The sequence below is a fragment of the Aquarana catesbeiana genome, linkage group LG06 (genome assembly GCF_042186555.1).
Source record: "Aquarana catesbeiana isolate 2022-GZ linkage group LG06, ASM4218655v1, whole genome shotgun sequence".
In the NCBI taxonomy this organism is placed as follows: domain Eukaryota; kingdom Metazoa; phylum Chordata; class Amphibia; order Anura; family Ranidae; genus Aquarana; species Aquarana catesbeiana.
Window position 1 is genome coordinate 118592367 of NC_133329.1, and position 109703 is coordinate 118702069.

General features: G+C 42.2%; 2 protein-coding genes across 3 annotated transcripts; one reads left to right on the forward strand and one right to left on the reverse strand.

Annotated features, from left to right (window-relative positions):
• Positions 1–1004: 1004 nt before the first annotated feature.
• Positions 1005–34127, reverse strand: KDM8 (lysine demethylase 8). The gene is made up of 9 exons (XM_073636720.1): positions 34050–34127; positions 26125–26671; positions 16064–16149; positions 15717–15877; positions 15234–15366; positions 11783–11827; positions 3829–3978; positions 1441–1533; positions 1005–1327 (listed from the first exon to the last, which is right to left on the reverse strand). Exons 2-9 carry the CDS (start codon positions 26561–26563, stop codon positions 1163–1165), a joined length of 1272 nt encoding a protein of 423 aa, XP_073492821.1. The 5' UTR covers positions 26564–26671; positions 34050–34127; the 3' UTR covers positions 1005–1162.
• Positions 34128–34372: 245 nt separating this feature from the next.
• On the forward strand, positions 34373–90779 carry SNX8 (sorting nexin 8). Of its 2 annotated transcripts, none has more exons than XM_073636721.1 (11): positions 34373–34481; positions 64460–64630; positions 68290–68407; positions 73345–73466; positions 76657–76737; positions 76959–77119; positions 78640–78772; positions 82875–82943; positions 85293–85442; positions 86558–86707; positions 89163–90779. In XM_073636721.1, the coding sequence occupies exons 2-11, from the start codon at positions 64490–64492 to the stop codon at positions 89274–89276; spliced, it is 1239 nt and encodes a 412-aa protein (XP_073492822.1). In that variant the 5' UTR covers positions 34373–34481; positions 64460–64489; the 3' UTR covers positions 89277–90779. The 2 variants fall into 2 exon arrangements, with proteins under 2 accessions (XP_073492822.1, XP_073492823.1); XM_073636722.1 differs by having other exon boundaries at positions 34474–34583.
• The last annotated feature ends 18924 nt before the right edge of the window (positions 90780–109703 follow it).

A 109703-nucleotide genomic window follows, 5' to 3' on the forward strand; every position in this document is an offset into this window, starting at 1 on the left:
AGGTTGAAGGGGTGGGGGGTCAGACTGTCAGTGCTCAGACCATACGCCGCACACTGCATCAAACTGGTCTGCATGGCTGTCATCCCAGAAGGAAGCCTCTTTTAAAGATGATGCACAAGAAAGTCCGCAAACAGTTTGCTGAAGACAAGCAGACTTAGGACATGGATTACTGGAACCATGTCCTGTGGTCTGATGAGACCAAGATAAACTTATTTGGTTCAGATGGTGTCAAGCGTGTGTGGCGGCAACCAGGTGAGAAGTACAAAGACAAGTGTGTCTTGCCTACAGTCAAGCATGGTGGTGGGAGTGTCATGGTCTGGGGCTGCATGAGTGCTGTTGGCACTGGGGAGCTACAGTTCATTGAGGGAACCATGAATGCCAACATGTACTGTGACATACTGAAGCCGAGCATATGATCCCCACCCTTTGGAGACTGGGCCGCAGGGCAGTATTCCAACATGATAACCACACCTCAAAGATGACCACTGCTGAAGCTGAGTGTAAAGGTGATGGACCGGCCAAACATGTCTCCAGACCTAAACCCTATTGAGCATCGGTGTGGCATCCTCAAAATGTGGAAGGTGGAGGAGCGCAAGGTCTCCAACATCCACCAGCTCCGTGATGTCATCATGGAGGAGTGGAAGAGGACTCCAGTGGCAACCTGTGAAGCTCAGGTCAACCCCATGCCCCAGAGGGTTAAGGCAGTGCTTAACAATAATGGAGGCCACACAAAATATTGACACTTTGGGCCCAATTTGAACATTTTCACTTAGGGGTGTACTCACTTTTGTTGCCAGTGGTTTAGACATTAATGGCTGCGTGTTGAGTTATTTTGGGGGGACAGCAAATTTACACTGTTATACAAGCTGTGCACTCACTACTTTACATTGTAGCAAAGTGTCATTTCTACAGTGTATTTACAAAAATGTGAGGGGTGTACTCACTTTTGTGAGATACTGTATGTTATATATATATATACACACACACACACACACACACACACACACACATTTTTTTCAGCCTAGATTCCATTTAAAAGGGTGTTCCGTTTTATACTAATTTTCGCAATCAAGACTCATCAATGATGTAAAATTGAAGAGAACAGAAAATTCTCAAAAAGTGACAATCCCATTCGAAGAAAGTCTCTGTCAGTTCTCCAACATCAAGACCACCAAAAACTGACAGAAAAGCTGATATCTAGAGCTCGGACATAATGCCACCATTTCATTGGGATGAATAAGATCTGTCCAGGACTCAGGGTGCACTCTTGATAGATAGCTTGTTTAAACATAGGAAACTTCTCCAGGTCTGGATTTTCTATATCAACCTTTTAAAAGGAAAAAAGCAACTGTCAGGCACTCTTAAAATTTGAATATCACATCAGACATATAAAGAAGAGAGAGGACTTGCTTCCCATTATAGAAAAGAGAGGGGACTCACCTGGCTGGTGTTGTGAAGGAGGGTACTATCAAATGGGTATAGATGTTCCGTCTCACTCACAGAGTACAAGCGGATAAACTTCCTTCCTACAATCTAAAGACACAAGATTCAGGTCTAAAACATAAACATTTAAAAACCCCATAAGTTTGCGTTTTTGAAGCATAAGTAAATCTTTATTCAAAATGTTGGGCTGAAAAGTGTATTGCTCCAAATAGCTAAATACACACAGGTAATAAAAAATACCGCATGTCATGCTGTACCATCTGGAATTATTACAGGATACATTGTTTATGTATGTTCATATTTCAGAACTCCATTTAATGTGTATGTAGGCCAAAAGAAAAACAAAAAACCCAACAACTTATGCAGTACACCTAATTTTTCCTGACTGAAATGAAAGGATTGGTGTCAGCCCTGCCAAGTTCTCTTTTGCTAAACTACAAAATCTCCTCCTTTCCCCACCACATAGGAAGGAATTATGTTTGTCCAATATAAGTGGATAAGAACTGTGAGTGCTGGCAAAGTGAACAGTAGAGCTCTAAATTTCTGGTAAGATCAACAGTTCTTTTTATTGCACTGATCAAACAGATATAACAGAACACTTAAAAAAAATATTTGAAACAGTCTAAAGGGAAGCGAAATAAGCGGAAGGGAAGCGTCTTTCATTGTGATGCTTTACATACACTTGAACTTGCCAAGAATCATGAAGAATGTTGACACACATGGGGCTGAAGCCCTTTCTGCTTCCAACCCTGGGGCTGTACCTAGTCCTAAGTTGTATGTGAAGAGCCATAAACACCATAACAGGGAAAAGCTCTCCAATATCTACAAATGCTGGTTTACACAAGAATGAAAGTACTCTTATCTAGAATAGATCCTATAGTGTATAAAACTGTGAAACACAATATATGTGAACAATATGGTTTATTGTACCCCTACATTGGCGGATTATCCCATAAAGTAAAAGAATGTGTTTTGGGGAAAATAAAATGTACCATTCTCGCAAAGGTCGATCGTTCAATCCTTCAACACGTTTTAAAATATTAAACAAACACTGAAGGAATAATAGTGTTTGGAATACCGGTGATGCTTTTTATTAGAGAACTAGGTGTTATACTTAAAAGCAGGACCAAACGCCTCGATACTTACCTCCTTGCAATGGTCAGAAGTCACTAGTCAGCATCTTCTACCCCGCTTCTTCTGGGTGCCGGGCTGCAGTCGTTCCTTTTTGGCTGGCACAGGATGAGGCCACTCCTGCACATGCACAGGATTGCAGTCATCCGGGAACACAGACACCGTGCTGAAACGTAAACATTTTATTGCAGAAGAGACGTTGCATGTATTTTCTGCAATAAGGAGCCTGTCTGCTCTCAGTTTTCAAAAATGGGACTTTAGTTAACCTGAAAGCAGAACTAAACGTACCTCTTTTCTTACAGTCCAGGTCCCTCGCCAGCATCTTCTCCCTGGGTGTCAGTCTTTGAGCATCTCCATTGGCTGGTGCAGGATGTGCGTGCGCAGAAGTCAGTCCTGGCACACAGTAAAAATGCCGGTGATGTAAGCTGAGCTGAGTAAGCACAGCTCTGTTTACATTCCGCTGAAGACTGCGAATAGGCAGGTAGATTTACTGCAGTAGAGATATTGCATGTCTCTGTGATAAGAGCCTGTCTGCTCGCAGTCTGGTATAAAATGCGCACAATTCCGCTTTAAGAGGCTGTGCAAGCGGAAAACATATTTGATGTATGCTTTCTAGTGGTGCAACGAAATTAAAATTCTAGCGCCGAAACCAAAAATTCAGGATGCACTTGGCCGCAAACCAAAAATCGACAGTTTAAAAAAAATAAAACTTAAGTAATGAGGTGGACGTTTTTTCATTGGAGTCAACAGGGAGCATTTTTGCATTGAAGACAATGGGACATGATTTGGCATTGTAGTCAACAGAACGCAGCATGCCATTATCAGCACACAAAGCGCCATTAACCCTATTTTCAGCCGCCGATATATTGGTGCATCCCTAATGTTTTTAACTGTCTGTCCCCAACTGGACTATATAAAGCTTTGGCAGATTCATGCTGTTATTTTAAGCTCTGGTGCACATATACTTTTTGTAAGATGTAGAAATAAGAGTTTAATAAGTTAAAATGTTAGACAGACAACCAGAGACATACAAATAGCCATATGTATGCATAGTCATGTGTATGTACTGTATAAATTCTGGAAGGTATACCTGGTTAGATATACAGTAGAACATTTATAGTAGGGAATATTATCAAACAGATTGAAATGAGCAGCTGGTATGCTGCAAAGATAAAAATTAGCCTTAAGCTGGCCAAACTCAAATTTCAGCCAATTCAGCAGGTTCCAGCAATTGATGGATATGTTGGCACTGACCTGAGCTAGGAAATTCTGCTGAGGGTCTTGATGAAGAGGTGACACTGTTCCAGCTGGTCCAAACCAAGCATTAATAGTGATGTCATCTTCATCTCCATCACCGAGGCAACAATATTCAGGAACACCAATATCCTCCTTCAGTTCATGTATCTTCCAACAACGGAAACACAAGAGATCAGTGTAAATGTTTGCTGTGACAACACAAATACCAACACCTTGCACACTACACTGTATTTTCCTAATTTCTATTCCAGAATCCAAACCACATATATCTATATGTGTGCATTTTTCAAAAGTGTGCTACATTGATAGTGGCACATATTGGCGGTCAGGGCTCTTGGAGAATTCTGGACGTTTACTGACAGCTTTATTCTTCCGATGGACATTTAAAGAGGCCCTGTCACAACCTTTGGTCTGACAGCAACCCCTCAGCACAGCTTTAAGATATGTAACCTGTTAGCAATGGGCCTGTGTACAGAAGCACACTTATACAGGGACAGGATCACTAGCAAAGCTGGGTGTACACTATTACAAATTCATATTGCAGTGCATGTGAACAAAAGATCCTTGTTTTTTTGCAATATTTGCTAGAAAAGGTGTATAGCAGTGTGCAAAGGTTTATTCAGAAAATAAAAATTTAACGTGTGGTCACACCCTTTTAGTAGCTGAGGGTTAGATCTACAATGCCTTGAAAAAGTATTCATACCCCTAGACATTTTCCACATTTTGTCATGTTACAACCAAAAATGTAAATGTATTTTATTGGGATTTTATGTGATAGACCAACACAAAGTGGCACATAATTGTGAAGTGGAAGGAAAATGATAAATGGTTTTCATTTTTTTTTTTTTTACAAATAAATATGTGAAAAGTGTGGCGTGCATTTTTATTCAGCCCCCCTGAGTCAATACTTTGTAGAACCACCTTTCACTGCAATTACAGCTGCAAGTCTTTTTGGGTACGTCTCTACCAGTTTTGCACATCTAGAGAGTGACATGTTTGCCCATTTTTCTTTGCAAAATAGCTCAAGCTCTGTCAGATTGGATGGAGAGCGTCTGTGAAAAGCAATTTTCAAGTCTTGCCACGGATTCTCAATTGGATTTAGGTCTGGACTTTGACTGGTACCTGGTTTTGACAGGTACCCGCTTCCCACTTCCTGCTCAGTTAGCCACAGGGATCTACAACGATGTCTGGCCCCTTCCCCTTTCCCCCACAGCCTTCTGGAACACACACAGGTCCCAGAAGACTTCAGGACCATTCAGGAAGTGCAGCTTAACTCGCACAGTAGAAAACCAGCTGTGAAGCAGGTTTCCCTTACCAAAGATGCCCGGAGCTTGCACCCAAAGACCATATAGCTACAGTATTTGTATCTGCTGACAGTTAATTTTTTGTGGGGAGACTGGAGTGACTCTTTAAGCATGTATTGCAATGTATGTGAACTAAAAATCCCTGTTTTTGTACAAAGTTTGTCCATTCAGAAATTTATCCTTTTAACCACTTGCTGCCTGCCCACCATGAAATGACGGCGGTGCGGTGTGACTCTCGTTCTGGGTGGACGTCACATGACGGCCCTCCAGAACGACCGCTCTCGCACGCCCGTGGAGGTGCGCATTGCGGCGATCAGTGATGTGGTGTGTCGGTCTGACACACCGCTACACCGACCTCGGTAAAGAGCCTCTGACGGAGGCTCTTTACCAGTGATCAGCCGTGTCCAATAAGCCGTGTCCAAAGAGCCGTTGAGCGGCTTTTCCTCACTTGCATCTGACAGACACGAGTAAAGGAGAGCCAATCTTCTGCTCTCCTGACACGGGGGGTCTGTGCTGATTGTGTATCAGCGCAGCGCCCCCTCAGATGCCCACCCAGGACCGCCAGGAAATGCCACTACACTGGACCACCAGGTATGCCACCCTAGACCACCAGGGAAATGCCAATCAGTTCCCAGGCAGCTGCCAATCAGTGCCCATCCCCAATGCCTGCCAGCGCCATCAGTGCTGCCCATCAATGCCATCTATCAGTGCCACGTATCAGTGCACAGCAGTGCCGCCTATCAGTATCACCCATAAGTACCCATCAGTGCTGCCTACCAGTGCAAATTGGTGCCGCCTTATCAGTGCCCATCAGTGAAGGAGAAAACTTACTTATTTACAAAATTTTATAACAGAAACAAAAGAAAAACTTTTTTTTTTTTTTGCAAAATTTTAGGTCTTTTTTTATTTGTTTAGCAAAAAATAAAAAAAAACGCAGAGGTGATCAAATACCACCAAAAGAAAGCTCTATTTGTGGGAACAAAATGATAAAAATTCTGTTTGGGTACAGTGTAGCATGACCGCGCAGTTGTCATTTAAACACTGAAAGCTGAAAATTGGCTTGGGCAGGAAGGGGGTGTAACTGCCCGGTATTGAAGTAGTTAGGAATGTTTGTTCAATTTTCTAATTGTTAGTGGAGTCAAATTGATGTGACGGTGATGAGAAAATTTTAAGGAGCAAGATAGAAAGATGTTTGTTCAAGATAAATTTGCTAACAGTGTATAAAGATCCGAATTAAAAAAAAACATAATTTTGAAATATTTATGAGTGACATTTGTCAAGCCATTTTAATGTACTGAGAATTTTCATACAAATTTCTTTAGGAATTTTTCGTTGCAAATTATATTAGTGTATACCCAGCTTTAGTAATATACACTTGCAAAAAAGCTTGTTAAGACTCATAAAGCCATATGGTTATAGAGTCACAATCCTCTGGTGAGTGAGGATCACTTACAGGGATGGTACAGAGCACGTATGAAGCTTTTATGAAAAAGAGCAAGGGAGCTTCAATATTCACTGTTAAGGCAGAGCACTAAGCATGATTTGTTAAAGACTGCACGAGCCATGAAATAGAAGCTAAGCGGAAGGTGTAGACCTGCTGAGAACACTATATTAAGCACAATTTATGTTGTTTTTTTGTGTAGATATTGTATTTATTACATTTCTTTCATATTGTTTTGATCTCACATAATTTACTTTGGTGTAATTCACATGTATTTGGAATAAGGATAGTACTATAAGGGCTTCCTGGCATCTGTCATGCCAACTTATGACAACCATAGACTTCTCTAAAGCAAAGAATGGTATTTTTTTACATGTACGTGGAGAAGTATTTGCCCAGCCAGGAAAGTTTCCAGGGGCAGCTGTTCGTAACTTGTGGGCCACACAGTTTGGATGTGGTAGGAGCATAGTGAGGTGTGTACAAGAGCTCATTCACACATAGTAGCCTGTCACTGCTTGGGCACATAGAAAACAAGTGTTTTCCATGTGTCCTGTTCATACTGCATTGCAGCCTGGAGATGTGGTGAATTGCGATAAAATGCAGACAGTCTATTAGAACCTAGATCTCTCCTCTGCCCTCCAAAGCACCCAATCAAACCAAGATCAGTTGTCTTTACTAGCCAGTAACAGCTAGAAAACCAACCAACCGAAACCAGAAGTGACAAAATCCACATCACTTCGGCTTTCTCACATCACAGAAGAGATCGGAGAACGGAAGTTCCTCCCACTCTTAATGCTTCTGATGCGACAGGTCGCATTGGTCCCAAGCTCCCCAGTACCCAAGGCACATGCATTGGGGCATACAAGAACAAGAGCATACAAGAACGCATGGTAATGCATTACCATGCAATGTGGTGTGCTGTGTTAGAAAAAAAACATTTTCATGCACTTTGTGACTTTCGTGTGTGAGGCAGCCAATTGAAGCCTTACTGCAGCACAAAGATATGAGCCTAGAGGTATTGAGGACGCACAATGTATGTGTGAAATGTCGTCACCCCTCGTTGTTTCAGTCCTAGTGGCAGTCTTTCAATAAACCTGTTGGATGGATGTTGGTGTGCAGCTAATTTTTCTCACTTGGTGTAGATATGAACCTAGCCTTGGGAAATCAGCCTCTGTGCGTCATTGACCTGGAACAAGTATAGAATTAAAGAGTTCTGACACTTATTTACAACATGCTGATTTTGGGTCAGTGACTTAAAATGTACTGATGCCAGGCAAGAAGCATTTTATGAAGGAGACAAGCAATTGCCCCAATCGTCTCCCATGGCAGGATCGCCTTAAAATGGCCTCATGTCTTCTGCACAAGCTGAATTTAGAGTGGTATTAAAGCTTTGTGTTGTTTTTTTTTTGTTTTTAATATAACAAACATGTTATACTTACCCTGCTCTGTGCAGTGGTTTTCACAGAGAAACTCCGACCTCTTCTTTTTGGGTCCCCCGTCGGCGATCCTGGCTCCTCCCCCTCGAGCAGTGCCCCCAGAGATAGCCACTTGCTCTGCGGGCACCCCTGCATGCTTGATCCTGAGCTGCTGCTCTATGCGTCCATAAGACAGGCCACAACCCCACTCTCACTGGTTGTGATCGACAGCAGCGGGAACCAATGGGCTCCCACTGCTGTCTCAGCCAATGAGGAGGGAGATTCCCGGGACAGCCGAGGCTATTGTGAATATTGCTGGATCAGTGGGAGCTCAGGTAAGGATTGGGGGGGCTGGGAGGGCCACTGCACACAGAAGGTTTGTAACCTTCATGCATAACTCGCATGAAGGTTACAAACCTTCAGCCATTAGAACCACTTTAAACCCTGTGCCTCCTGATGCTAAACGACATCTCTGTCAATCAGCTTTTAAATGGCAAAGCCTCTACTGCCAATTGAAGTTTTAGCATCTGAGTGCTGAACTGAAAAGGTGGGTTTTAGCACTGGGAGAGATGGAGCCTTATCCTGACTTGGGCAGAAGTTACAGCCCAGACCTAGGAAACAAGGATATACACAAGGATTGATTTAACCTCTTCAGCCCCGGAAGATTTTACCCCCTTCCTGACCAGAGCACTTTTTACAATTTGGCACTGCGTCGCTTTAACTGACAATTGTGCGGTCATGCAATGCTGTACCCAAACAAAATTTGCGTCCTTTTTTTCCCACAAATAGAACTTTCTTTTGATGGTATTTGATCACCTCTGCGGTTTTTATTTTTTTTGCTATAAACAAAAAAAGAGCGGCAATTTAAAAAAACAAAACAATATTTTTTACTTTTTGCTATAATAAATACAGTATCTCACAAAAGTGAGTATACCCCTCACATTTTTGTAAATATTTTATTATATCTTTTCATGTGACAACACTGAAGAAATGACACTTTGCTACAATGTAAAGTAGTGAGTGTACAGCTTGTATAATGGTGTAAATTTGCAGTCCCCTCAAAATAACTCAACACACAGCCATTAATGTCTAAACCGCTGGTAAAAAAGTGACCCCTAAGTGAAAATGTCAATAATATAATGTCAAAGTGTCAATATTTTGTGCTGCCACCATTATTTTCCAGCACTGCCTTAACCCTCTTGGATGTTAGTTTGAGGATGCCCCACAGATGCTCGATAGGGTTTAGGTCTGGAGACATGCTTGGCCAGTCCATCACCTTTACCCTCAGCTTCTTTAGCAAGGCAGTGGTCGTCTTGGAGGTGTGTTTGGGGTTGTTATCATGTTAGAATACTGCCCTGCAGCCCAGTCTCTGAAGTAGGGGATCATGCTCTGCTTCAGTATGTCACAGTACATGTTGGCATTCATGGTTCCCTCAATGAACTGTAGCTCCCCAGTGCCAACAGCACTCATGCAGCCCCAGACCATGACACTCCCACCACCATGCTTGACTGTATGCAAGACACACTTGTCTTTGTACTCCTCACCTGGTTGCCACCACACACACTTGACACCATCTGAACCAAATAAGTTTATCTTGGTTTCATCAGACCCCAGGACATGGTACCAGTAATCCATGTCCTTAGACTGCTTGTCTTCAGCAAACTGTTTCTGGCCTTTCTCGTGCATCATCTTTAGAAATGGCTTCCTCCATGCAGACCAATTTGATGCAGTTTGCAGTGTATGGTCTGAGCACTGACAGGCTGACTCCCTCATCCCTTCAACCTCTGCAGTAATGCTGGCAGCACTCGTACGTCTATTTCCCAAATACAACCTCTGGATATGATGCTGAGCATGTGCATTCAACTTCTTTGGTCGACCATGGCGAGGCCTGTTCTGAGCGGAACCTGTCCTGTTAAACTGCTGTATGGTCTCGGCCACCTTGCTGCAGCTCAGTGTCAGTGTCTTTGCAATCTTCTTATAGCCTAGGCCATCTTTATGTAGAGCAACAATCCTTTTTTTCAGATTCTCAGAAAGTTCTTTGCCATGAGGTGCCATGTTGAAATTCCAGTGACCAGTATGAGAAAGTGAGAGCGATAACACCACATTTAACACACCTGCTCCCCATTCACACCTGAGACCTTGTAACACTAACGAGTCACATGACACCGGGGAAGGAAAATGGCTAATTGGGCCCAATTTGGACATTTTCACTTAGGGGTGTATTCACTTTTGTTGCCAGCGGTGTAGACATTAATGGCTATGTGTTGAGTTATTTTGAAAGGACAGCAAATTTACACTACAAGCTGCACACTCACTACTTTACATTGTAGCAAAGTGTAATTTCTTCAGTGTTGTCACATGAAAAGATATAATAAAATATTTACAAAAATATGAGGGGTGTACTCAGTGTAGGCCAATATGTATTCTTCTACATATTTTTGGTATAAAAAAAAAAAAATTAAATCACAATTATCGTATATTGATTGGTTTGTGCAAAAGTTATAGTGTCTACAAACTGTGGGAAAAGTTTATGGCATTTTTATTATTTTTTTTTACAAGTAATGGCGGTTATCTGCGATTTTTAGCGGTATTGCGACATTGCGATGGACGGATCGGACACTTTTGACACATTTTTTGGACCAGTGACATTTATACAGCAATCAGTGTTAAAAATATGCAACGATTACTGTGTAAATGTTACTGGCAGGGAAGGGGTTAACAATAGAGGGCAATCAAAGGGTTAAATGTGTGTTTCCTCAGCGTGTTCTAACTGTATGGGGTAAGGACTGACTAGGGGAGGAGACATATCGTTGTTCCTACTTAGTAAGAACACACGATCATTCTCCTCTCCACTGACAGCACAGGGATTTGTGTGTTTACACACACAAATCCCCATGCTGGCTCTCGTGCACGCTATCGCGAGTGGCCGGAAGTGATCGTGTCTCCTGTTGTGCAGCCGGTGCGCGCGCCTCCAGCGGCTCTCCTGGGCAAAGCCGTACCCGTACAGGATTTTGCCCAGTAGAGCCATTCTGCAGCAGTAAAATTACGTGAGCCGGTTAAAGACTAACACAGATACTTACTGCCACCATAAGTTGTCTTCAGTTTACAACTTCTGGTACCTTAAAAATGTTTAGCCAAGTTAAAAACTATAAGTCCACTTTTCGGAGGTGTAACATATTCCCAGTGCTGCAGTCGTTGCCCGCTGGGAGAAGTTCCCGGTACTAGCTGTCACTGTTTGAAAATAGCGCGGCCGTGCCGGGGGTCCGCAAACTTGGCCGTGTCATTCAGACACACAGCTATGTGTGTCTGAATGAGCAAGCCCCAACATCCTTAGCAGCTGTCGGCTTTTAGTTCTCAACGAATTACCACGGCGCTGTGGAGCGCGGTGATAGTTCATTGAGTCTTCCAGTCAGGGAGTATTGGCTTATCCGTACAGGATGTACTGGAAAACAGATACACCGACAGTGTGCAGGAGGCCTGCATGACACCAGAGATCTGCTGATCGCTGGTACAATGCTTTACGGGCTCCTAGTACAAAAAAAATAAAATTCACATTTTTTTTTTATGCACAGTTTGTAAAAAACTGTGCATTTATTATTTTTTTTAATAAAAAAGTTAACTTATCCTTTAAGTTCACTTCAAAATTCCTGACCATTTACATCATTTTGTCTCTGCTCATTGTGTAATGCTTGTTAAAATATTTACCCCATTACATATTACTAAACACAATACAATTCAGGTTGGATTAAATGTTCCAAATCAACAGACTGAACGCTGAAATCTCTTGTTACCTGATCAAACAGCTGATGTTGGGCTAGATATCCTATGCGAGCTGGCTATAAAAATCAAACAGAAAATAGTAAAAAAAAAAAAAAGAGTTACAGTATAAATCAAGATGAAAACAAACCACATTGCTGAGTTTATTCCTGGACCTGTTAATATGATTGAAGAGTATCTTTAGGCTACTAGTCAGGTACTGGTCTTCTAATTTGATCCAACAAACTTTGAAATTATGCTCAAATCATAAAGCCCATCCACTGCAACTTAATCTAAGCTTAAAGTGATACTAAAGGTTATTAATTTTTTTATAAAAATGTCAAGATGTTAAAACGTACCTGCTCTGTGCAATGGCATTGCACAGAGGTCACTTACTGTACCTCCTCTACTGCCAGTCCCCCACTGGTGCTGTCTGCTCCTCCTTCCTCCAGGTGCCTCCTTAGCAACCCGGGTGCTATGGAGGCACCTGCGCGCATGCACTCTTGAGTTGGGTTATGTGCATTAGTAGACACACACAGCATCAGTAGGCTATGCCCCCTGCTCCCTCCTCACCGGAGTTCGACTGACAGCAGACAGAGCCCATGGCTCCCACTGCCCTTAGTGTCTCCTGTGAGATCAGGAAGTGAGAGAAGCAATGGTGCAGCCAAGACAGCATTGAAGAAAATGCGATAAGGTAAAAAAAAAACCCTTGACTTTAGAACTACTTTAAGGTTCACACTTGTTACTATGTGGGAACCCTGCGAATCCACTGCATGCTCCCGCATCACACCTGAATCGCACGGCAGTTCACACTGCCATATGCGAACTGCTGGGAGTGTCAGTGCAATGTTAATGACACCCCCATTTCAGCTTGCATATATATCGCACTGTGAACTGACAGTTCAGACATGAATCGGATCGCATGGGTGTGAACATCCATGCGATCCGATTCTGATGCGAACCAAAAAAATGTTCTGTATGGCAGAAATTGCATCACATGTGATTTCCACTGCAAATCACATTTTATCTCGCACCACGCACTCGTGTGAACCGGCACTAATGCAACATATTGCACCAAAAGTCAGGGACAGTCTTAAATGTGTTTCTTGGCAAGGCTGCCATATCTAGCTATAGGATTTTATGTCACTTCCTTTCTATCGCAGGCTAACCCACCACTGTTTTTCAGGCAACACACCTGACAGAGTTAAAGTGGAACTCCAGCCAGGGCAGTTTTTCCAGTATATATTATACAAAGTGGGTACAGGGAAGGTGTATTTTTTTTTTTTTACTGTCTCTGGCCCTACTGGAGAGATTTTTGCCACACTTAATACTCTAGAGACACAACAGGATCTGAGAGAAAATATCCCTATGGTGAGGGTAAAATCTATGTTACCCAAACAAGTGTTCTATCGGGTAGATTAGCCTGTGGTTGAAAAAACCTTGCCTACACATTCACATTCAGTTGGGGGCCTGATGCACAATCTCTGTGCCTGAATGGAGAAGAGAAGCCAATGGCAGGTAAGCTGAAACACAAATGCAGTAAAAGCTGAAGTCCTATCTGATTATATTTCTCCTACTATGCTCCTTCCTGTTCCCTCATCAATATGCTAATACAGTAAAACCTTGATTTGAGAGTAACTTGGTTTGAGAGCGCTTTGCAAGACAAGCTAATTTTTTTATAAATATTGACTTGATATACAAGTAGTGTCATGTCACAACTGAGTATAAAAGAGAAGAGAGGCGCCTTCTAAGTGTAGCAATATGGTTACATTTAACGAAGGTACAACATTTAGCAGCATATTGCTACACTTAGAGGCGCCTCTCTTCTCTTTTATACTCTGTAGCTCCTGCTGGATTTTGCATCTAATCCCCTTGTGGAGGCTTCCATTTGTGGATGGATATATTATAGTTACACAACCTGGTCACATTGCTATACTTTTTTTATATGGACTATAAACTGAAGAACTTATGAATAAATGGTTGTGGAACGATTCATCTGACTTTCCATTATTTCTTATGGGCAAATTTGCTTTGATATACTAGTGCTTTGGATTACAAGCATGTTTCTGGAAGATATTATGCTTGCAATCCAAGGTTTTACTGTACATTTTTTAAATAAAAAAAAAATTTCATTGCATACCTTCTTTTAGTTCTAAAGATGTCATCACTACCTCTCTATGCTTCTCTCTCTATGCAATGCAGGGAGATCATGTGAGGGGCCAGCAAGGTGCTGTACAAATTTTCTGGAGTAGTGGGTGTCTGCATGCAGGCTACCCTAGGCAACTGAAATATCCATGTGTGATGCTGACCTTCCATTATAGAAAGAACTGAAAACCACTGAGCACAATTGCCCACCAGGGACAGAAATGCTGAGGTGGAAAAGCTTAATGATAAAGGACCTCCTCAAGTCAAGCAATGAGGTGGGTTTTATCTAACCTGCTGCAGCTTCTAATGCACACTGTGAGAACGGTGTGCCAAATAATCAGAGTAAGTAATTTCAGAATAGTAGAGAAGCCTGTACAACTGTGCAAGACCAAAAGGTAAGGCTGGAGTTCAGCTTTAAGGCAAAGAATGTTTGCTACAAGGAAGGTTCAGTTAAAATACACCTATACTGCCACAAAGGTTTCAAAACGAACAGCGCTGCTATATCTAATCCTATAGAGCAGGGATATGCAATTAGCGGACCTCCAGCTGTTGCAAAACTACAAGTCCCATCATGCCTCTGCCTTTGGGAATCATGCCTCTGCCTCTGGGTATCATGCTTGTGGCTGTCAGAGTTTCACTATGCCTCATGGGACTTGTAGTTCTGCAACAGCTGGAGGTCCGCTAATTGCATATCCCTGCTACAGAGAGATAGTACAGGTACGGAGTGTAAGCACTCAACAGGAAGGAATGTAGAGTGCAGAGCTCATGCTTGGGCCCGTCCAGCAAGATTTTGACAAGCAGTTGTCAACAAGCTATACAGCCAATACCTTTCAGTATATGGGACAGGTGGAGCTGGAGGTGGTCAATACTACCGCAAAGGTCCAGTTACATTTAAAGGATGAAAAAACGAACTAACATTCAAGTCGAGTATAAAAGGGCTTTTCAGCTAGGAATACCCAATTAAAATTCCTAAAAAACGATTTATGCTTGCTAGAAATAATTAAAACACATATTCAAATAACTCCCTGACAGATGGAAGTTGATAGGCGGAATCACCCCCTGGATTTTTTCTGGTGGAGTTCCTTGCTCTCCATCCCCACCTCAATTCCCAACTGAGTCTCCCTTTATACAAAAATCATTAAAAACACATATTTGAATGGAAAAAGGTACTCTGCTGATGAAATGTCGCCAACCAAGTCCCCAAGAGATAGAAGATGACAAATCTACCAGCAAGTGCCTATGTATAACAGAAATATAGGTTTGGGGCACTCTAAGCCTTTGATTATCTCCATGCAGACATTAAACTGTAGAAACCAATGGTGCTTGAGTAGTATTACATACCTGATCCAGTATGTATCTATTAATAAACTCATTCACAGTCATTAGCTTTTGAGACCATTCTGCATCAGTGTATCTGGATCCCAGCTCCACAGGTACAGTACGGCATCCAGCAACTTCTTGTATGTACTTCACGCTGTTTTAAAACAAATGCATTGTTGGAAATCTGCAATTAGGACTGGTTCATCACACACTGCTTTACAAAAATGTTTCTCATATGATACTAGATCAAACAATATTAGTTTAATCAGTACAATATTCATCCAAAAAAGAAATTGGAAGACCAAGACCACGCATGCTCAGAGACGACAGAATACATTGCAACACATTACATCTCGTTCAAAAGTTGTATTCTGTTGTACAAGAATTTCGTAGCCGCTTCATTTTCAATGAGACTAGCATGCAAAAAATGAACATAAAAACCCAAAAAACGGACGAACATTCGTAGGTTATTCTCATCGTGTGTACGAGGCTTTAGGAACTTACCTCCACTTTTTCATGCATGGCCAGTGATCAATGACCCCTTCTAAGATTACAGGCTTCTGTGTAATAAGGAAGTTCTTCCTGAAATACTCAAGGGAGGGGCAGTTGAGAGTTGGAACAATGTTACCAACATCCAGAATGGGGTTGAGTGGGCGCGGAACTTTCTGTATGTAAAGAATAATAATTTATATGTTACCAAAACTTCAGTGTAATTTTTTCATAACCTCTACACATATACGGTTTGTTTTTTTTTGTAATTAGAAATGAAAAGATATGAACCACAACAGTGAAACAAGAAGTTCTGAATGGAATCATAGGATGAAATAGAGGATGTGTTGAATATACTGTACCTCTGGGATTTTGCCATTTTCTGGTTCGACTTCCAATTCTTTCCCTTCATTATCTATTGGTCTCTTCTGGCTCCTAGGCAGGTGACCTAGATGACAGCCAAAACAAAAGAAAATTAATTTTATTGTGGACATTTGGAGCATGTTACAAAATACTGGATGGCATACAGCAAGCCTAACAAGTAGGGAAAAAAAGATCCCCAAGCCGCTATAGGATTCCCTTTAAATCTGCTGCAACCCTCAACAGCAAAACCTTTTTTATGTGTGGCAGTGAGACGGAGAAAGCTTCCCTCATCTAAGGCTGGGTACACACAGCCGAATGTCGGAAGACATTTTCCGCTTCAAAAAAAAAAAAAAAAGGCAGACATTTGGCCCATGTGTATATTGAATAATGAAAAGTGAATAACACTGCGCTAACCCATTAAACAATAGTGGAGCTGCCACATACAAATATGACCAATATTCAAAACGTGTAGTAAATAAAATGTAGCGCTAATAATAAACAAAAAATGAGGTGATGAAATGATCAGTGGAGATAGCCCACTGAAACAAACAAATCCGAAACATCGATGTTTCGGCCTTGTATACCTGCATTCCCCATGATCTCGGATTTGCTGCAGTAGAATACTATTTGTCTCAGGATGTTGCCCTACCTCCAATACAGCGCAACGTCATTATGGACCTTCTCAGATTCGCAATGACCCATAATTATTTTTGGTTTCGTGACAATTTTTATTTACAAACAAGAGGTGTGGCCATGGGGGCCAAGTTTGCCCCCAGCCTGGCCAACCTCTTTATGGCCAAATGGGAGGAGGATGTCGTCTGTGTGTCCCGAAGGTCAGAAGTGGCCCTTTGGGCCCGCTACATAGACGACATCCTCCTCCTATGGAGGGGTGACCTTCCCTCCCTACAGGAGTTCATGGCCCATTTGAACTCTAACGATCGGGATATCAAGTTATCTTATGAAGCCAGTCTTACCTCTATACATTTTTTAGATCTAGAAATTAATGTGCACAACCGACGTTTTGAGTTCAGGACATATTTTAAATCCACGGATCGAAATGGGTATATCCCAGTGGATAGTTGCCACCATCCACAGTGGCTGAAATCCGTGACTCGCAGCCAATTCCTCCGACTGCGGCGCAATTGCACCAGTGAGGCTGACTACCTTATTCAATCTCAAATCCATAAAACTAGGTTCATAGAAAAAGGCTATACTTCCATCGAATTGGATGCGGAAATAAAAAGGATTGCGTCTATAGATAGACGGTCCTTATTAGCTAACAACTCGAGGAAGACTAACAATGAGAAATTTAGGTGGTCTTTTTTCACCACCTATTCAGTCCAAGCCAGACAAATCCGGAGCATTATTAAAAAAAATTGGGGGTCCTTAGAAATGACGGACTACTGGGTCCTGTCCTTCCGGAACAAGCAGGGATTGTATTCAGGGGAGCCAGATCCATTCAAGGACAAATTGCCCCCAATATTATTGATCCACCTAAAAACACGTAATTTTTCCAGAATTGCAAGGGCTTTTTCCCTTGCAGGAAGTGTAGGGTATGCTTCCACAATACAAACGGTAGACGAAAAACTGAGAACTTTCACTCCACGGTTACCCAACATACATACCCTATGAAGCATTTCACTACCTGCGCTACGCAATATGTAGTATATCTCATAACATGCCCGTGCGAAAAACAATACGTGGGCCGCACTAAAAGAACCTTTTCAGTTCGAGTTGGCGAGCATCTTACCAACATCCAAGGAGGCAAGACCAACAACACAGTCCCACAACATTATCTGACGCACCACAATCGAGACCCTACTGGTACCCAATTTCTTGTGATCGATAAATTTGTCGCTAATTGGAGGGGTGAATCTCGAGTTCGGGGTGTCTCCAAACTCGAGACTTACTGGATATTTGAATTGCGGACCTATTCGCCCTACGGGATGAATGTCGAGTGGGACATTAATTCCTTCATCAATCAGGCATAGTCCCCCTATACATAATGTATTATCTTTCCACTATACCCATTTCACCTTTTTTGCTTCACTGCATCTCACCATTGAACTATACCCTATACATAGTGTATTATCTTTCCACTATACCCATTTCACCTTTTTTGCTTCACAACATCTCACCATTGAACTATACACTATTTTACAATATTTTTCCTGGATTAGTGGTTACTCTACAATGTCAGAGAACTCCTTCCACCTATTTATTCTATTTTCTTTCACTGCACACTTTTGAAATGTATTTTTATATATTCATGTAACATTAACATCTTACATGTATTTTTGTAGGTTTTTTCAGTGCACTATCATTGCCCTACACACTATTCTATACACTTCAGGTTTTTCGTTATAGTTCGCCATGCGCCCGTTTGGGATCCTACACGAGTGACACCATGGGATACTGCAGCAACTTTTTGCGACAGCTTCCGGGTGTCCCCTGATTAGGACTCACAACATGCGTATAGAGCGCTGCCACACTACGTGCCCGGCAGACAGTTTTAGCCGGGCCTTTCTATGGGACCTTTCGATTGGCTCTATGTGATCACGTGACTCGGTCAGGCGACAGGTCACGTGTTCCTTTGTTTTGATCCCTGCAGACCGCGTCAGTTCGCTGTACGCGATCGTGCAGGGCGGACGCTGTAGGTCACATGGCCACGTCGAAAGGACGCGGTCATGTGACTTTTTTGTTTACATTCCTACACGGCCGAGGAGCATGCCTTCCATGTGTTTGACTCCTAACAGCTCTGATTGGGCATAGATGTCTCCAGCTTCGCCTAGATTCCATTTTCGTGGGCCTTTTATATTAGTTATCATTACTTCCATCTGTCCACTTTGTTATCTATTGGTTACTAGACATAGGCCTAATTTTCATTGGCTGGGAGGTTTCTTTCTACACCCTTTTGGCAAACAGATGATTCCTCTCTGCCCTATCACCAGCCGACCTATCATGTGATCAACTTATTCATGTTTGATTGGCTGCATTATTTGTTTAACATATATATATATATATATATATATATATATATATATATATATATATATATATAGTAACAGTGTAGGGGGTGAGTTTGATGCCCCAGTTGAAGTCCAATTGGACGAAACGCGACGGGCGAGCTATACTCTTCCCTACACTTTGTTTTTACTTACGTGATCACAATATTTTAACTGTTTATTGGTCTTTGGTATTTTTCAATAAATATACCATTTGATCTGCACCATTGGCGCATTTTATACATTTTTTCGAGCCTCTCCACACTTCCGGGATCCCTATGAGGTTTGGATATTCCATACTTCCCCTCGACTTCTCTGGACTGGCAGTCTCGATTGGCGGAACAGAGGGATTCCCCTTGAGATCCGGGGTTCCTTGGACGATTACCTCCATCTTGGATCTCTAAGCCTGTCTGATTCGGTGTCACCGGCATCCGAATCCACCGTTTCTGGTAAGCGTATTGCATCTGTTTCCTGTTCAAGATCTTTATGCTGATGAATTACAGACCTGAAGATTCCCCATTCATGTTGGACTCACTATATTTATTTTTTATTATGGGATTATAACTTTACTGTGGTTCAATTAATACCCACTCAACCATTGGACTATATTAATTTATTTTCTTTACACAGTTTGTTTCAGTGGGCTATCTCCACTGATCATTTCATCACCCCATGTGTATATTGGCTTCTGTTGGATGAGCATGCTGATCGGAGTGTTCTGGTGGGGGGCCATCAGAACACAACAGCTCAGTGGAGGAGATGGTTGTACTAATGTCAGGTGGTTAGTACAGCGGCTACGACCGGAGCTGTCAGTTTTTTTTTGTGCAACCCGCTGGGCTGTACAAAAAAAAAAAAAAATGGACTGCGTTCCCGGTGTTAGGTTGGCTGTCTGCTTTCTGACAGGATAGCTCAAGCAGGTTTGAACATGCCTGAGCTCATCTCTGCTAATAAGATTCAAGAAAGAGAAGGTTTGACTCTTTTGGGTTGATGCACATTTAAAGGGAATCTGTGATTTTAAGACCAAGATGTTATATATATTCCTTACTATTTATTTAAAATTTTGTTATATATATATATATATATATATATATATATATATATATATATATATATATATATATATATGTAGAGCTGCAGGATTCTGGATAAAATAAGAATCACAATTTTTTTGCTTAGCATCTCTTAAAAAATATTAAAAAAAAAATCCTTCCTCAGTTTAGACCAATATGTATTCTACATATTTTTAGTAAAAAAAAAAAAAAATTAGCAATAAGCGTATAAATGGTTTGCGCAAGATTTAGGGGATAGATTTATGGCATTTTTATTATAATTTTTTTTTTTTAATTAGTAATTTGGGCGATCTGCGATTTTTATCGTGACTGAAACATTGCGGCGGACAGATCGGACACTTTTGACACTATTTTGGGACATGGACATTTATACAGCGATCAGTGCTATAAAAATGCACTTATTACTGTGTAAATGTCACTGGCTGGGAAGGGGTTAAACACTAGGGGGCGATTAAGGGGTTAAGCTTGTTCCCTCAGTGTGTTCTAACTGTGGGGGGGATGGACTCAATAGAACATGACAGAGATCACTGGTTCCGATCACTGGGAGCAGTAGATCCCTGTCATGTCACTAGGCAGAACAGGGAAATGCCTTGTTTACATGGGCATCTCCCCGTTCTCCCTCTCCGTGCCACGATCGCGGGCCACAGGTGGACATTGAGTCCGCAGGAATGCTCCTGCACGCGCCCGCTAGCCACCGATGAGGGAGTGACGTACGGGTACGTTGTTTTGCACATCTGTGCCATTCTGCCGACGTATATCAGCGTGAGCCAGTCGGCAAGTGGTTAAGCTGACCTCATTTACAGAGGGAAGTTCATTCTGCAGTCTTTACAGACAGGCTCCCTCACTTGCTAGCGCTGACTGTAATTGTTGGCTTTTTTCCCCCCTTTATTCTGGAGTCATTTTTTTTTTTTAGAAAGACAGGACAAGAAAAGAGATGTACATATAGTGAGGGAGAAGTCCGTACAAACAGACTCCCTCACTGTCCAACGCTGACTGTCATTGTCAGCCTAAGTGCCAGCTCTTTTTCTTCTATACTTAAAAGCGCCAGGAAGGAGCTGTCATTCGGTCCCGCCACTAAAGTAAACAAAGGGGTGGGGTCACCGGGTGATGTCACTGGGTGACCCCGCCCCTTTGTTTAATTTAGTGGCTGGACCGAATGACAGCTCCTTCCCGGCGCTATTAAGTATAGAAGAAAAAGAGCTGGCAATTAAGCAGGCAAAATATGACAGCTCCAGAATAAAGAAAAAAGCCGACAATTACATTTAAAAGCTGACAATGACAGTCAGCGTCAGCAAGTGAGGGAGTCTGTCTGTACAGACTGCCCCCTCACTATATGTACATCTCTTCATCTCTCCTGTCTTTCTCCGCCACTACCCCCCCCCCCCCCCCCCCCCCACAGTGACTGATTGCCCTTACAACCAATGCATAAACAGATGGGTCACCATGGGCACCCAACCGGTCTGCAGCTGCGCAGCCCTATACACAACAAATTGCAGTGTACTGTGTGTTCTGACACCTGAACCAGCATTAACTTTTTCAGAAATTTGAGCTACATTAGCTCTTGTATTATATTTGACTACATGGACCAGCCTTTGTTCCCCATATACATCAATGAGCCTTGGCTGCCCATGGCCCTGTCACTGGTTTTCCTTCACCAGTAGGTCCTGACCACTGCAGACTGGGAGCATCCCACAAGATTTGGGTTATTTTCACCAAAGAAATGTAGCAGTATATATTTTGGCCTAAATTTAAGAAAAACGATTATTCATTTGCAAATTTTTTTTTTTAACAGAAACGAAGTAAAAATGTTGGGTTCTTTAAAGCGGTTGTATACCCGCACATAAGAAGAAAAAAAAAACCCTACAAGGCAAAGGCATAATAAGCTAGTTTGCAGCGCATACTAGCTCATTATGAAATACTTACCTCAGAACGAAGCCCCTGTATCGGAGCCTGGTCCACGCCGAGGGAGCTGACATCTTGCCCTCGGCGTGTCTGCCGGGTTCGCGGCTCCGGCTCTGTGAGTTGCTGGAGCATCACTCCCACGCATGCGTGCGGGAGTTTTCTTCCAGGCATTCAGCCAGGCATTTAGAGCGCATGCGCCGCTGACGTCAGCAGCTGCATGCAAAGGAAATATCTCCTAAACTGTACAGGAGATATTAATTTTACCTACAGGTAAGCCTTATTATAGGCTTATCTGTAGGTAAAAATTTCAAATTTGGGTATACAACCACTTTAAAGTTTATTTAGCAAAAAAGGCCAATAAAGTGGTTGTATACCGCTGGATGATTTTTTTTTCCCTGCAAGGTAAAGTCATAATGTGCTAGTATGCAAGCCAGGTTCACGGCACAGGGCTCGGAAGGAAGGGCACGAATGGCCGTTCCTTCTGAGCCCATGCGCCAGTAATATCACTAGCTGCATGTAATGTAAGTATCTCCTAAACGGCGCACGTTTAGGAGATATTTACACTACCTATAGGTAAGCCTTATTATAGGCTTACCTAAAGGTAAAAGTCAGTAAAAGAAAATTTACCTCCTCTTTAAATACCACCAAAAGAAAGTTCTATTTGTGTGAAAAAAATGACAAAGATTTCACACGGATACAGTGTTGCATGACTGCGCAATTGTCATTCAACGTGCGACAGCACTGAAAGCTAGTTTGGGCAGGAAAGGGGTGAAAGTGCATGGTATTGAAGTAGTTAAAGAAGTCAAATAAAACAGAATTTACACTGAAAATTTAGTGCAAATGTTTCTAAAAATCAACCAATCAAGTCTTGATTAACTGAATTCTGTAGCAAAACTATAATAAATAATACTAACGCACTAAACCTATGTAGGATTTCAGAATGTGGTTCGCTGAACACACTATGAGGATATCATAATATATCAGGAACATAGCAGTAATAAAAAGGTATCGCTGGAGAGCAGGGCTTACATACGAGGTAGTACAAGAATACTGACCTCAGGTGTGCATTTCCTTTGTAATATAAAGAAAATTAAAAAAATGATCCAAGATGCAAGTATACATTTTCTAGTAGTAATAAGCTTTTTGTGCAGTTCTGCTTTAAATAATGTTGTTCCACATTTCAAGAAAGGATCCATTGACGATGGCTGGAACACGCATTTTCTACATCCAGAGGTTTTAAACACTTCAATACCAGATACTTTCACCCCCTTCCTGCCCAGGCCAATTTTCAGCTTTCAGCACTATCACACTTTACCTGTTTGCCGACTAGAGATGTGAAGGCCCGGAAAAAAAGAACAGAAACATTCGGGAAAAGAACGTTTTTTTCCTGAAGGCTTTTTTGTTTTTTTCCAAAAAATTGGAAAAATTGAAAAAAGAAAAAAAAAGTTGTGGAATATTTTATTTTAATATGATGAATACAATATTTTAAGACAGGGAGTTCAAATATTTTCCAAATCATTTCTAAAAAAAATGTATGATATCAGATTATTCTAATTTCTGTGCAGTGAGGACAAGCAAGTCCTAAGTAACAAACTGAACCCTCCAATGCAAAAACAGTATGCATTTCTTCCTTTAGGAGGTGCTGTGCTGCATTGTAACAAGAACCGCTCCAGTCAAACCTTAAGTTTTTAGAAATTCCTAATTGTGATGACGGACAAAAAAGAGTAGCTGCAGAAGCAGAGACGGATACTGACAATTTCAGCTCAGAAAATGATTCTGATTAAATGTTCATTGAAACTTAGTCCCACTCTCTTCTTAACACTTCCCCCATCTTCAATTCTTTTTATGAGAATGGGGTTTTTATCTTTATTTAATACTGTGGATAGGAAATATGAAAAATTGTTACTTTTGGTTTTGAAAATTGTTTTGTGGAGGCTTTTTGGCTGTTCCGCATAAATTAGTAAGCAGTTCAGGAGATTGTTGCTCCCTTTGTTACAAATAAATATTATAAAAAAGTAAATTCTGTTTGTGATAATTGTTTGGCCACACTATATTTTTAATATGCTAGTTGTGATAATTTTATGCCAAGTCAAATTGTTAATAGTCATATTTTATGTACCTAAATTAACAGAATGACTTTCAATCTTAAAAAGACAAAAAAGTGCTAATGTAGCATTTTTTTCAATTATTCCGAAAATTTCCGTCCCCCCCCCCCCCCCCAAAAAAAAACAAAACAAAACAAAAAAAAAAAAAAACGGGTTTTTTTCCGAGCTTCAAAATTTCCAGAAATTTTACATCTCTATTGCCGACCAGCATGCACGAATCGCCGTCATGTTATACTTGGCCACTAGGGGCTCCCGCGATCGCTCGGGGCACATGGAGAACCGCCATCTGTGTGTGTAAACACACAGATCCCAGTTCTCTGAGGCGAGAACAGACAGATCGTCTGTTCATACAGAGAATGTACAGCGATCTGTCATCTCCCCTACACAGCATCCTCCCCCTTCATTTAGAACACACACTAGGAACACATTAACCCTTTGATCGTCCCCTAGTGGTTAATCCCTTCACTGCCAGTGACATTTTTACAGTAATCAATGCATTTTCATAGCACTAACCGCTGTAAAAATGCCAATGGTCCCAAAAATGTGTCAAAATTGTTCGACATGTCTGCCATAATGTCACAATCCCAATAAAAATCGCAGATCGCCACCATTACTAGTGTAAAAAAAAAAAAATTAATAATAAAAATGCCATAAAACTATCCCCTATTTTGTAGACGCCATAACTTTTGAGCAAACCAATCAATATACGCTTATTGCGATTTTTTTTTACCAAAAATATGTAGAATATATATCGGCCTAAACTGAGGAAAAAAATAGTTTTTTCTATATATTTTTGGGGGATATTTATTATAGTAAAAAATAATGCTTTTTTTAAAAAATTGTCGCTCTTTTTTTGTTTATAGCGCAAAAAATAAAAACCGCAGAGGTGATCAAATACCACCAAAAGAAAGCTCTGTTTGTGGGAAAAAAGGACATCAATTTTGTTTGGGTGCGACGTCACAAGACCGCGCAATTGTCAGTTAAATCGACGCAGTGGCGAATCACAAAAAGTGCTCTGGTCAGGAAGGGGTGAAAATCTTCCGAAAAAAAGACCCAAGGGCTTTTTTTTTTTATCTTTGATGACTCCTGCAGCAAACACTGGTCCAGGGTCCCCCACCCTTGGCCCTGCCCCTTACACACACAGTTGTCTCACTTGTCCTGCAGTATTCTCTATAACTTAAAGTGTTTTTTACCCCAGGATTTTATTTTCTCGATATGTACCCGCTGTACAATGTACTTGTCTGAAAAAATATCCTGCTCTCGTTGTATTGCTTCCTTTGTGCAAATTCCCTGGTGTTCCTGCCAGTCCCTCTGCTTTCCTATTAAAAACTGACCACACTAAGCAGGAGAATACTGTGGTCGCTTCTCTAGCTATGCAGGGAAATCAGCCTGCTTTCCTTGTCCTGACATCCCCACCCCTCCCCTGCACAGCCATTCACTGGGAAGAGCAGTGTACTGTTGCTTCTCCTCTCCCAGCTCTTATGCAGCTGAGAACTGAGGGAATGTTATCACTTATAAATAAAAGGGAAAAAAGGTATTTATATATTTTTTTTAATAGCTATACCAAAATGTTTTGCCGTTCGTTTCTATTTTAGGGCTCACACCTATGCGATGCCAGACATTGCATGTGATTCACACCGCATCGCTGTGCACATCACATGTGATTTCTGCGCGATGCAAATTCAGCCATACAAGAAATCGCATTGCATTCTCACCAAAATGGTTCAGGACCCTTTTTTTGTGCGCACTGCAATCAGATCACATGGGTGTTCAGACCCATGTGATCCAAATTCATCCGATTTCACAGTTCACACTGCGTTCTGCAAACCGTTTGGGGGGTGTAGCTTTAAACCGAATGGGTTGTTTTACAAGGTGATCGTTTACGATCAGATACCTCTCTTGTAATGGATTGTAGCAGGTGAATGGAGATGAGAAAACTGTGCTTTTCCAAAATCAATACTGGCATCAGATGGGATACCTGTTCTTTCCTGTGATTCTTCAGAGCGGTGCGCTATTCTCAGCTCAGTGATAATTCTGTTGATCACATTGTTGATGATCTCAGCTCCCAGAAGCAGCGCCATGTCACATACCAGCAGGGCCTCCTCCTCTAGCCTCTCCGTTAGCTCTGCACAGCCACATATGCCCAATACCTTAAACAGGCAGCCATAGGAATAGGCAGTCCTCCAGTCCCGGGAAACATCCCTCCAGTTACATCCATTCAGTTTCTCCCAGCTGAAATCCATAATAAGTTCCCCCAGCTGCCTGCACTGTGCCAGGTCACCATTATAAACACAGGCAGCGGCCTTCTTCACACAGTGGGCTATGGGTGCATCCACCTCTGGGCCCACATCTGCAGGGAATTCCTCTAGGCATTTGGGAAGCACTGCCTTTACCTGAGGCCACAGTAAGCTCTGCATCACCAGTCTGCTGGGTTCTCTCCTCACTACTTCTCTGCATCCAATAGGAACAGACAGATAGTGCTATACTTGTCTACATGGAAACTGGGGCCTTCCATTGCAGAATGCCTATAAAGGAAAAATAAAGAAAATATAAAAAGCCGTTCAAATGATCAAATCAGCAGCTATTATATTTGCTTTGCAAAAGAAGCCCATCAGCAGCCTGATCTATGACAGCCTTAAGAATATCTGCTTAGCTCTAATTCATAAAGATTTACGGAAAGCCTTGCCCCCTGTTAAAAAACACCTGTGCTGGAAAAAAAAAATATGGAGTAAAGCTGCACGATTCTGGCCAAAATGAGAATCACGACCTTTTTGCTTAGGATAAAAAGATCACGATTCTCTCAGGATTCTCGCGACGTAAAATCTTTCACATTATACAAAAAAATTAGGCTAACTTTACTGGTTAGTTTTTTTTTTTTTTTTAATTCACCAAAGTTTCATTTTTTCCCAAAAAATTAAATTGTATTTGAACGACTGCTGCGCAAATACAGTGTGACATTAAATATTACAACATCCACCATTTTATTCTCATTTAGTCTCTACTAAAAAAATATATATTTAATGTCTGGGGGTACTAAGTAATTTTCTAGCAAAAAAAAATTATTTTAACTTGAAACCAACAAATGTCAGAAAATAATTTAGTGTTTAAAGTGGTTGTAAACCCTTTACAACCACTTTAACCTACAGGTAAGCCTAGATTAAGGCTTAGCTGTAGGTGCAAGAAATATCTCCCAGACCTGCACGGTCTAGGAAATATTTGCATATCGCCGTAGGGCGATTTCTTCTGCGCATGCGCCAGAGTTAGAAAGGGCACGCCGTGCCGTTTCTAGCTCAGTCATGCCGTTAAAGGCGGCTCCCGTGCGCATGCACGGGAGTGACGTCACGCAACTCCGGCCAGTCACAGAGCCGGATTTCGCGGCCCCGGAAGGAAGAGGAGTGAAGAATGGACGCTTGCTACTAGTGAGGAAGACGAAGACGGGGACATAGCGGGCTTCTCCTGCAGGTAAGCGTCACATAATGGGCTACTATGCGATGCATAGTAGCCCATTATGCTTTACCTTTGCAGGGAAACAAAGAGGAAGTAACACCCATCAGGGTTTACATCCTCTTTAAGTGGTTAAACTTCCCTTATTTACACACCAAATTGCATGCCTTTGCTCTAAAGGATAAGTTCCACTGCTAAAGAATGTTGTGATTCTTGGCAGACTGCCCAGTTTTTTTTCTTTCTTTTGATGGCTGTCAGCTTTAGAAGAGCAGAGAGAATTCTCTGCATAGAAAGAATCGGGAAATACTTTGTCAAGATCGCAATGGGGAAAAAAATTGCAATAACGATTCTTAACAATTAATCGTGCAGCTCTAATATGGAGGTTGCCAATTTAGACTAAAACTGCTAGTTGCCTGGCTGCCTCCAATTTCAATACTTCACTTCATGTTAAAGTAATGTCACCAGTCATTGTCAATATCTTCAAGTCTGCATCTTTTAATAAAATAACACCAGGTGATCTTGAACATCCTTGTTTGGGCACTTCCTGTTAGAGGGTGACAACACTCTACCGGTTTCCGCACTGGGGGCATAATGTGCTAGTATGCATTGCATACTAGCACATTAAAAAAGACTTACCTTAAAACGAAGCCCTCCAGTGGCGCACTGTCACCTCTGACAGGGCTTCCGTCTTCACCCGGTCTTCCTTCCAGGTTTGCAGGCTTTGGTCCTTTGAATGGCCGAGCCATGATGATAATCAATCACGCACGTGTGCATGGGAGCCACAATCGTGGCACATCGCTCTGAAGGGACAGCATTACTCAGTACCTCAGAGTGCAGTGCACATGCCCTGGTAACGTCAATAGTTGCAGAAATAGTGAATATCTCTAAATATGTCTGCAATAAAATGGTGGAGATATTCCTAGAACTTACAGATAAACTTTATTATAAGCTTACCTGTAGCTACAAGTCACCAAGCAGTGATTACTTTCGCTTTAAAAATAAATTGTTCAATAGGTTAATATTATGCCCCTTGCAGAACCACATTCATTTTCCATAAATGCCCCACCCCTAATTACCGGGCACTTTCACCCCCTTCCTGCCCATGCCAATTTTCAGCGCTGTCACACTTTGAATGACAATTGCGTGGTCATGCAACACTGTACCCACTTCTTTTTTTATAATTTTTTTTGAGACAGATAGGGCTTTCTTTTGGTGGTAATCACCACTGGGTTTTTTATTTTTTGCTAAGCAAACAAACAAACAAAAAAAAAATATTTCTAGTTTCTGTTACAAAATGTTGTAAATAAGTAATTTTTAAAGTAATTTTTCTCCTTCACAGATGTGCGTTGAACACTGATGGGCACTGATAGGCTAACTGATGAGGAGGCACAAATATGCAGCAATGAAGGACAGTACTGATAGGCATTACTGGTGGGCATGTCTAGTAGGGCTACATTGAAAATAATTGCACTGATTATCTGTGCAGATCTCCCCTGTGCGCAAAGCTGCTTATCGGCTCTCCTCTCCTCACGCGCTGTCAGTGTGAGGAGAGGAATGCCGATAACGACACTTCCTATTTACACTGTGAATGGACACAGCTGATCACATGGTAAACAGCCTACGTCAAAGGTTCTTTACAGTGATTGGAAATGCAGTGTGTCCAAGGGACACACCACCGATCGCCGCGCACGAGTGGCTTGTTCTAAAGGATGTCAAATGACGTCCACTCAAAACAATGAAACCCCTGCCCAGCCTATAGCAGAAAGTGGTACATCACTAGCCATCCATTGCAATTTTTAAATGTTTCATAAATATGTTAAAATCAGCATTTTTTTCTTTGCTAAATAGATACTTAAGGTCCAGTCACACGTGGCACATTACTTCAGGCCTCAAGCGGGTCCATGTTTTCCTGGCACAGGGATACACAGGTGTTGCATGCATCCCTGTTCCGGCGTCCTATTAATTTCTTTTGGGACACACAGCCGCTGTGATCGAATATGACATGAGGGTGAGCCTACATGTCAGCCGCGAGTCCAATGGAAATGAATGGGATGCCGCAACAAGGATTCACACAACACCTGTGCATTACAGTAAGGGGAAAACATGGATATGCATGGAGCCCACAGTAAAGTGCTCTATGTAAATGGACCCATAGAACCTTTAAACATTATTTTTTTAAAAAAACAAAGGCCCTGGAGAATAAAATGGTGACTGTTGCAATTTTTTTTTTTTATGTCATTATTTGTGCATCCTTTTATCAAATGCAATATTTTCAAGAAAAATTACACTTCAATGAATATAAGTGCAAAGACAATACCCAATTCTTTGGTAAAATATAAAAGATGATGTTGCATCGAGTAAATATATACCAAACATGTCAAGGTTTAAAATTGCATACGCCTGTGAAATGGTGACAAACAACAACACCACCTAAAACTCTCATAGGTAACACTCTAAAAGCCTTTATAGGTTATCAGTTTAGAGTTAAAGCGATATTAAAGCCTTGTTTTTTTTTAATAACGAACGTGTTACACTTACCTGCTCTGTGCAGTGGTTTTGCACAGAGCAGCCCAAATCTTCCTCTTCACAGGTACCACGCCAGCACTCCTGGCTCCTCACTCCTGCCAGGCACCCAAGCAGGCGCACTCCTGCATAGCTGCAATGCTCTGCATGCTTTAAGCGGTAGTAAATCCGGAAAAAAAAAATTCCGGGCCCCCTGCAAGGTAATGTCATAATGTGCTAGTATGCATCGCACATTATGAAAGACTTACCTTAACCATCATTTGACTATAAGCTGGGCGGGATCTTCATCGCTCCAGGTGGATGTCATATGACACAGCCGTTGACCGATCACTGTAACGGCTCGATGTTGGTACCATGTGAGCGATGTGACCAATCACAATCAGCAGATCACATGACAATTGAAAACAATGGATGGCTTCCTTTCATGCCATTCATTGTATACAATTATGTTACTAGCTGTGATTAGTTAAAATGATTACATGGTACAGACAGAGCCAATCAAAACTCATCTGTACCGTGTGATTAGCTGTGGCCAATCACTGCACACTCAATAAATCAATTTAATACAGTAAAAATGGTTGCTTATAACCAGTGAAATTCACTGGTATAAGCAAACATAATGTGTAAAAAACCCCATTTCACTTCCCTACGCTTACTTTGGCAACACTGTATTGCTCTGGTTACAGTAGGCACGATTTACTAAGCAATATTTTACAGCAGGCGTATGCGGTAATATAACGCACAGCGTTTTGAAAAAAAAAAAAAAAAAAAGATGCAATTCTCCTTAAAATCTTGCATGCGTTTAATTTCCAAATGATGCTTTAAATATAAGTTATCGCAAGCATCCTGCAAATAGAGATGGGCCGAACACCACCCCCCTGTTTGGTTCACAACATCTGTAGCATGTTCAGAGCAGCAAAATTGACATTTCTAAAGAAAAGAAAAAACGAGTCGAGTCAAATCACATTTAAAACGACTCGCGGTTTCAATTGCCGGCGGAACCCAGCTATTGAAAAAAAGTAAAGAAAATTTAAAAAAAAAAAAAAAGCAAAAAAATCCATATCATACCCTTATCCAAGCATGCAGCCCGGAAGGTCAGGAAAGGGGGAGGGGGGAAACAAGCGGGCCCCCCTCCTCAACCATACCTGACCACATGCCCTCAACATGGCGGGGTGGGTGCTTCGGGGCAGGGCCACCCCAAAGCACCTTGTTCCCATGTTGATGGGGACGAGGGCCTTATCCCCACAACCCTGGCCAGTGGTTGTGGGGGTCTGTGGACAGGGAGTTTATTGGAATCTGGAAACCCCCCTTTAACAAGGGGACCCCCAGATTCTGCCCCCCTATGTGAATGAGTATGGAGTACATAGTACCCATTTACCAAAAATGTGTAAAAGATGAATAAAGATAGGAGGCAGGTTTTGACAATTCCTTTATTAAAAAAACAAAAAATAAACGTCCCCCGATGTAGATCCATCGTCAATCGTGACACCCGCTGCAACACCGACCCCAAAAAAAAAAAAAAAAAAAAAAAAAAAAAAAAAGGGTCAGCTTCTGACGAACGCTTCCCACAGTCTGCCTGCTCCGCCGTGTGACAGTTCTTATATAGGGAAGGGACGGGGCCACCAGGTGACGTCACCGACTGGCGCATTCTGGGTTGGTGACGGCGCCGGGTGGCCCCACCCCTTCCCTATATAAAAGAACTGTCACACGATAGAGCAGGCAGACTTTTGCAGCGGGCGTCGTGATTGACGATGGATCTACATCAGGGGATATTTATTTTTCAATAAAGGAACTGTCAAAAAATGCCTCCTGACTTTATTCACTTTTACGGTGAATGGGTAGGGGTATGTACCCTATACTCATTCACATGTTGGGGGGGGGGAGGGGCAGATCTGATCTGGGGGCCCCCTTGTTAAGGGGGGCTTCCAGACTCTGATAAGCCCCCTGCCCACAGCCCCTACAATCACCGGCACCCACCCCCCCATGCTAAGGGCATGTGGCCTGGTATGGTTCAGGAGGGGGGGGCTTTAGCCACAAGTTTTCAGGTGTAGAGTAACGCTACAGGACGAGGGATACCGCCCAGCTGGTGAGAGTATCATTAATCCACTTTACAACTGCATGTATATGGATGCTTTCTATCAGTCTGTAGCACTCCCCCTGTTGATACCTGTATGAAGATTCATTTAACTGCCATTGCCTCGTTGTACCCTATCTGGAAACCTTTGAACATTTAAGTCAAGCTGTTTGTCACATCTGCTGTAATTTTGTCTGATTGTTAATAATGAGGGTCTGTTTTTCTATATTAGATAGACCCCGCTGAACGGACATACTTAATTAATCTCGATCAGCACACTCAAATCACTCATCCATCCACTCAGTATACCACGTTTATGGCCAATGATTGAAGAAACTTTACTACTAGGAGTCTGTCTCACTAAAATCATTTGTTTTTGATCACGAACTTCTAAGTTCAGTCTCCATTCTCAATTAGCCATACTATTCTAGTATTTTGCAAGTGGTGCCTGTGTGATGTGTAGCCGCGGCTCCCTATGGTTTTAATATTTTGACAACGTTGTCTTTATTTTAATTGGTTTGTGTCAGCCACTTATCTGAGCCTTCCCCTTCCCCCTTTGTAGGTTAATTAGTGTGGTGTATATTTTTGTATTCACTACAGTGTTCGATCCTAGCCCTCTTAAGAGAACTTTATTCTCTAATGCCTCATTTCCACTGAGCGGATCGGTTCGGGTGGGTAGTTTGAATGGCCTAGAATGGTCCGGTCTATTCTGGTGAGCGTTTCCACTGCAAGTGGGACCACAAGGGGCCATACAGGGTTTAGAAAAAATGCCTCAGCATAGCACAGAAGAGGGTTTTCTGTCAGCCAATCAGTGGAATGTATCGTAGCTCCGCCCTAACCGAACCGTTCCATTTTCTATGGCCCCACATCTGAAGCAGGACCCTGAATGGAACGGTTCGGTTAGGTTGTATGGGCCGCTTTCATAATGGAAACACCCAAAATAGCGCACCGAACCGCTCAGTGGAAACGAGGCATTCGTTTTTCTTGTAAGCTCATAGTGCAACCAGAACTGCATCCTACGTGATTCGTTTGGATGAAGGTTTATACATACTCGCTATTATCTCTCATATTTCTAACTACCCACGAAGGTTGATCCAGGCAACCATCTGTTAATTTCCACAATTCCTTCCAATGACAGGGCACAATTCCTCCCAATATTAAAGGAATTGTTTTCTCCCACTGATGCAGGGACATTGTGTACTACTAATGGCCACAGTCCAGCCCCCCAAAAATCTAAACTACAGTAAACTGGCCATTTGTTTAGAAAGTTTGGAGACCCCCGCTATAGGTGTAGGCCATTTTCGTACCCCACGAGGGCTGACTGAAAAACTACCAGGACGTTGCCGTGAGGCCCAGTTGTTTCTGTTCACCATCGTAGGAGTGAACGATTCCTCTGATCCAAACCCACTCACATGAGTTCTCTCTCCCAGGATACAGCATCTCTGAGCTCACCATTTCAGAGCTCGCAGCTGTGATGGCGAAAGTGAACAATACTAGCTGGGCCTCACTTAGCAATGTCCTGAGAGTTTTCCACACAGGCTTTATGAGGTACGTAAATGGCCTACACCTATAGCAAGGGTATAATTCATCTTTAGTCAGAGCTGCACTTTCCATCTACAGTCACCCCTTACCTGCATAGGCAGATTTTTGGTACAGGTGAAGTAACCCTTTAAATAATAATGTAGAATGGATACTGTCACAGAACTACCTCCTCTAACTAAACACTCATCTTCATTGCAGTAAGGTCCTTCTTAGTCATTTCCCCCCTCTTCCTCCATACTCCACCCTACACCTCCATACTCCATACTCCACCTCCATACTCCACCCTACACCTCCATACTCCACCCTACACCTCCATATACCTCCACACAGCACATCTCTTCTTTCCACAGCGCGCGAGTCTCAACATGTGACCACACCCCCCACTCCTATTGGCTGCTGAGCTCATCACGTGTCTTACCGGAGCTATGTGTGGTATAACATGCGGCTTTGTTTCACAATATCATGAAACAAGTGTCACACTCATTAAACTCCCGATACCACCATTCATTAAACTTTATTGTAGAAAATATTTCCTGACCCCTGTACAGCTATCTTTCCCAAACACAGCCCCGCTGTCACACGTGACCGAGCTACAGGAAATTTACTTCCGCCAGTAGACTGGGACCCTGGGACCTATGGAAGGGAAGGAAGTCACGTGGGTCGCAGGGGGCGTGGAGAGAGAGAGTCAGTCACATGACGGGGGCCTTCAGCGCGATACTGGAGATGTTGGAGTGAGCGGAGAGAGATTACAGGTGAGTCTCCGTCTAGGGGGGAGGATCACGTGAGCACCTTTCGGGGTAGCAGCGCTGGGCGTGACGTCACCCGCCTGGTAACCGGTGAATGGCTGGATGAAGGTGTGCACTGTGCTGTGTAGGAGATGTACATTATATGTTTATTATTATTATTATATAGAGTAGAAGAAGTGGAAGCTGCAAGATTACAGCACAGTGTCAGAGGTATTTGTTGCCTGTCATAGAGTTTTTCCAAGTTGCAGTTACAAAATACAGATCATGCCATATGGATGAAGTAGAATTAGAGGAAAAACTTTTATTTTCCATTTTGGATAGAGTAAGGGAGCGTTATAACCCCTGTCAGGTTTATGTCTGCCATCTGTCCCCATTGGAAGGTGTTCCCTCTATTCCTGTTGTGGTGACAACCCAAAAAAAAAAGAGATTTTCTTTAACTTTTGGTGAGAATGGTAAACAGGAGAAATAGAGAGGGGGAATCTCCTTAACGGGGACACACAGACCGCAATAAAATCCGACAGGGGTCTAACCCCTCTCCCCTCCATCTAAACTAAATAAGAAGTTTTGCCTTATAGTTATACTTCAGAAAGGGACCCCAACCAGTGATGAGCTCAGGCCTGCTTGGACTAGGATCTGAACCCACGTGTAGGAAGTGGTCACCTGTATGGACCAATCATCTACAACCTGGGACATTTGTAGCATATATGTGCCCTTTGTATAGATTTGGCTGCAGGTTATACCCCCAGCTGCAGATGATTGGCTGATACAGGTGACCGCTTCCTACATGTGGGTTCAGATCCTAGTCCGAGCACGCCGGAGCTCATCACTAACCCCCAGTGCAGAAAATTCCAAGTATTCGGGGCTCATCCACACCAGGGGTCTTACAATCGCACTTTTTATGGAAAAAATACACTTTTTTTGAATTAAAAAAAATAAGACAACAGTAAAGTTAGCCCACTTTTTTTTTTTTTTTTTTTTTTTTTTTTATTGTGGAAGATAATGTTACGCCAAGTAAATTCATACCCAACATGTTACGCTTCAAAATTGCGCCCGTTCGTGGAATGACGACAAACTATTACCCTTAAAAATCTCCATAGGCGCAAGTTAAAAAAATTCTACCAGTTGCATGTTTTGAGATACAGAGGAGGTCTAGGGCTAGAAGCTTTGCTCTCGCTCTACCGATCGCGGCGATACCTCACATGTGTAGTTTAAACACTATTTTCATATGCGGGCACTACTCACTTCTGCATGTGACCTCGGCGGGACGGGGCGCGTTTAAAATTTTTTTTTTTTTCTTATTTATTTTACCTTTTTTATTTTTACACTGTTCTTTAAAAAAAAAAAAAAAAAAAAAAGTCACTTTTATTCCTATTACAAGGAATGTAAACATCCCTTGTTATAGGAATAAAAGCATGACAGGACCTCTTAAATATGAGATCTGGGGTCAAAAAGACCTCAGATCTCATATTTACAGTAAAATGCAATAAAAAAAAAAATAATGAAATGTCATTTGAAAAAAATGTCCTTTTAAGATCTATGGGGGGGAAGTGACGTTTTCATGTCGCTTCTGCCCTGCAATGATATGGAGACGGGTGGGGGCCATCTTCCCCTCACTTGTCTCCCATACCTAACAACAGGGAGAAGAACCCGATCGCCTCCGCCGCTACCAATGGCTCCGGTAAGCGGCGGAGGGCACCGGAGCGTGGCAGGGGGGGGCCTTTCCTGCCGCCGTTAAAAGTGATCTTGCGGCGAATCCGCCGCAGAGACCACTTTTATCTGAAAGCACACAGCTTGCTGAACAAGAGGATACCAGGGTTATGGCAGCTAGCTGCTGCCATAACATTGATACTCCTTCAATGTAGTGACGTAAAATGACGGCAGGCGGTCCGTAAGTGGTTAAAGAGGAGCTCCAGATGCGATTCGCCTTAAAATCCTCAATCTGCACGAAAGTGCAGGAAACCAACTTCAAGATTCTTACTCGGTGGTACCATACCCCATCTCTCCTCCACAATTACTTTCCGACCACCTCTGCTCTGTGTTGGAGATGCCCAGAGGAGCAGGGGACGTTGCTACACGTTTTCTTTTGGAGGGAGGTCCGTGTGATTATCCAAAAATTCACGGATCGCAGGATCCAGCTTTTTTTTTTTTTTTATTGCACGCCTCCACTATTCCCACCAAAGTTTACAAGAAATCAATAATCCATCACCTCCTGAATTCAGCCGAGTCTTGCATTCCACTCACCTGGAAACAGACACAGCCTCAGACGTTTGGGCTGTGGTTGAGGAACTAAACCGGATGGAGGACTTGGTTCTGACCTCTCAGCAGAAACGAGAGACCTACACGCACACCTAGACACTATAGACAAGTTCATTTATTCTGGGGAAGGGTCTCATTGAAGTGACTCCTAATGATTGAAGGTCCCCCCTTGCCTCTTGGCAACCTAACTCTGAATTTAATCCCCCCCCCCCTTTTTTCCCCCTCCCTTCTCAGCTCCTTTACCCTTCTCGCCCGGCTCCTGCTCATTTAGCCTTCTTTGCTGCCATTTTGCGCATGTGCAGTTTTTAAGCTTGACATGGTGGGTATATATTTACTTAGGTCAAGCCTATTGTTTATATTTTACAGAAGAATGAGTAGTATACTGCATTTGTGTGCTCTAAATGAACTTTTTTTTTTTTTTTTTTTTTTTACTGAAAGTTTGCACTTCATAAACCATTGCACAAATATTTTGAGACTTAAAACATTGGAACGACCACCATTTTACTTTCCAGAGTCCCTGCTTTCAGAAATTATATAAGGTCTGGGGTTTTTTACTAATCTAGACAATTTACATAGATCCCCGTTCTGTCTCTCTCAGGAGTGATTGCGGGTCGCCGGTGAACATCGCGGCCGCTGGCCACGCGAATCGGCTCCAACATCACATAGCGGGCGAGTGCCCCCTATACCCCTTAAAGCGTCCGCCATGCAGCTACGGCGATTCGCACAGGGGAGCCAACCTGCTGCCTTATAACGGTGGCGGCTGGTCAGCAAGTAGTTACAGCGGAAGTTAACTCTGTTCCTCAAATGCTGCTTCTTAATAATGCCAGTGTACTAAATCATTCCAACTCATTCTGCATGTTGATGACCCCCTTTGGATGTTTCTTAATTATTTTCTAGTTGTTTTAAAATTCTTCCTAACCAGGAGAAGCCAGCGCCATGCTAAGTAATGCCTTTCGAGTCCACAGTGCCCTATATATACTTCCGCCCTTTCTGTGTTTCCTTGCTGTAATCTCTCGCATGCACAGTCCGCTGTGTGATACAACTGATCTCCGCTCCTGTGTGCCGTGTTATGTGACATTGCAAGTCCCACAAATCTCGCAGGATCTTGGCGCAGTGCGGCACAGAAGGGATGACAGAGCCACTGCATAGTAATGAATGGATTTGCGGCACAATGAGCGGGCTGTGAATCGGGGGAATTACGCACATGCGCCGCTGATGTCACAAAAATAAATTGGGCAGATTACAAGCAAACCGAGCAGGTTAGGCGACATCTGCACACAGCGACATGTACAGTGTTTACTAATGATTTAAATAAGGAACATTTATGGGGGGGAGTTTACTTCCACTCTTACATTAGCGTGTTTCCAAAGTCACACGGTTTCCAGTGCGACTTTTGGTGTTCTACTTTGATCTGACTTTACATTCTCTGGACCAAAGTCACATCAAAAGTCAGACCAAAGTAGTGCAGGAACATTTTCTGAAGTCAAATCAACTTCTATAGTGTCAGTGGGAACGGCTCTCATAGAAATACATTGAATTTCACATGTCCTGCGACTTGGGGTCTCACAAGTCAGATCCCAATGGCCCATACACACGATACGAAAAATACCGCTTTTGAAGCGATCGTACGATAATATCGTTAGTACAGAGCTTTCGAGAGCCGATCACGACAGTTTATCCGATCGGACAAACACGGGATTTTTTTTTCTCGCATGATACCAGATCGTACGATTTTCATTTAATCAGTATAGTTGTCGTTCGAAAATACAATGCAAATACACAACACATGACGTGACTTACAATTTTTTTTTTATTCTGTCTGACGAGAGTTTTCATAACTTTGGTAACCTCTCCATTTTTGAAAAAAAAGATGTCGTCCAATTTTCAGATTGTGTGAAAGGAGGCTAAGCTTTGACAAAAAAAAAACTCAAAGCTGATTGGTTTCTATGCAGAGCTGCACCAGAATGTGCACTTTCCAGTTTTAGTAAATCAACCCTAAACTGTCTGCATCCAGGCGCACCCATTCATTGCTATACACAAGTAAACGATCGGCTGTGTGGTTACCAGTATACAGTGCATGCTCAGATGTGTATGCAAACACCTGTTACTCGCCGGCCCAGAGATAGGCTCCTTGTTAATGGTGTGCAGCCCTCCATGCCGATGTGAATGGGCCTCCACTTCTCTAGTACAGTTAGAATGACAGTTGACATCCTTTCGGTTGCCCGGGGCAACATCACCGAGTTTCCTTTCTTTACGTTGTACATATAAAGGTGTAGAAAGTTTCAGCCATCTTCTGGTTTTTCCCTCACACTGGGTATAATGTCGTTTTTGAATAAGAAGCTATTAGACGTTCTATTCCCTTGCTGGTTGTTGGAAGGTATTTTTAGAGTTCTCTGCATTAGAGATTTATAAGCACAGATGCTCATTTCCTCCCCTCCTGTATGAAAAGAGGCCTTGTTAAAGGAAAGCTTTAAAGTCCATATAAATATGTAGTAGTTTGCGTCGGGGCCTCCACCCTAGGTGGGAACGCTGACTAACCTGGAGCCTTAGCTAAGTAAGTGACAGGTGTGCATATAGAGGAATTGTCCTGTGAGAAGTTGTCATCTGGATTTAACATTTTGTAGTTCCAGCTGATTTTATTAAGCATTTCATCTAACAGTTAATAGGTACAAAAGTGAGGTAGGAATATGCAATAGTTACAGTGCCTTGAAAAAGTATTCATACCCCCTGAAAGTTTCCACATTTTGTCATGTTACAACAAAAACATAAATTTATTTTATTGGGATTTTAATTAACATCCTGCACTCTCACGCCTCAGGTCAGCCCCAATTCCTGCACCTTCACACCTCAGATCACTGTCCCCCCTGCACATCTGTCCCACCACTATAACCCCCTGTACGTCTGTCCCACCACTGTAACCCCCTGTACGTCTGTCCCACCACTGTAACCCCCTGCACGTCTGTCCCACCACTGTAACCCCCTGCACGTCTGTCCCACCACTGTAACCCCCTGCACGTCTGTCCCACCACTGTAACCCCCTGCACGTCTGTCCCACCACTGTAACCCCCTGCACGTCTGTCCCACCACTGTAACCCCCTGCACGTCTGTCCCACCACTGTAACCCCCTGCACGTCTGTCCCACCACTGTAACCCCCTGCACGTCTGTCCCACCACTGTAACCCCCTGCTCGTCTGTCCCACCACTGTAACCCCCTGCTCGTCTGTCCCACCACTGTAACCCCCTGCTCGTCTGTCCCACCACTGTAACCCCCTGCTCGTCTGTCCCACCACTGTAACCCCCTGCTCGTCTGTCCCACCACTGTAACCCCCTGCTCGTCTGTCCCACCACTGTAACCCCCTGCTCGTCTGTCCCACCACTGTAACCCCCTGCTCGTCTGTCCCACCACTGTAACCCCCTGCTCGTCTGTCCCACCACTGTAACCCCCTGCTCGTCTGTCCCACCACTGTAACCCCCTGCTCGTCTGTCCCACCACTGTAACCCCCTGCTCGTCTGTCCCACCACTGTAACCCCCTGCTCGTCTGTCCCACCACTGTAACCCCCTGCTCGTCTGTCCCACCACTGTATCTCCCTGCACAGCTGCTCCACCGCCGTACCCCCATGCTTTTCTGTCTCACCACTGAACCATCTTCTCATCTGTCCTAACACTGAACTTATCTGCTCATCTGCCCCACCGTTGTACCTCCTGCTCATCTATCCCACCAATGTACCACCTTTCTCCTCTGCCCTGCCACTGTACCCCACTGTAACCCCCTGCTCATCTGTCCCACCAACGCACCTCCTTTCACATCTGTCCCACTGCTGTACCCCCATGCTCTTTTGTCTCACCAAAAAATAAAGTGAAAGGAATACTGCGCTGTGAACCTGCAACCTAGCAGCCAGCACGGCTTGTAGACAAAAAGCAAAAACTATGAATAAATAAGTGCAGCACTAAGGTTGCAAAAAGCAAATTTGCATAAACAAATGATATAAATGTGACTTAAACATAAATATATCAAATAAACAGAGATTCATACATGTTGAAATGTGAATCAAACAAAGAAAAAGTGAAATTTCTGAAAAAAATGCTAGGGGGTCGTCGAAACGCGTCAGATGTACCTCCTGTTTGCATCGCTCTTTGTTATATACATGCTTTTTTCTACTCTTCCAAATGTGAGTGTTTTATTCTATTTTTAATAAATTGCCTTTTTTTTTTTTTTTTTATACGGTATCACGCTATGTTAGCCCATCTTTTCATTGCATGATATATCCCTCCTGAAATTTACCATCCACCCTCCTCACGATGATTGGAGCCTTCAAGTCACTATTCAGTGACAGTCCAAGGTCGATTGATTGATACAGATCTAGGACCAGTTGTTTCCAACAGATGTGTTCAAACTAATAAGCTCTGCAGATTTGGGTGGTGTAAGCCCCGCCAAGTCAATAAGATCTGGTAAGCCTCCCCCTGTTTTCGGTGGTGGTACTTCTGTTTTTTCCTTCACAGTTCATACCGGTGATTGGAATCCCCCATATGTCTAAAGGAACTACACATCTAATTGGATTTCTTTGGACTTTATAATTCACCATTTTCCTTTTTTGGACTTTGTTTATTGTGCAGTTATTATACTAGCACATTTTTCAGAAATTTCTCATTTTTTCTGAGTTTGGACTCACATTTATTATGTGTTAATCCTTGTTTATTTGATGTGTTTCTGTTCAATATTAACACCCTAATTTCTATCTCTCACCTTATTTATGGTATAGTCACCATACTAGCACATTTTTCACCATACCAGCATTTTTTTCAGAAATTTCACTTTTTCTTTGTTTGATTCACATTTATTTATGTTTAAGTCCCTTCTCATCTGCCCCAACACTGAAACCCCCCCCCCCCCCGCTCATCTGTCCCACCACTGTAACCCCCTGCTCATCTGCCCCATTATTGTACCCCCTGCTTTTCTGTCCCACGACTGAACCCCGTTCTGATCCCTCCCACTACTGTACCTCCTGCACATCTGGCCCACAATTGTATCCCCTTGCTCTTCTCTCCCACCACTGTAACCCTGCTGCTCATCTGCCCCATCAATGTACCCCTTTTCTCATCTGCCCCACCATTGTACCTCCCTGCACATCTGCTCCACCGCCGTATCCCCATGCTCTTCTGTCTCCCTACTGAAGGACATTCTCATCTGTCCTAACTCTGAACCCATCTGCTCATCTGTCCCACCAATGTACCTCCTGCACATCTGTCCCACTTCTGTACCCCCTGCTCTTCTGCCCCACCTCTGTTCCCCCTGCACATCTGTCCCACCAATACACCTTCTTTCACATCTGCTCCACTGCTCTACCCCTCCCCCATGCTGCTCATCTGTCCCACCACTGAACCCCCCCCCCCTGCTCATCTGTCCCATCACTGTAACTCCCTTCTCATTTGGCCTAACACTGAACCCCCCTACTCATCTGCCCCATCACTGTACCCCCCTGCTTTACTGTCCCACTGCTGAAGCCCCTTCTCATCTCTTCTACCACTGTACCTCTCTGCACATCTGCCCCACCGCTGTACCCTCCTGCTCTTCTGTCCCACCTCTGAACCCCTTCTGCTCATTTTCCCCACCGCTGTACCCTCCTGCTCATCTGCTCCACCGCTGTACCCTCTTCTTATATATGATATGCATGATATGCAGAGTGGTGAAAGGAAGCAGAGATGAGACACATCTACCTGTCCTGGCACACTCATCCTGCTGATCCACCTCTCACATCCAGCCCACGTGCTTGTATGTGATGTCACATACAAGCAACTGGAATGGATGCACAATGATGAGCTCAGGTCAGGGGTATTTTCTCATAGCAGTGGGCCTGTGTGCAGGATCATAAGTTAGGCCCCCGCAGCTGAGAAAAAGTGCACCGCAGCAAAAGTTGGGTGTGATTTTTTTTTTTTTTTTTTTTTCCATGCGCTGAATACTATAAAACAATATTAGTGCAGCGCAAATGATTGAAAACAGTCCTTATAGACAAAATTGAAAGATTTCTCGTGGTGAAAGGGAAGCTAATCCTTCTCCATGAAACACTGATAATCTCCACCCCAGTTGCATAAATGCGCTTACCAGAAAAGGTGGACCTCGTAATTACAGGAGATCATACAAGAATGGGTTCCATAGGAGCTAGATGGATGCTGTGCAGCCTCTCCGAATATCCTCTGTGATCACCAAAAATCAGCTCTCCAAAGCAGAAGTGAAATAATTGGACCTCTGGTATGGTAAGGTATGCAGCAATCCCAAAGATGAAAGGAAAACTTCTAATTGTATTCTGTTTTATAAACAGTTTATTTAAATAAACTAAAGCACGTGCCAAACAGCGCAAGTGAGTAGATAAGATTACAAGCTAAAACAGCCTGTTCGCATCCGAACAGCTGTGAGATGGCAGGTGACGTCAGAAGCTAAGCTCCGCCCCAGTACATGGCGTTACGTGCAATGGGACTTCGTCAGCGAGGGTGGAACTTGGTTGTCACCCTGGAGCCCAATATACACGTCGACTGTCAGCAGGGTGTGTGCGGTAACCGGAAGCGGAAACCACTTAAGGAATCAGCGTGATTCTTAGAGACACCGACTGGAGACATGGCTATTGGCAAAACCTAAAACAAATTACAATATATTTGCAAATAAAAAATATATATAAAAGACTGTAGAAAAATCTGCATAGCTTAGCAGTGATCTCCATTAGCTACCGGGATCTAATGTATAAAAACTATGGAGCATATGCATACAATTAACAGGTATAAATGTGTGTGTGTGTGTGTGTGTGTGTGTGTATATATATATATATATATATATATATATATATATATATATATATATATATATATATATATATATATTGTAATAGTGAGAGTCCCTGTCGCTATAAAAATGGGGTTAAAGTGGACATAGGGTATGCACATTTGCTTGAGGCAAGGCTTCAGAGCATAAATGTGGACTGGAGAAAACTGCTTTTGCAGCTTTCTCCAGGTTTTGAGATCCACCAGCAGATTGACTGGTCAGGTGTGTGTTGGGCTATTTGTAGACACCTGACCATAGTTCTGGGCTCCACCCTCCCGAGGAGTCCAGGCAAGCAAGGGAGAAGTGTGCATGTCTGCACAGGTCTGTCAGAGTAGACAGAGGGCCCAAGCCTGTGGGCTGGAAAAGGAAGCTGGAAAAGAGTGCTGAGGTACTGGGTGTACAGGAACTCCGTTATAGAGCCGAGAGGGCTGAAGCATAAGTCTGAGCAGCAGTGCTGCTAAAGAGAGCCAGGTGGCTTGGTATTTCTGATTGAACTTACATTGTTGCTGTGGAAAGCTGAAACCCCTGTGTGGGCAACACTTCTGTTATCGGACATTTTCTTTCTTTAATAAAAGTGGGCCGACAAGCCCTTAAAACTGCGTATCTGGCGTGGACTCGGCTCACTGGTAAGCTCTACCTTTTAAGCTAAACCAACCCCCGATGTTACAAGTGGTGGAGAATGCGGGCAGAATACGGTGGAATCCGGGTCCTTGCTCCACAGTGAGTTCAAGTCAGGAACTATTGGCTGTGTGTGGAAGTGCAGCCAGGCAAAAGGCATTGCGTGTTGCAGGTGGTGTACCTGTGAATGAAAAGTCAAATTTTTTTTTTCTCTGCTATGAACTGTGTTTGTGTGCATGAGACAGCACAATCTGTGTGTGCACTGTGCAGGTGAGGAAAGCTTGCATGAAGTGAAAAGCAACTTGCTCTAAAGTGACAGTACTTCATTTTTTGCTGGAGGCCGCAAAAGTGCAGTGGAGTGACTGCGAATATGGAAAGTCCACCAGTGTTTGAATCGGCTGTGGACTGGTGCAAACGGCACCTGGCAGCGCTGGACAAAGCTACAGAGGAAAGAAAGCCAACCCTCAGTGTAAGGGGAGAGCGGCTGGATGTCCATAACTGGAAGAGGGGTGTTGTTGCCCCTGGTAACGCTGCTGCAGTTAAAACAGTAGCTATTGTGAAAAATGTCAACGTGTCAGGATCCAGCAGAGAGGAGCCCATGCTATTTACAAAGAGAGAGGCTGATCAAAGGCTGAGACCAAGAGTGGTTGCCCGTAGCAACAGAGAGGAAGCCAGTCGGGCTGTCTGTGTACCATGGGGTATGTCTAACCAGGATCGTGGCAAGTGGCTTCAGGAGAAGCCGATACATCATGTTGGAGAGAGCCAGCAAAGTTCTGCTGGGAGAGCGCGATCTCCCATGGCGACGAGAGTGAAAGTGGTGCCGGACAGGAGAAGCTGCAGAGGAGATTTGGCTCAGCGTCCCCGCAAAGAGGCTTGTGCGTTCCAGCCAGCTGGGAATCGCCAGGAGAGAAGCGCTCTGGGAAAAAGTCGTCCAGTACCATGCCTGGAATGTGGCCAGCTGGGGCGTGGCATGTTTTCTTGTCCTAGGTTCTGGAATTCAGCTGGAGATAATATTGCTGAGAAAAGGTCTTTATCTGCGGGCCCAGATTCCTGTAAAAATATGTTTGCAGTCACCCCTAGCAACAAGAAGGAGTTTCCTGTTGTGTCGGCAGGTGGTGCTAAACAGTGGGAGATGCCTGCTGTAGTTTCATCCCGTGGCCACCAGGGGGAGTTGGCCAGTAAAAGTGCAGCAGAGGATTGGTTCATAAGACAACGTACTCAAATGAAGATGGTGACCCCAACTACTGCGGTGGGTAAGACTGTCTTTAATGAAATGGTGGCTGGAACTGTTGATTTCCGGTATAAAAGGACTGGTTACAAGACTGTCCCTTATGATGTGAGAGTGACCCCAGTTAGTGGGGCCACTGAATGTGTTCTTGAGGGTGACTTGTCCCTGTTCAGTACCCTGTGCAGTGGGGAGGCAGGGGTTAAAGTCAAACCTGCACCTGTGTGTGCATCTCAAGAGGAAAATAGTGATGTGTCTAATGTCTGCCAGTCTCAAGTTGGCGGTGGGCTAGGACAGCCTGCAAGAGGTACAAATGCTGTCAATGTTGATGATTATGGAAAATGTATTGATGTTGGGAAACCCCCAGGTTCTTGCAGAGCAAAAGCTGTAGTCAAAAATGGGCCATTGCCCATAGCAACTGGTAGTAAGACATCACAGTTGTCCCTAGACATCTCCAGGGAACTTCATTTATTGGAGCCGGAGGTTGCCCTGGACAACTGCGATGTCACTCTGGTGGGACAGTGTGGAACTGTACCGTGTAATGGTAATGTGTTAGTGCAAACTGCTAGTACTAAAAATGTGCAGGTAAATGGTGGGTTAACACAACCTGTGAAAAATGCAAAGGTGTGTGAGGTTTATGAAGCACCAGCCGAGCAAGGTGGTGAACATGGTATATTGCAACCTTCTGTGTTAAAACATGTATTACCACAGTCTGACATGATTCACAATGATTTGTGTAATGAGCCTGAGCCCATCTGTTATGTGTCCCCTTGGGCGGATGGATCGGTTCTGAGGAGTACAGGTGAATGGAGCGCACAAACAATGGATTGGGATAGTTGGAGTAAAAATCTTATCTCCCTGATAGATGAGGTTTTTATGCACAAAACTGAGGTTGTCATGGAGTGTCAAAGTGACGTTGTCACTGGTAATGTTCTGGAGCCGTTCACTGATGCTGAACCTGAGAAGTTGGGTATGAGTCCAGCACCTGGCAGCGCTCTGGGTGAGCACCAGGCTGTGGTTACCTCCAGCTGGGAGGATGTTGGTTTGACAATTGCAACTTCTCAAGTCTCAGCCAATGAGTCTCTCTGCATTCCCAATGTAATGAAAGTCCCCAGAACGGACTTGGGTCTGGGATTAAGGGTCTGGTCTGTAACCAAAGCATTAAAGGAGCTGCTTAAACTTTGGGATGTACAGCCAATCTATATTGGGGTGTCTCCTCCACAGTCAGATGGCCTGGTACTGTGGAGTACCACTAGGTGGAGCACTAAATGGCAGGCTGTACAGAACAAAGAAGAACAAGACAGGAATGGTTTATTCTTGAAAGTATTACTCTTGTTAAAAGTTGCTTCTGGGTATGCTGCTGGGTTAATTCCTGAAAAAATGGTATATGGGAGATGCTTTGGAGAAACTAAAAATGAGTCAATGTCTGAGGTTTCACCTCCTAACAGCCCGATGGGAAGCATTTCTGCGGTTATGGTCCAGGGTGGTGCTGGTCAGTTGTCGGTGAAGGGCGCGTATACTGCACCGGTGGAAAAACCACGTGAGATGGAAGGGCCGAGCATGGACCAGAAAACAGCAGAAATCCTGACCAGGGCTCAGACAGAGGTGGTTAAAGAGACTGGGGTCACCAGTCCAATAATAGGTTTATGTGACAAACCTGATATGGTCCCTGAGACAGGGAAATGGGTAAAAAGTGCAATAAGGTTGGTACGCGGATCAGACGAGAGCTCGCCTGTTCCGGTTTTGGATAGAAATCCAGGTGGTATTAAAGGTCAAGTGGTAGGACAGCTGTCTGCAGAGTGGGTGAACCCAGGGGAGGTGACATCCTGTGAGGTTCCTGTGGGTGATGGCGGCCCTCCGGTATGTGTGCCCTCTGCAGACTCTGCCCTAGCAAATGCTGAAAAAAAAGGCATTGGTGACATGTGCAACATTGAGAGGTGTAATGTTGGTTTGAAAATGTCTGTCAATGATGAATCAAGTAATGTGTTAATGGTACATTATAATGTGGTGTCCAAAGGTACAGGTAAACCTGGTAAACAATTAGTGACTGCTGAGTCAGGTACCAGAAATAAGAGGAGGAGTCCCGTTAAAAACACCATAAAAATAGGCCCCCTACAGTCTCAGAACAGTAATGCTGAGAGAGGTTTTGGGAAACCAGGAAACTTGAAGCGGGGAGGCAAAAGAGTTGGTAAACCCAAGAGACCTATTGTGATGGGGAAAACGGGTACCAGTGAGGGAAAAGGTGGTTACTCATCAGGCGTAGTGTCTGGAGGAGGTTCTCTACAGAATCAGGTAACTGAGTTGGAAGGAAGTAGCAGGAAAGGCAGGGGGCCAACAGAAAAGAAATGTGAGCTCAGGAACCCCAAGGACAGAGGGAATAGGCTGAGTATAGGGAAATGTAGGACCCTGTTAAGATCCAGGGTGGGACGTACCTGGAAGCGCACCCGAAAAAAAGGTTGGGCCTACGTGGCTGACAGCCAGCGCAGAGGTGTCCCAACCATGACGGGTGCTGGTGTTCCTCCCTCCGGATCGAAACAAAGGGGGGGGATATGTAATGGTGAGAGTCCCTGTTGCTATAAAAATGGGGTTAAAGTGGACATAGGGTATGCACATTTGCTTGAGGCAAGGCTTCAGAGCATAAATGTGGACTGGAGAAAACTGCTTTTGCAGCTTTCTCCAGGTTTTGAGATCCACCAGCAGATTGACTGGTCAGGTGTGTGTTGGGCTATTTGTAGACACCTGACCATAGTTCTGGGCTCCACCCTCCCGAGGAGTCCAGGCAAGCAAGGGAGAAGTGTGCATGTCTGCACAGGTCTGTCAGAGTAGACAGAGGGCCCAAGCCTGTGGGCTGGAAAAGGAAGCTGGAAAAGAGTGCTGAGGTACTGGGTGTACAGGAACTCCGTTATAGAGCCGAGAGGGCTGAAGCATAAGTCTGAGCAGCAGTGCTGCTAAAGAGAGCCAGGTGGCTTGGTATTTCTGATTGAACTTACATTGTTGCTGTGGAAAGCTGAAACCCCTGTGTGGGCAACACTTCTGTTATCGGACATTTTCTTTCTTTAATAAAAGTGGGCCGACAAGCCCTTAAAACTGCGTATCTGGCGTGGACTCGGCTCACTGGTAAGCTCTACCTTTTAAGCTAAACCAACCCCCGATGTTACAATATATATATATGTATATGTGTGTGTGTATATATATATATATATATTCACACCCGCGGCCATCTCGTACATTAAATACACAAATCATAAAAAAACAAGTAAAATGCATAAATATAAACTAACAGAAACAGCATGTGAACATAGAAACAGACATAATAAAAACCTCATTACGATATTTATTTGTTGGAAATAAAACAATTGAGGTCAAACTCAACGTTTAACCCTCTAGGGACTGCCACCAGGGTTTCATGAATCCATAGGGACTCTCGGTGACTGAGCTGCCTAATAAAGTTGCCCCCCCTCCAGTGTTTCGTGACTTTTTCTATGCCCCAAAACTGCAATTTTTTAGGGTCCCTATTGTGGCAAATTCTAAAGTGATTTGATACATAATGTGTCTTGAGGCCCCTTGTAATGTTATTCACATGCTCTGCTATGCGGACTGCCATGGGTCTGGAGGTTCTCCCCACGTATTGAAGTCCGCACTCGCACTGTAGCATGTACACTACTCCTACAGTATCACAAGTAATCAAATTTTTAATCTGATAAGTTCTATCAGTGGCAGTGTCTAGAAATTCTTTCTTTTTCTTGACATTGAATTTACATTGTCTGCATGCTGGGCATTTTCCGCATGCGTAGAACCCTGACATGAAGTTGAAAATTCTATTATCTTTAATCACAGGGGGATCCATCACACTAGGGGCTATAATATCCCTCAGGGTCGGTGGTCTCATAAATGAATCTAGGGCGGGCAGGAAGAGTTGGGCCTAGGATGTTATCCTTTTTTAAGATATCCCAGTGTCTCAAAATGATTTTTTTCCACCTTCTTGTGTTGGATATTATAGTCTAGGATTATCCTGTACTGAAAGTCATCCTGCTTGGCGTTCTTATTCTTATTAGAATCTACTACCACAGTGGATCGCTCCATATTGTCCACCCTTTCCACCTCCTCTGTTATAAGTGCCTTACTATATCCCTTTTGTAGAAACCTTTCTGCCATGACATTGGCTTGTGAAAAATAATCATTATCAAGGGAGCAGTTGCGCCGAAGACGAATAAACTGCCCTCTGGGGATATTAAGCAACCGTGAATTATGATGACAGCTATCTAGGGGAATGTAACCATTCCTGTCTGTTGGTTTAAAATAATTCTTTGTTCGATAAGCACCTTTTTGTGTTTGAAAATTTCCAAATCAAGAAAGGCTATGCTTGAGGCATCAGCATTCCATGAAAGACGGATGTTCTTAGTATTACCATTAAGCCAGGACATGAATAATTGGAGGCTGATCAAATCACCCTCTCAGATCATGAACAGGTCATCTATATATCTTTGGTCTGCTACCAAAGACACACTCATCCTCCCAGAGTGCCATAAAAATGTTTGTGATGCTCGGCGCGAACCGAGCGCCCATGGCAACTCCGAGCTTCTGACGTCACCCGCTGCCATCTCACAGCTGTTCGGATGCGAACAGGCTGTTTTAGCTCGTAATCTTATCTACTCACTTGCGCTGTTTGGCACGTGCTTTATTTTATTTAAATAAACTGTTTATAAAACAGAATACACTTAGAAGTTTTCCTTTTATCTTTGGGATTGCTGCATGTCTTACTGTACCAGAGGTCCAATTATTTCGCTTCTGCTTTGGAGAGCTGATTTTTGGTGATCACAGAGGATATTCGGAGAGGCTGCATAGCATCCATCCAGCTCCTATGGAACCCATGCTTGTATGACCTCCTGTAATTACGAGGTCCACCTTTTCTGGTAAGCGCATTTATGTACCTGGGGTGGAGATTATCGGTGTTTCATGGAGAAGGATTAGCTTCCCTTTCACCACGAGAAATCTTTCAATTTTGTCTATAAGGACTGTTTTCAATCATTTGCGCTGCACTAATATTTTATAGTTTGTTACATGGGTTTGGTGAATCCCTATAGTGTTCAGCTTGCACCTATTTGTATTCTTTAGTTTACGCTGATTGTTCCTAGTTTATAATATGTGCTGAATACTGGCTGTGGCTTAAAGGTACACAGAGTGCAGTGGTTCAGTAGTAAGTGACGCAAAGGTTCAGGATTAATTTCAACAAAGTTCCCAGAAGCTCAACAGTAATTCCACAAACTGACACCTAATTGTGGTTTTCTCAATCAGTGAAATCCCTTCTTTCTGAGATTGGTAGTGGCAACCAAGCAAATCATCTTACTCCCAGATGGTGGGCGGGGCAAGCAGGACTGTGATTGGCTTTAGCAGTGGCCAATGACAGTCCTCCTCCTGCAAACAGGGACCACCCCCCCCCCCCACTCCCCCAGCAGAACTGCACCCAATCTCTTCCCCCATCACAAAAGCTGACGATCGCAGCTAGAACCAAACAATGTTTCCCATCTTTTACAATGTGTGGGGGCACAGTGCCTCCCCCTCAGTGCAGGTGCGGTGTGGGGATTTCTGAAATTGGAATGCATTAGTGTCTCACTGACACTTCCCTGCACTGCTGATGGGGAGGGAGTCGAGTGCCGCTTGCGGCACCAGTGGCGGGGGTTTCTTACCCCGTGATAGGCCAACACAAAGTGGCATATAATTGTGAAGTGGAAGGAAAATGATAAATGGTTTTCAACATTTTTTACAAATAAATATGTAAAAAGTGTGGCGTGCATTTGTATTCAGCCCCCCTGAATCAATACTTTGTAGAACCACCTTTCACTGCAATTACAGCTGCAAGTCTTTTTGGGGATGTCTCTACCAGCTTTGCACATCTAGAGAGTGAAGTTTTTGCCCAGTCTTCTTTGCAAATTAGCTCAAGCTCTGTCAGATTGGATGGAGAGCGTCTGTGAACAGCAATTTTCAATTCTTACCACAGATTCTCAATTTAGGTCTGGACTTTGACTGGGTCATTCTAACACATGAATATGCATTGATCTAAACCATTCCATTGTAGCTCTGGCTGTATGTTTAGGGTCGTTGTCCTGCTCTCAAGTCTTTTGCAGACTAACAGGTTTCCTGTATTTGGCTCCATCCATCTTCCCATCAACTCTGACCAGCTTCTCTGTTCCTGCTGAAGAAAAGCATCCCCACAACATGATGCTGCCACCACCATGTTTCACAGTGGGGATGGTGTGTTCAGGGTGATGTGCGTTGTGCATGTGTTATTTTTCCGCCACACATGGAGTTTTGCTTTTAGGCCAAAAAGTTCAATTTTGGTCTCATGACCAGAGCACCTTTTTCCACAAGTTTGCTGTGTCTCCCACGTGGCTTCTCGCAAATTGCAAACGGGACTTCTTATGGCTTTCTTTCAACAATTACTTTCTTCTTGCCACTCTTCCATAAAGTCTAGATTTTGTGGAGTGCACAACTAATAGTTGTCCTGTGGACAGATTCTCCCATCTAAGCTGTGGATCTCTGCAGCTCCTCCAGAGTTACCATGGGTCTCTTGGCTGCTTCTCTGATTAATGCTCTCCTTGCCCAGCCTGTCAGTTTAGGTGGACGGCCATGTTTTGGTAGGTTTGCAGTTGTGCCATACTCTTTCCATTTTCAGATGATGGATCGAACTGTACTCTGTGGGATGTTTAAAGCCTAACCCTGCTTTAAACTTCTCCACTTTATCCCTGACCTGTCTAGTGTATTCCTTGGCCTTTATGATGCTGTTTGTTCACTAAGGTTCTCTAACAAACCTCTGAGGGCTTCGCAGAACAGCTGTATTTATACTGAGGTTAAATTACACACAGGTGGACTCTATTTACAAATTATGTGACTTCTGAAGGCAATTGGTTCCACTAGATTTTAGTTAGGGGCATCAGAGTAAAGGGGGGCTGAATACAAATGCACACCACACTTTTCAGATATTTATTTCTAAATAATTTTGAAAACCATTTCTCATTTTCGTTCCACTTCACAATTATGTGCCACTTTGTGTTGGTCTATCACATGAAATCTCAATAAAATACATTTACGTTTTTGGTTGTAACATGACAAAATGTGGAAAATTTCAAGGGGTATGAATACTTTTTCAAGGCACTCTATATTCTTCAAACTTTGTCAAATCACATTAGTGAGGCAAGCAATGCAACAGATTGTAACATGATAAAGTTTAAGCAGAACTAAACCCATCAAGTTAACGGCTTCAAAAACCGTTAACTGTCACATTTGTTTATGCTGTCAAACCATCAAAAGGCTGGTGTCATAACTGATCACATGTGCAGATCAAACAGAGGTTAAAGTATAACTAAAGGCAAAACTTTTTTTTTATGTTTAGTTTTGTATAAAGTGCAGAGGGATTAGAATACCTGTGCAGGTTTTATTGCTGTCTGTGCCCCCTCTCTATTTGTCCTGTTTACCATTTTGGGTTGTCCCTGCAAAAGTAATAGAGGGGAAATCTTCTAATGGTCACACTAGTTCTGGTGACCTGGGGGTGCCCAAGGGATTCCCTTAATTTGCAGGGATTTCCTCTCACTTCCTGTTTGGTTTTGGGACAGAAAGTGAAGGGAAATCTCTGAAATGGGGCATGACTGGTGAAAAAAATGACAGGAGTTCTCGCCCTGTCTTACTTTTATCCAGAATTTTTTTTTTTTTAAAGTTTTGCCTATAGATTTACTTTTAAGACGGATGCTTCCCTGCCTGAAAAGGATGCGGGGATTTAGTTCCACTTATTCATAGAGCAATCCCAATAGAGGTGAACACGCTGTTCTTGAATCATCCCAATCCAGAGTTTTCAAACGGGGGCGTTTATAAAAACAGTTTGAAATTGTTTCTGATAAATGGTTAGAAGTTGTATTGTACTCATTTAGAAGGTGAACATTAAATATCTGAGTATGAAAAGGGGAATAGGGGACAAATTAAATGCTAAGACCTCATGCACACTGGTTGTCTTTAATTCTGCTGTTAGGGGTGTCTGGCTTTTTGTTTTTTGCCTCTAAACGCCCTTCCATGTTAGCCTATGTGTCCATGCACACATGGGTGTTTTAAAGCATTTAGAAGCAGAAAAAAAAACCCAATACAGTCCAGGAGCTTAAACGCATGTTAGTGCTTCAGCATTAACTCATAATAGTGGCCAGAATAAATTATTATTCTGACCAAAGAAGTTATTTCACGCCCAAGTGCTTGATGTTCCTAAACGCGTTTACAGGCATCAACCTATATATTTTTTTTTTTTTGTTTGGCCAAAACAATGCTGCCAGGAGGAAAGGCGTCTAGGAGAGATGACCAAATGTCCAGTGTGCATGAGGCCTTAATGAGGCAGGGGAAGGTGGAAAAGTAAGAGATAGGGAAGCAGAGAAGGAGGTGGATAAGATCACTCCATCATGGCTAAGGTGGCCTGAAAGTTGTCCTCCAAAATCCAATCTGTAAATGCTGATGATAATCTAAACATAGACCAAGAAGCCCAGGTAATTCTAAACTGCTATTCCATATCATTTTCCCTGAGACAATGGACATTCTAGATCCCTGATAGTCTAATTCAATCTCTCACTCTGCCAGGGAAGGTTTGGTTTTAGATTTCCAAGAATGGGGTATGGTTGCAGCAAGGAAGCGTCTGAAGACATCTTTCTTGGCTGATTTAACCAGGCCTGGGATCAGTGAGAGAAGTGCTGTCTTTGATGATTTAGGGATACGAGTCTCCATAATTCTTCAGTAAAGATTTTTGTCCAGAATGCCTGGATTGGGGGGCAGTCCCACCAAAATGTGGAGAATAGTCCCTGGAGACTCATGACACTCCAACATTTTTCAGGAATGATAAGGTTTAACTGGTGCAGTATAGCAGGACATCTGTACTATCCTGTTAGGAGTTTAAATCCTTTTGTTGCTACTGACAATCTTAGGAGTCAATAAAAATTTTTTTTTTTTTTTTTTGGTAGCGTGTAGGAAGGGAAGGTATGGCTGTGCCAGAGAAAGAAGTACGAGGGGGAGGCCAATACTTTTCTACCCTCACCTTGATCTAGATGTGCTTGGGATCTGAAGTTTTGCAGTTTATATAGGTGGATATCTTGGTAATATGCATGCCAATTTTTGTTTTTGTAGGTCACGTTAAATTCTAGTTGGAGCAAAGAGAAATGGAGTAGGTGTCATGCCAAACAAAGTTGACATGAGTTTTTGGAGCCGTGATTCCAAAAAACGGCAACGAGTGGAATGTGCACAAAGCGTTTTGGATCTGTACCACAAAGATGAGGAGGACCTTTTAAACAGATTAGTGACCATGGATGAAAGCTGGGTATATCTATATGACCCTGAGACTAAAGAAATTAGTAAAACATGGAAACATGCTTCATCACCCACCCCCAAAAAGGCTAAGGTGCAACATTTATTGATTAATCACGGCTCGGTATTCAACTTTGTCCGGCATGACACCTACTCCATTTCTCCTGGCTCTAACTAGAATTCACCACGACCCACAAAAACATCGGCATGCATATTACTAAGATATCTACCTATAAACCTGCAAAATTTCAGATCCCTAGCATATCCTAGATCATGGGGAGGGTAAGAACTTATTGGCTTCTCCTCGTATGGAGTATAACTGGGATGGATGGGCATTCTGAAGGATGGATTTAACATTTCTATTATGACAGAGGGCTGTCTGTTTTAAAGTAGGAACATCTGTTGGTGTTTTTTTGCGCTCTGTGACCCCACTGAGAATTCTCACTTTCCATGCCTGTGACACCAGGACAGGAAATAAGAGGAACAGGAAGATACAATATAGACCGCCCAGAAGGGATAACCTTTCCCTTCTTCCTTTGTTGTATCTTTGCTCTCCTCACAAGCTACTCTGGTTGAAATACAAGGCTTGCTTTTTAGCTTTTTAAGGCCTCTTTCACCTACATGGCAGACCTCACTGCCCTCTGAAAAGCGATTTCCCCTGCGGTTTACAAGTGTTTAGGAGGTGATACTGCTGCCTCCTGCATGTCTGCTTTTCAATACCCAGGGAATCTTTTTTCTATCCTAATTGGCATTTTACATTGAACTACCACGCTACAACTGCCATAGCTTTGCTTGGCATTAGGGTCCTGTTGAGTTTGCCCATTGCCACATCTCATTTGTGACAATGTGAACTCTCCCCTCTGGCTGCCATATAAATTTGGAGGTTAGCAGTCAGGAGAAGAAATAAAACGAGGATCAGTCGCCTGTTTTTATCAGCCCTCCGCTGCCAGTGTAAACTTAGCCTAATGTGTATCTAGATCAGTAGCTACAGCTGCTGATCAGTGTATTCTAACTTTTTCATTAATAATTATGAATTTATTGTCGGCCACTGTCGAATTTATTGTCGGCACTAAAAAGGTGCCATTATTGGCACCTTTTTAGTGCAAGAAATGCTCAAGAAAAATACATCCCTTTAAATTCTATGTATGTCTTAACGCTGGTTTGTTGCGATTCTGTTGTGGTGTTAAAAATCCTGCTTGCTGCATTTTTTGTCAGTTAAAAGGCACCAAAAGCACATCTCCCCATTGAAATGCATTGAAAACACAGCAAGAATGCATCAATAACGCACCTGTGTTACATTTTTGAGTCGCATGACCTATGAACACCATAAACACAGTAAAATCGTGGCGATATTGCGACAAAATCTTGTGCGTTTTTGGCACCATTATTGGCAATTTTTTCTCTTATTGGCAAAATGCTAATAATACCATTTTTGGCTGATATGTTTTGGTACATCTCTAGTTTGGATTTATTTTTTTATTTTTTTTCCTTTCTTTTATAGCATTGGGTAGGTGCATTGACATGAGTTTTGACACACGTTGATGCAGTTTCCATGCACTTTTGAATTTAAAATTAGGAGTGGATAAGGTTAAAGTGCGGTTAAAAAAAAGGTTAAAGTGGGGCAAAGTGCCCGAACACATCAAAGTGCATTAAAACGCGCCAGAAGGTTAAAAAAAAAGTGCACACTGACACGCATTTGGATTGCAAAATTGTGGTGTAAACCGGCCTTTAAAAATGGCCGTTCCCTCCCTCGCTCCTACCTACCTACCTACCTACCCTGTATAAAAAAAGATGTATGTACTTAACTACTTTGAATCTGGTCCGGTCACATGATCCTACAGCTCTGGCTCCCCTTAGTTGCTGCAGGGGAGAGGGAGGAGCACGGACAACCGCTGGGCCATTGAAGCCTATGGGTGACTTCATGGCTTTTGGAATTGACAGCTGTAGCTGGACGCTCTCTCAGAATCACGTGACCAGCGCAAATTAAAAATAGCTACTTCTACAGATCGTTTTGACACAGGATTGGGGAGAAGGGCATTTGTTAGGGTTTTCTTCCACTCCTCTTACTCTCAAGTCATGTGACTGGCCACAGTTTAATACCTGTTGACAATGCAGGTTATGTATGTTTTGGTGCACTGCCATTGGCTTCTGTTGGCCTCCAGACGCACAAAAAAAATGTGGACGCCGAATTGCTGAGATGGGAACAAACACTATCCTTATTATGCTGAGCCATGTTAGATGTGTTTTAGCACCTTAAGACCCTTTTCACACCGGGGCCGCAGCTGTGTTAGCACTAAAGCGCCGCTTGTTTTAGCGGTACTTTAGTGTTTAAGCGGCGCTTTTCGGCCGCTAACGGGGTGCTTTTAACTACAACGAAGGGGTTAAAAGCGCCCATGTTACGGCACTTCCGAAGTGCTTTTCAGGCACTTTGGATTCCTTTCAATGGGCTGGGCATTTTGGAAGTGCTAAATACAATGCACCTACACCGCCCCAAAGATGCTGCTTGCAGGACTTTTCCTAGCGTCCTGCAAGCGCATCGCCCCAGTGTGAAAAGTCACACTGAAATGAATGGGCATCAGTTTTCAGGTGCTTTAGAAGGCGCTGTTTCTAGCGCTAAAATGCCTGAAAACCGCCTCAGTGTGAAAGGGGTATAAGGCCCCTTTGATTTTGATGCAATTTTTTTTTTTGCCGTGATTTCAGGGAATCCTGTGTAAACTTGAGGTCTATGGACCTCAACTCGCACCAAAGTAGTACAGGGACTACTTTGAAGTTGGGGCGACTTGAAGTCGCACAGATATGAATGGTACTCATTGGAAATCATGGGGTATGACTTGTCATGCGGCTTTGCAGTCCCAAGTCGGACAAGTGTGAAAGGGGCCTACAAGACAGAGAAAACAAATCACCGCTCAGGAAGACCTGCTTTCAGGTGTGTATCAGTGAGTCCTTCAGAGGAGAGGAGTCCCAGGTGCTGGCTGAATGCAAATTGAAGCAGGGTTTGAAACAGGAAAATCTGGATGCCGCACACCGGATAAAGTTGAAAAAATCTTCTTTATTGTAAAACTTGGATCATCAAAAAATACAGGACAATCAGGCAGATGGTACAGACACAGTTGACGCGTTTCGCACTCTAATTCGTGCGCTTACTCGAGTAAGCGCACGAATTAGAGTGCGAAACGCGTCAGCTGTGTCTGTACCATCTGCCTGATTGTCCTGTATTTTTTGATGATCCAAGTTTTACAATAAAGAAGATTTTTTCAACTTTATCCGGTGTGCGGCATCCAGATTTTCCTGTTTCAAACCCTGTGAAAGGGGCCTAAACGTGTAGATTGGCCCTGGATAAAAGTATACTCAAGTTTCTCCTTTTAAAGAAAAAAAAAAACAAAATCCAGATTCACATTTGCATTAAAGCAGCACGTTGCCTATTTCAGGGATGGAATTTCTATGGAAAGTACAGGAATTGTACCTTCAGCAGTTGGTTCCCTACATACAGAGTTTGTGGTTGTGACCAGAGCAGTTTGTGAAATCAAAAACAGGAAACAAATGTTTCGGTGTTATCTGACACCGAGTAATACAACTGTTTATTCAGGGACAGTTTAATCACAAATATAACAGCTAAAAATCCCTGATTCAGCATTCCAACTAATTTGCTGACAGTATGCATGAATATAAGTAATCTAGTTCTATGTCTGTGAAATACTATGCTACATTATATTATCAAAAGTATTGGGACGCCTGCCTTTACACTCGCATAAACTTTAATGGCCTCCCAGTCTAATAGTCCGTAGGGTTCAATATTGAGTTGGCTCAACCTTTTCAGCTATAAAAGCTTCAACTCTTCTGGGAAAGCTGTCCACAAGGTTTAGGAGTGTGTCTATGGGAATGTTTGACCATTCTTCCAGAAGCGTATTTGTGAGGTCAGGCACTGATATTGGACGGAAAGGCCTGGCTCGCAGTCTCCACTCTAATTCATCCCAAAGGTATTTTTAAATTTACAAATGAAGACAAATTAGCTGCAGTGTTTAAAGCGGCCACACACACTTCAATTTTATTATCTCATCAATGTGTAATTTGATCAAAATTATTGAATCTGCAAACAATTGAAAAAGCATAACTTTCCCTCTGAAAGATTTAGACTCAGTTTAGATGGAATGCAATCAAAAAGTCGATCGCCAGGGTGAAAAATGATCTATCATTTTGCATTCATCAGCAGCACTGAAATACTTTTTTTATAAATACAATTGTATTTCGATTAATCAGATTATGAGATTACATGGTAGAAACAGAGTTACAATCGATTATTTACGATTAACAATTGATTGAAATCCACTCCCCCATTTGTAGGCAATCAATCGTTTGACATATACAAATATAGGCAGCGCTGTAAAAACGAATCCTATAATAAAATACCAGAACAAGATAATAATCATACAGTAAAATCAGAATAGTGCATATAAGTCCATAATATATTGCAACTAAGCATCCATGAGATTGTACAAGGTAGGTTTAAATTCTGCTTGCGAGATGATATTTATATATTTATATTTTAAGATATCCTTATATCCAATCACCCAGGGCCGATTGCATCAGAGGGTGTAGGTCACACAATGATAAACTCGTCTTAAGGAAGGAAAGAAACAAATTCCATAGCGTAATCCTGTTAAAACAGTTTTCTTTATATCCTCACAAAACACCCCCTTCAGGACTTGCACTTACATCAATCATAAAATAGCATAGCATCATAACTGGTTATGTCAGTGTGCCAGAGCGGGGATAACACAGTGTCTCCTAACGCAACTCGTTGCCTTTCCGGCCGTAGTGATCGCTTTGTCTCCAAACGGCGCACTGTAGTCACTGTTGGTGGTCAAGCTGCACCCTAACGCGTTTTGTCATCAACAACGTCATCCGAGGGCGTGGCTTCATGACGTGACGGCCCATCTTATATACCGCTGCTAAACCACAGTTAATTAACCCGTGGCATCACGCGGCATTGCAAGCTCAGTCTGGACGTAACTATCCAGACAGAGAATGTCGACACAGACAGAGTGCAATCAGGAAACCAGCGCCACCACACACATCGACAACCGTATGTGTGGGCATAGGCAAACTCAATCGTTTGAGTTGTCGACTCTAATATCGAGAGATCAATCGAAAAATAAATCCTTCATTTATAGCGACCGCAACGGCTCCAGCTGTATTTCCTCTTCTGTACAGCAAGGGATTTTTAAATAGAAGATGCAGAACTGTTAACTTTCCACTGCTGAATGTCTGACAACTGTAGTGTGAATATAAAAAGTAAAAATTATTTCTGTACTACTATGTACTCTACAACACTCTATCATCATTTTGCATGTGACCGATTTTCCAATAGAGGGCAAGTCACCCTAAACAGTTTTGGTGGAAACTGAAGAAATGTACCATCTGTCAGTTTCCTGGGAGCCCTATTGATGATATTTCTGGGATTGAATTCCTGAATCTGCACCCCTGCTGTTGGTCAATGACATCCAAGCAACTAGCATTTTCAGGAGTGATGTGAGCAACATTAGTCTCCATATACAGGCAGTCCCCGAGTTACGAACATCCGACTTGCGAACGACTCCTACTTACGAACGGGAGGCAGCGTGACGTCTCTGCCGTTCTGCGCATGCGCGGCCACGTTTCGACGGCGGGCACATCGGAAAACGTTGTCTGCACATGCGCGGCTACTTGACAGAACATCGGAAAACATCGAAAACAACGTCTCTGCCGTTCTGCGCATGCACTTCCGACTTACGAACATATTCGACTTAGGAACAAACCGGCAGTCCCTAACCCGTTCGTAACTCGGGGACTGTCTGTATCTCTCAGTAAAGGTTTTATTTTAAGTAGTTGATAGTGGTGATTCTATGTAAAGGGTGGGAAAACCCACAGTGGTATAAAATATAATGCACAATAATGTTGCCCAATGTGAACACAATGGGTAAATTGGAAACGGGTGTGTGGTCTTTATTTTGAGTAGGGTGACACTTATTGCAATCCTTCTTTTAAAATTACTTTGCCAGTTTAAATAGAAAGCTGCACCAGCTTTCATTATTTACTGCAGTGCTCAAATGCCAGGCTGCTCTGAATAGGCAAAACTCCAGCACTTCTTGGTAGCGATGGAGCCTGTCCTCTCGTACACATTGCCAAACTCATCTGCATGAATAGCCAACAGGAAGGTAGGGGGCAGGAGTGAGCAGGTAAGTTCTGACACTTCCAAGGGGTAGTGCACAGTATTTGGGCATAGAAAAGGGCAATAAAGCGTGCTGCTAAGTATGTGCAATCCCATGTAGGTGACTTCACCTTATGTGCTATGAGCTATCTTTTTTTTATATAGCTGACAGAGTCTTAGTTGATTACAGTAATACCTTGGTTTACAAGCATGCTTTTAATCTAAAGCATCGTATATAAAAGCGAGTTTCCCCATAAGAAATAATGGAAACTCAGATGATTCGTTCCACAGCCACTACTGGTGTATACAGTACTGTATGTGGCCAGAGGTGCGGGGGCGCTTGTTACTTCCTGGAGAACTGAGATACTCAGAACTGTTGACACTTTCGGGTACTCTGACGCCTGTTACGCCCGCCCCACCCACCCAGCTAGGAGTGTCTCAGAGCGTCTCCGAGTTCTCCAGGAAGCGCTGTTGGCCAACAGGGCCCCCGGACCTCTGGCCACATACAATAATACATACACCAGCGGCTTGAGTCCTGCTTGTTTTGCAAGACAGCGCTCGCAAATCAAGTCAGGATTTAAAAAAAATATATAGCTTGTCTTGCAAAACGCTCACATACCGCGTTACTCGCAAACCGAGGTATCACTGTATATGTATTTTCTTCCCTTTTTTTTTTTTTTTTTTTTTTTTTTTTTTTTTTATTTATTTTATAGCACCAACAGTTTAGGCAGAGCTTTACACACTGTACATTCACATCAGCCCATGCTCTCAACAGGCTAACAATCCAAGGTCCTTATCTCGCATGCATACAGTATCTCACAAAAGTGAGTACACCCCTCACATTTTTGTGAATATTTTATTATATCTTTTCATGTGACAACACTGAAGAAATTACACTTTGCTACAATGTAAGGTAGTGAGTGTACAGCTTGTATAACAGTGTAAATTTGCTGCCCCCTCAAAATAACTCGACACACAGCCATTAATGTCTAAAACGCTGGCAACAAAAGTGAGTACACCCCTAAGTGAAAATGTCCAAATTGGGCCCAATTAGCCATTTTTCCTCCCCGGTGTCATGTGACTCGTTAGTGTTACAAGGTCTCAGGTGTGAATGGGGAGCAGGTGTGTTAAATTTGGTGTTATCGCTCTCAGGCTCTCATACTGGTCACTGGAAGTTCAACATGGCAAAGAACTCTGTGGATCTGAAAAAAAGAATTGTTGCTCTACATAAAGATGGCCTAGGCTAAAAGAAGATTGCCAAAACCCTGAAACTGAGCTGCAACACAGTGGCCAAGACCATGCAGCAGTTTAACAGGACAGGTTCCACTCAGAACAGGCCTTGCCATGGTCGACCAAAGAAGTTGAGTGCATGTGCTCAGCGTCATATCCGGAGGTTTTCTTTGGGAAATAGATGTATGAGTACTGCCAGCATTGCTGCAGAGGTTGAAGGGGTGGGGGGTCAACCTGTCAGTGCTCAGACCATACACCGCACACGCCGAGCACAAATCTGTCTGCGTGGCTGTCATCCCAGAAGGAAGCATCTTCTAAAGATGATGCACAAGAAAGCCTGTTTGCTTGGGACAAGCTACTAAGGACATGGATTACTGGAAGATGGTCTAAGCTATAAGAAGATTGCCAAGACCCTGAAACTAAGCTGCAGCACGTGGCCAAGACTATACAGCGGTTTAACGGGACAGGTTCTACTCCGAACAGGCATTGCTGCAGAGGTTGAAGGGGTGGGGGGGTCAGCCTGTCAGTGCTCAGACAATACGCCGCACGCTGCATCAAATTGGCCTGCATGGCTGTTGTTCAAGAAGGAAGCCTCTTCTAAAGATGATGCACAAGAAATCCTACAAACAGTCTGTCTTCAGCAAACTAAGGACGTGGATTACTGGCACCATGTCCTGTGGTCTGATGAGTCCAAGATAAACCTATTTGGTTCAGATGGTGTCAAGCGTGTGTGGCGGCAACCAGGTGAGGAGTACAAAGACAAGTGTGTCTTGCCTACAGTCAAGTATGGTGGGGTGGGAGTGTCATGGCCTGGGGCTGCATGAGTGCTGCCGGCACTGGGGAGCTACAGTTCATTGAGGGAACCATGAATGCCAACATGTACTGTGACATACTGAAGCAGAAAAGGAAAAAAAGAAAAAGGATTGCGCACTGACCTTGTGCATTACTGATGGTAAATTTTATTAACAGCTATAACAACAATATTTATACTCACAAACGCGCGTGTAAAAGAGGCTTATCAGTTGGTGAGACTGCATCTCTGGACACCTGCAACCCAAACCCGTTATCGGAGTGATCAGATGACATCCCAAACGGCTGACGCGTTTCAAGGGTGTACCCTTTCCTCAGAGTCTAAGCAGTCAATGGCTCGTCCCATTGTTCTGAGGAGGGCAGCAAGACTGCAGGCATGGTTTAAATTCAAAGGGTTGGTCACACCACTTATTCATAGACTAAACACCCAAGCGCAGGAGATTTTTATTGTTTTACATACTGAAGCAGAGCATGATCCCCCCTCCCTTCGGAGACTGGGCTGCAGGGCAGTATTCCAGCATAACGACCCCTAAACACACCTCCAAGACCACCACTGCCTTGCTAAATAAGCTGAGGATAAAGGTGATGGACTGGCCAAGCATGTCTCCAGACCTAAACTCTATTGAGCATCTGTGGAGCATCCTCAAATGGAAGGTGGAGGAGCGCAAGGTCTCTAACATCCACCAGCTCCGTGATGTCGTCATGGAGGAGTGGAAGAGGACTCCAGTGGCAACTTGTAAAGCTCTGTGAACTCCATGCCCAAGAGGGTTAAGGCAGTGCTGGAAAATAATGGTGGCCACACAATATTTACACTTTGGGCCCAATTTGGACATTTTCACTTAGGGGTGTACTCACTTTTGTTTCCAGTGGTTTAGACATTAATGGCTGTGTGTTTGAGTTATTTTGAGGGGACAGCAAGTTTACACTGTTATACAAGCCTGTACACTCACTACTTTACATTGTAACAAAGTGTAATTTCTTCAGTGTTGTCACATGAAAAGATATAACATTATATTTACAAAAATGTGAGGGTTGTAGTCATTTTTGTGAAATACTGTATGTACACATACTAGGGCCTGTCTGGTTCCAGTTAACCTACCAGCATGTCTTTGGAGTGTGGGAGGAAATCTACGGATGCAAACTGCATGTTGATAGTGTCCTTACCAGGAAATCCTACCTGCTAACCACTAAGCAACTCTGTTAATGTGTTGTAATGTGTATAGAATAGGGCCACTTTAGGTTCACTTGCTGTAGCTTACTTTATACCCTTCATATGTAACCTAGTTAACGGGTGCAAGGGCAGACTTTCACCTTTTGTGTGACAAATACCTTTTGTATAGGAGGCACTAGGTTATTGCTGTTAAAACACAAATTCTGCAGCTGGCTCTAAGTTTACTGTAAGTGAATCTTTATTTGGCTGCAGTAAGGCGCTACAGTATGTAATGAGATATTGCTTGAAGCTATATGTGATCGTTCATTTGTGCGGACAACTAAACCAAAAAGATAAATCTTCTTACAGGTTGGGCTCTAACACCTCGAATGCTGCACGATGGAGGGGACCCAGGGGAGTCCTCTGATGCTGATATATACATTGCAGGAATTGCTGGGTCATGATACAGTGCAGGTGGAGCTCATCCCAGAAAAGAAAGGACTGTTTCTCAAACATGTGGAGTACGAGGTGTCCAGTCAGGTGAGATCATAGGGGATTTTAATACAAATAGTGTTAAAAAGATTTACATTTGAAATGAAATTAGTATCTGCTTAGAACTGTTTGGCAACAAGATGGTTCCCTACATCCTGCAGCACTTGGTAAGCAGCAGTAATATCAAGCTACTGTTTTCCTGAAAATCTGACCATTGAAATGCAGTGTAGAGTTGGGCCGAACACCCCCCTGTTCGCTTCACAGAAGAACTCCCGAACAGGGGAAAAGTTCTGCCCTGAACCGCAAACTCCATTGAAGTATATGGGAGCCTAACATGAGAAATCAAAAGTCCCCATTTTGAAGGCTTATATGCAAGTAATTTGCCAAAAAGGGTATGGGGGTCCGGGTACTGCCCTGGGGGACATGTATCAATGCAAAAAAATGTTTTTAAAAAGCTATAGTTTTTTTAAAGGAGCAGTGATTTTGATGATGCTTAAAGTGAAACAATAAAAATGAAAAATTCCTTTAACTATAGTTCCTGGGGGGGGGGTCCCCTTAGTCTGCATATAAAGTGGCATATCTGTGGCATGTAAAGAACCTGCTGCAGCAAAAATGAAATTTCAAAAGAAAAAATAAGCCAGTCAAATCACATTTAAATTGACTCGTGGTTGCAATTGCCGTCACCCGGCTATTTAAAAAAAAAAAAAAAAGAAAGAAAAAAGTGGCATGGGGTAATTTCAAACAATTTCACCTTTTGAAGGAGCAGGGTTGTACAGCAGGTAAGTGTACATTGTAGTGATGCTGTTGCTGGTGGGTTGCGTTGAGTGACAGGATCACTAGACTGACAGCCTTAATGCTGTATGTACAATGCTGTGTGTAACTTATTATTGATCGAGAATGACCTCCAAATCCCACTTTTAAAATCATAACCTCTTGTAGGAAGCAGGCAGCTGCTTACATGTAATTTTCAACTTCACAATTGGTATTTTTTCCGCTACCTGCAACTGTGCCATCCTTTCCTTTTTCTCAATTTGGAAGCACCGCTTTACAGATCCAATCCCCAGACCTATAACAGTTGCCGGCATCGGAACAACTCCCTAAGATGCTGTCCGAAGTTTATAAAGAATTGTTTACTTTAGACCTAAATCTATTGAAAAGTGCAGGGAGCGGTGGATGTCTGTGATACTCAATTTTCAAAGCGATGATTAGGATGATATGTGGTATCTTCCAGGGACCTTCTCATTCAATATAAAATTCTCCATCGGATTTATTACACTCTAGCCAGACTTGCCAAGATCTATGCTTCTGACTCTGCGCATATATTTTGGCATTGCCCATTAATACAGCTTTTGTGGCAGGCAGTGGTTCGGGCCGATGAGGATATTACAGCTCTTCGTATATACCCTTGACTACTGCTGTGTGATTCCTTGGTCTGGTGGAAGAATTAGCACCCCTCAGGGCGTAGAGGACCTTTCTATCTATTACTCTGTTTTACGCATGTAAAGCAATTCTTCTACAGTCGTATGCAAAAGTTTAGGAACCCCTGACAATTTCCATGATTGTCTTTTTTAAATATTTGGGTGTTTGGATCAGCAATTTCATTTTGATCTATCAAATAACTGAAGGAGTCAGGACACAGTAATATTTCAGTAGTGAAATGAAGTTTATTGGATTAACGGAAAATGCGCAATATGCATCAAAACAAAATTAGACAGGTGCATAAATTTGGGCACCCCAACAGAAAAATCACATCAATATTTAGTAGAGCCTCCTTTAGCAGAAATAACAGCCTCTAGACGCTTCCTATAGCCTGTAATGAGTGTCTGGATTCTGGATGAATGTAGTTAGGTTTGGTGGTTGCTGAGCATGGACAGCCCGCTTCAAATCACCCCACAGATGTTAAATGATATTCAGGTCTGGGGACTGGGATGGCCATTCCAGAACATTGTACTTGTTCCTCTGCATAAATGCCAGAGTAGATTTTGAGCAGTGTTTTGGGTCGTTGTCTTGTTGAAATATCCAGCCCTGGCGTAACTTCAACTTTGTGACTGATTCCTCAACATTATTCTCAAGAATCTGCTGATATTGAGTGGAATACATGGGACCCTCAACTTTAACCAGATTCCCAGTACCGGCACTGGCCACACAGCCCCACAGTATGATGGAACCTCCACCGAATTTTACTGTGGGTAGCAAGTGTTTTTCTTGGAATGATTTGTTCTTTTGCCTCCATGCATAACGCCCCTTGTTATGACCAAATAACTCAATCTTTGTTTCATCAGTCCACAGCACCTTATTCCAAAATGAAGCTGGCTTGTCCAAATGTGCGTTTGCAGACCTCAAGCGACTCAGTTTGTGGCGTGTGTGCAGAAAAGGCTTCTTTCGCATCACTCTCCCATACAGCTTCTGCCTGTGCAGTGTGCGCTGAATTGTTGAAGGATGCACAGTGACACCATCTGCAGCAAGTTGATATTGTAGGTCTTTGGAGGTGGTCCATGGGCTGTTTTTGACCTTTCTCACCATCCTTCGCCTTTGCCTCTCCAATATTTTATGTGGCCTGTCACTTCTGGCCTTAACAAGAACTGTGCCTGTGGTCTTCCATTTCCTCACTATGTTCATCACAGTGGACACTGATAGCTTATATCTATATCTCTTAGCCTTCCCCTAAACCATAATGTAGAATAATCTTTGTTTTCAGGTCATTTGAGAGTTGTTTTGAGGCCCCCTTCAGAGGAGAGTCAAAGAGAACAACAACATGCAATTGGCCACCTTAAATACCTTTTCTCATGATTGGATGCACCTGTCTATATAGTTCAAGGCTTAATGAGCTCACCAAACCAATTGTGTGTTCCAATTAATCAGTGCTAAGTAGTTACAGGTATTCAAATCAACAAAATGACAAGGGTGCCCAAATTTATGCACCTGTCTAATTTTTGTTTTGATGCATATTGCGCATTTTCTGTTAAACCAATAAACCTAATTTCACTACTGAAATATTACTGTGTCCTTCAGTTATTTGATAGATCAAAATGAAATTGCTGGTCCAAACACCCAAATATTTATAAATGACAATCATGGAAATTGTCAGGGGTTCCTAAACTTTTGCATACGACTGTATATTGGAAGAAAGCTGAGGCACCTCCATTGACTTATTGGAAGACCCTAATTAGGCATTGCCATTCTATAAAGTCATATACCAAAATAGAGGTTGTCCCAACAAATTTTAGAAGGTATGGCAAGGTTGGACTCCTGACTCATCCACACTTACTTGAGGCTGTCCTAGTTAAACATGAGTTGGGTCGATTACTTATATTGAGGGACAGAGATGACATCCGACTGTGTTGATAGTCATGTTGGGTACTTGGATATCAATCCTGTCTGGGCAGGTGATGTCAGTATGTTAACATTGCTGTGGGGCTCCTGTAAAGGTAGTATTGTCATGCTGAAATTTTCTTAGGCTGTATCTTAAATGTAAATGTATTGCACTAGGGGAGGCGGTGGGGGTTAAGGGATGTTTTTTTTTTTTTTTTTTTTTGCCCTACTGTTTTTCTTTAGCATCTGGCTGTTCCAATAATTGTTACTGTGTTTTTCTTTTTCTCTTTTTGGTATCTTTGGAATACCCTGTTTTGTATGCTTTAAAGTGTAAAAATGAAACAAAAAATTAAAAAAAAAAAAAAAATCATGACCTCTTGATGTCTCTCTTACAGTTTTTTAAGTCTTCCGTGTATAGAAGATACAATGACTTTGTCATGTTCCAGGAAATGTTGTTGCAGAAATATCCATACCGCATGGTACCAGCTCTTCCACCAAAGAGAATGCTTGGAGGTATATGTCTGTTGCATCCGTATTCATTTGATTTATCCATATATACCAGTGATGGCGAACCTTGGCACCCCAGATGTTTTGGAACTACATTTCCCATGATGCTCATGCACTCTGCAGTATACTTGAGCATCATAGGAAATGTAGTTCCAAAAAATCTGGAGTGCCAATGTTCGCCATCACTGATCTATACCCTCATTATTGGTTGTCACGGTCTTTCTCTTCATATTGGTGCCAATCACTTTTTTTGTAATGTGCGGCTAAGCAAATTGGAGGTTTTGCTGCTTTCAGTTGCTTATTTCCTATGGTACAGCTTGGCTTTGGCAACTCCTTGAAAGCAAATTGCTTTTCACAGAAGGTCTTTCATTTTTGAAGGAACTGATATCTTCTAAGCAATAGTAGCCTAGGAGCTGCTTAATTGCACATATCAAAAACCGATCAGAAGAGAGTCTCCTAATCACCAGGAACGACCAACACGCCCACGTTTTCCACTTTTGTAGTTGAAATTGGAAAGCCTTATTTATATTACATTTTATTTGGCTGTTTAAGCTCGCCATACATTAATTGAAATAAGCGTGTGGCATCCCCTGCTCAGAAGAAGTCGACATCTGTTGAATAGACACATTAGAAAATTTTCCAACAAGCAGTCCTGGCAGGGGGGATTCTTCCATCTCAGTTGTGTGGATAGAGAAACCTGTTCACCTAACCATGTCAACCAGCTAACTGTGTATGGCTTGAATCTATCGGGATTTTAGTGTTTTGTTCCCAGTAGAGCAGTCACACTTCCAGTTTGCTGTAAGGACAATATAATAGGATCAGCCTGCACTAAGTTTTTGGCATTAGAATAGTCCTAAAGGGGAAGTATTTGATGTACACCTCTATCGTATGTAAAAAGCACAGTTAGACAGATTTGAATGGGCCTACAAATGAGAGCTGATGTCAGGCATAATTAGTTCACCTTCACAGAAACTCTGTAAAGGTAACCAAACACCATAACCCTCCTAACCCCTCCCCCTGCGCCGTACATGCTTCCCATGGCCCTGAGCTGTCGAGGCTCCCTAATCCACTCCAACGGTTCAGGGATTTGAAATCCCCGCTGCTTTCTCTCTTCTCTGTCCACCGGGTCCCTCTCTGTTGCCCCGGATCTTACCCCCCCCTTTGCTGTCTCTGAGCCAATGAGGAGAGAGAGAGAGAGACGTTGCTCTCGTGCATATCGCTGGATCGAGATTAGGCTCAGGTAAGTGTAAGGGAGGGGTCTGGGTAATGAGCTACATACAGAAGGTTTTTTACCCTAAAGTGGTTGTAAACTCTCCCCCCACAACTTTGTCCCATGTAAATCAGCATAAAAAACCCTAATGAACACTGTTTGTAGATATCTCCTTACTTGCTTAGTATTTTTGTAATCCTTTGTTCTTTAGAATGACGTCACTGAGCATGCCCATATCTCCCCTGATTTACGGCACACTCTGTGTACTTGTCTGTCTATTATCAGGACTTCCTACGGCACAACACTAAAATCCCACGAGACTGCATAATCACTCAGAGCTTCCTACTACACCCCATGTGACCATGTGCTGGGCATCGGACAGCATTACTGCCGTCTTATCAGCTGAAGCTGATAAGACTGACATAGGCAAACAATAGATAATCGGCACAAGTAAATACTATGAAAAATAACAAGTCAGCTATGAGCAGGGAAGCAGGGTTGCCATAGAAACGTTGGATTGAGAAGGAGGCTTGGTTAACAGTACAGGAAGTGCTCAATGTAAGGGCGGAAATACACTCTACTGTTGACTCAGAAAACAACACTTAAGATGGTGCTGCCTTACCCCTGGAAACACGTTTTTTAAAGTTTCTTTAAAGAGTAAGTAATATGCAATTTGGGCTGGATTACAGTGGTTATAGTTTGATAATTACTTATTATAATGGACTATATGAAAAGAAGTATCAGGGTGGGAGAGTTTACTTTTTAATGCAGAGAATGCATTAAGGTAAAAAAAATGTATGCAAGGTAAAAAAAACTCCCTTTTGAACTGCTTTCTCATTTGTTCACTCTTGGCATAAAGACTTTACAACAAGTGTGGATGCAGTGCACAGATTCAGAAACCTGTATGTGAATCAGTCTCGTGGAGGGGGGCAGCACTAAGGCTTGAGTGCCTATATTGCAAACGCTCTGTCTTTAGTGCATGTTTAGCTGCTTGCTAGGACACTGTTGGCTTTGCAGCTGACAGTGTTCCAATAACCAAAGACTCACCACTGACCCCATTCAGATGCCACCAGCAGATTCCCTGGTTGACATCTGAAATTAAACAAGGCCTGATATTCTGGTTGCTATCCTTACCAAAATATGGCCATAGCCATATTTGGACAATATCAGTTAGCACCCCTGTCCTTTTACTTTCAGCTGTCAGCTGCAGAATCTCTTGGCTGGCAGCTGAATGGGGCAAGGGACGTGTCATGGGTTGCTAAGAGGCCATCTGCTGCCAGTGTCCTAGCAACCCTTGAGCCCTGTGCAGGAAGCTGTCTTGTTAATGACCAGCTGCCTGCACATACAGTATGCCCATCTCTGAACACTGACATTTATCTGTATGCCAACTCAGAGTTGGTCTTATTTATCTGCAAACTGATGTTAATTCTTAAAAAATTTGTTGTTGCCATAGCAATAGATTTTAAAAGTAGCAGTAGTAAGCATATGCCTATACTGTTACCAAAATGGCACAAAGATTACAGAAATTAGGCGCTGGCCATATAAAGAGGCCATGCCTAGCTTTACTGAATTCTTTCTATTGTATTTTGTAGTTGCACAAGAACATCATATTTTCCACCCAGTGCCAGCAGGTGGCACTTTGAGTCAACTCTGGAAATTGCAGCTCCATGGGGGAGGGGCTTTGTTAATACACAAATATCAGAAGGGAAGTTTTTCAAAATTTATAGCAAATGCCCTTTGAGGTTTTAGAGATTTTGAATTTTTTACAAGTACAAAAAGTTAGCAAAAGTATTTCTAGTGTTCTGGTAGCAGACATCTCTGCATTATTATGGCTGTAGTGCATTGCGGATTTTAGAATGGGGAGGGGGGGGGGGGGAGTAACAGTCAAAAAATGAAATTGTCAGACGCAGTCTTAATATACTTTTTTTTCAAAGCAGTGCCTGAAGTGACATGGCTTCAAACTGGTGAAGATCTATGTTCCTTTCACTGAGATGAAACCCTTTGAGAAGTGTGCAAGCTATTTTTGTCCTTCATGAAACGGCATAGATTTGTTAGGGAGGATATGAAGACGGCACGGGCAGAGTGAGCGGTGACGGCACTGTCACAATCTGTGTGCTGCCCGCTTTGATCAGGGCTGATGTGAAAGGAGATAGTTGTAAAGAGCTCATTTACAGAAAGAGAGAAGCGCCCTCAAAAGCGATAACTGTTTATTTTTCAGCACTTCAAGGGAAGATGTCAAATTCTAAGATAACTCTTTTTCTGAGGATCACAGAGCCTTAATTATCTGAAATGGGATTTAACTCATTCACTTTACTGTTCTGTGTTTAAGTATAATTTCCACAAGCTGTAAAAATAAGAAAGAATACACCAAATGCTTAAAGGGGACCTAAGCTTAAAATTTAAAGCAGTATTAAACCCAAAAGCAAATATTTATTATATTGCCAATCATTCGATGTAGTCAATCACCCCACTGTATTACTGTATTAGAGTGCCTCCACTCTGGATAAAGGAGCACAGGGGGCACCATTGGACAGCGGCATTTGGTCTGGGGAGAGAGGAGTGTTAGAAGTACTAACAAATCTAATAAAATAAAGATAATTGAACCACTTCAGCTCTGGAAGGTTTTACCCCTTCCTGACCAGGCCATTTTTTGCGATACGGCACTGTGTGCTTTACCTGATTATTGCGTAGGCGTGCAACGTTGTACCCAAATAAAATTGATGTCCTTTTTTTCCCACAAATAGAGCTTTCTTTTGGTGGTATTCTATTACCCTATGGAATGGCAGACTTTGGAATGCTGCACACCTTTATGGAGGACACATCATTTTAGCTGTGCTGTCTAAAACCAGCCCATACTTCTATTACTACTCCATGTGAGGTCTGCCATTCCATAATGAGTCTATAGGTGCAGGACCCTGTTTGCCAGGCCTTGGTGCCTCCTGGTGTTTCCAGGTTGAGTTTAGCACCTTTTGAATGCTCCTCTTTACAATTTGGCTCTTCTATCCAGTACAGCATACATTACCTCCAAAGTTGGACGGAAAGGCAGAAAGCTCTGAGACTGTTTTAAAACCAAACATGGAATGTTTTTTGATACATCAATGAATGACTACAAGGTTGCCTCTTATACCCCTGATGAAGGAGACGCATAGTCTCTGAAATGCGTTGGATGGAGGATACCAGATTGTATCGTCAACTTGCTGTTTCAGTTGGTGTATTTTCAGTTGTTCATATCATGTATATTGCACGTTTCTTGACTTTTACTGATGATTCACAATAAATATCAGTTTTTATCAATGTATCTGTTATGTGTTTGAAGTGCCTATGAAGTCCCACAGCTGGACAACCTCATATGCTTATGTTGGTCAATTTAAAAAGCTGGGTGTGTAAGCTTAGGATCTCCAAAACCCACAAAACAGTTTAATTTTTTTCCCTGTAATTGGATATTAATATGATTTGTGTAGAGACCCCATTCACAGGCTGCGCCCATCCTCTTCACTACATCATAATGGCTGACCACACCAATAATGCAGGATCAGATCTGTATTATGGGAACTTGTTTTTATCTGGCTTAGATCTGAGAATGTATGACATAATAAACACATTTTTGGTGTGTGCTGGGCAGTTAGAGCAATAGGAACACTGCAATTTTTAAAAACAATTATGACATGAATTGTGCCTATTTTGCACAACACTATATCTTTACATTTATTTTTGTATTTTGATATTTTACTAGTGGATCGAGAGTTTATAGAATCCCGAAGGCGAGGTCTAAAGAGATTCGTTAATTTAGTAGCCAGGCACCCGTCTTTCTGGGATGACATACTTGTGAATATTTTTCTTTCATATAATGGTCAGGTAAGTACACCTTACTTTGTGTAAAACATCTTTTGAGAGTAAATTGCCTTTGTTTTCAGGGCTCTGTCACAGGTGCAGTAAATATTAATTGATAAAGCTGCTCTTTGTAACATGGGGTCAGGTCAGAAAATGACTAGTCTTCACACAATGCAATCTTGCAAATTACAGATTACTTGATCAGATGTCCACTGGAGTCTAAAGAGAATGGTGGGCATTGTTATATCAAATTGGTTTGCCCAGATCTTTATCTGCAAACAGTGGTTTGACTGACAGCATCTCACATAATTTGTAATTAAAACATATTTGCCATTTTTTCTGAAGATTCCCTCCAAATACTTTGCATATTTTATATATACTGTGATCCTGTACTTGCCAAATATGCTGCAGGAATCTCCCTCCACTAGGACTGGCTGCAGCCATTTTAACTGTGGGCAGCTAAAGCTGCTGCTTTTCACTTCCTGGATTTACACAGACACACGCCTCCAGCTCTGCAGCTCTCATTGGCCCTCGTATGACTCACACCCCCCCCCCCCCCCACCCCCTTCCTGGCAAACTCTCACAAGAGAGAGAGCTGTGCATTATGTCGTAAGCCTAGGCTTTTTACCAGAGAAGAAAGTGGAATGTATAAGGTATTCACTGCCAGAAAAAACATTTTACTATCCAAAGTTAAAATAACAAGGGCAGAAGATTTAATAGATGGAAAGATGAAAAAATGCCTGAAGTTCTGCTTTAAACTGAACCCATGTTCAATATGATCATTAAGAGACTGGCATACTTGTAGACTTATTTTTTTATTTATTCATTTTATATTTTTATTTTTCTGTTTATTTTTTTCTGCTATTAAGTTTTTTTTTTTTTTTCCTTTCCTTTTCATCAGTCGTAGAGAGTTGGGGGATTCTGACTGCCATTCTTTTATTGCTAGGAATATCCTGGATTACTGACAAACATGTTGGATTTTGGAAGCCCTTTTAATCACCTCAAACCCCCTTTAATAACCTCTCAATGACCTGATCATCACATGGGCATCATTCTGGGTAGTTGGATCTGGGCAAAGTGCCTGGTATGCCCCAAGCATAGTGGCCAAAGTGCACAATTCCACTGATCTCTTTGTAGATGTAAAACACAAAATGCATTGGAGTCAAATGGAAAGGCAAAATAAAGGAGTGTGCCCATTTGCTGCCTACGCATTGCAACAACTGTACACGTATTGTAATGACTGCCTATTTGCTGCTCAAGTATTGTGTAACGATTGCATGTGTGCTGCTCGCTTATTGTCACGATTGCCTTTTTTCATGGCCGCATAATGTCAGGATTACCTGTTGGCTGCCCATGTATTGTCAGGACTGACATTTTTTTCCCCCATATATTATCAAGTCAGCAAAGTGGGGCTAATTTAATAAACTGGAGCTTGCTAAATCTGGTGCAGCTCTGCACAGTAGCCAATCAGCTTCTAACTTCAGCTTGTTCAATTAAGCTTTGACAAAAATAAAATGAAAGCTGATATGCAGAGCTGCACCAGATTTTGCACTCTCCAGTTTTAGTAAATCAGCCCCACATTTTTTTAGAGAACCATAGCATTATAATTTAAATTTATTTCCCCTACAGACCTGTCACTTTAAAACTATGCCACTGCTCTCGCCATATTTTTTGTGTGATGTATTACACACACCACTATTATACCCTTGAATTTCCTGCAGCACGCTTTTTACTTTTCACTAAGTGGTTGGTATGAAGTAGTTTGGGTAGGTAAGGAGGGCTGTTTCCAGGCCTGGGCTATCATAATTTTAGCTCCTAGAAGCATACAAAACAAGAGGGATTTAATGTGTTTAGGAGTGTGTTCTACTTGTCTGTTTAGTAAGACTATTTGGGGTGTTTGGGGAATGGGACAGCCTGTGCACTTATATGTCATTTGAAAAAATCTGTTCCAAAAAGCTTGGATGCAAGGACATGACCACTAGGTGTGAAAAGGGGTACCTAAGTGGCCACAACCACGGAAACCAAGCAGAAAGGTGTGTGGGAAAATTTTGGCAAGATGAGTGGGTACAAGGTACCATCGTGAGATCATTTTCACATTCGCCTCAATCGGGGAGACGTTAATGACTCCCTTGAAGGAGCGTTGGAAGCACTGGTGCCAGGTGTCCAGCTCCCACTTTTCCCCTAGATCCAGTTCCCAGCGTATGCAGGTTTATCCCCAGCGTTGACTAGTGCAGAGTATATCGTGGAATTACCTCCCCTCTGGTCCGATATCTCAGAACACCAATGCTCGTAAGAGGTTATCCTGGGGGATCCAGATGGAGTGTAAAAAGTGCAAAATTTGTGAAAGCCTGAATCTTTCGGTACTGGGCATTTTGCGTTTACTAATGCAATGGCTCACAGATAGTGGCCCCATGGAATTAAAGAAGAGTCCTATACGAAATAGTCCTTTATTTAGCCACCATTGGAACGCTTTGATGTTGAGACCCAGGGGGAATTGTGGGTTGTGGAATATGTGTGCTATTGGCCAGAGTTCCGAGGCTATTGAGGGGGATTTATGTACCAGGTCACATAAAGCGAGCGAATGCGACAGCGTGGGTGCTAGAATTGGGGGCCTAAGCTTGAGAGGGCACCAAGCAAGATAATCCAGTGTGTGGTGAGGGACTGCCTGCCGTTTCATATAGATCCAGTCCGGCTCAGTACCCCGTGAGTAGACCATAGAAATTTGTGCTAGTTGAGCTGCCTGGAAGTACCGCCCGAGATGAGGGAGGGTTAGCCCCCCTTGGGTTCGCATTCTGAAGAGTATAGATTTAGGGCACCTGAAACCCTTCTTCCCCCAAACGAATCGTATCATTTTTGGTCTGGAAGCTCTTCAGATGCTCTTTTAATCGGGATGGGTAGTGGACAGGTAGGATAGTGATCTGAATAAGTAGAGAAGACGAGGGAGGAGGGTCATTTTGATTGAATTAATCTTACCTGTCCAGGATAGATCATGTCTGGCCCAGGAATCAAGGTCCTCTTTGAGTTTTTTGTAGAGGGGAAGATAATTCATCCTATACAACTGATCGATGTTGGGGGTCAGGTGTACACCCGTGACCCAAGTATGGGATCTGTTTTTATTTTTATGGATTGAGTTTCTTCCTTTTTCTCTTCAGTAAACCTGAAAGTTTTCAGAAGCAAGTAAGACTATATGTTTTTATTTTTCTGTGTGTTTTAGGATATACAGAATAAAATGCGTGAATCTTCCCATGGGGTGGGAGATGAGTATATGCTGTGCAATTTTGCAACACAAGCCAAGGTATGATGGTGATGTCTTTTTATAATATTACATAGACAATTGATGATACTGTAAATAAAGGGTGATCAATCCATCTAGACTGCTATTCGACCAGAAGACAGATCCTTTATCGTGAAGCAGGCTTATATTTTGTGCACAGCCTGTTTTATGTTGATTCCTGGCTCTCAGAGTTGGCGTTGTATGTCTGGTGATTTCCTGTCTTCTTGCTGCTATCCTCGCAGGATTTCCTCCCGGCTGATATCCAGGTCCAATTTGCAGCCAGCAGAGAACTGATCAGGAACATCTTCAACAGCTTTTACAAGCTGCGGGATCGAGCAGAGAGAATGGCTGGAAGAGCCATTGACAATGCCACTGATCTTCTGGGATTTGGCAAAGAACTAAGGTAATTCAATTATCAAAGGGTCAGCTCATCCAAAATGCATATTCCAGTTAAATGTTAAGTTCACCTTTTAAAATATTAAATGCACATTGTTTTGCAGGTAGAAAATGTGCATTTATTTATTTTTTTTATTAGGAGCCTGTAAAGCATTGCATACACGATCAGCAGATTGCAGGTGCAATGCAAGGCTGCTTCAAACTGTCAGTGTAGGTGTCTGCCCATACCTCATATGGGCAGGAAGTTACCGAATGACAGGAATATTCAGTGAACTACCAAGAATGCACATCAGTGTCCTGGTAGTTCACTGAGAACTACAAGCCTTCAGCCACAATGGCTGATGGTAGTTATAGTTCTCCCATTCACAAAACTCCGCCCCCCCCCCCCCCCCCCTCCCAATGTTTTTTTCTTTTAATTGTAACAGCTGTTGTGGGGACTGTCAGAACGGGTATTTTGGTGGGTGCACGGGCTGCTCAGGTGGTACACCCTAAATATGGTATTAAAAGTGAGCTTATCCTATAAGGATGGAACTTGGTGTGTCAAAGGACATCAGAGACAAGATTGTAGACCTGCACAAGGCTGGAAAGGGCTACAAAACCATCAGCAAAAAGCTTGGTGAGAAGGAGACAACTGTTGGAGCGATTATTCACAAATGGAAGAAATACAAAATAACCATCAATTGTCCTTGGTCTAGAGCTCCATGCAAGATTTCGCCTCATGGGGTAAGGATGATTATGAGAAAAGTTGAGGGATCAGCCCAGATCTACACGGGAGGAGCTTGTGAATGATCTCAAGGCAGGTTGGACCACAGTCACCAAACAAACTGGTAATACAATGCGCTGCCATGGATTGAAATCCTGCAGCACCCACAAGGTCCCCCTCAAGAAGGCAAATCTACAGGCACAGCTGAAGTTTGCCGATGAACATCTAAATGATTAAGAGCAGGATTAGGAGGAAGTGCTGTGGTCAGATAAGACCAAAATTGAGCTCCTTGGCATTAACTCAACTTGTCATGTTTGCAGGAAGAAAAATGCTGACTATGACCCTAAGAACACCATCCCTACAGCCAAGCACGGGGGTGGAAACATTATGCTTTGGGGCTTTTTCTCTGCTAAAGGTACAGGCTGACTTTTCCGCATTGAAGGGCCAATGCGGCAAAGCTCTCTGCTTATCTATCTCTAAGCTCCCTCCCTGACACAAATTTAAAGCTGTCTTTATCTCGTGTGTCAGAGAGCTTGTCAGAAGTTATCATGCTGAAAACAGAGGAACAGAGCAGCAGAAAGACACGGGACTTAGGACTTGGTAGAGAGATACGTAAACACCACAGATATATGTGCCCAGGTTACATTTCATGAATGGGGTTTACATCCACTTTAAGCACTGTCAATTAGTTTAACACTATAGCATTTACTGCAAAACCATAATAGTTTTTAGGTAGAATTATCCCTTTAAACTGATATTATGCTATTTAAGCCAAGTATTGTGTTTGTTATTCATGATGCACTGTGCCTCTTCTCTACCTCTAGTGCCTTGGGCTCTGATACAACCCCACTACCCTCCTGGGTTGCCCCAACACACAGCTCCTGGGGGGCACTAAAACAAGCACTGAAAGGACTATCTGTTGAATTTTCTTTGCTTGCTGATAAAGCAGCACAGCAGGTATGTGGCTATAGATTTATATGATATATGCATTTTATTATTCAGGGTTTTCTGCAGTTCTGTCATCAATGCTGCACTGCTGTGCAAAGCTTCCAAAATTGAACAATTTGGGGAACTGACACATAGTTTTAAGCTGGCCATACCCTGATCAAACAGAAAATTAATGGAGACCGGCAGATTATTCTTGGCTGTATGATGACTGCAGCCAATCAGGTGTAGTCACTGTTTTGACATTGTCCATTGTATTCTGCCAGCTACAGGCGATAGCTGTCAGAATACAGCAGCCTCAGGAGAAGATTCATTAAACAATCCTTTTACGGTCTTCAGGCTGAATGAAAATAAATGCACAGAGCAGGTAAATGTAACGTTTGTTATTTAAAAAAAAAAAAAAAAATGATGCCTTTATAATCATTTTAAAGGTACTGTCAAGAAATTCTTAAAGGTCACAAAAGACAGTGAAGTTTTGGTGCTATTCTGTTTTCTGAACACCTTAGATCACCTACTATTGTTGACATTGAAAGGCAGTCCTGTTGCCAAGTGCCTGCTGCCAGAGGAAGCAATGGCTGAGCTTCAATTTCAGTAGTACTTAGATAAACTTTGAGGATTAATTACATTGCAGTACCATCAGGTGTTATGTTAAAGCTCATTTGTTGTCTAAAAATATGTAAATACTTGAATGTCCATCCTTCTACAATAATTAAAAAGCACAGTTAACAATGCCCTGTGCTTTCCTCTAGCAAGGAGAAGAGTAAGCAGCACAGAGTAGAGTTCTCATCAAATCTCACGTTAAAGTTTGTGAGACTAGCAGTCAAAAGCACCATTGCCTCTCACACAAGATATACAGCTATAAAACTGTAGGTTAAAGCTGGCCATAGACGGTTGGAATCTCGGCCAGTTCAGCAGGGACCGCCTGAGATTCAAACCATGTATGGGCAGGCTGATTTGTACCCAAGATGATCGATCGACCAACTTGGGTACAACCAGCCTGTTGGAATTTTCATGTAATTATTGCTAGTGGCAAAATACTGAGAGACCCATAGCTGAGTAGAGTAAAAATAATCCCAAGAAGTTTTTAAAATATAATAACAGTAAAAAGGCGAGGACAAAACACATAGGCCCCATAAAGGATGAGGAAGAGAAAGTGGTTACAGATGATACAAGGAGAAGGCAGCTGTGCTAAATGCTTTCTCCTCCTCAGTCTTCACACAGGAAAAAGATGGGTATACTGACCAAGACTGACCATAGGGTATGTACCTGGATAGAAAACTGGCTATTGGGGCGTGTCCAAAGGGTTGTGATTAAATATGGAATATGGAGTGGTTAGTAGGGTACCCCAGGGCTCTGTCCTGGGACCAATTCTGTTTAATTTATTTATAAATGATATAGAAGATGGGATAAATAGCTTGATCACAGTGTTTGCTGACGACCCAAAAATATGCAGGGCAATAACGACACAGCAGGATATAGAAACTTTACACGAGGACCTGAATAAATTAATGGAGTGGGCTACTGCATGGCAAATGAAGTTTAACATTGAAAAATGTAAGTTAATGCACTTGGGGGGGGGGTAAAAATATAAATGCAAGCTACTCTTTAGGGGGAGAAGCTCTGGGGGCTTCCAGGATGGAGAAGGATCTAGGGGTCCTAGTAGAAGACATCTGTGGCTACCAAAGCCCGCAGAATATTAGCATGCATTAAAAAGGGAATTTACTCCCAGAAAACGATTATTCTGCCACTTTGTAAAACTCTGGTTTGGCCACATCTGGAGTATTCCATCCAGTTCTGGTCACCAATCCTCTGAAAGGATGTGATGAAGCTGAAGAGAGTACAGAGACGGGCAACTAAATTAATATGGGGACTGGAGGACCTCAATTATGAGGAACGACTACAAGCATTCATTTTATTCTTCCTGGAGAAGAGACACTTGAGGAGATATGATTGCGATTTACAAATATCTCAATGGTGATCCCAGCATAAGTAGGAAACTTTTCAGTACCAGGGAGTGTAAGAAGACATGGGGTCAGACGATGAGATTGGAAAAGAAGCGGTTTAACCTCACGCTATGCAGGGGGTTATTTCACTGTCAGAGCAATTAGGATGTGGAACTCTCTTCCACAATCGGTGGTGTAGGCAGGAAATGTGGATAGTTTTAAAAGACTCTTGGACATGCATCTTAACGAAAACAAATTAGGGGGGGTATGGGAAATCATTTTTCTACACACCCACACAAATTGAACTGGATGGACTGTTGTCTTTATTCAACATTACCAACTATGTAATTATCAAAAAAGGGAAAGGTTTTTGCAAAGGCATGTAACAATTTTTTTTTAACTTTGTAGTAGTTGAAACTGATTAGTTAGTATTTTTTTTTTGTTGCTGACTAGCTGGAAAGTCTGCTGGGGACCCCTTTGTGTTTTGTATATTGCCCTCCCATGTGTACATTTCTCTTTCTGCAAACTTTAAACAGATCACAGTGATTTTTGCTATTTAAATACATGCCACATGTCGCGCACAGCACTGGACAGTCTTGAAATGTTGAAAGTTATGGACTTGAAGGCCAGATGTCGTAAGGAGTTTGGAATGCTTAGGAAAATATTTTTCTACTTGGATTTCTGTGTAAGAATTCTTAAAAAGAACTTTCTGCCAAATAAGTTGTTGGCGTTGTAGAAAAAATGGTCAAAGTGCAGCCGAGACTGAAGGAGCATTCTTCCTGGCGCTAGAACACTGCGGTCAAGTTTTTAGCCCAGTTAATAATCAATTTATTTTTGGACCACTGGGAGAAATAATTATGGACTCGCAGTGAACTACACAGTCAGTGCACCAACTCCGCTCATCAACTTTCATATAGCAGTAGAGCTTGGGTGAGTCTTTTCCTCCACTGGGAGAAAAAGACCAAAACTATAACTTATAATACTGTTTAATCTAAACAACCATTAACAATAATCGCAGTCTCATTAATCAGAATGCCTCTGCTGGGTTCACATTCGGATTAGAATTCCTCTTCATTTCTGTTGCATATATAATAAGTATTTAAAAAAAAAAAATATATATATATATATATATATATATATATATATATATATATATATATTATAATATATAATTTAAAAAAATCTATGGTCAGTGTTCACCCTGCTTTTAGAGTGTCCCTTTTGTTTGCCCATGCAGAACAAAATAAAATGGTTACTTAGCTACAGCAGAGAAAATCAGGTCTCCTGCCCTGCCAGACAGGACTGTGCTGTTTGACAGAGCCTTGTAAATCCTAGAACTGGATGGACAAAAATACAAATCTTCTCGCAGGTGAAACGACCACCACATATACAGTATATACAGTATTTTATGTGTGTTATGTAGTTTTTGCCTGGAGTTCAGTAAAGTTGCAAGCTGCAGAATTGTTTAATTATCTTGTCTTTACTATTTAGTAAGTCACTGACCTGGAACAAGTAAGTAGTTCAGATCTCCCAACACTTTACTGGCTGTATGCTGCTTCCAGGGAGTATGACTTGCTAAGTGGGAAAGCAAGGATCGGGGTGGCAGCCCTGGTGTTTTGTCTATTCAAAAACATGTCAATAGTGGTAGCTCCCATATTTACTGTACTGATGGGTGGTGTTAATTTTGTTGACGAAAATATTTTCATCATTATCGTCAGTGGCATGTTTTCAGTGATGAAAACTCAACAAAAATCAGTTAGCGAAAACTGTGATTAAAATCGATTCCAATTTTCGTCACTAAACGAAAACGTAAGGAAAATGTGAGAGAGGGACGTTGTTTACCCACGTGAACTTCAGCTTTATATAAAGGCTAAATCTATGTCTGTAGTTTGTTCAAACTTTAATACCATAACAACATGCTGGATTTTTTATTCCAGGAGTATATAATGAGTTTGTAAATTCTAAAGAAATGCCTAAAATAATGCATTACAGTTTAACTAGATTTTAGTTGACTAAAATGTACTGAAGATGTTAGTCGACTAAAATACAACTAAAAATAAAATGGCATTTTAGCCAAAAGACTGTGACAAAAACTAAATTGAAATTTGATGTCAAAATTACTACTACTGCTGACAGACTGTCTTTGGTCATATTGCCTGATTTGTTTTTAGGGCAAACTTGAAGAAATTGATGTGGTGGAGAAGCTGAACCTTTTCCTGGATCTCCTGCAGTCATATAAGGTATATATTACAAGTGGCTTTCTAGTTCACGTTCTGTATAGTAACGTGGATGGTTCCCCACTTCCTGCACCCCTCTTTCTTGCTGTTGGTTACAAGGGAAGTAAATCGCATACAAAAACATTCATGAAATATGTCTTTTTATGATAACTGCTGTGATTCCAAATTTCATGAACATGGGGAACGAGAGGGGGGGTCGATGTTTCAGGGTGAATCTAGTAAAATCTGGATGATGGGAGATTTTTAGTGTGTCCAGAGAAGCCAACCTACTCCGTAATTAATTTTATTCCATAACTTTTGGGTCCAACCGCATCCAAATGTAGCTACACGTCACAACACATAATATTCAGATACCTGTTGTGACGTGTGGATACACTTGGATGGGGTTGGATCGAAAAGGCATCTTACACAGCGGTTTATGATCACTTTATAATTTGAGGGTCATACCCTTTCAGTAAGCCTCCTCCTCACATAAGGGTGGTGCGCACCTGTGGGGTCCCACGTACCATTATCTGGATCCATATTTCACATAATCGGATAAACTGGGATTTCTTCACATTCGTTTTTCACATGGACTTTTATTTTTTTTTTTTTTTTTTTTTATTGCTTAGTAATAATAATAATGTGCTTATGAGCATTTGTACAATTAATGAATCATTGTTTGATGTATGTTGTGTTTAGAAGCACACATGTATAGTGCACATTGATCGTTGTTCACTGTGTTACAACATACTGGGTATATCCAGATGTACCTTGACCATGTAATATCTGGCTTTGCACATGTTGGTTAGAATTTTCTTTTTCCTTTTTTGTATGCACTGCACTTTGAAGGGTTACTAATTTTAAAATATCTGGTGTCAAAGTATTGTGCTAGCTGCAACACTATACACTAGGGATCGACCAATATAATTTTTTCGGTGCCGATACGATACTAATATTTTGGCATACCTCTCAGGCCAATAGCCAGTATTGTCTGTTGATATTCTGTGCATTTAAAAGAAAATGTTTACCCTTTTTTGCTGTCACCAGGAATGTAAACCTCCCTTGTGACAATAATAGGCAGTGACAGGTACTCTTTATGGAGGGATCGCACTTGAAAATATTCAAAATGTCAAGATAAGCATCTATCAATTCTTTATCTTTTTTTAAAACTGGCGCCTTTAAGAGGCTAGTAATCCGGGAAGTTGCTCGGGCCTCCCGGTGGAATGGGAGAGCCCGGGTGAGTGGCGGGGGGGGGGGGATGTCCCCTCCGCTGCTTGTAATAACAGCCGAGTGGCTGCTGAGCCGCATCGGTTGTTATTACAATAAAGCCGATCGTCCACTCTAAAGAACGGTACAGGGGTGATGCATGCAGGTTATATCGGTCTAGTTTGCGACCGATATCGATTTTTCAGAAAATGCTGATATCGGCCTGCAATATTTAGCCTTAACGATAATTGGTCGATCCCTACTATACACATTGTAAACTGGTGTAGATCTTTTCTTTTTAAGGCATTTATATAGCCACAACTAATATATACAGCACTTTACATACTGTAGATCAGCATTTCTCAACCTCTTTTCAGTAAAGGCACCCTTTAAAAAGGGCTCAATTATTCTTCCAAAGCAAATACATGTTTGCACACTGGTACCGACTATTATTATTAGTATTATGATTATTATTATACAGGATTTATATAGCACCAACAGTTTGCACAGCGCTTTACAACATGGGGGCAGACAGTACAGTTACAATTCAAATCAATACAGGAGGGATCAGTATGTTTCTCATCTCCCTCAGTTTTTCTCCATCATTCAGCTAATGTGACTCCAACGCTGATGGAGAGAGGCGGGGGAGGGTCCAACAAGGATGGTATGCAGGCGGCTGACATCCTCCCTATCAACCAATGATGCCATTGGTCATTAGGATGCCAGCAGCTAGAATTTTGTAATGGTGCACAATGAGAACCTGTGGCTTTGTGTAACTAAAAGGCAGGCTTCATCCACCCGCTGGCTTGTATACAATTTTTGGGCAATTTTAGGCACCACTGAAGAAACTTTAAAGACACCCTGGTTGAAAAAGGCTGCTGTAGATTCACATCAGTCCTTGCCCTCAAGGAGCTTACAATTTAAGGTCCCTACCCTGCATTCATATTGTACATAGACATAGTAGAGCAAATTTTAGACCGGTTCTATATATTCTACCAGCATGTTTTTATAGTATGGGAGGAAAACTGAGTACCTGGAGGAAACCAATGCAAGCATAGGGAGAACATGCAAATAATATCTTGGTCCAGGTGCAAACCGAGGACTGCAAGGCAGAAGTGCTAACCATTAAGCCCCTGTGTTATGAGGTGTGATTATCTCTTGCAGGATCTGTGTGAAAGACATGAGAAAGGAGTATTACACAAGCACCAGAAAGCTTTGCACAAGTACAGTCTGATGAAGAAGCAGATGATGAGTGCTACTGTACAGAATAAGGAAGCCGAGTCTGTGGAACAACTGGAGTCTCGCATTGTGGAGGCAAGCTCAAATAGAAAGCTACTTTGTTATTTTCCACATTAGCCTAATAAAAACCAGTTTCATCCAGCATACTGGAGGGATCCCGAACCCAGTCTTTCTGTTCTCATCCCCAGTGGCGTCCCATCAATAAAGGGCGCACGGGTGCCGCCTCCCCTATCCATGCGTCCGGCCCCCTGATCTACATATTGGTTGCGCCAGGCCATGGATTCCAATGCGGGGTGGGTGTTTTTTTGAAGCACCTGATTAGAGCCGGAGGCTCTAATAGGCTTCAAAAAAGGGTGGCCTCGGAGCGCAGAGCATTGCGCTCCGAGGCCATTCAGTTGTGTGACCATAGCGAACGAATTTTCATTATTATCGCACTAAAGTTCCTCACCACTAATCAAGAGGCAGGTCTGTGAGACCTGTTTCCCGATTGGCCAAAGCATCAGGCGATCCTATTGGATGCCTAGCGCTTTGGCGGAAGAGCGGACACGGCGGAGGAAGCTGGAGGAACGGACACCGGAGCCGCTGCCCGCACTCCAGGAGAGGACACCACAGCCCCACCACACGGGGCTGTGTGTGGGTAAGTGACGAACCGTCGATGGGCAGGGGGGGCTGTTTCAGTGCCGTGCCATGCCGCTGGGGGGGGGGGTGGCATTTGTTGTGCCCCCCCCCCCCCCCAAAGAGGAACTCACCAGCCGCCACTGCTCATCCCTATAATTTCCATAACTATATCTACCATGTCGCTGGGATAGGGAGAGAGGAGAAATCTGCCTAGTGAGAAAAGAGACCGCAGAAGAAAAAAAAAACTGACAGAGGTTCTAACCGTTTCCTACTCTATATGCAGAAGAAAAGTTGGAAGTCCTTATCTATATGTTTGGTTTGGGTCATTGATTCAAAGCATTTGAGTCAGACTACCTACTTTTTCTTATTTTCAAAATTCTGTTTACTCAAGTGCAACAAGTTCAATATATTTCAACTTTCTGTTATTATATGCATTGTCCTGTCTATGCATCTTTATGTTCAAAACATATGTGTTTTTCATTTTTATAGTTGTTCTACATCTTTCTTTCATTTTCTACACGTGTCCTGTTACCTTTTCAGTGGAATTCATAGGACTCTGTTTCTTATTCCAGCAAGAGAATGCCATTATGGTCATGGAACTGAGGAATTACTTTTCCCTCTTCTGTCTGCATCAGGAAACCCAGCTCATCCACATCTATCTGCCCCTCACCTCCCACATACTCGGGGCTTTCGTCAATTCACAAATCCAGGGACACAAGGAGGTTTGTTGGCTAGTTTTTGGTTACATCATCTTAGGGCATATAGGACATGTAGGAAAGTTATTTTTCTAGTGCAGTCAACCTTATGTGCAATTGGTTTTCACTTATAGCATTAGGCTATTTAAACTCGCTGTGCTTATTAATCTGAGTCTGAGAAATATGAACACACCTTGTCAGGCATGTAGAAACTTGCTCAAAATGTAAATGCCCCTCTGCAGGAGGATGGTAAAGTTGAACTCCAGACATATCCAAAGGCACCATTTTGATCCATTTTGTATTCATGTTAAAACCATTACAATGTATTTGTAGCAGGGCCCTCTGATTCCTACTGTATCAAATTGTATTGTACTTGTACTGTCTACCCTCAAGTTGTAAAGCGCTACGTAAACTGTTGGCGCTATATAAATACTGTATAATAATAATAATAATTTGTAGGGATTTGTTTTTTCTTGATAGAGTAGAGGCCCGTACACACAATACGAAAATCAGAAGTAAAATTTCGTCCGAACGATCTGCCGATTTTCGGATCGTTAGAATGGTGCTTTCTACATCTGATTCCGGTTTTTCGTACAAAAAAAAGCTGGATGTGCAGACTATAACATTTTTGTCATACGTGAACTCAATGTCCGATTTTCATTTAATTAGTACGGTTTTCGTCTGAAAAAAATCATAAGCGCAAGACTTTGCATGCTCAGAAACGAAAGAACACATACAAAACTATTCAATACATTACGTCACTTCTGAAGTTGTATTCTGTTGTACGAGAACTTTCTTATGTTGAGTAATCTCTTCACTTTCAACATGAGACTAGCATGCAACAAAAAAACGGACGAACGTATGTCTGAAAATCTGATTTTGTACGAGGCTTTAGGCTACATTCACACAGAAGGCCAGGGGCACATAGTTTGCTACGTTCAGAGATGGCTAAATGGCTGCAAATTTAGTTGCAGCCAGAACTCTGCACCCGCACCGACCTTGGACACGCACTATCTGTGTCCGAAATTAGTCAGAGGCTACATATACATGCAAACAGTGCCAGCCATTGATCAGAGTACATATCTGACAGCTGCCACTGTCCATACACAGTGCGTGCAGGCATACCTCCCAACTTTTTGAGATGGGAATGAGGGACACCTATCGGTAAAAGTGATAGGACACACCCCTGGCCACGGCCCCTTAAAGGAGAATTGTACAAAAAAAACAAGGTTGGTTAAACCCACAAGTGCTTTTTTTTTTTTTTTTTTTTTTTTTTTTTTTACCACTATTATTCCTTTATATTGCCTTTTGGAATTTACAAATGCAGAAATTTAGAAATCGGATGAAAGGTTTAGCGCTGGAAAACACTTTTTAATAGATAAAAAGTGCATTTTATATACATCTATAGAGATCAGACCAAAATGAGGGACAAATGAGGAGGAATGAGGGACAGTCCCTTGAAATCAGGGACAGTTGGGAGCTATGCATGCAGGTAGCATTTAGAGCCCCAGCGAGAATCTAATGATTTTCACCAGTGCTCATGTAGCCTACGTTTTTCTGTCCGCATCATGCTAAATGCAATGTTAAGTAAGAGGAAATCTCTATAAAGTGAGATAAATTCCCCTGTTAGAGGGTTGTCATTGGAAAAGATGTCCCCATTAGAAGATTTACCCTCACCTCTTTTCCTGGTGACAGCTATAACATTTGGGATTTCTAAACACTTTCTGCCTTGGTGACAGTGGTCACAAGGACCTAGAGAGAAAGTCAATTCACTTAGCAGGAACAAACACTTGTGAAATTCCCTTCTCAAGTACTTCTCCCTACTGTTATCTTTGGCTGAGCAAGAAAGGTGTTGAATGGTTTTCTTATTCACATCTTGTGGGAATATTTCCAGCGGCCTTGCTGCTCAGTCAGAGGAGACCATTAGTGGGAATACTTGGCTTGGGACTTTGTATGTTTGCATGACTTTTCTGCTGGGTGCATGATAAAGAGAAGTGTTGTTTTCACATGCCTTTCTTCTAAAACTGGCCACACACCTAGCAATTTCTGATTTAAGTATGAACGATTGCAAACAAGCAATTCATAATCAATTAAAATATCTAACGATGCAGCATTGATCGAAACTACAATCTATTAAAAACAATCTGTTTAAAAAAAAAAAAAAAAATGTAATCACTCTATATTGTGATCAGTTCCCTGACGTATGCATGTACTATAGTTCGATCATTCAGAAGTACTTGACAAAATTCTGCCACAGCCAATCGACTTTCCAGTGTTGAATTCAATCATAAGCTCCCTAAATCAGTTGGGTCTATGGCTTATGATTCTTATTCAGCTTGATCATTTTAGTCACATCCAAAGATCATGTAGAAGCACATTGATTTCTCTTTCTTGGCAAAGAAACCGCTGTAACTTTGAGTGTTTTTAATTTAATGTACATTCAGACTATAAATCTGCCTAATATTTGTCTGTTTCATTTTAGATGACTCAAGTGTGGAATGAATTAAAGCCAAAGCTGAATTGTCTGTTTGTGGGATCTTCTGGCCTTGCCACTCCACCCCTGTCTCCAGAGGAACGTCATTTCTTTACTCACTAGACCCATATCCAGAGAAAGGCTAACAGATGAGACATTGCAGCACTCAAGTTCTAGAATGCCACGTTGGTCAGTTTTTAGTGAGATTTTGTCCTAGTCAGGCTGTTTATGGAATGATTTACTTTTTTGGTGTGAGATCAAACTATGCATAAATATACTGACCCCCAAATATGTTGCCAGCAAACTCTTGAAGGCAGCTTGTTTGTCCATTGAGGCAATACTCAATACTAGACATGCTAACAATGGACAAGGCAATGACAATATTGATGTACCTTTCTCTAGTTAAAGTATATTCAAAGCCAAAACATTTTTTTTCTTTTTTGGATACAGTTTGGAAGTTCTAATGACAGATAGGTTGGGCTACGGATTAACCTGTACACCACATCCCCCCAACAAAACCATATTATTGCCTAAAAATTACATTTTGTATGAATGGGGCTTCTTGGGTGCCTTTTTGACAAATCAACATTATAGACTAAAATATATCAAAACATTTTTTTATTAACTGATATCAAAATTACATAAAATAAATTATTTCTACTGTACATACATCAAATATTCTAACCTATTTCTTCCTCCATAAATACTTTCAACTACTCACTGAATCGGCAAACTAAGGTGTCTCCTAATCAAGATAACTGTTCCTGTTCAGTTGATGCCAATTGTTACAGTGGTTTGAGGATAATTCTCAATGCGGTTTCCCAGATCATAGATCTGCTTCATCAGGAGTACAGGAGGTGTGCATATATCAGAGAATTTCTGGTTCATGGCATAAATGGTTGGAACTTTGGATATTTATATCTATATCCAGGGCTTTTTTTCTCGGAGAATAGGTGCAGGAACTCCCCCGTCTGAGTCACCCCTTGTCTCTGCCCCCTACCCACCTCTGACCACCGTCTCTTGATTCCACCCCCTACCCACCTACCAGTACTGCCCCTTTTAGAGAATACAGAACCAAGTATCATTTTGTGGTGCTAAATCATTTGTATGGAACATGTTGATGATAAAACAAAAAGCAGTAAAATAGATCTCCTGCAGCCAGCAACAATAGAATCCCAGCAATAGATCCCCACGCAACAATGGACTCCACCCCAACAAAATAGATTCCCTGCAGCAACAGTGAAATACCCACAACAAAATATCACACCCAGTAACAAAAAATCCACCCAAGCAACATTAGACCCCCCCCCCCCCCCAGCAGCAACAGATCTCCCAGCAGCCAGCATCAATAGATCCTCCAGCGGCCAGTCAAAATAGACCTCTCCCTCAACAGTAGATCCCTTCCAGCAACATAAGACCCCCCCAGCAACAACAGATTCCCCATCAGCAACAATAGACCCTCACACAAAATCAGATCCCCACCAGTGACAATAGATCCCCCAGCAGCCAACATCAATAGACACCCCACACCCCATGCTATTACATACATTCAGTGCTGGAGGTGCCGGAACTGCGTTCCCCCGCTGAAAAAAGCCCTGTGTGTGTGTGTATATGTATATGTATATGTATATGTATATATATATATATATTATATTTTAGAGAGAGAGATTTTTTATGTGATATTATTGTCTGTTAATATAGAATTTTTTGGTATATTTTAGTCTATGATATTTAAATGTCAATAAGGAACCTTAAAAGTCCAGTGTAATGTCATTTTTAGAGCTTGGAAAGCCCCCATCAAGTTTTCACTTCTGCTTGTGCCTCTTCTGGGGGAATTTACTCTCTTTTTGTCACTATGACAGAAAGTGATAGGAAATTGAAAGTTTTTACATTTGTCCCTGGTAAAAAAAAAAAAAAATGCAATGGAAGTCTTCCAATGGAGACAGTGTCTAAGGGGGTGACGTTTACTCCATTTCCTGTTGTGTCTCGATGAGGGAAAAGTAATGGAAAATCTCCCAGTAAGATATAGACAGCAGAAAATAAAACTGACATGGGTTTTACCCATTCCCTACTTTTATCCAAAAAAAAAAAAGAATAAACGTCTTGGCTTTAGATATACTTTAATTGGTCACCATGAGTGGTGTTACAGCTCTTATGTATTTTTTTTCAAAATGTCTGCCATGTTAACTGTTTTTGCCGAGAACCTGCAACATGTTGAATTTGGGATTTCTACACTGTGTTCATTACTAACAAACTATAGCAAAACCTAATGTGCGCAGATTTTTAAAGGAAAATTTTGCTCTAACTGCAGATTCTGGGGTTGATTTATTAAAGACAAATCCACTTTGCACTACAAGTGCACTTGGAAGTGCAGTCACTTTAGATCTGAGGGGAAGATCTGAAATGAGGGGAAGCTCTGCTGATTTTATCATCAAATCATGTACAAGCAAAAATGCAGTTTTTTATTTTCTTTGCATTTCCCCCTCAGATTTACAGCGACTGCACTTCCAAGGGCACTTCCAACTGCACTTGCAGTGCAAAGTGGATTTGCCTTTAGTAAATAAACCCCTCTGTGTCAATTTTTTACTTCTCTGCAGTAGCATGGAGTTTTTTTTTTTTTTTTCCATGCATAACCCTTCCATAAACAACAAGGGAGCTCACATTCTACTGTTTACACTGCTCAAGAACTGAAGTATGTTTTTTTGTGATATAATGTATTTTTCTCATGTTAATACAACACTAGGTTTCACCAGCAGGTGGCAGTGTAATTAAAATCTGGAATTGCAAGGAAATTATAAAACGCGCTGAATCGTGCTGCTTGGTATGTCGCCAGGAAGAAATAAAACAAGCCAATCGCTACACTTAAGGCTCAATCGCACTATTGAAATGCGTTGCAGAAATGCACCTCAATGAACCAAGGCAATGCAGCTCCAATGTACATGCATTGCAGCTCACCATGACTAGCGTTTGTGGTGGTCCAGGTCAGAAAAACTGGTGCTTGTGCCTTTCAGGTGCGTCAGCAACTCATTCAAAATGAATGCGCTGCCTTAACACAATGCACAATAATGCGGGACGTGTGCATTAACGCAACGCACAAGAACAGCAAAGTGTGAATGGGCCCTTAAAGTAAACGGGAAAACAAAGTGTATTAAAGAAAGAAATCACATTATCTACAATTAATATAGTCAGATGTTTAAAGTGGAACATCACCCATAAAAAACATCTTAAGCTTAGATCCTTCCTCTGCCCTCCTACACCACAGTAGTTTCTGCTTTCTGGCCTAGGCCAGAATGATGTGGAGCCCCACTGCCTCATGGAATTCCCCACAATTTGATGCATGTGTGGCGTGAGATTTTGCATGTGTGCAGATGTATTGTGGGTGTTTCAGATATAACAGAGACCTGTGGCACATCTGTGCACATGCACGGTATTTCCACTCATACACAAACCAGAACAAAAGTTTCATAAGGTTCGCTGACAGAACTTGGAGCGGTATGTCCGTCGAAGTATGAAAATGCCTAGCGCATGCACGGATCTGCTGCAGGTCACCTTCAGGTCTTTAGGACCTAGCAGAAACCTGCTACACCCCTACACACACACCAAATAATAAAAGGTGGTGGCAACAAAGACGAGCAGGGGGATAACAATAGGTGACGTTCCACTTTAAATACTTAAAGTGATTGTAAAGTCAGAAGGTTTTTTTATCTTAATGCATTCTATGCATTAAGATAAAAAGCTTTCTGTGTGCAGCAGCCCCCCTAATACTTACCTGAGCTCCCTCTAGATCCAGCGATGTTGCACGAGACACTCGGGTGGCCGGGACTTCCCTCCTCATTGGCTGTGACTGCAGCATGGCAACATTGGCTCCCACTGCTGTCAGTCAAAGTCAGTCAGCCAATGAGGAGAGAAAGGGGGTGGGGGCCAGGCCTTGGATACGTGTCTGAATGGACACAGGGAGCTGTGGCTCAGCTTGGGTGCCCCCATAGTAAGCTGCTTGCTGTGGGGGTACTCAACAGGAGGGAGGGGCCAGGAGCACAGAAGAGGGACCAGAGAATAGGAGGATCTGGGCTGCTCTCTACAAAACCATTACACAGAGCAGGTAAGTATAACATATGTTTTTTTTTTTTTAGTTAAAAAAAAAAAAACGAGACTTTACAATCACTTCAACAGAAAATAGTGACTAGGGCATTCAGAGGAAGCTACCATTTTGCAGGTCAATCACATTTTTTACAGAATATAGCCTGGTAATGCATTAGGAACTAGCAGCGTTCCTAAGCAAAGAGGCATGTTTTTTTTTTTTTTTTTGTTTTTTTTTTTCTGCAAAGTTGCCATTTCCTTATAAACTGATAGGCAAGATGTTTGTTCTGTTGATGAAATGGTGATTTTCTCCTGGGTGAAGGGTGCACTTACGGATTGCCTACTGGTCAACTAGATTTTGCCTTCCCTAGTGGACCAGCATGCTATTAATTATGGGCTTCCTTTTGAAAAGGCTGATCTATAAAGCAGCAGTGAGGCCTTACCACAGCCATGCCACTGCTTAAAAAAAAAAATACTGCACATTTAAAAAGCACAGCAATGCACTGTGTTATAGCTGTGCCTTAGGTGCTACCTTCAGGACTCTGAAGTTGGCGGCGTTCTATTAAATGAATGGAGCATGTGTCAGTCACATTAGTCTGGCTCTGCGCTAATCATGGAGATATCTCTACTGCATAAGCAGAGAAGTTGGTAGATCAAAGCAGGCTGAATACTGCAATCTGCATTATATGAAGGGGCAGGTAACAGTATGCAGAAATACAGCAAAGTATAACAAAGAACAAATTGTGATATTGGCTCAAATGAACCTCTTTTTGTGGTTTTTTTTTTATGTAGTTTGATTCTTGGAAATGGGTAACATATGATCCATAGTGATTGAGGCCAATTGTTTTTTTACTGCTAATCCTGATGCTGGATATTTGAATAGATGATTTATACATTTTATATGTTACTAACCATGCACCTGACTGCAGGTGAAATGATGTCACTACGTACATTTTTGTGTATAACTTTAGTATTACTGTATAGTGTTACTTTAGAGTATATTATTATTATACAGGATTTATATAGCGCTGACATTTTACAAAGTTCTTTACAACATATCATTTCTTGTTTAAACTAGGAAAGTACTGGAATTGTGTGAGCAGTATTGATGCAAAATGAGTAAGGCTATCCATAAACGTGTTGACTTGTTTAGCCCCGTGGGCTGAATGAGAGAAAACACTGTATTCCTCTTCTCTTTACTACTGGCTATTGTATGTAGACGGCTGACACCCACAAATACCTGAATACCCCAACAGGAGATGCAGTCACTGTTCAGCTGACAATTTAATCCCGTCTTGACAAAAGTCCATTTTAAAATCGAAGGAGCTGGGTGAGGAATTGTGCCAACAGGGCCGCCCACAGCTTAAATTTCAGATAATTCAGTAGAATTTGGCTGATATTTCAGCTGTATATGACCAGTTTAAGGTAGATAGAGTACAAAGTGTACTAAATTACAGCAATCACAGTTTTAACCAATCTGATTTTAATCAACGATAATTTGATTGGTAGTTTTGGGTTACTATGCTTTGCACAGCTATCTTTGCTGCTCTTTCTCCTGTTTTTGAACAAGCATGCAAGCCCAAATTTTGTAGTCCAGTTATTTTCAGGTTTTGTCTTTACTGTATAGTCCTCTAGGAAAACAATTATGTAGCTCTTTCTAGTGTTTGAATCCTTATTGATCTTTGGGAACACAATGGTAACAGGTATAATACATCTGTATGAGCTTAAACAATAAGTGTAGTTATAACCTCTTTTCACTTTTTACAGCTAGAGAGTAAATCAGTAAACCCTGAATGGGTGACAGTCTCTTTAAATTTCACCCCCTGCCCGTTTATACTCGCTAATATTCACATATGTTCATTGTGCTCCCTTGCTGCTTCGATGATCAATCAGAGCCGCTGCATTGTACCTGGCGCTTTTGGGTATTGGGAGCATGTGACCTCCTTTCATGATTCAGTGCTCAGGTCTAAGTACCCAGTCGCCCGGTCTGAACACTGTCACATGACACAGGGGTCAACATCATCAACCCTCTGTAACCCCCAGCACAGGGTTTACATAGGATTGGGACAGCAGTGCAGCTGAGGTGAGTGCAACAGGGTCAGTTGGGGGATGATGGGCTTTAAAGAGACCCTGTCACCCTTAATGGGGCAAATCATCTAGAAGGCTTATGTGGCATAAGTCAAAATCGGATGACTTTTGGCACTTTGGAGTCTTTACTGACTCTAGCAACAAGCCTTAAGTGTCCTTCTCTTTTAAAGGGAATCGATCAAGACCGCTATTCCTTGCTATATTTAAAGCTCCCATTCAGTGCTATATGCTGTCATTTAACACATGCTGGAAGTGGTGGTAGTTCCAGAGCAGACATGACTGTGCATGATGCTGCAGAAATATGCTCTTTCCTGGAACCAGAATTGGACTACATTCACACGGGCGATTAAGACTGGTGCGCATTGTAGAGGCAGTTCCTGCTGTGGCTTTCAGCAGCTAGGTGCGGCCGCCAGCCTTGTTCACTATGACAGGTCGCCAGCGGGCGCAGCTATTCGTGGCTCTTTGCACAGTCAACAATTACCTGCATTGATCGCTGCTGGAGGCACACAAAGTGTCCAGCAGTTATCGCCTTAAGTAATCGCTGGCTGTGCGGACACCAGTGAATAGCTTCGGCCGCCAGTGACTTTACGTTATAGTGAGTGACGCCGGCGGCCCAACCTAGTTGCTGAGAGCCACATCAGGAACTGCCACTACAATTCGCACCAGCCTTAATCGCTGGTGAGACTGTAGCCTTAAGCAGTGGCTGCCTTCAGTACTGGATGTAGGTCATATAGGCAAATAACCTCTATCCTGAAAGGTTCCCTTTAAAACCATTTCTGTCTGCCACTAGTAAAGGGATAGGTTTAAAGCGGAGTTCCACCCATAAAATCAACTTTACGTAAATCTATAGCATTCTCCTTGAGCAACAACATTTGGAAAAAATAATTTTTTTTTTTTTTTTTTTTTCTCATTCAGTAACCACTGTTGCTATGCCCTTCTGTTCTGCCACTTCCGCGGTGATTGACGTCATATCCCTTTGTGCCTGTGCTCCTGGGAGATGTGTGTCATCTTTCCCAGGAGTCAGTGGGCAGCGCCAAAGACTAGAATCGTGTTGTTTAGAGACCGGAAGTGACAACAACAAGGTGGGCACTTCCTCCTTCGCCGACCGTTGTTATGGCAACAACATAATAATCCTTTCCCTGCGCCCTGTGTAAACGGCGCACGCGCGAGAACGGCAGGTGCTTGCTGGGTATCCAGCATCACCATAACCAGGAAGAGAATGCTAGAGGGCTTCACATGCCCACAACTAGAGGTGGAAGCGCTCTGCAGAGAAGAAATAATAAAGTAAGTACTATAAATAACGGAAATTGAGCGGCGATTTCATTAATAACATAGATTAATAGTGTTTAAAATTGTTTAATAGAACGGATTACCTTTTTTAAAAAAAAAAAAAATTCTGGGTGGAACTCCACTTTAATTAAGCAAAACTTTGCTTTGACTTTTTTTTTTTTTCAGGCTGGGTTCACACCTCCTGTGCAGAGCGGCTGACAGCAGGGGTCAGGTACGTCCCTGTTCTACGTTTTCAGGGACGAATCTGGGCCGAATTTTTACCCGAATTCGGCCCTGAAACTGAGCAAAAGACACACAGGACACCTATGCAAGCCGCCCCAGAGATGTGTGAACAGGCTCCATAGAGAGCCGGTCACAATCTCCTGACTTGCGAATTGGATGCGGAGAAATCCACATCCAGTTCGTAATAGTGTTAACCTAAGCTAAGAGATTATCGCAGCTGAGGATCCTCAATATTCCCTTTCCCCTTCCCCAATATCCTAGAAGTCAGTCTCACTATGTGCTACATGGGATCATAGGCAAACTGATGAAACTGTGAAGTATGTTAATATGAGGGCAGCCAATTTTAGCTGGTAGCATGCCTGTGCATGTACAATGATCAGAAGTCCCAGTGCTTTATACAAAATACAGTGTTTAAGCAGATTACCTCTTTAAATTACATCACTAAATCTAATTTTGAAGGTGGTCATTTGTGTTCATTATTGCCATAACTTAAATGGTAAACAGTATTTCTTATTGAAAATAGCGGATGGCTGTGTGTGATTCGCAGCACAGGGAAACGCTTATATGTGCTATAGGGCAAGTTGGCAACCAATGAATGAACTTTCATTTTTTTTGTGAACAAAAAAAAAAAAATCACATTTAAAAAAAAATATAATTATTTTATTAATTATTGCATCTATCTTTACTTAGCTTTTCGTATTCTACTTTTTAGCTTACCAACTTTTTGTTTTGTACTTTCTAAATATATGAAAGTATTGCTGCTAATTAGTGAAGGCAGATATTTTTTTGTTAGCTAACCAGTGTTCTTGAGATTGTGGTTTGCTCACATCAGCCTAATTGAAATGTAAACACAGCCAACGGCATGGCTGCCTTAATTTTGAAGTTATGTAGCAGACCTTTTACACTTTCCTCCCTCTCTCCCGCACCCTTTTGTGCTCCAAGCTAGAAAATGTAAAGAATAAGTGCCTTAATCCTTAAAGTGGTTCTAAAAGCCTTAAGGTTTTTCACCTTTAAACATTAAGGTGAAAAATCTTCTGTGATCATAGGCGTGCGCACAGGGTGTGCCAGGTGTGCCTGGGCACACCCTAATCACCCCATGTGGCGCAGATTCCCCATTTAGACCCCTGACATTTCACCAAGGCCCCCTAACAGGGCTTCTAAAAAAATAGTAAAATAAAAATAATAAAACTGTAAAATATAATAAATAAAATAAAAATAAAAACTACTGACTCCGTCCACTGCCCTACTGACACCTTCCGTATATATACACATGCACACACATGCATATGTGTTTGAGCTTTGGGGTGCACACCCTAATGCAATGGGCTGTGCACGCCTATGTCTGTGATGCAGCTGCCCCCCAGACCCCCCCCCCCTTTTCCTTGCCTGAGCCCAATCAGATCCAGCGATGTGTATGAGTGCAGTGGCTCCTGACGTTTTATCTCTCTTCATTGGAGAGATCGATCGCAGCTGGAGCAATTGGCTCCCACTGCTATCAATCAAATCTGGTGTTGCGTCCTGCTGTCTGTGCCAATGGACGCAGCAGCCAGACTCCGGAGCGAGCACGCATGGGTGCCCCCAAGGAAAGCGGCTTTCCCTGGGGGCACCCAAAGAAGAGGGGCTTGGAGCACCAGCGGGGAAACCCTGAAGAAGATTGCTCTGTGCAAAACCATTGTTTTGTTATTTTTATTTAAAAAAAAAAAAAAATGGAGCTTTAGAACCACTTTAATTTCAGGTATTTATTTATGCAGTCTAACGCTGTACTCCTCCATTTCCAGCAATGGGTGAATTTCAGTGCGACATAGTAGAGCTGCACAATTAATCGTCAAGAATCGTTATCGCGATCTTGACTAAAGTGTTTCACAATTCTTTCTATGCAAAGAATTCTCTCTGCTCTTCTGAAGCCACAGCCATCAAAAGAAAGGAAGATAAAAACTGGGCAGTCTGCCAAGAATCAAAACATTCTTTATCAGTTGAACTTAAGGCCCCTTTCACACTGGGGCAGGGGCGGCGTCGGCGGTAAAGCGCCTCTAAAACCACCCCGCTAGTGGCCGAGAAAGGGTTAAAAACCACCGCAAAGCGCCTCTGCAGAGGCGCTTTGCCGGCGGTATAGCCGTGCTGTCCCATTGATTTCAATGGGCAGGAGCGGTGAATACACTGCTCCTTCCCCGCTCCAAAGATGCTGCTGGCAGGACTTTTTTTCCCATCCTGCCAATGCACCGCTCCAGTGTGAAAGCCCTCGGGGCTTTCACACTGGATACAAAGCAGCGGCACTTTCGGGTCGGTTTGCAGATAGCGCCTACAAACCGCCCCAGTGTGAAAGGGCCCTTAGTATAAACATTGTAACAATTTGTCAATGGAATAGACTGTAAGTGAAAAAATTTTAACCACTTAAACACTAAATCTTTTTCTGACATTTGTTGGTTTCAAGTTAAAATCATTTTTTTTTTTTTTTTGCTAGAAAATTACTTAGAACCCCCAAACATTATATATATTTTTTAGTAGACGCCCTAGAGAATAAAATGGTGTTTTTTTTAAATATTTTTGTCACACTATATTTGCGCAGCGGTCTTTCAAATGCATTTTAAAAAAAAATTACTTTAATGAATTAAAAAAAAAAATAACCAGTAAAGTTATTTTTTTTTTTTGTATAATGTGAAAGATTTTACGTCACAAAAATCATGAGAGAATTGTGATCTTTTTATTCTAAGCAAAAAAAATTGTGATTCTTATTTTGGCCAGAATCGTGCAGCTTTACGACATAGTATAAGATATGTGGACACCATTTTATGCAGTATTAGGCTAAGTTTATACCTGCAGCTGTTATTGCCGCACCCTTGAAATATATGATCACGGTGGATTGCTTTTCAGAGTTGTTTGATATTTGTTGAAGAGGTGATATGTTCTCTCCTCACCACCTGTTTTAACCCTGTAAAAGCCACATTGCATGCTGTTGCAGCGCAGCCCCTATTGCATGAATGGGTCACATTCTGCAGCAGTACGGCCTGCAAAACCTGACAAGAAGGATAATTGTTGACGCAAAGTATTTCAACTGTAGTATCTGTATAACCCTGTTCAGCTGCCTTTGCAGCCTAAGGGTGCAGAAAAAAATGCAGCTCAACTGCTTGTTTTTGTGCCCCCAGCCACAAGTGTAAATGAGCTATGCACTGTCAACCTGCATGATGACCCTTAGCCCATGTGACACTATTTAACCCAGAAGTGGCAGTGCCAAGAGAAAAGGATGGAGAGAGCTGCAGCGGTACGTGGAGAAGGCGAGCACTGCATTGACAAAAAACATTTCAAACACCAACAGTCAAAGAAAAATTAAACTATAAAGAGTAAACACAGTTGGATTTGTTCTTTAGGCATTGTTTAGATATGTGGCTGTGTTTACAACCTCTCTGAACAGTGATCCCCAGTGGAACTCTTTTTTTTTTCAGAGGTATTTGACGGGTGACTTAGAGGTTATATGTCACTTACTGCCCACTTATTTTTACCATCAAAAGGCCACATCATTGCTCCTTAACTGCATGCATTACACACAGTGACAGAGCAGTCCCATGCATTTGAATGGGTTGCATTTGGGGTCCATAATTTGCGTTTTGACTGTTGGTAAAACTGCAGCTCGATCACCTGAAAAGACTGACATTGTTAGTTCCTGTATATGCCATGAGATGCCCCCTGTAGAGCTGTGGGTACAAGGAATCCCCAGGCATTGCCACCTACATTTCAACACCCCTGTTAGTGATTAAAAGATTGCTTTCCTCCTCTGACTCCTTCCTTTTAGATTTTAGACCCCCGACCCTTGAGCTCTTCCTGCTGCTACCAGAAAGTGTGAAAATCTGCATGTATGGTACCCTCAGGGAACCTCAAACAATGAGGACAACATGTACATGCATTACTAGATGACTGCATTTTAATGCTACATCCTCTTCAGTATCCTTATTGTACTTACAGATTGTATTTAAAGTAAAAGTGTCATAATAGAAAAATGGGGTCTGTTATTGGTGACCAACTTCTAAAAATGCTGGTTGCCTGGCCGATATGCTTCATCGCTCTTGAGTTACTACCCCAAAAAAAGCATGCAAGTCAGGCAGATAAGAAGTCAGAAGTCCTTATCCACGTACCTGTTTCAGCCAAGCAACTAGATTTTTCAAATGATTTGTCTGCAAAGACGGGTCCACTTTCATCTCAGAAAAGGCACAGCTGACCTGTAGGAAAATGTACCACACATATATGATATGTAGGGATCTATTTTAATAAAAAACTGGGCAAATCCTGGCAGATACACCACTATTTGCCAGGATTTTTCACCTGTATTCGGATCTGCCACTCTAAACACACTGCAACTCCGCTGCCTCATCCAAATAGGCAATTCTCCATAATATATATATTGGATATTATGGAAACAATGACACTAGGACATTTTTTTATTTTAAGGGCTGAAAATAATGAAAGTTTTGGCTAAAACTCCATAACAACCATTATAATGGCCATTGTTTGTTTCATTGCAGTTTAGCAGTGGCTGTTGAAACCGGGATTCATATAAACCTTCTATTTCCTAAAAGACTGAGATTCAAAAGCTAACATTTTCCAAAATGATGTATGCAAAATAATCTGAAAAACACTATGCATTTGTTTCGAAGAGCCATGCTAAAGGAGAAGTAGGGCCAACGCTCTTTTGGTCTTACTCCTATAAGGAACAGGAGTGCACTTCGTTCTGCACTCTTATGACCCGTATTCAGCCGACAGCGGGCTAAAGTCCGCTGACATAACTCAGCCAGTGCAGGCTCTGGACCATCCCGACTTTAATGTCGGGATCCACACAGATGCCCGGAGAGGCAGCTGGCTAAGCCTCTCAAAGAGCCACTGGGAGCCTGAGCCAGCCACTCCAATGAGCACTGGGGGGGGGGCAGAGCAGAGAGCCGGTGACTGACAGTTAAGCTCTTTTCTCGCTGAAGACCGAGAACCAAATGATCAGCAGTCTTTGATTGCCCGGTTTTCGGTCTGAGAGGCAGTGGGGGACAGATGTAGCATCGGACCAATGCTGCATCCACCTAGGTGAGTATAAATGTTTATTTTTATTTTTTTTTAATCCTCACACTTCTCATAAAGTATTATATTATAAAGACAATCCCTCTGCAGTAGTATAGACTCTTATATAGTATGTGAATGTATGTTATGCCAAACTTGAATATATGCCATATGTACACTAAATGACAGAAATTGCAATCCAACTGTAATAAAAAAAGTGATGTAATGAACACATACAAATGGCCTTGTTAAATAAAATTGTAGAAAAATCATGATGAGCCTAAAGAAAAAAAGGAACATTTGTGCTTGTGCAATATTCTGAAACTTTGAAATAATTATAAGTATGCAGGCTTACCTATGAAAGTTTAATATTTACCTGCTTGTATAGCTTTACTTATTTATCCAAGCATGATTGTTAAAGCCAGAGATGAAGTAGCCCAAGGACTGACAATTGCTGCCTAAACTAATGAAGAGTAAGGCCTGGTTCACACCTATGCATTTTTAGTGCTTTTTGCATTTTGCAGATTTGCACTGCAGTCCATTTACCATGGTTTCCTATGCAACATGTTCTGTAGTGCAAATCTGCAAAATGCAAAAAGTACTAAAAATGCATAGGTGTGAACCAGGCCTAAACATGCTGTCTTCCAACACTAAAGTACCCATAATATAAATACATTGCTCTGTAGGTGTGTTTGTTCCCCTAAGGTGCAGAGCTGTTATGTGATACTGCTATGCACACTAACCATATTGTCAGTATTGAGGTCAGACAGTTACCATGAAACTAAAGGGAAACATACTTACCTTAGTTCCAACGGTCTAATGCCCGTGAGGTCCCTCCCCGGCTTCTTCGGCTGTTTTGATTTGGCTAGCGTGGGAATTATTATTATTTATACAGGCTTTATATAGCGCCAACAGTTTACGCAGCGCTTTACAATATAAAATAGAGACAATACAGTTATAATACAATAAAATACAAGAAGGCCCTGCGCAGAAGAGCTTACACTCTAATAGGGTGGGGCAGGTGGCACAAAAGGTTGTAACTATGGGGAATGAGCTGATGGAAGTGGTAGAAGATTAGTTGGAGACGTGATAGGCTTTCCTGAAGAGATGTGTTTTCAAGGATCGCCTGAAGGTAGCAAGAGCAGGGGATAGCCGGAATGCAGTCATCCCGGCAAAGTGGCAATGTGCCGCAATATAAACTGATCTAGAAATAGAAATAGAGGGGAAGTCTTCCAATAAGGACACTTGTTCTTGTGACAACTTTCCAATATGGGATATCCTCTCACTTCCTGTTGAGTCTATGACAAATGAAAAAAAGAAATGAAGGGAAATCTCCCTAATTAGACACAGGTGGCAACGATAAAACTTAGTGGTTTTAACCCTCCCCTACTCTATTCAAAGTGGGGAAAATAAGTTTTTTCTTTTGGATCTACTTTAAGCCAATTAAGGGGGAAGATAAAGATTTCATAGGCAAGCCTGTACATTGATGATATTTTTCTAGCATAAGAGCAGGTGTAACTAGTTCTCTTTAAATTAGAACTTCAGGTTACTTTACAAAAAGCATAGTCAAATCCAGATGTAGGTTTTATATAGAATAAACAGTGCCTAATCCGAAAAATCATTTGGGAAAAATGCAGCTTTTGAAGCGATCATACAATAATCTGATTGTTAGTACAGAGCTTTTGATAGCCGATCATGACAGTTCATCCGATACCAAATCGTACGATTTTCCTTTTAGTCAGTACAGTTGTCATCTGAAAATACAATACAAATACACCACAACACATGACATCACTTCCGATTTTTTTTTTTTTCTGTTGTACGAGAATTTTTCGTGACTTTAGTAACCTATTCAATTTCTATTTGCGACCAGTAAGCGGAAAAAGTCGGATGATCTGTCGCCCGGTTTTCGGATCGCGTGTACAGCTTGTTGGACTGGGAGACTAACCATACATCTTAAGATTTCTCTCATTTAGCCCACAGGGCTGAACAAGATAAATCATTAGATTCCCCTAATGGGAATGGCATAGAGGAATCTCCCCTGCCTACTATTGCTTTCTGACAGCCTGTGCTTCTGTGGCTGTTAGAATACCAGAAAAGCGAGTGCATTTGATTAGTTGCAGTCACTGTTTGCCTAAGAATATTCTGCCTGATAACATTGATTTTCAGATGTCAAGCTGGGTGGTGTCAATAGGGCTACCTAGGGCTTGAATATTATCCAATTCAGCAGGATTCAGTCGAAATTTGAACTGTGTATAGACAGCAAAAGGATCAGCTTTCCCATAGAGTTAAAGAGGAGCTTCAGTCTGTAAAAAAAAAAAATGTAGAAGTCAGCAGCTACAAATACTGTAGCTGCTGACTTTTAATATAAGGTCACGTGCCTGTCCAGGGATCCCACAATGTTGGCATCCCGAGCCGATTCGTCAATCGTCTTCAGGTGTAGATGCTGGCATTGTAAGGGAAAACGGCAGTGAAGCCTTCAGGCTTTACAACCTGTTGCCTACTGTGCATGCGCAAGGCCCGCTGCGCTTACTGAATGGTCCTGCCGTCTTCTGGGACCTATGTGTGTCCCAGAAGGCAGCAGGGAGAAGGAGGAGGTGCCGGAAATGCACATAGATTGGTGATTTTACCCAGAAGTGGGAGCGGGTACCTGTTAAAACTGGGTACCCGCTCCCCCTCAAAAAGTTGCAAATGTGGCAGTGAAAAGGGGGGGGGTGCAAACAAGTGGAGCTTCCCCTTTTGGGTAGAGCTCTGCTTTAAGGCTCTTTGCACGGAGACATTACTGGATGCTGTTATCAAGCCTGATTCAGATACTTACACTAGTTGTATTTGTTTAAATATATATATTTTTTTAAAGAATACACAACTGGAATAAATGTGCAGAAGGGGGAGAATCATGACTGATAGCCATAGTTCTCCGCTGACAGAGAACTGCGTAATCAGCAGTCATGTGATCGCTTAGAGCTGTGGAATAGAAGCATCACACTGATGCTGCAGCAGGAAGGCAAGTATTTTTTGTGTGTGTGTTCTTTCAATTTCAATGCCTTGAAATCTACCTGTAGCTCAAGAGAAGAAAAAAATAATCTCATTAACCTTTATAATCACTGACCCCAAATATGTTATTTTTGCTTGATGCTTGTAAATATAAAAAAGATGTTCTATTGTAGTAGCAAAAGATTATGCACAACGTAAAGTACTTTATCAGGGACCAAACAATGCAGTTTATATTATTCACATTTTATTTTGTAGTTTTATATTTAAAATCCGTATGCCATATGTGTGCCTTATTTTTTTTTCGGAAGTATTGTAAAGTTATAGCTTTAGGAAAAGTAGTTATAGAACAGCAATTTAATAGCACAGTGCAACAAATAAAAATACATTGTATTATTTCACAGAAACTATATTACAACAGCTTGTAATATTAGGCATCTCTTCACAGGGAGCATATAAGCATACATCCATGGAGGGTCATGTTTACCTACACGGGTGTACACCCTGTGTGAATGAGGATCTGATAAAACTTGTAAATGCTGTTCTACTCCAAACAAACCTTTCTTAAAATAAGGGGGTGTCAATGCTTGGCTGTTTTACTGACCACCCAGGCTTTAAAGTGAATCCATATTTTATCTTATTTTTTTATACCAAACGTGTTATACCTACCTGCTCTATGCAATAGTTTTGCGCAGAGCAGCACCTATCTGAAATCTTTTTTGGTCACCTGCCGGCGATCCTGGCTCCTTTCCCCTGCCGAGTGTCCACCTTAGCAAACTGCTTGCTAGGGGGCACTTGTACGGGCTCACTCCCAAGCTGCGCTCTGTGGGTCAGTTGGTACAGAGCGTGGCTTGGCCCCCACCCCCTGCTCCCTCCTCAGACTGATTGACTGCAGCAGGAGCCAATGGCTTCTGCTGCTGTCTCTGAGCCTATGAGGAGGGAGAGAGCTGTGAAGTGTACAGTTTTAGACTTACTTTATGATTGATTCTTTACCTATAGTTATTACAAGGGCACTGGAAATTGATTAATGTTACGGCTTCTTTTTGCACGAGTTTTTTTAGTGGCGACATTTGAACTGCTGACTGCAGCACTTTTATTTTTGCCAAGCCAAGATGCCAAGCACTATAGCCAGTTCATGAAAGTATTGTGCTGGTTGTTACATTCCAAAGAGAGATGAAATGCTGCCAGACCTATATAAGCTAATGAAATATTTATGTATATAAAATATATTTGTAAGAAATGCATACAAAAATATATTGAAATAAAATATATGAAGTCTGAAGGGTTGTTTGTATTTTATTTTTTTCCATTGGCTCTTGAACAGCACATGTAGTAATCTGTGTAGTGCCATTGTTTGCATGCATAGGATTTTTTTTTTATTACCTCTATGTAGAAAATTCAAGGCTAGTTTATCTCCTAATGGTTGGCTGTCAACATCAATATGGGAGCTTTCATCTGTTTATTTTTTTAAATAAGGTTATTTTGTTAAAAGTTTTAAATTTGATACAGTAGCAGGAAAAGAATAAACCTTTGAAAAGTCAGTACTGTGCATTTTAGAAATTCCCAAAAGAAAAACAATAAAATTCAGGCTTGGTTTACACCTGTGCAGTTTGCTTTTGGTTGTTTCTGCAGTGCTTTTTGTGTTTGCACACACAATTTTACTGCAATTTGCACGCTTTTTTTTTTTTTTTTTAGCCAATTTGTTGTTGGGCAGATTAAAACTGCAATTTGAAGAAAAATCACAGTAAAATTGCATTAAAAAAAAAAAAAAAACACATGACATGCTTTTCTGCAGTTTCTCCATTGAAGTCTATTGGATCAGTGTTGGGTACAAAAAACTCAGTGGCTGCAAATAAGCATAGATGTGAATGTGTTCCATAGGAAATTATGTTAAATGAACTGTAGTGCGTTTCTGCAAAAAGCACCAAAAAACTCATAGGCGTGAACCAAGCCTCAAGGTAGATTCTATTTTAATAATCAGTGGGATCTGAGTCCTGTGTTTCAGGGTCCTGCAGTGGCCATCTGTATTATGAGGTTTGCAGACTCCCTGATGATCTGAGGCAGTTGCTTTTGAATGATTGTTTCTAGAGCTGGAGCTAAACAAGTATTTGGGCCATTTGTATTTAGAGTATGGTAAGTAGACTGCAGGGTTTTCTCATTGAAAGCTGAATAGAAGGAGCCATTATATGCAGAGTGATGAGTGCTGTGCATTTGAATGTAGAATATCTTAGCACCCAGCAATGCAACAGATACTATTGGGCAGAGTGAACTGCTTCCTGATGGTGCTTGTATAGTCCTGGTTGTGACTTTACTGCAAGGACATGGGTCTACAAGGTAAGTGGCCAATGAACACTAATGATGGGGCATTTATTACTCCCACTTTTCATGGCTGCAGGAGTATATATTGTACCAATTAATGCAAGGGCATTTTTTTTTTTTTTTTTTTTTTATACACCTACTGCGCACAGTCCAGCACCCAGTCTGTCAGGCAGTGAACTGACCCAAAAGTTGTCAGACCCCTAACGTAGCGATTTACTAATCTGGAACATGTTTTATATGGGGGCCTTTTGTATATTCAGACTTGATGGCTGAAAGCTTTTTCCAAGATTGCAACTTTAAAATAAATGTGTACTTATGCAGACTACTGAATGTTTCTTCCAGTGAACGTTCGTACTTTTCCCTTTTGAATTTTTATTTTGTTGAAAAGCAATAAAATCTGATTATACAAAATAAAAAATGAATGTGTACTTTGCCTATGCAGGACAAAAGCAAACATCACATACTAAACATTTCCCCTCTACCCCCATTCAAATGGCACATGTGGATCTCCAGGTTCAACAACAAATTGTACAGGTGTGCCTCCAGGTACAGGGGTTTTCTAGTGGATGCTGTGGGGGTCAGTGTTTTTAAGAACTGATTTGCCTCACAGTTGCTGGCTTTAATGGCTTGGCTGTTAAAGCCCACATTCTGAGACGGGCATCTCTGAAACAGTGATTTCCATGACGGTAAGAGTCTACTTCAGTCTGTCACCATTTGTGAAACGCATACTTCACGTGGTGAGTGACTTTCACCCAAGGAAGTTTTCTGTAGGACAAATCCTTTCCTTCTTACTGGTGGGTGGGGATCAACATTTTGCCCTTAGCCACATCAAGGGTCAGGTCTCTACACTTCCAATCCTGTCCCATAGCCTGCTGGTTTCTCATTTTTGATTAAGATCTTTGTGCAGGGTGTCCTCTGTTCAATCCCCCAGGACTAGATCTATAGTATCTGAATTTGATTCTCTCCACACCTCAAAAACTGCCTTTGAACCTATCAGGGATTTTCCCCCCTTTCCACTTGCATTCATGGGATTGTTTCTCTTATTGCCATCACCTCTGCATGGTGAAGGTCTGAGCTGGGGACCCTATCCTGTAAAGAGCCCTCTCTGTTCTTAGACAAGAACAAGTACAGGTGGACAACCGACAACTTTACTCAGTGTTGTAAAAATATCACAACAAACAGGATAGTTAATGCGTTTCATGCACAAAGCACTTTGTGCAAGAAACATATTAACCATTCTCAGTTCTTTGGATGTTTGTTGTGATGTTTTTACCTTTACAACACTGAATAAAGTATTTGGTTTTCTACTACAGCAGTGTGTGTTTATCCATGTTGTATTCTTTGGAGGTCAAATGGCACATCACCCCAAAAACACCTTTCCAACAGTGAAGTTTGGTAGTGGGAACATCATGGCGTGGAGCTGATTTTCAGCATATGGTACTGGCTAATTTCATTGTGTGAAGGATGAATGGAAAAATGTACCTAGACATTTGTGATAAAAATTTGCTGCCATGTACCAGGATGATGAAGATGAAACAAGGGTGGACATTTCCGCAAGACAATGATCCCAAACACAAAGCCAAAGAAACTCCCAATCAGTTTCAAAGAAAGAAAATAAAGTTGTTAGAATGGCTCAGCCAATCATCTGACTTGAATCTAATAGAAAATCTATGGCAAGAAAAAGATCAGAGTTCATAGAAGAGGCCCACGGAACCTTCAAGATTTGAAGAATGGGCCAAAATTGTTCAATGCTTTTTTTCCTGTGCCATTCCATTTTGTTACACACAAGTCCTGAACGTATTTGTTTTGGTTTCTTTGTATGTATGAGTTACCGACGTGTGCTAAAATTTTTATGTCAATAGCACCTTTAAAAATAAATTTACCTAGAAAAATAGTGACATGTTCAATACTTATTTTACCTGCTGTACATCCCTGTCTGTCTTAATAGCATGGTCATACATTTTTCCCCTTCCCCATCTGACAATACTACTAGGAATAAGACAGATTTGTGATTGATATAGTGCTTGTCCCTAGCAACATTTTGACTACAGCTACACTTTAAAGTGGTTGTAAAGGCAGGAGGTTTTTTTTTTTTTATCTTAATGCATTAAGATAAAAAACCTTCTGTGTGCAGCAGCCCCCTCAGCACCCCTAATACTTACCTGAGCCCCATCTCCATCCACGAGCCCCTCAGCCATCCAGGACTCTTGCTCCTGATTGGCTGAGACACAGCAGTGACACCATTGGCTCACAATGCTATCAAAGTCAGTTAGCCAATCAGGAGAGGGGGGGCCGAACAACTCCTCCATGTCTGAATGGACACACAGAGCTGCAGCTCAGGTGCCCCCATAGCAAGCTGCTTGTTGTAGAAAATCGACAGGAAGAAGGGGCCAGGAGCAACGAAGAGGGACCTAAGAAGAGGAGGATCCAGGCGGCCCTGTGCACATCCACTGCACCGAGGAGGGAAGTATAACATGTTTGTAATTTAATTTTTTTAAAACAAGACTTTACAATCACTTTAAAGTATCT

Excerpts from the sequence above, each read along its gene's own strand:
- SNX8 (XM_073636721.1), top strand. The coding sequence starts at position 64,490 with ATGGAGGGGACCCAGGGGAGTCCTCTGATGCTGATATATACATTGCAG. Across the intron at positions 64,631-68,289 it reads AGTACGAGGTGTCCAGTCAG|TTTTTTAAGTCTTCCGTGTA; the intron begins GTGAGATCATAG and ends TCTCTCTTACAG. Across the intron at positions 77,120-78,639 it reads GGATTTGGCAAAGAACTAAG|TGCCTTGGGCTCTGATACAA; the intron begins GTAATTCAATTA and ends CTCTACCTCTAG.
- KDM8 (XM_073636720.1), bottom strand. The coding sequence starts at position 26,563 with ATGCAGAGCTTACTGTGGCCTCAGGTAAAGGCAGTGCTTCCCAAATGC. Across the intron at positions 15,367-15,716 it reads CCATGCATGAAAAAGTGGAG|CGTGAAGTACATACAAGAAG; the intron begins GTAAGTTCCTAA and ends GTTTTAAAACAG. Across the intron at positions 3,979-11,782 it reads AACATCAGCTGTTTGATCAG|ATACATGAACTGAAGGAGGA; the intron begins GTAACAAGAGAT and ends CGTTGTTGGAAG.